Source organism: Pyrgilauda ruficollis, unplaced genomic scaffold, assembly GCF_017590135.1.
Source record: "Pyrgilauda ruficollis isolate IOZ18807 unplaced genomic scaffold, ASM1759013v1 scaffold22, whole genome shotgun sequence".
NCBI classification, from domain to species: Eukaryota; Metazoa; Chordata; class Aves; order Passeriformes; family Passeridae; genus Pyrgilauda; species Pyrgilauda ruficollis.
In genome coordinates this window covers 2,915,731-3,059,909 of record NW_024521428.1, presented here as the reverse complement: position 1 = coordinate 3,059,909, position 144,179 = coordinate 2,915,731, and the positions used below count along the sequence as shown (strand labels likewise).

Genomic DNA, 144,179 nt, shown 5'->3' with positions numbered 1-144,179 from the left:
TTTTGAAAGGGTTTAGTATCATTCTTAGCTGGTGTGTGTGTGAATCTGTGAACAGGACTGTATAGACTTTAATTAGGTCATGGAAATTAACTCTTTACTTTGTAACACAATTTTATAGGCTCACAGGTTACTGTGGATTGCAACACCACAGGTGCTGATGGGTATGAGGTGTACTGGACAGGCAACGGTGTATATATTGATGTGTTTTATATGAGCAGAATTTTTGCAAGTCCCTATGAGTAAGTATATTTTCAGATTAGAAAATATATGTGTTGGCAACCAAAGTAATACTTTCTCCCTTTGACATTAAAATATTTAGCAACATTTTTCCCTTGCTTTAAACAGCATTCTTCTTAAAAACTCTAATGCTTGCCTTTTCCTACTGACTTTCTGCTTTGAAATAGAAAGCTTAAACATAGTAGGCACATGAGCTTCACATGTGATTGTATGTTTCTTGCTCATTGTAAAAAATCAGTCTGTATTTGCACTGCTGGGAAAAGGTGTTTTATTACAGTCCCATAATTGTAATACAGTTTCTTTTGAGCAAGCTCTGACCTGGCAGAGACCTCTTTTGGTAGAATCAGGCATGTTCAGGTGCATGATCTTCGGACTGTCTTTCTTCTGTATTCCACATCTGCCTCCCTGAAAGGTTGCAAGAGGACAAATTTGTGCTATACAGGAAAAATCAATGTTTGTAGGTTTTAAGGGCATTAAGTTAGAGAAATTTAACTGAGATCAACTGAAGAGCTAATGGAAGCCTTTATTGAGGGCATTTGTACTGAAGCTTAGGGGTTAGAGGAGAAAAGGGAGACCGATTTCCAGTGATGAACTGGGTTTTGGCAGGACTTGGACTGAGTTATGCATGTGAAGGGCAAGTGGGAGATAAGGTGATGATAAAAAGCAGGTTAAATGGAATTAGAAGAAGAGAAATTATACCTGACTGGAAAGACCAACTCAAACTGGAGCAAGAGGCAATCTGAAATGTTCTTAGACATTACAGGTTTTAACTAAAAATCTCAGGGTTTTTTTCAGCCCTTATGGTGCTGCTGTGAATAAAAAAAATGTGATAATTTTTGTACATTCTGGAGCACTCTCTAGGACCAAAAAACCAGTGAAGAAAAGAATGATGTCTGCAAAGTAAGAATATAGTTGCAAGAAATTAGTTTTCATAATAAAACAAAGGGAAAAACAAAATGCTGACTTATTTGGTTGCTCACCAAGAGAAAACACTATGCAAAAGTAATATATTATACTGTCATAAAGAATTATAGAGTCATAAACAATTGTGCCATAAAGCAGAGGCACATGGTCGCTGAACTGATATTGCAAAAGCAATGTTATTTTTTGTACTTCCTAACACTTACATCTTTGGTCACTTGCATTAGTGATGTTGGTTCATTCATTCCCTGAATGTCATATCCTATTGTGAAATATCTATGTCCGTCTACTCTGACAGGGATTGGGAAGCCCATAACAAGAGTTTATTTAGGTTTGTAAGGCATATTTTTGAACTTCCAACTATAGAAACCTTATGTTCCTTTGGGGAAACACAGCTGCAGATAAGATAACCTCTTGATGTCTTGATGCTTTCTGATGCATATGCTAAATGTCAGTACGAGGAGAGGTGTGACTGTTTGGGTTTTGTTCATATGAGGTAATTGTTCATCTGTTGGGAAGTGTGGTTGACTTTTGCAGAAGGAAATAACCACTGTTGTGCTGCAGATGTTAGAGATGAAGCCATTCCTGAATGGGCTGTGGTTTTATGGTTCTATTTGTCACCTTTTGGACAGAGGAGAAACTTCTTACGATGGGCGCCCTATGCATTCTGTGAAGCTAATAATTTCAGAAGTAAGGAGTGAAGACTATGAACAGCCTTTTGTCTGTCAAGCTTCAAATGCCTTTGGGCAAGTTGCATCCTATATTATATTAAAACACAGAGGTAAAAAATACTATTATTTTGAGGCCTGTGATTATCTATACTTCCCCAGAAGGTGTTTTGATACCAAATTCTCGTGTATCATGTTGAGAGGAAACAGATGTATTACAGTTTGCAGTATGCATGTGCCTGTGCATAGGGAAGAAATCACAATAGTATTGTATTTGTCATTATTTAAAAACCAAGGTAAATAGGAATGAAAAATGTAATGTTCAAATTTGTACTGAATTTATGTGAAAGATCGGTTTTGGAATAATTCAACATTTAAAACAAATTTCTTATATTTTTGTGCAGTTCCTGACATACGAAGGTGGCTGACTGGAGGGCTTGTCTCTTTGTTAATTTTAACATTTATTACTTTAATAATCTTCAAGATTTTCAGGATTGATTTGGTACTTTGGTACCGTAATTCTGTCTGTGCCCTTACAAGTAAGGAAGGTATGTGAGTGTCACCAGGTACGTAAGTGTAATTAACCTATTGATTTTTCTCTCTTGCCTTTACTTCTGAGAAATAATGGGATTATTTAGTACAATGTATGTAGAACTTCCATAAGGAATTTTTTTGATATGCACAGAGACATTTTGTGCAGGATTTTTTCAGTCATATGGGTAAAATATATAATTATGCTTGAAGTAATAAAAACTGTGTAATATTGAAGGCAATCGTAGTGAGATAGGTCAAAAGAAGAATGGTAGGCTATTCCAAAAGGAGCACATTGTTTACTGATTTTCTGTAGTTTCTTTACATGTAGATTTATGGTCACTCTGATGATGAACAATAGGTGTCAGCAGAGCTACATCCTGTAAACTGGATGTTTAAAGACGTGCCTTAAATATTTATTTTGAAAATCAGACTCATTTGTCAGAGATTAATGTTATTGGTTTTATTTTTTTATTTTTGCAATTTCTTTCTATTACCCTCACTTTCCTTCTAAATCCTGTCAGTTATGGTGTTGACTTATCAAAGAGAAAATTTGCTGCTAGTTCTGTGTTCTTTGATTCTTCTAATGTGTTTTAGTTTAATGCTCTGCAGGCAAATATATTGGACAGGTGTGAAAAATTTGAAATAAGCACAACATCATAGATATATTTCATGTCAGTTCTCAGAATTAGACTGTCTGAAGTTCCCCATGGCTTGAAAGTGAATGGATTACACACATTAAGATAGTTAATGTTTACTTGTGGCTATGCTAAATGTTTTAATGGAAAAGTAATTTCAACTCCCGGTCAAAAATTCAGTTTTACTATAACACTGTAATTGAGTTCTAATTAAAAGGGGAAAATAAAAGTTTTTAACTGTTTGAGTTAGATCTGATTTTGGCTTGGTTCTTTCAGTCCAGCTTGCTATTCAGCCTTAACTCTCAAAACCTCAGAAGCCCTCTCAGGATCATTACAAGAAAGAATTGCCATTTTTCCAACTTCTCTTGTGGTTAGTCAGAAGTGGAGATAACTGCTGTTGAGTTTCTTTCAGGAGAAGTGGTGAAGAAAGTCCTGTGAGAGGGTACTTAATGCCCTGGCACCTCTAGGATTGGGAGCTCCTTCCTGCAGATCCCAGGTTCTGCACCCAGTCCATTTGGTGACTCCTTCATCCCCAGATGGGAAAGGATGAAGTCAGATGCTCTGGCTGGTCATCTTTATTTTGATTCATAGATCACTTTACTTCTGTGAGGTGATTCTGTCAGATGGGTGAAATCAGCCCCACATTACTATTTCTAAGCAGTCTGAAAATGAAACTGTGCAATAAAGGCATTTTTCTGAGTTTTAGTTTTTTAATAGAAATGTTTGTGTTTGTTTTAGATGGGAAAATCTATGATGCATATGTCCTGTACACAAAAAGCAGTGAAGACATAAGCATATGTTGCCTGGAAACCTTTGTTCGTAGGATACTCCCAGATGTTTTAGAAAAACAATGTGGATATAACCTTTTCATATTAGGAAGGGATGATTTACCAGGAGAAGGTATGCTTTAATTAGCAGAGTTAACAGGTTGCCTCTTGAAACATTGTTCTCAGGTTGTAAATTTATCTATGCAATTAAAACCCACATTTTTAGAAAAGAAAGCTGTATTTATTTAGTTTTATTGGATAACTTGCCCAATTAATTTTTTTTCCTTTTTCCTTCTTTTTTTTTCCCTAACTGAAAATTCTGTTCTGATGTTGTGAGAGTCTGTGCTTTCTTAGTGATGAACAGATGAGGACTTAATAGCATTAATAATACTGTTGAGGTTTTTGAATAATAAATTCTCCTGAGGGCTGAAGAAAACAATTTTTTTAGAAGTCATGTTCATGCAATGGATCATTAATCATGATTGGAAGTGTGAAGATCTTAAAGCAACCACTGCTCTGAGCTAGCCACAGCTTCAAATGTTTGCAATTGTAAAATAAAGAACTATTTTACACCAGTTGTAAAGTATCTATGCAGACTTTGAATGTTCCTTCATCACTTACAGCTGTGGTCAGTGTTGCTGATGAAACCCTTAAGCAAAGCAGAAGACTGATGATTATTTTGGGATCAGAAACATCTAAGGGCTGCCTGTTGGAAGACACCTCTGAGCAACAGCTAGCTATGTATAATGCTCTCATCCGTGATGGGATTCAAGTGATTCTGATAGAAATGGGTGAAATACAGGACTACATGAGCATGCCAGAATCAATCCAATTCATTAAGCAAAAACATGGAGCTATTCAATGGAAAGGAGACTTCTCAGAGAAATCTTGTTCAGCAAACACAAGCTTCTGGAAAAATGTGCGCTATCAAATGCCATCCAGGAAAAAGGCGTCTTATTCTGAAGTGTATTCATTGCCCCTAATGTCAAACAGTTCTGCAGCAAAGGAAAGTTAAGAAGAAATTATTTAAATAATACTAAGAAGGTAATTCTGAATTGGGATGTTTCTTGCATATACTTTATACTACAAAGTAGATGTTTTCTTTGAGGAGTAGAAACTGCTCATCTTTTCCATGAATTACACCCTAAAAGAAAAAACTCTGTGCAACTTTATTTCTGTGACAGGTTTTGGATAGTGACAAAATTTGTTGTGTTAGTCTCCATCAAATATTGTAAGTAAACATGGTGATGATGATAGGCTATTAAGCAGTCGTGGTCCACATAAATGTTGTATGAAGAAACAGCTGTGAAATCCATTTTTAAAAAATAAAAACTGCAGTTGATAAATTAAGTCTATTTCTATCATCAGCGCTTTCCTAGTCATTCTGTTCCAATTCTTGTTGCTTCTCCATGATTGTCTGTTTTCCTTATTGCTGCAAGAATCTGCTCTGTGCAAGCTTTGTCTCCTGAGCAACAGACCTTACCCTTGCTTCTTGAAAGGGTTGGGGAAATACATGACATAGCAGGTATATTTAAAACTCATCACAACACTGAATGTGTTTCTGCTGAACAGTTGGTATCAAATGTGTTCAGCAAATGGAAAGGATTGAAATCTGTGGATTTTTAGAGTGTTGAACAATTCTGTGATATCTGGTGTATGTTTACTTTTGAAACTTAATCACTTGTAGTGCTTGGGAAACTGAAAATAGTTCATACTTCTTGAGAAGGGGAAGCTTTCTAGACTGTGCTGCTACTCTGGAAAGCAGACGTTCTCATGCTGTGTGTCAGCTGTGCTAACTGCATGCGCAGAAATTCACTGAGAATCTATCAGAGCTGTGCTTGGGCTGGGTATCCTGGAGAGTGGAAAGTGGCCAGTTCTGAAACATTACCAAATTCTAATGGCAAGAAATGGTATCTGATCTACTTGTGAATGAAAAAGTTAGAGGCATGTGGCTACATCAAACTGCTTGAGACTAGCTTGGTATTTCTGGATCCCGATCCACTTTTGGTGTGCATCACTGTGAGAAAATGACATGCTGTTTCCTTTTCAAGGTGGTCTGAAGCAGCAGGAGTTTTCACGCTCCTGGCTTGAAGAACATAATCTAAATCCAAATACGAATTTTGCTTGCTTTTAAAAAATCATTTTCTGTAGTTATGCAGGTTATAACATCGCGTTTATTGCCAGGATAGCATCTGTTATGGAATTCCTTTCAGTTGGAATACATTTCAGAGGTATGTGTATCTAGAATATATTGTCATTGGGCTGTATTGATGGGAGAGAAAGCAAAGTCTAGGAGTGGAAATATATAATCAAAGGGAAAGATTTCCAATAGCATTTCATGGTACTTTTTTTCTTTGTAAGTGTGTAGTAAATACACGTTAGGAGCAGTGTCTCATTCTCCTGGCTGTGGGGTTCACAACTGTGTAATTTTCCACAGCCTTCACTGACCAGAGACTTGTTCTGAGGTGTCACCAGGAAAACTAGGAACAGGGTAGATCCATCAGATTAGGCACTGTTGTCCTAGTCGATGTTGAATCCATGTTCTTTGGAAATGCATAATATTTAGGCTGGAACCTTTAAAAAATAAATTTAGGGTCTTAGAGAATTCAGATAACCATAATTATCAAATTTTTATATTGTGTTTAGACTTAGCTTGCTCAAAAAAAGTATTCAAAATTAGTTTCCTTCCTTCATTTTTAAAATTTGTGTTTAAAAACAGAACCTTCTTATTATCCATGTAGAGGAGAAAAATAATAAGGTAAAGGTGTTGAAACTGTGGTAGATTTTTTTCTGCTTCCTTATTTAATTTGCTTTGAAATAAAAAAAAAAAACAAAAACAAAAAAACCCCAAACAAATTAATGACTAGGACTTGCAGTACAATCAAAAAGTAAATTGATTTGCAATTTGTGCTGATATTTTGGTTTTTTTCTGTGAATGTGGTGTTATGATTTTGGGCTGCTTTTTTTCATAGTTCTTTTCAGAGGTTTGTCACATTACTCAAGATAGTAATTCTCTCATTTCTCACTAATTGAGACTCCTAATGACTCTTAAGTGAAGACAGATGATTGTGAGTCAGCATTGATTTACCTGATACTTTCTTTCAAACAACCACATTTAGTATGATTATTTTGTGTCCTTGTACAAAAGTGACTGTGGGAGTTAGGCTTTGGTTATCATGGTTGATTGTTAGCTAGCTACTTCAATGTAGCATGACATGAGATGGCTTCTCCTTTATCAGGGGGCTTAATTTTGAAACTGAATTTTGTCTCTGTTTTCTCTCCTTGGAAACTGTTTTTTCAAGTCACATTGGAAAACACAATATATTTTTTTTGTGGTACTGTAAAAGAAGTCCCATAGAGACAGATGTGCTGGTTGCTTTTTATTAAAAAAAAAAATCAAATCCCAAAAACTCCACAAATGATTAGCTGGCAAGAGGTTTACCCCTGAAAACTTGGCAGATTCAGAAGTAAAAGGCAAATGCAGTGTAATCAATGGAAGAATATTTGTTCATCACTTTATAGTAGATATATTTATTGTTTATGCAGACAGCAAAATCTAAGTGGTATGTGGTGTACAATACATTGAAAGCATTCTCTACACCATTTTTTGCTTTTCAACCAAAACGACATACTTATTCTCTTGGCTTGCTCCTGTCTAATTATTTGGTACTCCAGATTGCACTGTCCTTTCCTTGCCTTGTGATTAACTTGTCTGAATTTGCTAATTCCATTACATCTTTCCGTCCATACTGTGACACTGGTGCTTTCTGTGAGAATTCTTTAATGATTTTTTCATGATCATATCCTGCTTTCTTATATCTGTGGTAAATAGCACTGAGATGTGGCCTGATTCACGTTCTAATGTACACATCCCAGCCAGCAGCCAAGCCCCACACGGCCACTCACTTCCCCACCAGTGGGATCAGGAAGAGACTCAGAAGGGTAAAAGCCAGAAAACTTGTGGGTCGAAATGAAGACAGTTTAATAGGGAAAGCAAAAGCCACACGCACGAGCAAAGAAAAACAAGGAATTAATTAATTGCTTCCCACAGGCAGGCAGGTGTTCAACCATTACCAGGACAGCAGGACCCCATCAAGTGCAATGGTTACTTGGGAAGACAAACACCATCACTCCAAACGTCCCCTTATTCTTCCTTCTTCCCCCCACTTGATATACTGAACACGTCATCTGATCTGGAATATCCTTTTGGTTGGTTTAGGTCACCTCTCCCAGCTGTGTCTCCTTCCAGCCTCCCACACAAAACCAGCACAGCATCTGTGACTGTATTAATTCATGGATAGAGGTTTATGTGACTGACAGGAATGTGCTCTGAGCTCAGAATGAGTTTTTAGGACCTGGTAGATTTAATGCAGTAGCCACAGACAGGACAGCCCTGACCAACTTTGGGGTTTTTTTTTCCCTTTTCCTTTAAATTTACCTCTGTATTGCATCCTAGAATGTAGAACATTCTAGTGCAAGAGCAATTTTACATTTTCCCTTTATCTTGGCGCCTTGACCTTCTGCTTGAGAGGTAAGCCCATCCTGCCTTTTGTTCAGACACTATGGTAGCTCAGTGACTCTGTTTCCTTTCATAGCTGTAGTTAGCTTGACAATGAAGCAGGCAAGATACAGTTAATATTTAGGACATCTGTGCTAAGGAGAGACCTTTTCCCTAGAAGTACCAAGGAAGTATTATGTTGTAGAACTTCGGAATACACGTAAATAAATTTCCAGGTCTCATGTTTAGTCGGAGATGCTACAACTCATGAAAACAGGAGCAATAACATTTCCTCCTCTCATCTTTACACTCATTATTCTCAAGAGTAAAGGCAAAGCACAACACTTGATGTGCATGTTTATTCTCTTTCAATTTAGGATAATATTAACCAGCACTCGATGTGTTTGTTGAGACAAACCAAACATTAGTCACTAAAAGGGAGCTAGAAAATAGTAGTAGTAGAAACATTTGCTTCCTCAGCCCACTCCAAGATTGCCTCCCACGTTAAAACTGATTGAAAAAAAGTAGTCTGGTATCTGCTGGGCACCAGTTATAATGTACAGCTTGTGTGACTCCTTTGAGAGAGCACCTGAGACACTGTGGCATTGCAGCTGGAGTTAGAGCCCTGCTTGGCAGTGTTTATTAGGGGTTACTATCTCATCCTGAAGAAAGGTAGAAAGGTCACCAAGACATTAGGGTGAAATTTTTGCTCCAAAAACTTGATTTTGAATTGCTGCTCCAGATCAAGTGACTTAGATGTGTAAATATTTTGGGTTCATTTCTGCTCAGCCTCTCATTTGGTCTTTGCCCTAGTTTGATTTTTTTTCTTGAGCATAGCAGTGGCTGTAGTCAGAGGGAAATTTTAAATGCTGTCTCATTGTTTTTTTCTTTCTTTTTGATTAAATATTTTACCTGATGGGCTTTATTTCTCTTGGCAATAATTAAAATCCATGTTCTCTCTTTCCCTTATCTCACTGGCTATAAGCATCAGTGGAGTTCTTAGTTTTCCTGCACTGTCTATGGTAACACACCCCGGTGCTGCTTTGTCTCTCCTCGTCAGTTGATCTTTTGCACTTTCTTTCTCTGTTTATCTAATGTCCCCTGAAAATGTGAAGGGAACAAGTCCTTAAGAAGGCATTTTTTTCTCTGTTTGAACACATTGTTTCTAATATCCACACTGTTTATTTGTTTTCTGTTTTTTTTTTCTTTCCAAATATATATAACATTACTATTTCTTCTGTGCCATGGAACTGGGGGACTTGGACAAACATTGGATTTGGAAAGAAATTCAAGCTATCTACTCTTTTCTGACCTCTCACTCCTAGGGAAGCACACTCAGACTGTATCAAATAGATCTGTACTTTTTAGGTAAGGTGTGAAACAACTACATAATTTCAAGTGGAACATAGCAGAAATGGCAGGACAAATGCATCTTTAGGACCCTGAGATCAGCTCAGTTGGTCAGAGCATGGTGCTAATAAAGCCAAGGTTGCATGTTTTATCCCCATATGGGCCATTCACTTTAGAGTTGGACTTGATGATGCTTGTGGGTCTCTTCCAACTCAGAATATTCCATGATTCCAGTTTAAAGACCCTACTGCAAGGTAAAGTTTATAAATTCTGAAATGGTGAATAAGCAGAGTATTTGGGACTTACAAAAAATAACATTCATCTGTCCCTTTAAAACAGAAAAAAAGCTTGGCAGTTAACTCCCCTACATATTGCCTCCAGGAACAAACAGGGAAAAAGCTAAAGAGCTGTCTGGACAGGGACACTCACAGTGGGAAAAAACTTGTGTGCCATATGTCCCCCTTCCATCTGTGTATGCTCTCTTCTGGGTCGTGACATCTGGTTCTGCTTGATATCTGGCTCTGATTCCTGTATTTTTAAAGTAAATGGGACTTAATTCTCCTCAGAGACTGAAGAGAATAGACCACATGCTGACTTTTAAAAGAAAAGCCAAGTTTTTCATAAAAATATGTTTCCTCATCCTAGATCTGAACGGCTTGATACACATATGCATTTAAATGAGCCAAAGATGTGCCAGCACCGTCTGCTGTCACTTTTAAAAAGCTGCTAACTTTGGCATGTTTGACATTTTTGGAGGGTTGGACCATAAAGTTTGTTGGGTACCGAAATTAGAAGATGAATTGGCTTATTATTAAGGAAAGGATCACATCCAAGAGAGCAGGCAGCTGAGGATGGGAAAAGATTGTGTGGGTGTTTCAGGGTGGGGGTTAGCGAGCCATAGGAGCTGGCTGTGGGGATCCTGAAAGCCCTGGAGCCGTGAGCCACACCAGCCTTGTGCTGTGCAGTGCCTCCACCTAGTGATGCCTGAGACTGTTGCTCTCCCCTTCCAATAAAAGCTACACTGTTTACATGAGATCATAATGAAGTTCTGCTAATAATGCCAAGCCACAGCATTAAAGAAAAAAAACACACCCAGAGGGAGCAAAAAAAGGAAGATACTTTTGACAACTGCTGTTCTGAATGATACTGTAATTATTATTTTTAGTGCTTTTTCTGTCGTTTGTAAGAACTAGCAGGGAATTTAGTAGAAAATGAGAGTTTTGGCCCGTGAGTCTGTGCAACTGTTAATCCAAAGCCTCAGAGCTGGTTGGGATATGGGGAGTAGTAGAGCTCTGCAGAGCTGTGTTTCTTAATTGGCCTCTAGCATATGTCAATTAGATCTAATCGAGCAACTCCTGCCTTGGTTATTCCAAGAAGAAGACTATGATTGGAGACCACTTCATCTGGCATCAGCATTCAGCAGATCTGCTGTGCATAATGGCTGGAGGATCATTACTGGCCATGTGCTACCCAGGCAACTGAGAGTCCTAGTCCTATTTACTTGACATAGTGATAGATGAGGAATTTGTGCCTAATTTAATTATCTAGTCCCCTGAGCTGGGAATAAACTGATCCAGTAGTTACATGGTGAGAGAATCTTAGAGTCTTGGATGCTGAAATGTTTATAGAAAACCAGATAGCAAATGGACAGTAGGCCCCTGGAGTCCATGAAGAATTGCCTCAAGGCCGCCATCAGAGAGGAGCAGTCAGTACATCATGAAGATCATCTGAAATGGAACATCACAGCATTCTCAGGAGCAGAAAGCACTGGCTGCCTGAAATGACCAATCCTCAGTTCCCAATCCTTACCTTGGATAGTGTGCTCAGATCCCAAGGGGCTTGCAAACTCTTTTTCCTAATGATATGTAGTGCTTTTTGTTTTTTACCCCCTAGTTAATAATCTATAGCCACAGGGTTTGTAAACTGAAGAGAATTTGCAAAACGAAAGTGGTCAGGAGGTTTCAAAGTCTATCTAGGACCTTTGTCCGTTAAAATATTATTATTTTGTTGTTAATATTGATATTAATATAAGTGCAGCCAAATCAAAAATTCTGCCATGGTTATGGCTCAGGGAAAATGATTCTGAGTTCCAGAACTAATGGTGAGGATGAGACTGCAGAAAGTGATATCTCAAAAATGTGCCCATGCACCCTCAAAAATGCAGGGCTGCCATGACTGAATTTTTCTGTCCCAGCTGTGGGAGGCTGTGAGTAGTTGCTGGTATCTTTGGATAGGCTAAGAGTTATGGAAGAGAAGGGCTTAGTGGGTTTGGTGAGGTTTCAGAAGTCTGCGAGTCAGGCAGTCTGCGAGTCAGGCATTTTTTTCCGTTCTTTATTTTATCTCTTTTCCTTGAAACCCACCAAAAAAGATGGCCTCTAGCTGGCCTCATACTCAGCATCACACAGCTGTGTCTCTCAAAAAAACAACCACTTTACTCATATGTTTGCACTTGTAAATTACAACAGCTCCTAGCTGGGATTGGCCTAGAGCACTTGAGACATTTCTCTCAAGGATGTGAATAATACAGGATGGTGGCCATTTCCATTTCTAGAGTAGGTGGATACTATGAGATGGTCTTCCATAGGAAATGAAATGAGAATTCTTGGCCACATCATAATGGGAGTTAAGTACACAATTTGCAAAAGAAAACATGTCATTTTAAAAAATAGCCACATGACTTCTTTGGTAGCTAAATACCATCTCAACTGAGTAAGATGTTAATTGGAAAAAAACCAGAATTCTTGTACTGCTTTGCAAAAATTTGACCTGGACTTGGCAGCATTATGAAGTCTTTGTGGCCTGGCCTGGTGAGGAAGGGGGGAGGTGAGGAAGAATCAAGACAGCAGCACTGTATATAATTACTGATTATGATCGTATGTTGCAATTTGAGCTACTTGTGGGACACGTGAAGCAGGAAAGTGCCATTTTATCTTTGTACCTACCCCTCTCTAACCACAAATGTACTGAATATGGACATATTCATTGCTCTTGGCTTTTTTCTTTGAAGATAACTCAAATCAGCCTGATGATCTTTAGATTTCCTGAGTGGGGCCACCAACTGGATTACCATGTTCCTTTACAGGCCCCAGTGTAGCGGAAATTCTCTTGCCTTAGATGCGGAATGGATTTTTTTCTTCCATTAAAAGCTCCTGGTTTGGTGTCAGCAAAGTATTTTCCAGCTGTGAGTACAGAGGTGGGCCTTTTGAGGTGAGCTGTAGTAGGAGTGATTTTTGACCTACAGTGAAGAGATGCACCTGTATTTCATAAAGGAGTGGGGGATATACCCACCTGCAGGTGATCATAAAACCCTAAATGAGGAAACCAAGGCTTTTGTCGAGTAATGAATTTAGTTACAGATGCTGTGAGTCCCCACATTCCTCCAGCTAGGGGTATGTAAGGGCTGGAGGGAGATGTGGCAGCTGCAATAGCTCCAGCTGACCTATTCCTCCAGCCAAGAGCTGTCTGTCAGCCAAAGGACACAGTTTACTTCCGAGGGCTGATGGGAAAAACAGGAACAACAAACACTGGAGGAAAGCATGAGAAATGCTGTGCAGAGTCAGGCCCAGCTAACCCAGCCAGGCATTCTGCCTCCAGCCATGGTGAAAGGAGTTCCTGAAAATCAGACTGGCATCTCAGCAGCTTCCCCAAGCTGCTGGGCTGGCTCTCACATTGGAAGCTCCACTGACAGAGGACCCTGCACACATCCACAAGGGCTCCTGCAGAGACCAGGTTTTGAATGGGAATAAATAGACAAAACATTAACAGGCTCAGGACATTGCTGGTGGTAAGAGCCTTTGAAGGCTAGGGCAGTACTGAGGTAGGGTTACGGTGTGTGTTAGATTTTATTTTACTCTTTGTTTTTCTTAATAGTCCTTACCTCAGAAGTACTGAGTTAGATGTTCTGAAGCAGCACTGCTGCTCTCATATTTCTATGACTTGAACTATGAAAGCAATACAAGGATGGAGCTGTTCCATCAAAGTTTGCTGCCACTGTTGGCAAGTGTTTTTTTTGTCTATTTTTTTTTTTGTGTCGTTTATTGATAGCTTAATTTATAAATGGCAAGTATTGGAAAGAATAATCTTGTCTGAATTTTAGACTCATCAGAATTCAGCATTGTCTACTTTTGTCTATCACTGCCTGTTTCTTTGTGTCAACAACATTTGTTGTCATTGTCCATTATGTTGCCAAAAGAAACTCCACAGATGCTTTTTATCCTTCCATAAATTTGACATTTTGCCATGATTTCAGTAATTCCAACTAGATGTTTGTTGTTTCAAGATCTGGTATTTCAGTTGTTTATTGCAGTAAATTTATTTGCCTTTTCAAGATTTAATGGACCATCTGAAGGGACTTAGTGAAAATCACCTTGAAATATTTTGCAAGCACAGGTTCTATTTTTGTCATTACTATTCTATTGTCTTAGTCTTTGGAACATAAATATTTATTTTGTCTTGATGCAAATGGTACTGCTTCCTGTTGTACTTTACATTTTGACCTAAACTTCTGGGTTCTTCATCCTTCTCATTAATTTACCCAGAATTTCAGTCACTAGAAGTTAACTCCTTCTTTCCAGATTTTGTTTGACTCAAATGATCCAACCAGAAGAAATCGGTAGAATATTTTTAATAAGAAGACTAACTCAAAGACTTCAGTATCTCCCACCTATTTTTAAAGGTTCTATAATGTAGCAAGTGCTTTACAGATATGTTTTCTTCATTGGTTTGTGAGTCAGGGGGTTGTTGTTCTACTTATGACTACTTTTAAATTGTGCCTTTCCAGCCTTTAGCATATGAATTCATAGAAAAAGGGTGCTAGTGATATAGAGAGATAAAATCAATTTTCTGGTTATATTTTTATGAGAGACTGCCTTTTCTGCTGAGCTCTTAAAATTCAAACTGTGGCTATCCAAAGGTCAGATCTGACACCTGAGGTTTTTCTGGGGCAGAGAACCAGCTTGACAGAAACATTTTGCTGATTTGCCAGTATTGATAAGCTTTGTGATAACAGCAGGAGGAGGATCTGTGGAAAGATTCTCCACACAAGCACTCTCATTCAGAAAATTTCTGGTTGTCTGAAAAAACTAGTATAAATTAATTTGTATGAACACAGTATTGCTTCTGTGATATCCTATGGAGGTAGAAATGTGCCTATGGACAATTTATTTGCATGAATGTAGGTACACTCACAGCTCTCAAAGGGAGAGGGTTGGTCCAGTCTGATTAGTGGCAGAAGTTTAGGGCCTCTAAGAAACTCAGAAAGAGTTATATTTTCTTATTTGGCTACTCTTGATTAATCCTTACTGTTGAATCTAGAGGTAATTAATGGGAAATACTTACTTCCACCCCCAGTCATGATGTAAGCTGGCCATCTGTCTTCTGAGAATATATGTTAACAGAGCAGAAACAGCTCTGATGATACAAAAAATCTGAATGCATGCTGCACCCCCGCTCAGTTCTTCATTCTCATACTGGCCTTGTGGTTAGAGCAGTCATTAGGAAACTGGTGACCTCCCTTGCTCTGAACAAGAATGTGCTCCCCCAGCTTCTCCTAGGACACTTTCTGCTTCTTCTGAGGTACCTGGCAGAACTTGTGCTTGGTAGTACAGATTTGCTTCTTGGAAGCAAACATGTGAGAGCCCAACCCACTTAAAAGGAGTCAGAGCCTCAGAATATAAATTTATTATTAATGTCCATCCCCTAAATGGCTGGAGCCAAATTCACTCTTGGCTGTTCTCTGTTTTCCTCATGAGTTATAAGTTCCAAACAAGTAGCATCCCAGTTTCAGGATACAGGATGGAGTGTTCTTCCTCCGATGCAGAAGCCCTTACAGACCTTAGAAGTTGGGTCTTCTGGTTTCTGGTTAATTTTCTGACTGAAAGCATTGTGGATTGTTCTCAGTCTGAGTTGTAAATCACTTTTCTTTTATGAGTCTTGGTACTGTCTGGGAGTGCAGTGTCTGACCCAACCGGCTCCATGTCACCCACCTGTCCTGTGACATCTGCAGCAGTGTGGGAATGTCTGTGCTGAGGCTGCTGAGGCAGTACAGAGCACCCTTGGCTTGGCCTAGCCGATGGTCCATGTGTTACCTAGTGTGCAACTCTGTCATGTCCCCTGAGGATGTCAGGCAATTTTTTTAAGATACAAGAGCCTCAAGATCCTCACTGAGCTAATCAGTGCTCTGGACAGAGGGTGTGACCCTCATTTGTGCAATTATCTGACCCAGCATTCAGGGTTGTCTGTGCTTGCTTGGGAGTCCAGTACATGGTGCACACTTACTCTGGAATCAAGAGTATGTGAGGGCTTACCTGCTGTGATTTGTCAGTCTTTCCAGGTTGAATATTCACTGAACTCATATGCATTTTTTCCATTTCCTTCATAGTTTCTATTACTTACTTCTACTTCTACATTAGGGATGTTTATGTACCCTGAGAAATACCGACAGGTCCACATTAGGTGATAAAACAAAGTGTACTTGAATTTTCCTTCTTTTACACTTGCTTCAGCTACTCTTTTGTAAATAGAAAGAAGGTGAAATATAGTTTCTCCTTCACACTGAGGTATAGTTTCCACAGCAGTGAAAGGACCTAGAAGTGCCCAAATCTGCTGCTTTTGCATGCACATTTTTCCCCCAAATCCTCTGCTTTAATGCAAACGGAGCCTGCAGTTGAGGCAGTGGCCCTGCCAAGCTGTGCAATGTGTCTGCAGTCTAGACTTTGCCTCTGAGGAACAGTTCCTTCATATCTCACTGGCAATTTGAGCACAAGGCAGGTTTCATTTCCTTTTGCACTGGCAAGGTGCAGAGTGACCAGTTAGCAAATGCCAAGAGGCGCAGAGACGAGCACTGAGGTGACGCCTGTGACAGAAGAGCATGGATCCAGAGAAGTGCTGCTCGAGCAGCATGACCATGAGCCCTAAGGTGCAGCCTAGTGAGTAAGCTGAGGTTTCAACAGAGCTGTGTGGTGCTGTGGGACTTAAATGGCTAGTAAGAAACACTAAGGAAAAGACTGCCAGAAATCCTGTTTCCCAAAAGGGCTTTGACACAGCACTTAAAGTGGGATTTGGAATGGGAAACTGTCTGTTGGTATAAAAGATTAAATTTCTTTCCTTAGAAATGCAAAATCTTGCTACTTTACGTTTGTTTTCAGTGCTCAAAATTCATCTGTTTAATTGTCCCCTCTCTGGAGAAGCATTTTTTGCATATATCTGCATTACTCTATATTTCTGTGCACACAGAATGCCACAAAGAATGGAAATTTGTTGTTGTGAGCCTTTTTTTTTTTTTTTTTCTTCCCTAGAAGATTTTTCTGCTCCAAAGTGAGAACGTAGGGGAGGAAATGAGCAAACCTTTCCCAAAATCACAACTTGAGACCTTACAGGAAGAAATCTCCAGACTGCAGGAATTCCAGGTTTCATGGGAAAAAAATGTCTCTTTTGGCTCTTAGCAGAATTATTAATCACCATTCTTGTGAAATGAAATTGAATAACTGTCAAAACCAAAAAAGGAATATAAATACAAGTGACAGTTGGCTATACTTTTGCATTTCTTCTGTTTCCCTGTTTATGGAAGAAAATAAGAGCTGTCATACCAGCTTGCACAACTTCCCCCACCCACCACAACCAGGTCTTTATCCTATTGCTAACCAAGAGCACAAGCCATCAATAATGGGTGAAGAAGAGGATGACAAACCCTGCCAGTGTCAACCACAGGGGATGGACAGCCTCAGTTTAAAGCAGCTTTTCCAACAGCATCTTAAATGGTGATCAGTGTGCTTCTCCTTGAGTCACACCTCTTGAAACCAGCTGTGCATTTACTTTACTAAAAACTTCACACAGCAATTAGTTTTGGGTTTTACTTATGTGAAAGAGTAGTGTTTTCTGCTTTAACTGTATGTCTGATCATTTCCCTGTTTCCTTTCTCATGAGAGGTATTGAAAAACAGTTTCCAGTGTAATTTTTCCTGGTGCTGAAAGTCCTCTCCTTTCTCAGCCACAGAGTGACAGACAATTTCGTTTATTCTTGTAGCAAAAGCCCTCTTTGCCTCTGATATCCTTACTGCTCTTTTTAATAACTTATTTTCATGCTACAATATCTTTTTCGTCAGTGGAGACCAGAATCACACCCAGTGCTCAAGATAAGGATGTGTTGCATCAGTATAATAACATTTCCTGTTTTGTTCTCTGTTCTTTTGCTAGTAACTCTTCACAATCTCTTTGCCGTCTTGGTAACTTCTGAACATCAGGCTTTTTTGCAGAGAAAATCCAAAATGACCTCAAGATGTCCTTTTCATGTCCTTTTCCACGTCCTTTTCCAGTGAAAGGTGATCACTTTGTATGTATTTGTAGGATTATTTCCCTGGGAATAGGGCTCTGTTTAGTTCAACAGCTGAAAGAAACCAAATAAAGCTGGAGGACACCTGATCTCATGGCATTTCCCATGAAAATTTATCTACTGTTCCAAAGCAATCATTCTGCTACAGAATTGACTGGCATTTCAGTTATTTCACAGGATCTAGGAAAATTCCAGTGTTTGGGCCTCATCCTGGAGCCTCAGTCCTGGACTGGTGTGTTTGGAAGGGACAGGTAGAGAGTATGGCCATCGGGTTCTGGCATGTGAGGCTGAGATGTGGTGCAGGAGGACAGAGAGGTGCACCTGCTCATGTCACACAGTGCAGAACACATTCTTCACTGCTGATGTGGGAGGTCTCAGACAAGCTTGTTTCTGCAGGCTGTTAGCTGCAGAGGATAACTTCAGGAAGTTTGGCCTATGGTCATGGACCCTGAGAGCAGTTGGGAAGGAGTGCTTGCAACCTTCAGCTCTTCGAAAGCACCGCGGTCCTCAGAAGCTGCTAGCAGCCCACAAACTCTGCTGCTGGTTATGGAGATGAGGTGGAACACAGATGCTTATAATTGACATTTTTGGATATGAAACAGGCAAGAACTAATCTCCACATCTGGCTGAACACACACTGAGGACTCATATTTCTAGTGTAGGCATTGATCAGCTGTGGGTTAACCTCCTCATGGAAGAGGCAGGAACTTGGGATCCACTGCCTCAGAGAACTGCCTCACAGAAGTCATGAACCCAAAATCTGAAGAATAAATTACTTTAAACAATGTTTGTCTTGTGTTGACTCCATCATTCAGCATTGTTTTCTTGTAGAACTGTGGATTGCCTATATTATAATGCCTACATCCTATGGGGAAAGCACATGGGGTAGAGTTTCTACTGTCTTGCCTGAAATGCGTGCTTCTTACTGGCACCTTGCAAGAAAAATTTTTGAACAAAGACTCACAGATCTGTGAAGAAGTCCTGGTGAAGACCTGGCTGTGTTTGCAACAGGCCATAGTTACACATAGGTTCTTTTCCTTGTAGAATCCTACAGAAATTAGGATTTTGGTGTGGTTGACAATGGGAAAGTGAGTAATTGATACACCAAGACCATGTTATGTGGTGGTAGTAAGCATGGTGACTATGGATAAGAATAAATAGCTCACTTTATATTGATGGGAAAAGAAGATTGGCTCCTGAAACAGCTCATCTGCCAGGAAGACTTGCAGGAAATCACGTGGAAAACTGTAAGAAGGTTTTTGATAAAGAAAGGATTCTTGGTTAGTGAGGGAAGGCAAAACAGATTATGTTGAGTTTCTATTTTCATGGTAGAGAAACAAGCCTGAAATCTGGGGCAAGAGGTGCTAAAAGGCACTCTTTGGTATCTCTATAGTTTACAGAGGAGGCAACAGTCTATATTCTCCGAATTTCTTAAAGCTGGCCAAACTGGCAGCATAGAGTACAATTAACAGCCCATTTTCTGACATAGTCTATTCTAATTTCCATGTGAATAGCCGCCAAAAGCCAGACCCAGAGAAAGTTTTCAGGTTTGTAACCCTCCCTGTTTTGGCAGGTGCTCTGAGTTCTAAGAATTAAGTGCTCTAAGAATTTCTGAACTCTAGCAGAGGAGTCCTTGGTGTTTGGATGCCTGGTCGTTCAACTATACAAAAACTAACAAATATGTTGATTTTTTTATTATAGAAAAAAATGACTTGGGTGATATTTCATTTTTATGAGAAGACTTGTTTTTCTTTCCAAAATACTTTAAACTTTCAGGGAATGCAAACTCTAGGTTGCAGCCAGATCTGATAAATGCAGTTAGATAATATTAAAGAGAAAAACAGTTCTTTCAAAAATCCAGTACATAACCTAGAGAAAAAAAAAAAAAAGATATTTTCCTAAGTAGTGGTATTGTAAATTTTTTTTTTAATAACTGAAGCTCTGCTTTTGAATGCTGTCAGTATATCATGACCCTCTTTTTCAGTAAGACATTAACTCCCAGTAATTATATACATTAAGGAACGAATAAGACTATTTAATAAGATGTCTTTATAAACAATATAATTTGTCAAGAAATTATCTTCAGTTACTTTCCAGAGAATTGAAATTCATTTTAGTTGTGTAAATCCATAACAATTGTGTCTTATGCATCCGAGTTATGATTTCCAGAATGTCACATATTTGTAGATATGTCTTCCTAAGAAATTGTGTAGAAAAATTCTTCTTTCTTCTCTTGGATGAGGTCAGAGAAGAACAACAATGACGTGTTAAATAATTGTTTCCTCAGCAAAGAAAAATGAAGTGGGTGCTGCATGGAAGGAAGTTAGCTTCCCATGCACTCTGAGGGGAGTGCTGGCTGTAAGGACCTGGGACATCTGGAATGAGACTGTGATGCTGCACCAAGAACTGGCCTCTTTAACTTAAAATTTGGAAGATTTCACTTATGGACATCTTGTTTCTGCCCTGAAGTTATTTGGACACAAGAGTGATGGTTACTTCAGAGTTGTGTATAAACTTTGGATAGGCTTTTGTGTATAAACTTAGGATAGGCTTTTTGCCCAAAGATAATTGCCTGTTCAGACTCATCATCACCTCTGTACTGTAAGGCATCCTGGCATCTAAGGACAGGACTACCTGTGGGAATGGAAGACTCTGGAGCCTCAGCAAAGTGTTTTAATTTCCGTAAGAGCAACAGATGTGCTGCACAGATCCTTTCTGTGGTAGGGTTTGTGGTCTTCCCATGGGGATCCTGCTGGTGGCCTGGTGACATTCAGACATTCAGAACAGCTGCTGTTATTTTCATTCTGGCTGGCTGTATCCAGACCCTGTGGGATGGCAGTGCAGCTGCTTTTGTTTTGGGGCAAGGCATGAAGCAGAGAAATTTAGAATTTCTTTAGAAAAGGAAACTGGTTTTAAGATACAAAGGCTTTGTTAGTGATGTTATGATTTTTGTTTGAATATTGTCCTCAGCCTGACAAGCATAACTCTCATTGTTAGATCTTTTATAAACTGCTGGTGATCAAATAGAATACCAAGTAATGTATCAATGTGCAAGCCAAAGGAAATACTTACTTGCCGTCTACGTAAAAAAGCACAGATATGATTCTGGTTACTTTAGCCAATTACTTCCATCAAGATAGTCACCTTTATTTTACATCCTCCTAACTGCAATCCACTATCTGGCAACTACAGTGAATTTGAAAACCTTATAAGATGCTTAATATTTCTGGCTTGGTGGGATGAAGGAGCGAGATGAATAGGGTAAAAATACTGATGGCTTTTTAAAACTTAAATTCTTGTTAATCCTTTGCTGTCTACATGCATGCCCTGACTTACTGCTGTGTAGGAGCCTGCAATGCCAGTTGACCTTGCCTGGCCACCACGGCCCCACCAAGCTGCTCTATTACCCTCTCAATAGACAGGGGAAGGAAATACTACAAACAGTCCATGGGTTGAGAAAAGGACAGGTGGATGCCCTTTTACCATCAAAGGTAAATCCTTTTTGTCCAATTACCATCAAAGTAAAGTCAGACTCATCTTGGGGAAATTATTTTAATATGCCAATTATTAACAGAGTAGGATAGTGAGAAAAACCCCAAACTAATCCCATCCTCTCCCAATCCCTCTCTTCTTCCCAGGCTCAATTTCACTCCCAAATCTCTTAATGCCTCCTTCCAAGTGACACAGGGGAATGGAGAGTAGGGGTTGTGATCAGTTTGTAATATTTTGTTTCTGTTCCCTCTTCCTTCTCACACTATTCCCCTGCTGCAAAGGGGGTGTCCCTCTCTTAGGAGACACTTGAAAAACTTCTCCAGTGTGGGGCTTCCCATGGGCTAGAGTTCTCCACAAACAGCTCTAGTGTGGGTCTTTACATGGGCTGCAGCCCTCAGGAACAGACTGCTCCAGTGAACCAGAAAACCTGCTTTTACATGGGCTGCCCTGTGGCTTCAGTTCCTGCCAGGAACCTGCTCCAGCATGGACTTTCCATGAACTACAGCTTCCTTCAGGTCACATCCACCTGTTCCAGTGTGGCATCCTCCATGGGCTGCAGGAGGACAAACTGTGTCATCATGACTTTCCCCATGGTCTGAAAGGGAATCTTGGCTCCAGCACGTGGAGCACCTCCTCTCCCTCCTTGTTCACTGCAGGGCTGTCTCAGTCCTTGCTCACAGTTGCTGTGGAGCAGTTTTTACCTTTTCTTAAATATGTTCCCGCAGAATACTTACCAATGTTGCAGATGGTCTTGGTTGTGGCCAGCGTGGGTCTCTTTGGGAGCTGTCTGGAACTGCCTCTGGTCAACATGGGTGCAGCTCTGGGTGTTTCTCACAGAAGTCACCTCTGTACCCTCCCATGTTTTGCCAAACCCAATACACTCTGTTAGGAATGTATCCACCAACAGTGTCTTCTTGGGGTAAATGCCTCAAACTTCTCAATGACAGGAGCCATCAGAGCTATCTGGGGACCAGTCCCTCCATCACCCACAATGTGGGTGGTGCTAGGGCTGCATGATAATGATAAAGGCTGGGGGAAATATTTTCCTTGGAAACAGTCCATATCTATTAGAATACTATAAACCTTGAAAAATCTTTCTAATTTCCCTTTTATGCAAAGCATGAGATGCCTTTGCTACCCACAAGAAGGGCACCATGACCCAGATGAACAGGAAGAACCCTGAAACCTCAGGAGGGTGGATCCCCACCAGCCAAAAAAACATTAGACCTGACACAGGTGTGGGCACAATCCAACACCCTGCCATCCCATCATTTGCCAATTCCATCAGAGTCCCCTGGGGTGGCCTCAATAAATGGAGCTAGTGAAACCTTTCCTGCTAGGGTCACTTGTGTCTGAATATTTCCCTACTGTGTCCCATGACAGTCTGCAAGCAGGGTGCAAAAACTGTACCCAGCAAAAGTTTCCTGGCTAACAGTCAGGTATGAGGCGAGCAAGGCTAATGTGCTGCTAGGCTAAGCAATGCTTCTTGGAGCAAAGTGAACTCCGATGGTGCTGAATTTCTGTTTCCCTATCTCTGCTTTTTATCTTGGGACTTTATCTTTTTCAATCTCATTGTTTTTCCTCTTGCATGCTTGAACTCCTAACTCTTAAGATGTCAGTAACATCATTCAGTCTGGGTTTTCAGTTTTTTGTGTCTTGTGTGGCTTTAACTTGCATATTTTTCACAGGAGTAATTTTGCCAACACATTTGAGTTAAGTTCATACACTCATGCTGTGGCAAAACAGTCATTGAATCACTGATGCTTGCATCTCTGGATCATTGACTCCTAGTCCTGGTAAGGACCTGTGGGACCAGCTACATTCATCTTGATACCAGTACTAAATTGCTCTTTAACACTGAGTGGTAGCTCCACTAGGTTCCCAGCAAATTTCCAGTGCTTCATATGTTATCTTTTAAAAGATTTTCCTGCAGTCGTGCTTAACTATCACCTGCTTCTGTTCAAAGCCATTATTTATTTCTTTGCTTTGAGAACAGATTATTTCCTTGCTTGCTGTAGTGCTATGCATACAGGCTGCCAAGAGAGCAATTAACCCTTCAAAGAAATCTCAAGGTATTTCTGTAAGCTCTTTTTTCCGTAAACTTATCAGTAGGATTTTGTTTTAGAAGATGGGCCCTAAGTTACAAGACATTCAGCATTGATTTTAGTTTCTTATGAAAGATACAGAATGGCTTTTGCTCAGCTGGCAACCATAATCTTTAGCCAGGAGCTCAGTTTCCCATCTGCACCATGATCTGGGAACAACTGGGCATGGGGAACAGACTAGGGGATTAAAAGCTCTTCCGAGGTACAAGCAACACTATAAGCACCTCTGATCCAAGTTTCAGTGGACTTTGTGATAGAATAACCTTTTATGTGCCCAGAAAATTGAAGTTAGCTTTACCTGAATATATTTAACCTTTCCCTGGATGAAAATGACATGTTGTGGTTGGAGAATATGGAACCCATCACTGAATGCGGATGGTTACTCCAGAATTTTCACCGAAGTCTCTTACATCAGGAAATGAGAAAGACCTTGATTCTGATGAAACCTCACAAACTTGAGCAGGGAATAATTTGTGAGCTTTCAAAAGTGGGAGTCTGAACTGTTTGATCAAAACACTGGAGATTTCATTGTTGCAGGTTGGCTGGCTTCTTTTTTTAGCTCTTTTGTTTTTATTTTTGTTTTTTTTTTGTCATATAGGAAGTGCAACCCCCAGACTGCACTTGGTATAGCATTTCCTCTTCAAAGGAAATGCTATACCAAGAACTGGGGAGTCCATGGGTGTGACACAGGTAAGGTTTTTGCATACTGGCACATAATTGCTCCATCTTTGTGTATTGATGTGGAGTTGTTGCATGCTGACAGTAGAGTCCCAGGAACACTGAAAGGAACAAATGGAATTCACAACTCTGCCAGGGAAGGGAAACAAAAGATTGAATGACCATAGGATAAAATCTTCTTTCCCTCACAGACTTGATTTAGCTGCTGGTGCAGATAATTGGTTTTTCAGCACCTTCTTTGATCAGCTTAGCTTCAGTGAAGCAGTTTCCTTCACTTAGTTAAAAACTGTTCCTGATTCTCCAGAGACTTTTCGAGCTGTTTTCAGGGAGCTGCTGCTTGACTAGACCATGCAAAGCTGTTACTTGTTTTCAAGCAAAATCTGTTTCAAAGTGCCTCCTGCCATCTGAGTGTCCCCTCTCTGTGCTCCCCAGCCAGCAGATTTATTGCACTATAATTGTGCTAAAAAAGAAATAACTTGCAATAAAGAAAAACCTATGCTAGTGGTAAAACATACCTGATTAATTGGAACTATGAGATGTTGTCTCTTATAGGTACTTGAAGTAAATTGCTACATGTTCTTAAAGTTACTTAAAGTAAATTTACATGTTCTGCTCTATTGAGTGGGAGGTGTCTCAGAATGAAGACAGTATCTTGCTGCTACACATAGGAGTTGCACAAGCCAGATAAAAAGAGCTCACAGTAATATCTGGTACCAGATAAGCAGAGATATCTCTGCAAAAGACCCATCCACAGAGAACAAGGCACTTCTCTGCTTTCTGAATTTTCCGAATGGTAGGTCAAATTTTATATTGTCATTTAACCAGAAATAATAAAAGTAATTGATAAGAAAGTTTATTTCTGTTCACTTATGTGCTTATTTATCTCGATAAATAATATTTGATTAAAATAGTGGGTATACTTCCGTGATAGACAAATAGTGTTGGGACTAACAAAAATTTACCTTGTAGTGAAGTGTATTTAGAAATGGATTTTGCCATCAGTTTCCTGGCATATATTTTTACTAATTAGTCAAAGAAAGACACAGAAAATCTTTACTCCCCAAATGATTTTTCAGAGTTTAGCATATTTATGTATTTTGTGTTTAAAAATAATTTTTAATAATAATGTGTATATCAATTCTAGAAATTCTATGCTTTAATACTGAAATTCCTAAATTTTACACCTACACCTGTAACTAGTGTAATTGTCAACTCTTGTGAATGCTAGTTTTGAAATAAGTCCAGTTTTAACGTTGCAATTTTAATAGGATATTTTCAGTCAGAATGGATTTTCTGGTTTGATATAAGAATGAAAATCACTTCCAAAAAGTGTATGGATGTATATATCAGTAAAAAAATCCCACAAAAGTGCTCTTTCAAGGTATTTTTACTTTGTAAAGTTTGTTGAGTTTGTTGGGTAGAAATTGAGATACTATTTCCAGGTTTTGTTAGTATGCTAGTATGCTAATTTTGTCACTTATTTAAACAGTATTATAAACATTTTGTTTTTAAAATAGAATTTTGGAAAGAAAAACAGAAATATGTTACTAACACAGTTGCCTTCAGAGAGATAAAGAGTTAAGCCCCACAGACCACTGCTTCTGCAATATACACAGTGGGCTCCCCCTTGTCTCACCTTCCTTTGGTAGTGGATCATTAGGCTTTGCCCTACTAAGATAGTTGTCCCAAATTTTGGATCTGGTGCTTTTCCAGCACCACACTGAAGTTTTTGTTTACAGAGGTTAGTCTTACACTCCAACCACGCAGTCATTTGAAGCTGTAGGAAGAAGCTGTAAGGCACTGCAGAACCAGTCCTTCTCTTGCTGTTTTCTATCCAGACCTGCAGCCTCTGTTTCAGTTCATGTTGAGGTAATTTGGTGTTTACTGCTTACTTTGGAAAATACAAACAGAATCATGTTGCTTTTTCAGTTGCATGAGCTCTTTGGATTTTCAGGAAACATTCCTCTTTTATTAGAGCCCTCTATATTGTACATATTCACACACACAACCCCCATACCCTTCTTGAACTGCTGCTGGTACACAACAACTTAAAAATGGAGGGAAATTCAATAAAGCAATCATCAAATTTGGTGGGAGAATCTCAGCTCAAATAATTTGCATTCTTTTGGTGCAGGCTGGTAGCCCAGTATGTGTAAGGTCTCTCAAAGACATATTTTTTTCAGTAAACAGAAGGCTAACTGCAACAACTGGCAAGTATGGAGATAGGAAATTATGAATTTCTTACTTCTGAATCATTCTGGCACTTGTTAGAAAAGTTGGTGAGAGCAAGTAATTGGCTGTCTCCCTTCCTAGACAAAGCTGTATCTCAAAAATGGTGAAAGCACATCCCCTTGCAACTTTCTGGTAATCACCAGCCTTCCATTTCTAGGGCTGCAATAACACTGGCAATAAGGGACTTGCCAGTGTCTCCAACACTGGTATTACTTGTGGCTAAATTCCTAATAAACACTTACAAATAAAATATCAAATGAGACAAAACCCCTCATTTCAGGAAGACTCCAAACTTAGTCTATGAAATTATTTTTCTTTAAAAATCAACCAGTTTAGTTTTTGCCATCTTGCTGAGGTATAGATAAGTTAATATAACTCCTGGCAGACCTTGTTGAGGGCACTCACTTAAGATAGATCTAAAAAATAGAAGGGCAGTTAATATAACTCCTGGCAGACCTTGTTGAGGGCAAGTAAGTTGCTGGAACGAAACCAAACACTTGGTGGAAAAAGGCTACCAGTAGAGGTGGAATATTCTGGATATTTTTGCTCCCTGCTAGTGTCAGAAATGACTTCTAGGAACAAGCCTCATGCTCTGAATGATGAACAAAGCTGAATGCTTGGCTGTGCTGACGCTGTGAACTTCTTTGTGCCATTTTGTGATGTATCTTTTCCTCCCAAGGGTCTGCCCAGTCCCAGGTCACTCACAAACCGTGTTCTGGGCCACCTTGTTCATTCCTTCCAGGACAAAACTCTTGATGTTGGTGTTGGAAAGTACCCTCTAAATATCTGTTCACCTGGCCTAAAGTTTCCTTAAAATTAAAGAAGTCAATCGATTTGCACTTGTATGTGATGCTTTTCTCCAGCAATAATGAAAGCAAGTAGATCCTCACACATACTATTTCTCCTGACTGGTCACTCACTTCCTGTAAAAGGCATGGCATCAGCTTTGCTGTGACATTAATGCTGAGATGCTGCATTTTTTGGTCTAAACCTCATCTTTCCTGTGATTTGTGAATATCCCTTCACAATACCTGCAATAAAATTCTCACACTTTTCGAACACTAAGTTTTGCTGTTGTTTTTTCAAAGGTTAAGAATAGCCCTCTGCATATTATTAAACCTTCTAAAAGAAGAAACTTTCCATCTCAATACAAAGTTGACGATAATTCTGAAAGCTCAAAAATGAATTTGCTCTGAATTTCAGACTTGGCAAAACAAAGGACTTGATAAGTCTTGTCAGTGTTTATTTAGTCTGGAAGTTTTTGGCACTGAAATAAAAATTCCTTGCAGTAAGTGTGACGACAGTACTTAATATTTCTTGCCTGTTTTTTACTATTTCCCTTATGCTCACTATCTGCAAGATAAATTATATTTTCTTTCTGACTTGATTTCTCTTGAAAATAACTTGTCTACTGTCTGTAGGAGCCAGTGGCTGCTGCTCACTCATACATGACAACAGAACCCACTGCTCTGTCATCTGCAGTGAAGAACTGCATTCAAGGCGTTTTCATGGTAAGTAGAATGCTTATAGCTACCTAGTATAGCTGGGTTGCATGCCTCCTGTCTCCTGAGATATTCCTGGATTAGGTCAAGAATTGGGATTAGTTTTATACCCATGATCAAACAGTTAATTTTTTAAAATAAAGGAGGTTGCTGGAGAGTTCTTGAGCCACACCAGGAATTACAGCTGGTGCGTATCAGTTAGACAAATGAGAACGTAAGTGAGATACAGGATCTGCCCTGCTGCTGTCAGCTAAGTACAATATTATGCTCCTTTACCTACCTTTCCAGACTATTTCTTCAGTTCCTCTTCAGCTTAACGTTGTTTTTGGCATTCACCTGGTTTTGATCTTACTGCTCAACACTTACCTAGAGAAGCTGTCACTGAAGATAGCTTCCCTTTCGTAAAAAGACAAAAAAGTATTTTGCACCTTAGCAATTGATTGGATATAACCTTAATTCAAAACCAGGGTATACATTTTCAAATCCAGAATCTGTCCTTTTCTAAGTTGGGGTATACTTTCTCTGCACTTGACTATGAAGAGAATGCCAATGTACATTTATCTTCATCTTAAAAAAAGCAAGCAAGTTAAAAGAAGCTTCTGCCTGAGGAGCACCATGACAAAGTAATTCCCTGACTCCCACTAAACTAAGTCATAACTGTAGTTTCAATGGTGATAGAACAAATAACATAATCTCAAAGCTTCTGCTATGTACACACACTGTACAGAGCAGCTCATATGATGCAGTTTATCACTGCACAATATCATTTCCTGTTCAATTTTCTGATGTACATGGATACAGCATTACTGATACAGTCAAAGTATATTCTAAGATATCAATGTTTTTCTTCTTAGTTTAGAAATATGATGGGGCTTATAGATTTGATCCTCCTATCTACCTTCCTCTCGGTTTCCATGGCATCTGAAACATGTAAGTCACATTTTAAAAATACTTTCTGATAAGATTTGTTCTGTACAAATGTGTAGGCTGTTTCCAAATTGGTGGTTTTATTTTTAAGCCTGAAGTTAGTGTGTTCACCTCAAACCAGAAATCACAACTTAAAATCTAGATTTTAATGTACATTAGAATGTACCAAACACTGTCCATTTCTATGACAGCAAGCCTGGGTTCAACTTCTGCCACTTGGCACCTCTGCAAGCAGAAAGGAAAGGGTCTTCTTCAAATTCTGAAAGAATTTGAGAGTATCTGGTGCTCCAGGTCCCAGCTGGCCACAAACTCCAAAGAGTGCTTTAATTGCACTGAGCAGCACATATATGCATATGCACCCTGCTGAATCAGGGGTGTAAATGGGTGCTGTCCTCCACAGAAATGCTCTTTAATGTCCTGAATTTGGGGGTGTTAATTGAAAAATGCAGTGTAGCAATAAAGTTTCCCAGAAGAGGTGGAATGTCCAGAGCAGTAAACTATTTCTGATGGGCCAGCTCTACTGACTCAGCTACATAATGCTGACCAGGGACACAGTGTTGCTCAGCACTCATTTACTTCTATTCTCAAGCTAGATGCTAATTTGTCTGAAAAATTCTGTAAGATATGATCTCTAAATATTTCTCCATATTGTCAATTTTACAATAGGAATGCTAAGATTCAAGCAAATGAGATTTATTAAGATGCCAAATTCTGCTGCAGAATTTGCCGAAATGATTTTCACGGATGTCACTGAGTTTAGATGAGGCCTTTCTTTTTCAATGTCTTCTCTCCCTACACTATTTTTCCTCAAAGAAATCTCTATTTCCAATATGTTCCACCTTTGGTGAGGCAATGTTGCTTTTCTGACCTTGCTGATATGTCCCAGTGTATTTGCAAGGCTTGTGGGTGGGAAAACTGTTAAAATTATGGGGTTGGGGTTACTCATGCTCATAGCTGGCTAATTTAGGAGCCCCAAATTAGTAAGTGAGATGACAATATCAGTGAGATGGGCCACTTCTTTAGAAAGAACCAGAGCAGAAATGTTCATCATGTAGAGATTCTCACCTCCTGATTTGGGCACCTACATGTCTAAAGCCACCACTGCAGTGTCATTTTTGATAGACACTGTCTGCTTTGGTTAGCTGTTTGGTTATCTACTCTCATTTTCATGCTCCCTTATCTACTGCAGTTCCTCTGCCAATCTCAGTCTTTGTTCTGTCACCATCCTTGTTCATACTCCCATTTTTGCTTTTTAGAATGCAATTTAACTTTCAGATTAATGTGGCCAGTACACTGTTCAGGTACTTGAGCACTTAAGTATTTGCCAAAATTGCTTGATTCTAGTTTCTCTGGGCCAATTTCAGTACTCAAAAGTAGAAGTATACCCAGCTTAAAAAAAAAAAATTAGTGTCTTACTCCCAGATTTTCTTATGTGTGAGCACATGCAGTTTATTTTTCTAAGCTTCTTATTTGTCTCAGTTATTTCTGTATCTTTTCACCTTCCCACCTTCTCATCACATTCTTCCTTTCAGGCTATCATATTGCTTTAATTTCCTTCCCCACCCCATTTTCATGAACTTCAGAGAGAAGCTGTTTTTTTGTGTTTTAATTTTATTTTATTTTATTTTTTCTAAGGATCTAATCTACAGACTTCCTTCTATGATTTTTATTTCCAGGAAAAAAAATCAACTTCATTTCTCTGTATTAAAAAAGCAGGAAAAAAGCACTCATCTATTGCACAAATAAATATTCATTATACAGAAGTAAGGAAAGATAACTACATTAAAGCCAGTATTTTTCTTTGTTTTAATTCATTTTTTGAATAAAAACATTATTTTAGGCAAATATTTACATAATAAGCTCATTGTAAGAAATCACTATTTTTTCAATTAAGTACTCTTGTTTTTTTACTGCGTATCCACTTAGAACCTAGGGATCTGTTTGTTTGCTTATCTGTTTGTGCCCCCCACGTTGGTTACTGTTTTTGGAAACAAATGGCTGCATAATTTAAAGTAAAAAAATTTTTTATTGAAAAACATCTAGTGAAAATAAGCTTGCTGTGTTTCATCTCTGAAAGCTCCAGCAGGGTAGAGGGACATGACTGGCCTACTGATCCAGAAATGCCAAGTTCTCTTGGCATCTCAGTGGACAAAAGCTTAATTTATCTGAGATTTTGATCTTTTGTTCATTTGCAGTTGATTCTATGGAAGGTGAGGCCTTAGTTGTAAAATGTCCCAAGTCGAGTTCATCTGTGAAAATCACCTGGTACCGCACGGATACTCACAAAGTAATTCCTGCGGAAGAGGAGGGATCACGAGTATTTTCCATAGAACGATTTCTTTGGTTTCTGCCAACTTCTAGAGATGATTCTGGAAACTACACTTGTGTAACACATTTGTAAGTGCCACATGGAAAGTGGAAAATGTAAGACTGGCAAGAATATATATTTTGATAATATATTATAATTATAATTTGTGGAAATGATGACTTTTTTTCATAAGTTTTCACCCTGCAACTGCTATTTTTATGGCAGATCATTAAAACCAAGCTGTGACTGAAATAAAATAATCATCCATAGGTTTATAGAATTTATTATAAGCATTAATATATTCCATGTAAAAATGCAATCACTGACTGACATACCTTATTCCATTTTTAAAGTTCAAGTAATCGCACAAAGTCGTACAACGTGAGTGTGCAAGTGCATTCATACAAACCAGGAGAATGTTTCCCAAGTCAGATTCGTTACCCAAATGACACTGGAAAAGGAAAAGTTGTTTGTCCCACCATTGATAACTATAAGAATGCTACTATTGTCCAGTGGTATAAGGTAAATAAAACCCTGATAGTGCCAGTGTACGTCAGAATACTGAAAAGCTCTTTGCAACCAAACACTTTTTTTTTTTTTCCAGGACTGCAAACCTCTTCAGGGACAGAGATACTTCAAGGAAGAGAAATATATTTATATTGATAATCCAAGAAGGGAGGATGATGGTTATTATACTTGTCAATTTATTTATACCCACAAAGGAAATGTGTTTAACGTATCAGCAACAAGAATTTTCATAAGTGGGGGTAAGACAGTAATTCTGCTAAGATAAAAAGACTAACGCAAACTTAGAGCAAAGGAAATTCCTTTTGTACATTAAAAAGAGAAAGTGTTTTGGTTGGTTTGTTTTATCATCTTATTTAAGATTTTCACCAGCTTTATTAGATTAACTTTGTGGATGGTCATCCTTATAGAGCCAGATGGGGCAAAGTCAGATCTGGTCTTATTCAGTTTTTTGTTTAAAAGATTCTGATGACTCTGGTTAGGTGCTGTGGTTGATAGAGTTCTCTGGTAGCACATTTCTGAAACGAAGGATCTCCTCAGTGGAATGCCACAATGCTCTGCTTTCTGTTTTTTGAGGGCAGCAGAATCTGTGGCTAGTGAGGATTGTCTGGTGGTCTCTAGATCAGTCACGTGTTGGTGGCCTACAACTTAATGCCTCTTGGTCCATCTCAGCCATCTAACATTTATTGGATAGTAAGACTGAAAAAAAATTTAAATTTGTCTTGATTGAGACAAAATTAACAAGATATATATGAAAACGGAAAATGGATGGATTTCAGTGATTACTATGTCTCTGTGATTTTGAACATAGACAATGTAACTGAGATGTGTGGACCTTGGGTTTCCTCTAGGATGCTTTCTCCTCAGGGAGTCTTTGTATTTGGATGGTGTTCAGGAAATGGCACACAGAAATTTATAGTTTCAGATTGCATCAACTTGCAAAACTTCAAAATGCATCTTCAGTTCTGCAATCAGATCAGTAGAAATATAGTCAGAAAGACCTTTTCTTGGGGGGGGTGGTGGAAGGCTTGAGTTTGGCTCATGTGGTTGTTTTGTTGCTGTTTAGTTTGTTTTTAGAAGTAATGCCCATTGGCAGACTGAGCATCAGGACTTTTTGCTCTGGGAAGGCACACAGCCTGTGGGCAGAATGCAGACTTGGAGCATGGGAGGGAGCCTTGGATGCAGCTTTTGCTGCTGTGTCCAGATCTCAGTAGCAGTGTTCGTTCTGATTATTCTGAGCTGGACAGAAGACAGATTGAGCAGAGACTTAGTTCAGTAGCTGGGAAATGTTGTGCTTTTCCTCCTTTTCTACCTCTTGCTCTACATGACCACGATCATGCTTTCCATGACACTTCTCTGCCTAACAATTTTTGTTTGAATGTACTTCCATCAAAACTTCTTTAACTGTTCTGGAATACTGTTCTTCCTTGGTTACAACAAAAATTTCTGGGTTTTATTTCACCCAAAGACATTCAAATTTACAAAAGCCTTTGTTACATCCAGACAGATCTTGAAGTTCATCTAACTTTCTTTTGAAATCATTGCAGAAAGAAGAGATCACGGATCTCTTCATAACATGTAAATGTGGGCTGGGTCTGGCATGTCTGCTCCAGGTTTTGCTAAATTCAAAGTACTTAATGATAACTTTGAGTTTTTATTAGACCTTAAAATTAGTATGCTGATGAGTGGAGCTGTTCTCTTTTGTTAATATTAGAGAGCTATGATATACATTCCTGTTGCCTTGCAGATCCATGCTGATCCAGAGGAGTTTCTGCCTCTGCCTGACGGCAGCTAAGAACTTAGCACAGTCAGATAGCTGGGAAGTTACTGGCTTTCTCCTGACTTCTATTTTATCATATCCAGTCAGTCTGGGAAGCAGGGACCGAAGTGTGTTCCTACAGAATTTTTTGGGAAATACGTGTTTCACAGAGGCGCCTTGAGATGGAAAAGCTTAATGAGGAAAGGGTTAGAAAGCAATATGTTTGGAGTTCAGATACTGCATAAAAGTATGTATTGCCTATTTAATATAATTTATATGAGTCATTTCTCAAATGTCTTTTAATAAAACCCCAAAGCAGCTGAGAAAAAACACAAGCCTGTAACAGCATTTGCTTTTTTCCCCCACTCAGCAGCTAAAACAGTACTTCAAAACCTAAATTTTTTCCTTACTTTTTATGTACAAAGGTAAATAAATAGATGGGGAGAAAATACTGAAAATAATAACATGTACATTCTCCCCAGAGATATTTGGTTGTAGGAATAAAACCAGATGATCCCAACAGGTATGTGAAACACTGTTAGTTTGCAATTCTGTTTAGTGATCATAAAATAGTAATTGTACAGATTACAACCCTTATCTTACAAAATGCATTTTCACATCTTGCTAATTCATGCTTTTCCTCTTTAATTTCTAAAGTGAAATACTCACCTCTACCACCTCAAATCATATTTCCAAAGAATAATGATGTAGTAGAAGCAGAGCTTGGTGAGTACAAATTTTAATTTGTTTTTAAATTAATGTTTTGTAATGGTCCGGCAAACATGGGTATCTTCAAGATGGTGTAATGATGGAAGATTTCATCACAGTTTTGCACCGTAATATTTACAATACTTAATTCCCTCCAGGTGCAGGGGTGTGAAGTTAGATATAACTGATGTGTTATTTAGGCATTAAGTGAAGTTTAAGAAGATTTAAATAACTTGTTCTACTCTCACTGGGATAGACTAGGATTATTCACAGAGTGAATCATTACATCTCAGCTGGAAGGTGACAGCTTCCATCCACTTCAAAGAGGGCTGTGGCTAAATCCCTCAAAACTGCTTGATGGTATCCCTAAGAGGGGAGGGTGGACTATTCTTGTGGCTAGAGCTACTCCTTGCTATTTTCAGTCCCCGTGTGGAGACGGTGCCTGTGTCTCTGTTGAGGAATGAAGGAGAGCAAGGAACTGATTGCTGGCTCTGAGGCTGAGGAGAACTGCCTGTCTCACATCCGTGTTGGCTACCAGAGATCAGAGCAGTCTGCTGGGAAGATACTGGGAGGGCTGGAGGACAGGACCCAGCAGTGGATTTAGACAGAGCAGTTGGACAGCCCATGATGCAGATCTTGCTCCTGGCTCCCTGCTGTTCAGGGCTATTGATGTTCTCAGGGATTCACATTCATCCTGGCTAGCTTGCACCATCAGGACAAGGTGTTCCTGGTAGGAGTCAGAGTTGTCTGGGGTTTGTCTGCAGTCAGTGAGAAAGGTGGAGCTCTCCAGCAAGAGAGTAAACCCATCAGAAATCTCAATAGGTAGTCAGGAAGCCTGTCTGCCAGGGCAAGTGGAGAGAAGCTGGGCCAGTGGGAGAAGGGATTGTACCTACCACTCCTCTGCTTCTGTCCTACAGCGAGACTGCTCTGGCAGCAGGTACTGCAGGGGTGCACAGCCCTCTCCGTGCCATGTGCTGGGGCTCACAGGCTTGGCAGTTGACTCACATTCCCATTATTTTATTCCTCTTTCCCCCAGTTGTTTTGTTGGTCAGAAATTAGGTGGTCTCTGCTTGAGAACAGGCTTTCTCTAGTAAGATGAGTGCACTGTGGGCTCTGCCTATCACTCTGATAGTGCTTACACAGAGAAAATCCACTTTGCATTTGAAACCCAATTGCTGTACTGGTTCTATTCTCTCCTGTTTGTAAAAATGAAGGGATTTCCCCATGCTCTCTAGTACCAATTAATGATCTAACCATGAGATTTAATATTCTTATCTAAGACCAGCTTAGATGCAGACTTAAAAATGGAAACAATTTAACATGTTTAAATTATATTTTCTTTCGGTACAATGGTGACCCTTTCTTTGGAATAAATATTTCCTAATGGGAAATATTTAATAAGTAATTTCCTGTTTTAGTTTTGCTTGGACTGGCTTACTTTACTTTTGTCCAGCTTGAATGAAATCCAAGACAAGGCTGCAGACAAGTCTTACGCAAAATAATATATTCTGAAATTTAATTAGATTATTTCTGTCTACATTTGTGTGTCAAATGCCATATCCATTCTGTGTTCCTCACTAGCTGATTATATGTGTCAAGCATTATAAATAAAGGGCACATTGCCTTCATCATAATAAATATAAATAATTCCTTTTGTAATTCTTGATGTGTTATTAGACAATTTGCTGAAAAATTCCTGTTATTTCTTTTTGTCTCTTCTATGTATCATTTTGTCAGCAGTAGCTCAGAAAAATATGTCAAAATTACTATGACACAAGTTGTATGAAGATTTGTAGAAAAAGATTTTATGAGGAAAACATAATTTTCCCTGTTTTTCATCACGGAGTGTTTACATCTCTGTATCTTGCTTAGGTGCTGCTTTGTCTCTGAAATGTCAGGCCCGCCTGGGGATTAAGAAACAGCCACTGGCTGCTGTCAGATGGGATGTGGATAACACCCCAGTGAAAAACCTTGTTTTTTCAAGATTTCATGAAGAAACTCATTTGTAAGTGCACATAACACAGAATAATCTTTCTCCTACACAGACTGTGCCTAGCCATTGAAACCAATGCTACCGTCTCTTTCTCTTTCTATTAGTTTTGATGGACATGGACAAGTATATTATGAAGAGAGCACTTTGAATATCACTGAAGTAAAAAAGGAGGATCTGCAGTCAAATTTCACATGTATAGCATTGAACATAATGTACAACACAGGAGTCACAGTGACATTACAACTCAAAGTGCAATCTAAGGGTAGGATTTTTTCATTTCGATTCTTTGCAATTTGCACTTAGTTTGAAATATGTTGGTGAGGTTATTTTATTATTTGTTTCAGATAGTAAAAGAGTTTCAGTTAATAAGAAGCAAAACCAGCCTACCTCTTCGCTACTTGTTCCAGCCAGTTGCAAAATTCTCGTGGCTGAGTCCTTGCCCTTGGCCTGGGGAAGGAGTGGGGCATTATTCAAACAGTGTCAGCAAGAGATGAAATACACAGAGGGTAGCTGTATCAGCTCTGTGATAAGAATATCCTTTTTCTAGGATATTTCTCTGCTGTGATAAATCAAACTATTGTCTCTAGTGTAAAAGTGTGGCAGAAAATATGCAAACTTTAAATATGAGGGTTTCAGCTGCTGGTTTGCCAGTTTGTTTGCCTTCCTTGCTCTACTGAATACACTGTAGTTCCCTTTTTGGACTGTATGTTGTGCAAATCACCTCTTCAAAATCACTCTTTATCTTCTCTGAGTGCCACTGTGTTCCCTCTGTGCCTCACAGAGGTGTGAGTAGCACTGCAAAGGCTATCCCTTGGTTTTGTTCTTAAATTCCTGGTTCTAGTAGTACCTGAAAGAGTACTGCTAGAGGAAAATCCAGGGCAGTAAATTATGGGGACAGGGATAACCCTTAGCTCATATGGGAATTCTTTATTTTTATAGGGATAGCCAGATCCCTAAGCACTGTTGCCAACACCTCTGAATCAGATTCCTATGGCAGAAAATGCTGTTTTGTCTGTGAAGGCTCAAGAAGCAGCTGTGATCAATTGTTTCCTCTTTCACCCCTTCAGATATGCTAAACCACCAAAAATCATGGAATCATAGAATGGTTTGGGTTGGAAGGAACCTTAAAGATCATTTAGCTCCAAACCTCCTGTCAAGGGCAGGGACACTTTTCACTAGACTAAATTGCTCAGAGCTCCATCCAGCCTGGCCTCGAACACTTCCAGGGATGGGGCATCCACAGCTTCTCTGGGCAACCTGTTCCAGTGCCTGACCACCCTCACAGGAAAGAATTTCTTCCTAATATGTAATCTAAAACTACTCTCTTTTCTCGAGGACTTTGAAAGTAAATGTCAAGAGTAAAATCAAGTGTACTGTGATCACAGGGTGTGCAGAGACCCATGTCCTGCTGTATTCTCAACTGCTCATGAGTTCCTACAGGATCACGGCTTCAAAGCCTAGACAAATTTCCTTGCTGTAGCCTAGCCTACAGGGATGTAGGTGCATTGTAACAGCAGAATAGCGCCCAGCAGGAAGAAGGCAGGAGATGTTTTGGTTGGATAGGCGAGTTTGAGTGCAGCTTCACTCAGGAAGCTGGAAGTACACCAGCTCTGCACTGAAGTACCTGAGTGTGGGAATGTATTGCAGTGAGAGGGAAGGAAACTGAGTGACAATTTCTGCTCACCAGTTCATCAATACAAGTCCCTTGTTGGCCCCATATTACAGACTAGATGAAGGAGAGCATCTAGCATATCCTGTATTCATCCCATGAATCACTGAACCTAATTTCTGTTATAGACAAATCTTATTTTGTTTTTTATTCATAGGTTTTCAGTAAATGTTCATGAAAGCTCTTGGCTGTGACCCTGCTTTCACTGCTACCTTCTTTATATGGATATCTGTTCCCTTGTCCTTGTTGCTGCTGTTGACAACGTCTCTGCCTCTGCTCTTCAGCACTGCTGGTGTCAGCAATGCTATGTCCAGAAGTGGCTGTGCTCTGCTTTAGTTTTCTTCACTCAATCCTCACACAGCTCAGCAATATTCATGTTAAAACAATGCCTCTTGGTTTTCAGAATAATAATAGGATTTGCTTGTGCCTCTCATCTTGTAAATGTGTAATGAAGATGTGCACACTCCTTTTTTTTGTTTGTTTTGTTTATATGTTTGTATTTAATAGGGAAAAAAATTCCAAATATATGATTGCTCCTCAGTGTTTCTCACAGCACAGCTTGTGTCTGCTAGCTACTATCCTGTTAATGTTTTTTTTTTACACAGTCATTCAAAGCAGAGATAAAGTTCAGCCAAAGCATCATCTCTGTTCTTCCTCCAAGATGTTTAATGCTGAAGCTAACCTTTTGGCTCATATTTTGTAGACTGATGTGGACAGGAACTTTAGACCCAGATCTCTGCCTTCACTGTTTGGAAGGCATCCACCTTAGATGCCAGAGAAAATAGAAAAAACTGCTGCTCTTCTGGAGTTTGTCTGGAACTCCTTCAAAAGTTGCTTTCTGACATGTTTTCTCTGGCCTTTCCAATATTAGTCCTTGTGAGCTGATAGTTCTGTATTCCCATTGAATATAAACAGAAGATGGCTTACTCATGAACTCAGCTGCTAAATGATGCAGTAAAGTCAAATGGAACAGCAGGACCTACTCAGCCTTGTTCAGGGGCTTGTGGCACTTGGCCCCACTGTGCTGACTGTTCACTAGTGAATTAAATTAGTGAGTGTTCATTAGTTAATTCCCGAGAAAGAAGAGGCTAAACCAGCATTATTGGGAATTGAACCTGCTCTTCCAGGAAGGCACCTCTGTGGGATCATCTGACACATTACAACCTGCATGGGCACATCACTTCTTTTCCAGCCTTGGTCTAATCAATGCAAATATAAACAGCATTTTTTAGGTTCGTAATTGCAAAAGTTGATAGTGGAACCTGTTTCTTCTCTAGATGTTTATAGAGACTTAATGCAACACACCAGTAATTGTAATCTTATGATGAGCACGCTGTCAGCAAATGTATCAGTAAGAAACAACATCACACTGTGGTGCTTGGGTCAGCCCCTCTGGGTAGTGAAAGGGGTTTCCTTACTTTTTGTGTGTGTGTTGACCAGGAAAGTGGATCAAATACTAAAATTTGATGGGGTCAATAAGGCTGAAGTTACTTCATAGGCATCATGTGACACAGTTAAAAATATGGCCAAACTTCACTTTAGAAAAGTGTTTAGAAAACAACCAGTTCTTTCACTTTAGAAAGAACTGGTTGTTTTCTTGCCCAGTCTCATTGGAAGGTGTTTCCTCCTGATCTAGTTCTGGTAAGGTAAGCTTCCTCACAAGCCTACCATTTCTTTTTCCCTTCAAATGCCAAAGAAGAAATGTAAAGATTGTGAAAATCTTGTTAAATTTACTACGTCCTACCAGAGGAAAGGGAAAATGTGTTTGTAAACTCTTCATTTACATACTTTTTCTGCAGAATTTCTCAGGCACACCCTTCACTAGACCAAATCTCTCAGTACCCTATCCAAACTATTCTGGACCACTTCCAGGGATAGGACATCCACAGTTTTTCTGGGCAATCTGTTGCAGTGTTTTACCACCCTCAATGTAAATAATGTTTTCCATATACCTAGACTTAATCTATCCTTGATAAGTCTTCATCTCTGAGGTAAAGATGGATGGATTCTAGAGCTCTTCCATGACGAAAATTGGAACTAAAGTGGGTGGCTCCTTTCTATACCAATTTCTCTTACTCATCACTGCTATTGCATGCTCCTTGACCCTCTTGAGAGGAAAAGGCAGGAGGGAGCATCATCTGACTTCAGCATTGTTTATTTTATTTTTGTGACCCGGACATGTTCAGTTTTCCTGCTTGTCTAGTGCTATCTTAGTTCTTATCTTGCAGATTTCATTACTTGCACATGGTCTTTGTATCCTATTTGTGCAATCAGGCCAGAAGGCTCCATTTGTCCTTTTGTGGATTTTCTTGCGTAGGCTTTGATGTCTCACAAAATGGTTGTATTATTACCAGTTTTTAAAAGTTACAAGGTAACTAAACATCATTGTCAGCTGTGTTTTTTTTAGCATAAGTAGGTCTGGATTCAACAAAGCAAATATTAATTGTATACTGCATGATATGCTTCTAGTTCAGGGGTCTGTGTGTTGGCTATGCCAGCTGGGGAAGGAAGAGCTGTTTTGAGCTCCTGAAAGCTGTCATGAGTAAGGACATGAAGCTAAAACTTCAGTACACGGGCTAACTTCTCTGTGGCTAACAAATATTCCTCTACTTTGCAGACTTTCTTCCTAATGTCCTACTAATCACAGGATCTCTAGTTCTGCTAGGTGCAATAGCACTCTCAGTTATCCTTTACCAGTCCTTCCGAGCTGATATCGTCCTGTTGTATCGGGAGATATTCCAGCCCTACTCAGTCAAGGATGGTAAGTAAGATTTGAGAAAGAAAGTTTAAAAAAAGAAAAATGGCAAATCAAAGTCATTTATTTGATAGTTGCTAACCCATGACACCTGAGCCTGATTCTTCTCTTTCTTACACCTTTAGTAAAGGGAAGTCATACATAGCTCTGCAAGTGCTTTACATTCCCTTGTTTCCTGGGTTTTGTAGCACTGAATTACATAAAAGAGAGATTAAGTCCTGGTTTTGTAGGTTATTAAATGAAAATATTTGCCATAAAATACTGAATAACGTTGAGAGTCTGATTTGCAGTGCTATTAACTGTACTTGTTATGTGCTCTCTAATGCAAAGGAACAAACCTGATAACTAACGTGCCAAAAGCGTATGTTAGAGCAGCACAGTTTTTGTAGGCCAAAAAGAAAGATACAAACAGTGTGGTAGGAAGACATTTCTGGAGGAATATATCCCATCTAACTCTACTGGTTGCCTTCAGCTCAAGAGTCAGACATCTACATTTAGTTGTATGAAATGAAAGTGCTCACAGGCAAGTTTCCATCTTAGACATGAAACCTGGATATCTGTGGCTGGGACCAGCTGTCTGACCATAACCAATTGTTGCTGTGGGGGCTGCCTTAGGGCTTAAGTGAGACTGAACCCCTCTGCAGAGGCATCTGAGGGCAGGCAGTGCCTAATGACATGATGAAGTCATGAGCCCAAATCCAGCTAAATGGAAAATTTTTAAATCTGAAGCTGACTCTTACCACAGATGTCTGCATGGTAGATACCTACAGCTGATCTGGTTACTTATCTTCTCATTAAAGAGGAAAGAAGTATGCTTTTTAGGACAGTTTCCATGTAAGTATATGTTGTGATGAAATGAATCAGACTCTGGAAATGGCCATTTCATTATTATTACAGAATCACAAAATCACAGAGTCACAGAATCAGTGAGGACCTCTGTGGTCATCGAGTCCAATCTATGACCGAACACCACCGTGTCATCTAGACCATGGCATTTAATGCCATTTCCAGCCTTTTCTTAAACACCTACAGGGATGGCTCCAGGGTGACTCCAACACCAGCCTGGACAGCCCATTGCAATGCCTAATCATCCTTTCTATGAAGAAATTCTTCCTAATGTCCAACCTAATCCTCCCCTGCTCCAGTTTAGCACTGTGTTCTCTTGTCCTGTCGCTGCTTGCCTGAGAGAAGAGGCTGACCTCCACCTGGCTATAATCTCCTTTTGGGTCATTATGGAGAAAATAGGCTCAAACCTGAGCCTTCTCTTCTCCAGACTAAATAACCCCAGCTCCCTCATCTGCTTCTCATAGAATTTATTGTTAGAATGGTTTGAGCAAGAACCTCAGCAACAAAAGAAAGAATATAACCATTTCCACCAGAAAGAAAGAAACAACTGGGATTAGAACAAAAATGCTGTAATGGAAAACTTAATTTAAAGAAATTAAGTAAGGAATGAAATAAATACTTGACTTTATATTTGGTTCTGATTGTAAGACTGTATCCTAAGAACTGTGATTTTCACTCAGGAGTATGATATGTTGTGGGAATGATGAATAAAGTTTTCAAGATGGAAGAATTTAAATGGAATGTCTTGTGCTGAGAGACAAAGCCCTTTAGTAGTGAATTGTATCACTGAAATAACAAATGGTGAGCTTCATGGCTACATCATGCTAATGGTGATCTTCATGGCTATATCATGCTAATATGCATCGATCAGCTGAAATCTTACTGCATTGTTGTTACCACAGCTGGAATGCAGTTTTCACAATACAAAGGCCAGGTTCTCCAAAGCTACAAACACACAGGACAAAACAATTGAGCATGGAAAACACCAAATATGCACAGTCTTTAGTTTCCAAACATGCACCAGATTATATACATTATTTCAATTGGCTGGAACTGCTTCTTAGATCTATTTCAGTGACTGATATTTTTATTTCTCATCTACTTTTTGCAAGAGACATCTCTAACTAATGTTAACACAATACTCCTTCCTCTTGTTTTGCCTTATAGATGGGAAGATATATGATGCGTATGTTATCTACCCCAAAAACCACACCAGTGAAGCCAATTTTGTGGAATATTTTGTTTACCAAATCATGCCAGATATTCTGGAAAATAAATGTGGATATACATTGTGTATTTATGGGAGAGATATATATCCTGGAGAAGGTAAGTTTCAGATCTGGTTTCAGCACTGAATTACTTGTCAAGCTTGAACAAATTGTGCTTCTAGTCCCTTTTAGGTGTATAGGAGGTCACTCTACATTCCAGACCTTGAAGCTCATCTCCCCAGCAGCCATCTCTCTGCTATTTCAGGCCAGGTGTCACAAGGACACTCTGTGCTTTCCAGTGTGCTGGGAAAAGCAAGCTGCAAGGAAGGGGCACAGACTTCTTATCGTTTTGGAATACACAGAAAACACAACCCTGAGGGTGACTTTTTTAACAATACACTTGCTCTTTGGAAAGTCTAACTCTGTGCAGCCATTATCTGGGCAAAGCCACAACCAAACAGCATGATCTGGCTTGGCTGACTACGAGAAAAGGAAAAGGAGAAACCCATAAGCTCATCCAAACCCACAAAATCAGCTGAGGAAACATCTTTGCTGTTATCACTCAGGAGTTTTCAACCTTTTATGAGGGGTTAGAATCACAAGAAGTTCAACATCTTTTCACTGATGACACCCTCCACACTATTGCATAAGATTGCTGCCACCTAGGTGCTATCTGCTCTCCTCCTGAGCTGACTTCTCTGTTTATCTTGTGCCCTGGTTCTTCTGTAGACCTGGTCTTCTCTCTCTATCAGTGAGCAGGCATGAAGCCTAAGCTGGTGCATTTTCTGTTTCACGTTTCTGAAATCGTCTGCATTGGGCCAGGTGTCATCCATCTGCTCTGAGCTGAGGCTGAAATCTTTGATGTCCTTCTCTTCTGGAAAGTTGTGAAAAGGCAGCCTGGCCTTGGGAAAAATGAAGGTGAAGAAAAGCTGCAAAAGTTGAGCCAGACCATTCCCAGATCCAGCACAAGGAGCTACAGTAGCTCAGAAAACTGTCAATGGCAAAAACTTACACCACTTGCAGTGAGTGGTCTGGCAGCCCCTAGCAAAGGAAAAGAGGGTGCATTTGGAGCTGGCTGATGCATCTGCAAATCAGCTGGTTTGTTAAATAATTGGTGTGTTGAATTTCCTCAGCCGGTCTCCCACTTCCTCTCCTTTGGCTCAGCATCACTGTGACAGTAGCACTGATCAGCTCTCCCTAACATGGCAGTGGGAAACTCAAACACCTTCAGTTGTGCTGACACACAGATGCCCTGAAAGTCTGGATTTACTCCTGCAGGGTGAAGGCCAACACAATGCACAGATTAGTGTATAAATTAGCACACAATAACTCAGGACAATTCACTGTAATTAACTCTAATCTCACCTGGAAATAAGCTTCTTAGAGGCAAGTCACCCAAAAGCCTCCTAATGACTAGTTTTCAAGATTGTCTCTAAGGCATTAAACATGGTACAACACAATTCCTTACATGGAGAGGCAAGTCACCCAAAACCCTCCTAATGACTAGTTTTCAAGGGTAAGTATTGCAAGATTTTCTCTAAGGCATTAAATATGGTACAACACAATTCCTTACATGGAGATTGTTGATCAAACACAATTTTGTTACAGTCAGATCTATTCAACTTGACCCTAGGTCACTGGAGAAGAAATTCTTAACTATACTTAAAAGCAGTGAATATATTAATGTTTCAACCAAAAACCCATTTGAAATGAAAGCTTTTTGTTTTGGGCTTCTTGTTTTTCTCTCCACCCTGCCCCACTGCCTTTGCTTGGTTGTTGTTTTTGTCTTTTTGAAGGGTTTAGGGAATAAAGTCTTTCTCTAATAAATAAACAAACTGTATCAGACTGAAGTGAGGTAGAAATTATTTCTGGTTACAAAGCAATGAAAATGGAGTTTCCAATCGCAACAGAATTTTAAAAGTAATATCAGTGTGTCATCATTTTTTTGTGCATTGCTAGATGCAGCCAATGCAATTGAGAAGAGGATGCAGAAGAGCAGAAGGTTGATCATCCTGCTGACATACCAGCTGATTAATTCTAAAGAAGATGCTTATGATCAACACATTGCTTTATACAATGCCCTCATTCAAAATGACACAAAGGTGATCCTTCTGGAAATGGAGACAATTGGGAATTATGAGAAGCTTCAGGAGTCTCTCAGGTTTATTATTAAGCAGCAAGGCACCATCAAATGGAAAGAGGAGCACACGGTGCACCCACAGTCACCCAGTTCTAAGTTCTGGAAGCAGGTGAGGTACCGTATGCCACTGAGACGCGCACCCTCACACCAGGCTGACACCAGGTGAGCAGCGCTGCTCTGTCAGGATGGACCACAAGCCCACAGCTGGTTTTCCTTTCAGAAGGTACACGACTGTGCAGTCTGCAAGTCTGGCTGAGTTTTTTGAACTTTTTTCAGTCCTTCAATTGAGTAACAATGGATAAATTGATGGAAGAGGTCTAGGAAACTGAGGGGACATTTTATAGGTATGAGAGTTCTGTAAAGAAATAATTCTTGATTGTGTGGAGAATTTTGCATGTCACAGAAAACCAAATGTGCCTATACTCTTTCTGTATATAGTTGCATATATAACAGAAAGTTATGATTGTGAATAACTGAATGCCCTGCAGGTTTACTTCATCTTTCTAATGCAGTCGATAAAATATAAATGCCTTCTGTATTATTTGACTAGAAAATATAATGTGTACTTTGCAACTAGAAAGTATAATGTTATGTTTTTGTTAACTTTTATTTTCTGACACTTATTCCTTTTTGATTCAATAGTGATACTCACAAGATGAAATTTTATTTTTCCTTAGTATGGATGCCTTACTAAAGCATCTTTTGAGACTGATGTGAATGCAGTGTTGAGGGAAATAAATGCACTGATATATCTATATATGTATATATCTATAAATATAATATGCGTTGTTACAGGAAATAAATGCCCTGATACATATAAAGGTACTTTACATACACTTTATTTTTTAGATCTATTAAAATGAATCTCACACAAAGGAGAAATTTGAAATATTTAAAGGACAATAATCATGCCGTTACTGTAATTATTTTCTTGAGATAGAAATAACATTAAAAATTAGGATGTTCTTTTGATACACTGGCAGCTTTCCTTTAAGCTGCTGAAAAAATAGACTGCTTTTTTATAACAAGAATTATCCATCATTTTTCCATGCTTTGGCCTCATGTGTAGTTGTACTTTCTGATAGGAAATAACCTTAAATGCAGAGGTAAGAGCCAAATCTCCTTCTAGTTCAGGGGAACAGGAACAAGATGTATTCTAGTACAGGTATCCCTATTTTTCGATTTTCAAACCCAGGAAATTCTTACTGTCAGAGAAGGCTTCGTTTTCAACTTTAGACTTAAATAGTGAAGATTAGATGCAGAACACTCATTGTTACCAAGCCCAGGATTATAAAGAGGCAAATTCTTTCCTTTTACTACCTTGTAAGTTTTTATTGAATATGGATCTTCAGACTTATAGATAGCTATTTAGAGCAGAAAAAATGTGCATAAACTATCTGTATAGATATTTTTCAGCATTCAGTTAAAAGATCTATGGCAAACTAGACAGTTTTTCACTAATGAGTTGTATTTTCAAGCTTTCATTCACTCATTGCTCACTTCACCACAACTATAAAGCATCAAATGCTGCATTTTGTAATTACCTCTTTAGATTGTGTATGGAGCTGGGTCCTGTTCCTAAAGATACCTCTGGATAAACCTTTCTGTCTCTGTGGAGGCCCCACAAGATGGATTCATGCCAGTGTGAGACTTGGTTTATTCCTACAGTACCATTTCTTCCCACAGAGAGCATACCAACACTAAGGTATATGTAAAAGCAGGAAAGCCTGTTGCTAAAAACTGTGAAGATTTTTACACATAAGCTACTGAGCAAGACAGAATATTCACTTTCAAGATTACTACAGGATAAGTTTTTAATACAGTTTGAGTCCTGAGCTTGTAATGAGCAAGAAAGGATTGTAAGCAGGTATCTTGGAAAGGAAAAGTCTAGGATGACTTTTGAAGCTGGAAAGAGATGAGGAGAAGGTACAATGAGGAAGTGCACAGGATCAGTAATGAACCAAATTACTCTGAAATATACTGATGTGTCATGACTTCTGTTAGCCAGGCATGTGGTCATGGTGGTGAAAAACAAGCTCACTACATGGCTTTTGTGGTGATGCTACTTTTTTTTCAAGTTTCATGGCCAGTCCAGGAAAAAAAAAAACCAAAACAAAAAAACAGGAAAAGAATTCTTATTGTAATTTTCCAGCAGTGAACAAAATGGCCTTGACAGAAAGAAAAGGAGCAAATTCAGAGAGTGGCAAAGAACATTTACAGTATCGGGGGTGAGTATGAGACCGTAATAGTGACTAAAAAATGCTGCAGTTTTCACAGTTTTTTTTTTGTTATTCATTAGTGTTTAGTAAAGAAATTCCTTAGTGTTTAGTAAATAAATATGAGATATGCATTAAAATGGATATATTCTACAGATATTTATCATATTTGTAATGTTAGAGAGAAAGCACAAAAAGAACTGCAGAATAATTTTACAGCATCATTAAAATATCAGCACCACTGAGGGCACATCAGGAGTCCTGCGCTTTGTTCTGGGCTCTGGAGAGACAGGGACATTGTGGAGTGAGTACAGCAAAGGACCATGAGGTTGGTGAAAGGATTGGAGCATCTCTCCTATGAAGAGAAGCAAAGGGAGCTGGGACTCTCTAGCCTGGTGAAGCCCCTGACCTGAAGGGAGGGTACAAAGAAGAGGGGGTCAGGCTCATCTCAGTGATGCCCAGTGACAGGACCACAGGCAATGGGAGAAAACCTAAAAACAGGAGGTTCCCTCTGAACATCAGAAAGTTTGTTTTTTTTATGGTGAGTGTGACCCAGCACTGGCACAGTCTGCCCAGGGAAGTTGTGAGTCTCCAGCCTTGGAGATACTAGAAAACCTCCAGGGCTTGATTCTGACCAGTCTTAAGCAGGAGGGTTGACCAGATAACTTCCAGAGATGTCTTCCATTCTCAGTCATTCTATGATATGCAACTTACAAACAACCTGGATTTTCAAAAACTTTTTTTAAAATTAAAATTGGCTTTTTGTACACTAAGAAGTCTGCCTTCATGGAATAGCAGAATGACAGTCTGCCCTGTCCCTCCCCACCACCTCCCCCCCCCCCCCAAAAAAAAAAAAAGTATTCTTTTAACACAGAAATAAATAAACATAGAAATAATAACATAGGAATAAACATAGAAAGCTTATAGAAGATTCAGTTTGGATGCTTTAAACTTAAACTAAACAGCATCAAGGCAATTTAGTTGCTGAATTATATTGCCCACAAAGAGTTTTAATGTTCTTCAGTTTCTACCCTGTGCTTCTTTGGTTTTGGCCCCTCAAGGGACTCTGCAGAGCAGATTTACTTTCACTTCTTAATAGAGCAGAGTCATCCCGCCCTCTTGTGGGTGAACAGGCACTCAGAGATTCTGACCAGCTAGAAATCCTCTATGGTGGAGATTTGATGTTCCTACAGCTCACATGGTTGTGAAGCATGAGACTTACCCCTTAAAAGAAGGTTTTAGGAGTTTTCTAGAGTTTTCATAGCAAGCCATTATTTGTTATGCAACATTAATATCTTAGAGCATTGGACAAAGCCTGTTTGGAAGATGATGTGTAAAATTATATTAAATTGAATGTACAACTGTATGTTCCTTGCTCTTTAAAGGGTTGAAAAACTACAGCTGTTGTTTTAGACACAAATCATGCATATCCAGCTCTTTTTCAGACAGTGGGAAGACACTGGATACTGTACATCTCTTAGTGAGCAAGGTCCTTGACACAGTCTCTGCTAGACAGACAGATCCATGAAAGTGATCAGAAAAACAGTGGGACCTGAGGGACTAATAGGTTGTGACCAGCATACAAACCTCAGCTCAGAGCTAATCACTAGAGGCATCCCTCAGGGAGTGATATCAGCGCTGGGAATGTTTAGGATCCTTACTGATGGCCTTGACAATGGGACAGAATGCACAACCAATGAATTTTCAGACAGAAAATCAAACTGGGGAGGGATGGTTGACCCACTGGAGCACAGGGCTGCTGTTTTAGACAGCAACAGGCTGAGGAAACGGAAACCCACAAAGTTCAAAGTGCTGTATCTGAGATGGAACAAACCCATTCAGCAACTCAGCCTGGAGGTCAACCTAGTGCAAAACAGCTTTGCAGAAATAGGCTGGGTGTCCTGGTCGACACTAAAGCGAGCACAATTCAGCAGTGTGTCCTTGTGGCTAAGGTGACTAACAGCACTCTGCACCTTACTAATGAGAATGTAGTTGTGGAAAGTGGTTATTCCCCTGAATGCAGCATTTGTGAGATCATCTCTGGACACTTTGTCAAGTTTTGGGCTCCTCAGCACAAGTGAGGTACTGACATATTGAAGTCCAGGGGAAGATCACCAAGAGCACAGATCTCACAGGGAGATGACAAGAGACCCTGTTTCTACCTACAATAATCTAATGAAAAGACAGAGAGAATGGATGGAACCAGACCCTTCTCAAATGAGCCCAGAGGTGGGACAAAAATGTAACTGAGACTAATTAGAACATAGGAAATTTATATTACATATTAGGAAAAAAATTCACCATATGCATGTCCCAAAGCTGGAACATGTGCCCAGAGAAGCTGTGGAATCCCCATCCAGGTCTTGTTCGTGTGCACCCTGAAGAGGGGCTGGACCTGAGGACTCCCAGAGGTCCCTTCAAACCTGAATTATCCTGTGATGCTGTGATGTGGAGGAATGTTTGAAAGTGTCCAACTTCTGTATTTTAAAATTTCTGAGAAACATACGAGGCTCTAACAGACACATTATCAGTTTGTAACTTGCTTTTTTTGACATCAGGGGAAGATAATGCTGAAAAACTATTGGACATAACTTATGCTAAGAATTAATATAGCTTGTATATAGAGATAATAGATGAAGTTTAAGAAGGACTATTGCCACCTAAGAGCAAACAGGTTTAAAGTGTGGTTACAGGAGTTGGATGTGTTGCAATTTATGATGGAAATAGTTTCAGTTTTTTTAGTTAGCACCTCTATATAATTTATGTTGGAAGGAAAGGAAAATGTGAAAAACTCTGTGAAATAACTGGTCTTCTCTAACTGATTCTCAACTGGTCAGGTCATCAGAGCTTCGTTCAAAAATCTGTTTTCCAATCTTAGTGCAAACTTTCGTATTTATTATGACATTTTCAAAATTAAAATCTAAGAACTAGCTCTTTTAAATCAAGTTACATATTTATTACCATACTATGCCTTCTCCATTAAAATTGTATTAATCAGAGAACTAAAAAGTGTAAAGTTTATTCTCCTTTCACATATCACAGAGCTAGCTATGACATTAGTTGAACAATGAACACAGCACTTTCTGCAATGCAGATTAAAGTTTGAAACTTGAGAGTTATTTCAAAAGAATATGAAAGCAAATAAATGTGAAAAAAGCTCATGGAAAATATTGCTGTAGAAGACTGAGTCAAAAAAAGAAGTTTCCAAACAGTAACTATGAAGACAGTCTGTGAAAGTAAAAAGCTGATGACATTTTACTTTACCATTTTATTTGCTGGCTGCTAAATAGTTTCCAGACTGTCATATAAAATCATTATCATCTTTATGATATCTGCTTTCTTTTAGGTTTAAAAATCAGGTACTAAGTCATAAAACCAAAAGTGCTGCAAAGGAACTTCTACACATTTTAAAAGCAGTTATATTTAGTTAGATCCTTAGTTTACTTTCCTGGAATTGTGATGATTTACATTATGAAAGGTCTAATTGTTATAGACATGTTAGTCATAGTTACTTTATTCTGTGATGAGGAAAACAAATGAGGTGAGACAGCAAAACACTCTAGGGTTTCTTCACTTCACCTCTGCAATGAAAATATGCAAGAAAGCCAGCTCTGTGTAATACCTCCCTCCTTTTAAGGGTAACCTGCTTGTTTTGCCTCCAAACTGTCCCCTCCTGTTGAATTGGGAACTTTTGCATTAGCAGTTGTCCTGGGTAAAAAACCTGAAATGTAGCTGTCACCAAGAAAACTTCTGAAGATGAAAAGGGTGATATGCAAATAAAAGGATTCCTGAGGGAATGATTTTTTTCCTGCTGTTATCAAAGTAACTTTATTTAGAAGTATAGTGAATTACTGCGCAGTCCTTATCAGATAGAGCATTAATGGAATTAACAATGGCAAGCATTCATTTACTTAGGAACAGGACTCAAACAAGAAATATGCCTGTCAGAAACCCCTGATGGAACCACAGTTCCAATATACAACATTTGGCTAACCTAACCAGCAAACTGAACTAATGGCATGATGACTTATTTAGAAGTGAATACATACACTCACTTTGCAGCAATGGAGATACAAAATATTTCATGTCTTGAAAGTTTCCACTATTCTCCCCTTGAAGGGGATGGTAGCACAGAAAAAATAGCACTGAAATGGGGGCATTTCTCATAAAAACTTATGAAGAAGAACTACATAAGGACTTGTGTAGAATCTTATCTTTTTGCCCTATCTCTTTTCCTGCACACCATAGTTTGTAATTCTTTTTGGCGGGATTTTAAATTTTTTTTTTGGTTTTTTGTTTGTTTGTTTGTTTTGGTGTGTGTGTCTTTTGAGGTCTTTGCAGAATACCAGCCTTTCAGTGTTAGCCCTTTGCACGTCCTCATTCCCAAACCAGGCAGCGAGGTGGGGAGGAAGCAGTAGCAGAGGTAAAACTCGCTATACTCAGCCCAATATACTCGTTCCTAGCACTCCGTCCTACCTCCAGCACACTCCTTGGAAAGGACTCCTACAGTGTGCGTTCAGCGGAAAAGCGGAGGAGGAGGCGTTTCGGCCCAAGACAACGGAAGGCATCACCTCCTTACGCCTTTTCTTCCCCTGAAAGGTTGTGAGGGGGGAGAGGCGCACACACCCCACCCCTCTCCGCCTCCTAAAATAGTCGAGCATCACTCGCTGCGCTGGCGGGGCGCACCTCTGGTGTCCGGGGCAGCGCAGCCCCCTGGCCCAGCCGGGCATCCCGCGGCTGCTCCGGGCAGCGCCGCCGCCAGGTAGGGCAGGGACGGGGAGGCCGGGGCTGGGCGCGGACACCTCCTTCCCCCTCGCTCGGAGGAGCCGAGCGCCTGCCCCGCTCACGGCATCCTGCGGGTGTGCGGGGAGCCGCTCTCGCCGGCCGGAGACCTCTCCGGGGCACCCTGCCCGTCCCTTCCCTGCCCGTCCCCAGCCCTGCCCGTCCCATCCCTGCCCGTCCCCATCCCTGCCCGTCCCCATCCCTGCCCGTCCCCTTCCCTGCCCGTCCCCTTCCCTGCCCGTCCCCATCCCTGCCCGGTCCCATCCCTGCCGGTCCTTTCCCTGCCCGTCCCCATCCCCGCCCGTCCCCAAGCGCTCTCCCTCTCCCTCTCCCACCCAGCCGCGCTTCCCTATCCGTGGCACTGCCCGGCGCTCCCCAGAGTCACCAGTCTCGGATACCTCTGTCCAGGGCTCACGCTGTACTTTTTCCTTATTACCCAGCTGTCATAAGCAGTTTAGCCCTGAAAACGGCTTATTTCAACATACAGCCCCTGTCACCATCTCTGTGCTGTCCTCAGCCCTTTTCCTCGTACCTGGGTGGATTTGGAAGAGGATGGGCTCCTTCAGTGCTGTTGTAAGTGGTAGGAGCAAAAGATTATGCCTAAAACATTGATGTATCAGCTCTCAAATGCCTCATTTAGAAAAAAATTTATATTAAGGGCTTGCTATTAACTTTCCATTAATGCTAGCAGAAATGAATTTCTCACATATTTTTCCGTTTTCTTTCCTGCAATCAACAGTTCTCTTTTCCCTCCTCAGAAGGTTTTTCAAACTGAAATATCTATGTATTGACTCACTTGCTGAGAGAGACAACTCTCTGTTTCAATTATGAATGAGATTCAGAAGAGTTGTAAGTTCAAATTGAAACTCTCTGGGCTTTGGAAGACTCCATCCACTTTCCACCTGTCAAGATTTGCATAGTAAGTAAACAGCTTTGTTTATGTTCTTTGAAATTAAGACAGATTTTCATTTTTACCAAGAAACTGCAATCCTGGCGGAATGCTGCTTGGATCTAGTATGGTTAAGACAACTGTTTGTTAAACATTTTTGTTTTCTTCACCAATGCTGCGCAAATTATGGCACTGTGTGGTAATACTTAAAAATACTTGAATTCCATAAGAAGCTGTTCTTAAAGAGAAAAGATGAGTGCTTTCCTTCCTTGACCCCAAGATGATGTTTAGAACTGTCTCATGTTCAGAAGAATCTGTTGTGGTTTTTTTTTTTTAAAAAGGAAGCCACAACCCTTCAGGACCAAATTGAGTTTTCCAAAATTGTTGATCAAAATTAGTTACTTGTCCAAAATTGAAGATCAATCACTTCTGTGTATCAGCCCAATTTCATTCAAAAATCTTCTGGTCATTCTTGAAAAGTGGGAATTAATTTTAATGGTACATGTTTTTCTAATTCATGAGACATTGGTAATCCACTTTACAGAATTTAAACTTTTGATTTGTTTGAAGTTTTTGTTGGTTTCACAGTGGCACAAGCTTTTTTAAGAACCACATTTTATTATTAAAACTCCATCAATTAAACATGTATAAAACATAAAAAAATGCTTAAAGCTGTTGTCAGTTTAAGCCTTATAGACAACTTGTAATTTAATCAATTTTCATTGAAACTGCCATTTCCCTCTATTGCCTTAGAATTTTGCCCATTAGTATTTCTATACTCCTTTGTTAGGTAGAGAATCTTTGCTTTTACTTTAAAATGTCTCAATTTTTTCTGAAAATTAAAAATCTTATTATGTTTCTCAAAGATTCTCTCTGGATTAGCTGACTTTCACTAAAAGCACTTTTCTTTTTTTCACCTTTTTTCCTCCCTCCTAACTTTTCATTGAAGAGTACTCAAACTGTATGGCTCAAATTTTTTAGCCTACAGTAGAACAATTTCAGTCAAATAGATCAGGTTCAGCAGCAGTGAGAGAGTAACATTAAGGTCTTGTGTCTTGATTTTTAGAAGCCATGAATCTCAGACCTGGTCATTACTAAGTTGCTTCCATTATATTTTGTGCATTCAACCAACCTTCCACTGTGTGCTGATTTGATGTACCAAAAAAGAAGTGGATTTAGAATTTTAAATTTGGTGTTAAATGATTCTATCTTTATGTAGTGGGCCTTAGTCTTGTAGTCTCTAACAGCTGTATTTCTTCTGAATGTGATAGGAAAGAAAAGGAAAGCAAAAATCAAGAAATGAAAAAGAGAGACCCTTCTTTCCTTATGAAGTGTAGGAGTTTGAATCACCATGTATAATAAGGAACTGAAATTGTGTGTTGCAATATTCACCATCCAGATTCTTTTAGCTTTCTAAATCTGGATCTGCCTACAAGACCATCTTAAAAAGGGATGTGAAATACTTCCTTCATCTCCTTGCAGTGCTTTAAGGGATGATGGCACACTTGTAAAGAGCAGAGGAGAAAGGTAAGAGAGGGAAGGCAGCTACCCAGTTTGGTGTCCTGCAATACTGCTGAAAATGCAGTAGCCTCCTGCCTCCAGACTCTTCAGATCACAGGAACTTTCTGACTGACTCTAAATCTTACAGCAGTCTCTTAAAGTTTGTGTTCTCTCAAATTGCATCAGGTTTACCCAATAAAAAATAAATGGATTGCTATTGAGACTTTTTCTGGCAGATCTCTCAGATCTCTGAAATACATCTTGTGTGTGTTTGTCTCATCTGTCCATCCATGTCTGGGTCACACTAAGCAAGGTTATCTGTTTTGGATTCAGGCTTTGAAATGAACTGACTGTGTATCTCACCTGTCTGTTTTGTAAGCAAAACAGAGGCTGAGTCTCAGGAGTAGCTCTGTCTTTAGTTGTCAGTTAACCTGTTGTTCTGAGGAACCTCAGAAGAGGTTCCAAGCCAGTCTTACTTAGTGGTGTTTTCCACTTGCCTTTGAAATCAGTTGACTGCACATGAAGCAACTGAATATAGGCTGCTTCTTGTCCTCCCCCACAGTGGAAATGTTAGCACTCTCAGCTGGAGCTCATTGCCCCTAAAGATCAAATTGTGAAAGAAATTACATGTCCCATTGCTTTCCAACAGGCTCAAAGTTAGCCATCAACATATCCAATCTACAACATTGTTCTGTTCTCATTGAAGGCAAGGGAAGTTTCCACTGGCTGTTTCTACAAGGTCCAGTCTTGCAAAGTTTATTCTCGTTGTGGAAAAAAAAAAGCACTGTCCTGTCCTGTGGTAGGTATCTGCTGGCTCAGGATTTGAGTGCTCTTGTAATACTGCAAAATGCATCCATTAAATAAGAAAATAGAACAAGGAAATCCTGTAGTGTTTTCTGAATTTAAATGAAATTGCGAAGAAAAATCTAGATACACTACCTGATGTATGAAAATAGCTGTTATGATAAAAATATGTAGCTTCCCATTTGGAAAGCTTCCCATTTCAGCAGCAGGCAGTAGTTACACTGCTCACATGCTCAAAGAAATCTCTTTCACTGGACTTGTGGTGAACTGTGAATTTTTGTTTTTTTTGTAAGCTTTCAGAACAAGCAGGAGCAATTCAATTGCATTTTTTTGGAGAAGAAGAGAGAAGTAACTCAAGAAAATGACTCTGATGATTTTTTTGGTAATATTGATCATGGAATCTGCCACTGGTAAGTAAAAGTCTTCAATTCAATAATAGAACATTCAAAATATGTGCCAGCTTCTTGACAGTTGGACAAGTTTTGGAGTAGGACAAGTTTTGTTTTTTGCAGACAAGAACAAAAACTTAAAGGTTTGGCAATTACAGCCCAGCTCCAGACTTGGGAAATTTGGTCCTAAACACCAAAATTATGAAATGAAAAAGCAAGGATGCTACCTGGAGAAACCTGATGATGTTGTATATGGCCATGACTGTATGAAGAGATATGGCAAACGAAAGAAAGAGTCTGCTTCTTTTTATGCCATTCAGAAGTGTGGTCACCATAGTTGCTAAACAACAATAATCTCTGAGAACCTCAGGAGAAAGAGAGAATGAAGGCTGATTTTATTTTTGACTCTTAATCTTGATCATGGTTCCTTTTCCGTACTTTTACTAACTTCCGTATTCAAAAGTAAATTTGGGAAACTTTTTGGAAAGGCAGACTTGAAGACTAAATTTTACACACATAATCCCATTCCAAGGCAGTTTTCCAAAGATATCTGAAGTTTTTCAGAAATGTATCTACATAATGATTCAGTTTTAATTAAGAAGATAAGGAAACGCATGTGTTAATTTATAGGATCTGTGCTTTTATCTCAAACATATTTGTTAAGTCAAACCATATGTGAAGAATTTCTCCTTTCCTATTCCATTTCTGACAGCTGCTTTACTGTAGAGGGAGGCCAGATTCTGCCCTTTGAGCCAATGAGATTCTGACACTGTGGAACTCGTGAAAGAATCACAGAGATAGGGAAATGTCCTTCTATTTTCAGTCCCCTTTTTCTTCTGGTGTTGCTTTGGTAAGATAGAATAAAGGCTTGGAAAAGGCTGATTTTTTTAGTAAATATTGCGGGAATAAATACACGAATGCTGCCAAACAATTTTGCTGAAAGAAGTTTTTTTTATAACATGCCATCAGCATAGCAAATCACTTTAAAGTCAGGCTAATGCAATTTTCTGAAATAATAAAATAATGGCTTCTTAATATATCTTTTTTCCCCATTGTCTTAAGGGAAGCTGTGTCCCATTCGTGCCTCCATTGATGTTCTAGAAGGGGAATATTTTTTCCTTTGTTACCTTGAGTCAAGGCAAGAACATTTTCAGGCAGAAGCGTATACAATAAACTGGTACAAAGAAAGTGCTGGAAAGCAGCAAGTGATAAAGGAAACACGCAGAATTGTTTCACAAATGAACCTTCTGGAATTTTGGCCAGCTGAACTCAGTGACTCTGGGAATTACTCTGTCATTCACAGGTGGGTACACAACACAGTGGGTAAATGTCTTGCCTGCTCATATGTCTATGATGAAGATAATTTCTTTGTCTTGTTTTCTATAGCTAGTGGCATCCACATAAAAGTGGTTTAGGGAACTGCATTAACTGCAGAGTTATTTCCCACTTCATTTCACAACTATCAAGGTAGACCTGTGATATTTACAAATATCTATAAGGAGTTTCAGCCTTTTAAATGTTCTGTAAACCTTTTGATAAGGCAGGCAGCATTTTTGCTGGCTTGTGATTAATTACCTAAGAAAAATGAGTGTCAGGCAACCCTTCTGTCCACTGACAAGAAAAAGGAAGCATTTGCTTGTCTTCTTCCCCAGACTTGTTCTTGCTTGCTGTGCTGAGTGGATCTCATGCTATAAAGCTTGCCAAGTCACCTAAGTGTATAGTAAAGATTAAACATAACATAGCTGAACTCTGCTTTCTGCGCAAACCTTTGCCTGCATGAAGCCATTCAAAGAACGAATGAAATAATTGGATTTGATTTCTTACTGCTGTAGAACACCATGGGTAAAAAGGAGAAATAAGGATGGCCCTCCATTATTTGGTGGCGTTCTTCATTGGAATACCTTGATAGGGACTAAATCCAAGGTTTGCTGCACGGAGTTCTTATGACTAACTTGCACTAAACCCATAATTCAGCATTTACAATTGAAGCAATAATTAATTTGAAGCAGATCACCTTGCATGTAATGATTTGTGCTGTTCTCTAAGTAATATTTTTAGGGTTCTAGCCAGCTTTATAAGGGTGTGGGTCTGTGGATACTGAAAAATGCTCTCCATGTTTTCCCAGAAATATTGCGGACTCAAGTTTGATATTTTACAGTTCTAAGGTAGAGTACAATTGTTAACTTCCAAGTCAACTTGGAAGCTGAAAACATTTTTTTTTTAATTCTTCCATGTATCATTAGTGTTATCTCATTACTGATATTATTTTAAAAATATTGACTCATTGTATATGAAATTCAATGTATTTTTAATTGTGGGATAAATATTGAGAAAAAATTTATTCATCTATGTTAAATTCAAGAGGGTTTTCCTTGGGGATGATGAATGTGGTAGTTTGTCTAGTTTGTTGTGCGGATCTGTTTTCTGTATGGTCACTTCACAAAAAAGCTATTAAATGTAAAAACTCACTCCAATGCCACCTAATTAGTATCACAAAGTGCAGACTGACTAATTTTGGCATGGGGAAAGGTAGGTGGAGGTCATACCTGAATTGCCAGGCTTCTGAAGGAGACTGCCATAATGAGCCCTAAATACTCATTAAAGGGCCAAAGAGAAGAGAGCTGTGATAACCCCAGCCTCAATTCACGGTTATTGTGGTTCTCTGATCACTTTAAGGACTTGGGTAATGACAGTAAATCACAAGAATTCTACAAAATTACTATAAAAAAGTGTAAACACCAAAACTGAAGGAAACAGCCTCACGTACAGAAGACGGAGATGACAAATAAAGAATGAAATAAAACTGTTAGAATGAAGTTTGCTAAAATGAGTAATTGTTGGAAAACACAAAAGTGTCAGAATCCTTTATGAAATTTTTTGATTTTATCATTTGCTTTAGAGAGAAACTCAGAAAAAAAAGTTGAAACAAGCACTTTTTTTTTTTTTCCAATTTTTAAATTTCTTTCTGTTAGGATGAGAATGATGCCAGAATCTGGCAATCCTCCTGTGGGAGTTCTTCACAGGTCTCACTGCTGGAACAATTGGCATAAGGGGATTTTTTAATGGGATTTTGATGGGATCTTGGGCTTTGTTTATATGATGGTTCTCACTATTGGCAGGCATATTAAATGAGTTATATTTCAGTAAATACAGAAGATTATTGCAAAAACTGTTTTCTGCAGAAACAGAGGACTTTTAGAAGTTTCTGTAGCAAAAAATTGTGGGCTGTTGTGGGCTACTGAACTTATTTAAGATTTAATAAGAATGACTTAGTGGAATTACTTTAATTTCAGAGTATTTGTAGTATGTTAAAAGTTTTACTTGTGAAAGAAGAGATGCTAATTATATTTTTATTTCTATTTTTAATTTTCAACTATTTAATTTAGAGTTAGGTGTTTGTAAGGTACATGGGAAATAATTTTCAGAATACTTATAACTGTTTAGGCAGTTTCAGGGAACAATGTGACAATTACATATACTGCAGATTTTCAAGAAAAGCAGACAACACATTGACAGATTTTGCAGACTAATTAAATGTAGGAATTTTTTTTCTGATATGTTACAACTGACAATATGCAAGAATAAAGAGGCGAAAGTAATGTAACTATGTTTTTATGATGTTTTAACCACTTCTTTTTGCTTAAAGAGGAATCAGAAGTTTTATGTGTCCTGCTGAGACATACCTAGATAGCTGAAGCGTGCATATCTGTGTGTTGACATGCTCACGTGTCTTTGTTAGTATACTAGACTTAGGATACAAACTCAGGAATCAATGGACATCACCTATAGGCCTGAATGTGTCCATCTTCAGGATCATTCTTGAAAATAAAAATTGTACTTAGAGTAAGTGTGGTAAGCAGCAAAAACTGTGTCACAGGTCTTTGGAAAGATTTGTAATTTCTATGGGGTTTTTTTACAGCCTGTATCCTGTGGTTGTCAAAGAGAAAAACAGAATATAAAAAAGCAGGTCATCAGATTGCTCTATTTTGGTAACTTTGAAACTGAGAGAACTTAGAGGTTACTGAAAAAACCAAAAAGCTACAGAGAACCATGATAAACACATTATAAATTTTAAAATCCAAATATTGCTCAATTTTTCAGTATGTTTAGAACAACTGAAAGCGGTGGGAACATACATGTAGAGTTAATACTGCAATTTGGAAAGCAGAGTGACAGTGTCTGCAGAAGACTGCAATATTGAAATAACACTGGCTTGTTGTAGTAAAATAACTTAGAGATTGTATCCAGTAAGCTTGGTTTATGTTCTCTAAGGGCTTTCACTTCCCTTTATCATCTTCTGAATCAAGCTAGATTTTGTTGTTCCGTCTTGGTGGGTTTGTGGGGGGGGAGATTGAAAAGCTGTTAAACCAGAAACAGTTTTGTTCCTGACAAAATAACCCTGAGGACTCACAACAAGTGAAAACCAGGATAAAAAGGTATAACAATTCCGACACTAGGAGTTTAAAAATGCAACTAAATGGTTTTGTGTGTGTGTGTGTGTTGAAAACCATGATATATGGCAGAAAACTAGAAATTATGTATGAAAAAATTCATCCTTGTTTGCACTGGTATGGTTTTAATACCTTCCAGGGACATTCTCTTGCCAGATTTTGGCTCATCGGGTAGAATATCTTGATCCACTTTGGGTGGTTTCCCCAGATGATAGGGTCACAGAAGAAAGCCTCTGTGGAGTAACAGTAACATGTGGCTTTATAGACCCTTTTCTTTCATCTGCTGAATCTAGAGAGTAAAATCATTTGCATTTCATGGCTAGATCTGTAATTAATTCTCTGACAGTATTCAGATTAGTAGAGTGTTGTCTAAAGAAACACATGGACTCAGTGGAATTAATTGGAATTAATGTTTATGGCTACACCTAGGTAGGTGTAGACATAAACATTATCTTGGGTACCTTTACTGTCAGGGAGGGAGAGGCCTTTCTGGGTCACAGGTGATCTTGTCCCAAACAAAAATATGTAAAATAGGTCGTATAAACTGCACTGTAACAGGGAGATTTCTGAGTGCGGTGCCACTGCTGAGTGTGATTATAAGCTCTGATTTAAATGTGTAAATAAGATGTTGAAGAATAGGTGAGAAGCACTGTGAATAGCCGTATGAGCTTTTCTCTACTGGAAAAGTTTTGGCAAAGCTTTTCCTGTTTGTGACAGCATAGTTAGCTGATTTACCAAAACCACTATGCTTTAGTTTAAAAAGTCAATTACAATTAGGCGTAATGAACATCTCAAGTGTGTAGAGAACCTGTGTAGCTTGAAAAAGGGCTGTGATGCAAAGAGGGTGAGGAGAATACATAAATATATTTGTTTGGGGAATTTAAAAAGCAGAAAAGAAACAACCCGATACTTGGTTAAATTCAACATAAAAATGATGTCCTAATAGCTCTTCTGAATCTTGTAAACTCAAAAGACATGTCAAGAATGGTGTTTAAGCTGATATACTCACCAGGGATGCTTCTCCATTCCAAGTCCTTTGTCCTCTTGGACTTTCTCATTGAAACAATTCTTGACTAGTTGCAGTTCTGGAAGAAATTTATTTTTCTTTTCTTGGAGGCAGAAAGATTCAAACATATTTATGAAAACATGACTGACATTGGAGGGAAGTTCTCTATGATTGCTGCTTTTCCTTTGTCAGGCCCTGCTTGTTCAGAAAACAAATGAGAGCTCTATGCACTAATTGCAAAATCTCACCCATTAACTGACAGAATCTCACCCACTAACTGACAGCGGCATATGGCTTTCTCTTAAGCTCTAACTTTGCCAAATAAAAGTTCTTCAGGTTCCTTTCCCTTGGTAGTCATGTATTTGGATATATCAAACAGTGAAATTCCAGCTATGATCTGATTCTTTCAAGGAGTATATGGATAGACCCTAGTAGTTATCTAAATAACAATGACCTATCTTATTTATAATTTTAGAAATATATTTTTCTGTCATGGCTTTTAATCTTAGCAACACGTAGGAAATTAAACCTGCAAAATCTTAGCTGATTCAAGGTCCAAAATTCTTTGATGGTCTCATGTAACTATGGATGATGTCACAGATGGTTGCATCCTTGTTCAGGTCGATGTAGGATATATTGTCACGTTCCATAGACATAATTGTATTGTCAAATGTTTTGTGATAGTGCATTTAGTTTAGGTAACCTGTTTGGTTAAAGGAAATAACACTTATTTGGGAGTGGGAAAGTGATAAAGGGAAATAAAAGTAATTGGGTCACTGTAGATGTACTTTTTACCTAACAGATGTATTTGAGAATTTATTTTTGTTTTGTAACTCACCAAGCTGCATTATTTAAGAAAGCTCCTAAAACTGATTTTGTTATATTTTTTTTTCTTAGCAATGGAAAACAAAATGCCACAATTCAAAAGTGGACACTGAATGTACTTGAAAGAAATAAAAGCAGCTGTTTCAATGAAAATCATTTAACTACAGAAATTAAAAGTGCTGGAACTGGTCATTCACTGAAATGCAGCGATTTGTCTGTCTATGAAAATGACAGCATAACATGGTATAAGGTAATTACTGAAACAGTGTCCCTCAAATCATTGGTTGTAGAAACAAAACATCTGATTGCAGGAAATATTAATTGCAAACAAATTTTTAGAAGCATCTAGAAACATTGTAAAGCTTTAATTTTTCATGGGATTAGGGGGAAAATCTTTAGACAGATACACAAAACAAAGCTTTTGTCTGCTTTCCAATTTGTTAAAAAATACCTGTTTCAGAAGTTATTAAACTAGTAGTTTGGGAAGATAAAAGATCTGATGTGCATGTCTGTTTGCTGATTTTGGCAGCAGCTGGTTTAGCCAGCTGCTACTTTGCTGATACAGATATTGTAGCAATGCTAAATGAGATGCCAAGATTTTTATTTTACAGTTGGCATGTACTTGCAAAGTAATTGCAAACTTCTCAATTTTGCTGTCTCTGAACGGTTTTTAAGTGTGTAACAGATCCAGTTCTGTTCATTTTTGGCAAATCATCTCTTTGGGGTGTACTCCTTATTCCTCTCAGGTCTCCTGGTTGGAGTAACAGACCCTGACCACTCCAAGGTCAATCAGATTCAGGAAGGGATTTTGACTGATTTAGTACAGGCATCTGGAGTAGCCTGGAAGAATGAGCTACAGCCCTGTTCTCTTGTCTTTCGGGGCCTGGGAGGATGGGACCGTTGATGGATAGGGCCACAGGTTGTTATGTTTTCCTCAGTTGCAGTGTTCTCAGCTTCTAATGGGTTAAATGTTCAAATGTTGCATTTAAGTGACCATGAATGAAAATTGGGCCTGCACCTCTTTTGGGTCAGACACATGTCATTGAGATAGTGAAAAGGTGATGGTGACACTGTTTTAAAAACAAAATCTTAATTTCTTTAATATTTTGAATGCATGTTTGCCACAGACTAGTATTTTCTGGTTTTATTGATGCAGGACTGTAAGAATTATGAACATGAAACAGAGAGGGAACTAAATTTTAGAGCCTTAACAGTACAGAACTCTGGGATATATACCTGTAAAATCTTAATCAGTCATGAAGGAACAATATACCACAGCACAAATACAATTAAACTTGTAGTAGAAGAAGGTAAGAAAGCTTTCTAAAATTTTGAAACATACTTTTTGGTTCACTTTACTAAGGAGATTTTAAATTGCAGTTCTCATTTAATAAATATATATTGGGGGAAAATTCTGGTAATCTGAACTACTTCAGAATAATTTGAGAAGTAAAAAAGTAAAAGTTAGGATGAAATATTACCAGTTTTGGAAAATGTATTTAGTATGTTTTCCCTGCAGTTTTTTTTTTCCAACTAGCTGCTCTAAATAAGTCATACAAACTTACGAAGAATTTTGCACAAGAGCTTTTCCAACTACTGCAAATTGTACTCTGTATCTATATGTATGTGAGCCAGAACCCAGATATTGCTCTGTGAATTAAATGGAATGTTTGTGATTGATTTTATATGTAGAGCAATTATGTAACTTTTTCTGTGGAAAACATAAGTGAAGTATCACTTCAATAATAATTCTTCTGTTTTAGATGCACCGGAGGCTTTCACTTTGGAGATACTTGGAACTCATGAAAAATTTGAAACAGAAATAGGTATGAAATTAATACAAAAATCTTTGATGTAGCTACTCTACCTACATACTTTTGTTCTGATTTCTTTGTGGTTGATGGTCTGGATAAGTGTAATCAAAATAATTGTCAGTGCATCATCCTGTATGTGATCTAACCTCACATCTGGTAATGTTCTGCCTGGTGTATTCCATGATTGATACACAAGTACACTAAATGTACCCTTTCACAGACGCAGATGCTGAGGTTGCTGCTACAGCTTGCAAGAGAAGGTGGTGGTGATAAAACATCTCTCCATGGCTTTCTTTTGTAGATAGCAAACCCCATGAAGCAATGTGCGAAAGACGTATGGTTTACTCAGTGCACAGCAGTAATGAGCAATCCCACTGATACCTGATGTGGCTGACAATGATATTCTTCAGGGAAATGAGGAGTGTGAGGTGTGGCAGTCCTGGCAATATGTGCATGTACATCTGTATTGTCAAGAAATCTTACCTGTGTCTCTAGCTAGAAGTACGTTAGATGAAATGATCTGCAGGCTTCACAGCCTTGGACAGGATCTAGGATTTTGTGATTGAGGCTGTAATTAATTTTTGAGAACAGAAATATAACAGTCTTTTTCCTCTCCTCTCCTCTCCTCTCCTCTCCTCTCCTCTCCTCGTTACCTGATCCTTCCTTTCAAAGTCTTACTTCCTCTGTGGCCCATACCTATATCTCATTTACTCATCTAGGACCTTAGATGCTAATTTTCCTTCCTTCCTACCAGTACTGCTTGGTAAATCCTTTTCCCACTGGTAGTACCCCAGTGCTATGATGCCCTTCCTACACATTTCCTCCTCGTTGCTGTGCTTGTCCCAGCCCTTAGAAGTTAGCAGGGTTTGGCATCAAATGCTTATGATCTGTCTTCCACCCCTTGATAAGGTCATTTGATAAGGTCATTGAACTACCTGCTGAGTGATGAGACAGATGGCATGGTGGAGAGTGAAGAGAATTTAGGATGAGCCAGGTCTATGGTCTTTAAAACCTATCATTGTTTAGGATGGTGCACTATTATATTTGCCTCCAAATAGCTGTTGTATGAGGTGGAAATGCTAGAGTTGCAAGCCAATGATACTAGGTTAGGTCTGTGCAACTGTAATTTGGATTTCTAAGGTCTGAATCTATGATGGCTAGTTTTTCAGCTGGCTCTTGCTTTGAAGGCTCTAGAAGTACCTGAAAAGTCTTGAGAAGCTTTGTGTACTCTTGGAGAATTGCTGGGTAGGCCTTGCTTACTGGAAAGTATTTGTGCATGATGGTCTGAAGAAGAAATAACATGCATTTTTCCTGACTTAATAAAGAGCATTCTGGATGTGTTCCGAAATGATGTTGCAATGGCCTAGAAACTGTGGTTGCAGCTAGCTTCAGATCAAGCTTCCCTTGACAGTATTAAAAAATCTCACATTCCAGAGCTGCAGTCTTCTGCCCTTATTTTTTCCACTCAGTTTTGCAATTTCTTAAAACTGTTGGAACTTTATGAGGTGGTTCCTGTCAGTTACACTTAGTGCTTTGAAATGAGACAAGTAGCTGACTGAGTTAATGACTTGTTCATGTATTCAGGAATTTCCAGTTGTGATACTGAGATAAGAATTGCTTCTGTGCACGTTCAACAGGGGCTTTGGTTTTGTTGAGTAATCATATATAGTTTCCCTATTACAATTAGTTGGCTGTAATTCCCCTTACCAGTTACTTACTTTTACCTGGCCCTGAAGCACTGGTGATAGGTTTTCCTCTTCTCTTCTCAGCCTGCAGCACACAGTCTGGTTTATGAAATCATGGAATATCTCAGGTAGAAGGGACTCATAAAGATCATCAAGTCCAATTCCCTTTAGGTCTCTAAAGAGTGAAATTCTCAAGTCTATTTAAACCCACCTGGCTTTGATGATTTATCTCAAAGAAAGCAATGGATGACTGTCACTCTGCAGCAGTGCATGATTGCTGAGGCTACTACCAGTGCAGGTGTAACAACTATAAAACATTGAGCAGGGGCTATTAGAATTTAGAAAGGAGCACAGCTTATAGGATATGTTTCCTGGAAAGCTGACACATAACTGCACTGAAGTAAAGAAGTACATGAATACTACTTCTCACTAAATCTTCCCATGTTATGTTTTTTTTTTCTTTTCTTTTCTTTTTTTTTTTTCTTTTTTTTTTCTTTGCAGGTAAAGAAGAGATACTCAATTGCACAGGTTCCTTGGGTTATTATATGCGAGAAGATGCCAGCCTCTACTGGTTAATTAACCAAACCTTTCCAGAACAATGCACAGGTATCCCTGAGAATGAACCTTCAATATGTGAAGAAGAACTCAAAACACTACAGTAGGTTTCCTGAAAATGTTGTATTTTATATGCGACAATGTCCTACACTTTGTGGGACTGCAAATTCAGTACAAACCACAGTCTGAGGGTTTTCTCTAGAAACTTTTCCTCAAAATCTGCCTCTCAGGTGGTTGTAGGTTTCTGTACAGATAGTGTTGCTAACACCATTCCTTGTTGCAGGCTGGGAAATAAGTTCTATATCACAAGGCTACTACGGATTAAAAAAGTAAGAGATGAGGACATGCATCATAATTTCACCTGCATGTTGCAAGCTGATGAAAGCACACAGATAAAAATAGTAAAACTGAAGAAAGGTATGGCATAATCTAGAAATAATTTGTTAATCAGCCTTCTCAATCCTGAGGGCCTTTTGAAACACTGCTCCAAATACTGTCTGCTTATGAAGGCCCTCACACACCTAGTGCTGGACCTAACAACCCTGGGTGATTCCTCCTGCTCTCAGACAGGGACAGGAGCAGTGCAAAGCAAAAGAAATACAGACTACAATGAGCATGTCTTGAGAATGCCTTTGTAAAAACTTCAGAAAGATTTAAGTGCTAAAAGTTTGTATTTGGAACTAAAACTCTCAAATATTAATAATGATAATAATGATAATAATAGTAATGAAGAAAGGTCTGAAAGAGACTAGAGAAAAAAAGCAAAAGTGTCTTGGCCAAATATATTAAATAGGACATTAAGGACTTATGCATGGGACTGAGAGAGGGGTGAAAGGTAGATAATAGGAAATAACAAAAAACCTGAAGGAAACTTCACCAAAGTGAGTGACCATCATTTTGGGATGCTGTACATCTGTGAGGATCTGTAATGTCAGTCTTGATCTCACAGACCCTGCACACACACACAAATGAACTGTATGTGATTGTGTCCAATATTGTTTCTCCTGTTTTTGCAGTAAAACATGTTTTATAGTTTATCTTAGTGTGGCATGCATACGTGCTTGAAGAATTAGCAGGAAAGGATTCCCATCAACATTGTGATTTTCTGAGGTGATTTTTAGGTGTCATGAGTATTTGATACAGTAATCTTGTTATATAATACTTTTTGTTAATACTGTGTTTCTCTTTTACAGGGAAGATTCAAGACTTGCCAGTGCACATATTTACCACTGGAATGGTCCTTGCTCTGCTATTTCCATTTGTTGCTGTAGCTGTGGTGTTTGTGGTTGTGATGTTTAGGGTGGACTTTGTTCTATTTTACAGAAATATTTGCAGGAGAGATGATACTGCTGGAGGTATGACTTTGCTAATGCTAACATTGAAATAAGCATATTGATGAAAAATATTTTCTGACAGGTTCTATGAAAAAAATCAGCTTTGAGGAAGATAAAATAAAAATCTTAAATCCAGTAGTGTGAGAAGCAAGAAAGAATATATGAAAGAGAACTTGATGGTCAGGTGCTAACGTGTGTTTGTGGTATATGTGTGGCAATGAGAGCAGATAAACACAGTGAAAAAGCTGCCTCGGGAGCAGGCAGTGAAAGGGATGTGTTTGGATGCTGTTCAGATGAGCTCTCTTCTGCCATATTCTTCCTCACAAAAGTTGATGGGGTGGAGAGGTTTTCGTCTATCCATTAAGAGGATGAACACTGTGGAGTTTTCAGATGGGCAGACTGACACAAATTCATTTTCACCTCACTGATGCCCTTCAGTGAGGTGAAGCTTAAAATATTTCTTTGACTTTAGAGGCCATTGCATGCTTATAGGTTTGTCACTACATGCACGTAAGGAGAGCAGCAGTGCACATTGCCAGTATCTTACCAGGCAGCAGCTCTCTGACCTTCACAGCAAGCAAACCTGACAATTACTCAATTTTAGGAACAATTTTTCTGAAAATAGTGGTGACAAAACTTGCTGTATATATGGGTCTGATCTTCTTGACCTTTCTTGGCCTCTAAATCAGCTTGAATATAACTTGAATAAACTGCAATAGTTGGAGATTTTTGGATAATGGTTGGATGTCATTTATGCCTGCCAGTGTTCTTATTTACTTGTTGATGTCAGCTACCAGAGTGGCTTACACTCACTCAGGGATCTCTGAGAACCTGGATTATGCTGCCCAGGAGGAGCTGCCTGTTGGATACTAGGCAACGGATTTCCTGTTCCTAGAGCTCTTGAAGGTGTGGGGTTTCATGGTGTTTATTTGTGATCTCTCTTATGAACTACATGCAGTAAAGTATTCAGAAAGGGAAGCAAAGAAGTGCAGTTTAAGAAGCAAAGCCACGTGTGCTGGTGCATCAATCCTGATAGTTGCTCTGTGGCAGTGTGGGTAACCTGGCCTCTGGATTGGTCTTTGATTTTCTGTCTGTAAATTAGTGCCCCAACCAAGACCAGACATGGCATACGTTCATAACAAAAATAATTAACTGGTTTGTTCTCTCTTTTGCCAGTACCCATTCCACTTGATACTCTGTGACACAGAGTACAATAAATGTTAAAATCTGCAACATCACTTAAATAGCAATTTTTTCAGTTCACAGACACCTTTATTGCTTCCCTTCATATCTTGATTTTCACAGTGACATTAATTGGTTAAATTTATCTGATTTTATTTAAAAAGCACCTTAATGTAGAAAGGAAATATTTTCAAGTATTCTCCAAATGCAATCAGAATCTTTTGTATCAACCTTAAATTTCTTCAGGACATTTTTTTCAATCTGATGAAGAGTGTTTGAAGACTCTTCAGAACCTTCAGGAGAAAGATCAGGGGTTTCTAGATGTTGTACCATTGAGACACTAAGTTTGAAAACCAGAATGGTGAATCAGATACTGGATTTCTAATGGTAGATAACAATAAATTGTTGGTTTATTTTCAGATGGAAAAGAATATGATGCATTTGTGTCTTACCTGAAAGACTGTGTTTCTCCTACTGAAGAAGAGAGAGAATTTGCTTTGAAGGTGTTGCCCATGATATTAGAAGAAAACTTTGGGTACAAGTTATGTATATTTGAAAGGGATGTATTCCCTGGAGGAGGTAAGTGTATTGAATATTCTTGTCGTTAAATAGGCTCATCATTTTCACACACAGGTAGAAGTCTCTAATTAGAAGGAATTCTGTCATGTGTTGTGCATTGAAAGGTTGTATTCTTCATTCAATGTGGACTGTGTGCATGCAAAGTTTGGTTGCAAACATTTTACATGTTTTATAGTTATGTTTATGAATTCATATACACTTACACATGCACACATAAATCACTAATTGCAAAAAATCAAGATGAAAGATCAAAGAGCAAGCATGAAGAAGGTTAAGGTGAGGACACAGAAGATATCACATATTTCCCAGTAATAGTGCTTTTGCTCTGTTTTTGCTGAGGGCCAATGAATGCACTCACATTTATTGCACAAAGCAGCTGATGACTCTAGTTATTCTTAGGTAATTGTATGTTTGCTGTATCTTCAGCGTGATGGTTGAAACCATTTTCTGAATGAAGCGAGTGCCATAACAAAACATTTTCTGAATGAAATGAGTGCTTGGATAAAAGGTACTATGAATTTCCTTTTAGTCCAAAGATCCAGGTGAGAAATAGAATTTCATTGTTCAAACCACAGAACAATAGGATCAGTAAGCCTCCTTCATTAAGCAGGATCTTGTCTCTTTATATCCGTTCCTGACAAATGTTTCTATCCTGAGAGGAGCCACAGCTCTTCTGAGCCCTTTCTTCTTACCTATTCTTATTCTTTAAGTATTAAAAAAATTGTTTACTGAAGTGTGCAGTCTGATTCTTTCAATAGTTTTAGCTTATTTCATTTTCTCTGGTCTGATCCATTGTGAACATGTAAAATAGAATATTTCCTTCTTTGTATGGGAGCCTTTGGTGTTGTAATACACTTGTCAGCCTCCTTTTACCTGCAGTTTTCTCTTCATTAGGTTAGTTCTGCAGTTTGCTTTGCCTTTCTCTACAAGTCATGTTTTCTAGATCTCTGGTTTATGTAGACTTTGTCCCATGGTGTTAAAACAAGCACTGGAAGCTGTTAATGAAAACTCAATTTGATATTTAAAAGGTATCTCCATTCACTTTCATTCATCACTTTTCATACCAAAAGTCATCAATCTGAAACATAGTTGGAACTCCTTTTGTCATCGCATGCTGGTCTTCTCAGCCTGGATTACTGGAAATAGATTTGGGTGTTTGGTGTCATAAAGGAAGGTGTAACCCCAGGGTTACAAAATACTTGGAGAGAAGTTGCTGTTTGTGCCTTTCTGTGGAATCACTCCAATGGTATCTATTAGGAAAGAGCAAAGAGATGTCTTGCTGGGGGAAAGTTAATTTTGCTGTTGCCTTCTGTCCATGTGACTACTGCCAGACAGCAGTCTAGGGTAGATGGAGATCTCTTCATAAGGACAGGATGCTTACACTCTGTCACTTTTTAACATAAAAATGTCCACATTTTTGGTACATATGTGAATTTAAAAGATAATTTGATTTGGTCCCTATCCTTTCAATTTAATATAACAATAAATTTATCTCTAATTTGCAGCACTTGTTGATGATATCCATTCATTCATTGATAAAAGCAGAAGATTAATCATTATACTGAGCCAGAACTACGTTTCTGACAGAGCCATATATGAACTTGAGAGTGGACTGCATAAAGCCCTAGTTGAAAGAAAAACTAAGATCATATTAATTGAATATATGCCTATAAGTGACTACAATTTCTTGCCAGAATCACTGTCACTTTTACCATCAAAAAGGGTGGTGAAATGGAAAAAAGATAAATCTCTTCCCGTGAATTCCAGATTTTGGAAGAACCTTCGGTACCTGATGCCAGCAAAGCCTATCAAGACAAAGACCAAAGGGCACTATAGTAACTTTGAATTAGGCTCAGAAACTGCTCAACCCTGAACTGAGGGCTGTGACTTTAATGCAGTCATATAACAATTCTGGAGACAGAAGATGCAGCAGAAAACTGTGTATTTTGCTAACTAATAGAACTAAATAAACTAATATTTTGGGAAATAGCTGATTAAGAGGCCAGCTCTGAGATCTGATGAGAATGCAGTGGCCAGGATGATGTTAACCCCAACTGATAAATCCTATCCCAGAGAATGTTTCCTCAGCAATCTGCACAAGAAGCAGAAGTTTCATTCTGCTTAGGACTTACCATATGGCATGAAGCACAATGAAAAACATTTTTATTTCATGATTTTCAATGATGTAGAATGATACTATTTTTACTTGCCTATACTTTTTAGGCCCTACAACAAATAAATCAGTACTTGCAATCTCTTACTATTAAGATGATCTTTGCTTTGTATTTTGGTATTTTCTAAGGATTGTAAGTAGACCTAAACAGATCCTGCCTTTAAGAGCTTGGCATGCAGGCTTTGGGCAACATCAATCATAAAAAAAACCAAACCAATAGAGAAAAGGGAGGTTAGAAATATGGCAGTTTTGGATAGTTTAACAGTATTTACTACTGAATTGCACATGGTCTGCAACTGGGAATTATTTGAAGGAATGGTAAAGACTGTTTACATACTATTTCACTGAGAAGATTGCAAATGCTCATTTGGACAGGGAGAAGAGAAGGTTGGGATAGAAATAACAGTATTTTGCTAATGTATGCTGATGCCACACTGGAACCGATTGCCCAGAGAAGTTGTGGAGCCTCCCTCAATGGAGATATTCAAGAACTGACTGGACATTATTCTGTGCAATGTGCTCTGGGATGACCCTGCTTGGGCAGGAGGTCAGACCAGATGTCCCACTGTGGTCCCTTCCACACAGACCCATTCCATGATTCTGTTATACCCTGAGCAGCCTTCAGCTGTTGCATGTAGGGAATTTAGGTGAAAATGAGGTCTTTGGTGTGTATATACACTCCTAATCCTTTGGAACTCTTGTCTTAATAATATTTTTTAAAACAATGTTAGAAGAGCTATTCAAAACTATGCTAATCCTCCCTTATTATTAGCTGCCTGACAGAAGATACCAATCTGACATAAAAATATCCTGGATAAAACGGAACCATATTTCCTCCAAGCATTAGTGGGGAGAAGTCAAGGGAGAATAACTTTCGAAAATCTTTTGTCAGGTTTTTAGGATACCATCAAGGCTCTGCCCACTCTTCTCATTGCCTTGCATGCCATTACTGCTGGGTTTGAGAAGGCATCTCTTTTATAGTGGTACTTAATTCACAGAGGTGGAGGAGCTCCATTACCTTCTCAGTGCACTTGAAAACACAATTGGAGTGTTGGGTGTCATGACAATGTCTCAAGTTTCATGGGAATGAAACATTGATTGTCAAATATCCTTTAATCATGCATAGTTTCTGGAAGATGTTTAGGTAAAAGAAAAGGCTAAGTATAGATTTCCAAAATGGAGACAACACTGTTGCTAGGTTAACAAGTAGATGGAAAAGGAACAAAGAAATTAAGCAAACATCTGTAGTGACCTTCAGATCAGCTGTAGGAGGTCTCCTTTCTGTCAGACAACTAAAGAGCTGTGTAAATGTGGTTCATAGGCAAAAGCTATTCTCTGGTGTTAGCTTTTACTGGAGAGGATTTCTCCTCTGGAGATGTGTGCCTTGATATTTCCAAATCTCAAATATTTCACAATGTTCAGTCCTTCTCTACCAGTATTTCCCACGTTTTCTAGCACAGATAAATTTGGACATTCTCTGTCAGCACAGAATTGCCATCAGACATACTAGGCACATCCATATTCTGGCCAAACATCTTACAGAAATGTTAGTAACTTTCCTAATACTTAACTGAAATATGAAACTTTCTCCTTTTTTAATATACTGTCGTCAATGTCTTGCCTAACAAATTAATGGTCAAACATATATTTACTACACATGTGACTGTGGATGGTGCCCATGGTTTGTTAATAGCTCTGGACCAAGCCTACCTTCTATGAGAATCAGCTACTATAAATTGAAACTGAATTTGCCGTGGCTGCCCCCTCACCTCAGCTTGGAGAGACAACAGGTCACCCTGAACCTGTGACACCATACAGAATTTGACCGCCCTGAGATTTTACAGCATAACAGAGGATTACACGTAAGGAAGGTTGAAAGCTAAATGGCATTAACTCCCAAGCTGTTTGAATGCCAGCAAAGCAGACGCACGTTGAATGACTCAACCTCTGTAAAAGTGGAAGTGTTTTTGCACTGTGGTGTATCATGACACAGTCCCTTTATAGAGGATCCTCACTGCCCATGATGCAGTTGTAAAGGAGGACAAGGGAAATTAAGGATCATTGGTAAAGGGGGACAAGGGAAATTAAGGATATACATACTCATACTAATGCCAGATGTTGTTCTTATTGCTCTTATATCCTGAATTACTGACATTAATCAGACCTTGGAAATGCCTGATTTTTGTTTGCCAGTCCATAGAGAAAAGGAACTGCTAATATTACTTTTGTAGACTGTAGTTGTAATGATTTGCCTCATCATGTAAAAGTGAATTCACATGATAGTTGGTTTGAGGTAATGGGTCATTTGGTTGGAGGTAATGGGTCATTTCAGTGATTTATGCTGTGGGTTTTGTTCCCTTTTGCCCTTAATAAAACTATATTTCTCCTTCTCCACATCTGTGGCTTCCATTTTTGCTGCAGCTAGACATGTAATATCATGAATGAGTGTTTTAAGGTTGCTTATAGAATCACTGACATATGTATTGGCAAAAGCAGATTTAATATAAAACTGAAAGGGAGAAAAAAATTCATTGGTAAGGTTCACTCTACCACTTACTGGATGGCTAAAGCAAACAGAAAAAAAAATCAGATTGAAACATAATATCAATCAATCAAACCCCAAAATCAACCCATAAATTATCTATGAGGAGGCTGGAGGGGGAGTGGGGGGAAGAAAAGAGCTAGGGTGGGAAAAGGTAAGGATAAAAAGGAATTAGGAAGACACTCCCATTTAGGTGCAAGGCTCAGACCACAGCTAAACTGAGCCACTGTTGACCAACAGTTTAGGCCTAAAGGTTTAATAGCACTTAACAGCACTAAATCGATAGCTTAAGTTAAACAATTTAACAAAAGATTAATATAGAATTTACTACAGCACAACAGTATCTCGCTTACAAATGTGACTCTTTTAGGAGAGCAACATTCATAGTACATTTGCTATAAAATATTCACGCTGTCATGTACGCAGACCTGGAGAAGTATATATCAGTATCCCTTGAATTCAGTAAAGTGCTCCCATCAGACAATTTTGGGTCTTGTCAATGGACAAAGGGCTGAGCCTCGAGCAGTGGGGGTGTCAGCCCAGGTGATTCTCCAAGCAGATGAAAGCTGAGAGCTCACCGGCTCTGAGAGGGACGTTGCTGGCTGCAGCCCACTGTGGTCCTGGAGAGCTCAAAGGGTCCTGCTTAGGACTGCTGTTTATAGGGTTGCAAGAGAGTGAGCTTTAGTCATCGTAGTTGTCCATCCTAGCCACAATTTAGGTTGGAAACTTTCCTCAAGGAAGCTCAATCCAGGTGCTGTTCAAGGCTGAGGCCTACTGAACATTTCTCAGCTCACAGTGTGACCTGAGGGGCTGAGAGAAGAGATGCATCATCACAAGCATGTGTCAAAAATCAAATTTAGGGTATGAAGAAAAAAATGCAAGAAAAGGAAATGTGGTTAGACCACAAGCAACGAATGTATCATTTGTAATTTAGGAAGTTTAAAACAAAGCCAAGTCCAAAAAAGTTATTGAAATATGTAATTTCCCTGAGGAGGACACAGATGGGATCAGTAAGGAGACAGCTGTTGCAAGCCACCAATCTTGAAATTTCTGGTCTCTCTTTCTATGCACTATAACATAGTAACTGGCTATGAGAATATAGCCTGTGTCTGCATTTTTTTAGTGTTGCTGGTTGACCGCTTTCTACCAGACACAATACAGGCTGGAAACAAAATATTATCGAAGAACCCTTCTTGTCTATTGATAATTGTAACACAAATGTAGGAAGAATTAGGACTATTTTGTGTCATTGCTGTAGGGTAGTACTATATAAGGGTGATTACTGCAAAAGGTTTGTCTGTTCAAGGGTTCTTTTCCTACTACAAGTGCTTCTGTTCCTTCATGACCATCTGCATTCTTTAGAGATATTGGACAGGTAGAACTTGTGAAGCAGGAATAAATTCCATCCCCAAGCAGCTGTGTCACTGCGAATCCAAGCATACGGACAAATCCTATCAATTCCACCACTCTCCAGATTGTAACGAAAGCAGGAGATTTGCAGAAGGGCTGGACAGAAGGAACCTTAAGATTTGCTGGTTCTCTTGCAGAGCAACTGATGATGCCTGCAGAAGAAAGTTGTTACCAGTGTGTTTGCTGAACTTGAAGGTAAACACAGTGGTTGCAGTCAGCAGTCACAAAAAAGAGAGCACCAATAAGGATGCTCCAACACATTCTGGGAACACAACTCCTATGCGTGCAGGGCAAGGTTAGTGTTCACTGGACATCTCAGACCTTAAGGGTACATAGTGTCCTATGTAAGGGTACATAATTGATTTATGCAAAATGGTCCAGTTTTTTCACATCTGGAATTCAGTAGATTGATTCCTCAGGTAATTAAAAATGGTTAAAAAACAGAGATTAACAGTTATGAAGATAGATGTGTGTTTCTGGCCTGGAAGGTTACTCTAGAACTGTGGTTATATATTGAAGTTTTCCTTTTCTATCTTGATTTTTCAGAGAAAGTAAAAAGAATGTTGCTTTCTTTTGAGAGACAACTATGGTCTGTGTTGCAGACTTTAAGAATGTTTGAAACGTTGCCTTTCATAATGAGATGCTTGTGATGAACTTAAAAAGCATTCAATATTTTGAAAAAGAAAATGTGATTGCATTTTTTGGGAAATAATTTTCTGAACTAAAATTAGATTGGGTGTCTGGGTGAAGCAGCAGTTACCAAGCTTTCTGCAGTATCCACAACTTACAGCTTCCTGTAGTTCAGCAATCCAAATTTTCTGAATTTCAGCTAAAGCAGCTGCAATTAGGCCACAATAGTAATTTTTTGTTTGTTTGTTTTGTCAGCTAAATATATAAAAAAGTCATCACAGGGTTTTGTCTCTTACTGTTTGATCTCCCATCTGGCCTCTGTGGGTGAGAAATAATGTGTAAGTCAGCAAGACAATCCAGTGTAATATATTTTTTGCTTGTAACCTATCAAATACAAAAATAATAGAGGTCAGTACATTGATGCCTTAAGGCATTTCTTAAAGATTTATGGATTATTGCTGCATTTCTTGCAACCACTACCATAACTAAGCCAATTTCAGTGGTGTGTTGGAGACCTCATTCTACTATAAGGTTACAAAACAGTTTTCTATTTATTGCAGGAAAATTGTAGCTGTTTTAAGGGTTTTGACTATGGTGAAGGAATGCTGTTCCATAGAGGTTCCAAAACTACATGTAATGCTGTATAAATCTGACTTTTTAGAAAGAGTAGAGCAAATTTAGAAGTAACTGTGTCTACTCTTGAAGAGCAGGCAGTACATACTAGGAATTATCTGAATATCACTAGCAAAAAGGTCTCTTGAGGACTTCATCATGAGACCTCATTACAAGACCTCCTCTTTCAGGAGACTTGAAAGTAAATATTTAGTTCTCAGCTGTGACAGCAACATCTCTATTTGTGCATATTGGGTTGATAAGTTGTACGTTAAGCATATTTATTTATGTAATACATAAGGAAGATACTGCCTTTATGGACTAGCAACAAAAATTCATCTACAAGGAAGGAACTCATACACTGGAAATGAAAACTTGTGACAATCTCAGGAGTGTCTCCAGCTTCCAGCATGATGAAGGCTAGACAAATACTAATCAATTGTTTCCTGTGAAACAAGACCTTGAGATCTGTGAGGCAGAGCCATTGAGGATCAGCAGGGGAAGTGTGAAAAGGGATCCTAGAAGAGTTTAAGTGCCTAGGTTGGTAAAATGACCAGGGAAAGGAATAGGAGCATTGTTACCAAATGCATACAGGAAAAGAAAAGCACTAGAAAGAAGAGCTGTTCAAGCTAAGGAATAATATGCATACAAGGATGTGTCCTTGAGTAAATAAAATAGGCATTAAAACCACTATAAGAGTAAGGTCTCCTAAGAAAGTAAAGGAAAAACTACTCTGACACACTTTTAAGCTGGAGTACAGTAAATTTCTGAAAGAAAACCAAAAATTTGGCAGTGAACATCTCTGTCAAGTTTATGTTTCTTGGCTTGCAGTAAGCAGGTTGGACTATCACGGAAGGCAAGAAGAAATTGTCATGGAATTTGAGCTGCTAGACAATTGTTTCTAATTAACTGCTAAGAATTGTGTGAGTTAAAAGTTTTGAAAGGCTTGCATGGTGAGAATATGCTTTGCTCTTCCTCTGGTGGCATGTGGCTATTCAGTTATTAGTATACTCATAGTACCTCTGTGGTTCTAGACATGTTAGTCCATGATGCCTAAGGCAGAATTCACTGTAGTGCAGCAAATTGAAGGTAAGTAACACCACCTTCCTCTATTTCATAACAACCCACAAGCTCCAGAAACCACCTGTGACTGTATTTTATTTCACATGGTGCATAAACTAGTACAAAATGGACAGAGGTTCATGTTTGGACATTGTTCAAATACCTCCTGCAACAGCAGAACCAGCACCACTGACTAATTGCAGAAGATAATCGGAGTGGAAAATTTCTTACGCACTAGGAGTTAACCATAGCTGGGCAGAGGAGGAGGTGATGTGTAAATGTGTCAAGCCAGAATAGTGCCAGAATAGTACCAGAATAGTAAAAACCCTTAATCCTCTCCGCACTACAAGACTACACTGCATACACACTGAGATTATACGTTTTCCCCACTTGAGCAGAAGTGAGATGTTCAAGGTAAGATAAAGCCCCCAAACTGGACTTTCCACAGGGGTGGGATGTAAAATTTTCCAGAGATATAGCATAAAATATGCTAAATTTTAGCAGAGTGGGAGGCTAAGTGAGTAAAAGGGAGGAGAGGGTGGGGAGAGAGGAGAAGCAGGGAGGGTATTCTGGAGTGGTCCTTTACCCTCTTCTTTATGCTCTTTGCCTTGCAGTCGATGATAAATATGAACTTTGGAAGTGCAAGTGTGTGAGGCTGCTTTTTTAGTGTCTATAATATTTTTGCAGAAGACAAAAGGGTGAATTGGAGAAGTGTCTTAGCCAAATATTTGGTACTATATACAAGATTTTCATCCAGTGTGGTAACCAGTATGACATACAACTCAGACTTCTGGTAGCATGGCTTTCAAAACTGTTGGTGCTTCTATTGTATTTCTAAAATGCATTTCTGATATAATAGTTGGACTGTTATGCTTAATTTTTTGACTGTGGTAAGCCTTATTACTTGGACACTATGACAATTTATACTTAAAATGAACAAAGTATATTTTATGTCTTTAAGATTCATCTCTGTGAAAGAACCATTTTTTTTCTGATAATCTCAGTTTGAAAGAAGGGCTTTGACTTCAGCTGTGTTGCACTCTGTAATTCCTTTAAGTGAAGATGGAACAAAAGTGCTTCTCTTCTAGTCAGACAGGACACCTTCAAAAGGTTAATTCTTCCTACTGAAATTTCCGGAGATAAATTGGAGCCTTTTTTAATTTAAAAATCAAACATATATTTTGAAATGGGGCAAAACATTGACTATAATTTAGAAGACCATCACCAAGGTTGATCATCAGTGGGCTCAGATCTGGAATAAACAGAGAGCTAAATGTGTGGTGGAAGCTGAGAAAACAAATCCTGTATCTCCAAATGCTCAGAACCCGACAGAATCAAGCATTAATACTGGTCATTGCATAAAGGAGTGTGTGCATAAACAGAGGCAACATTGAAATCCCGTTATGAGACTAACAGCCTTTCTAACCTTGTGGCAATAGAGTGATTGACCCAATATGCAGTAAAGACAGAGAACTTCACACAAGAGAAGAAAAACAAGTCCTACTGTTCTTGAAATAAGTCTGTTGCAAACTGATGGACAAATATTTACATATCTTCTATTGGAATAGGAGTCATTGGGATATGAATTGATGGCAAAGTGCTCTCACATGCTTTTATGTAGTTTGGGTCACTATGCAGTTGGTCTTTTCTGGGTTTTACATCCAAGCAGGAAGCCTGAAAGAGGGGCTGGACTGTGTGGGACTGTGTGTGCTGAAGTGGGGGGCAAGTCACAGATGGCTCAGATTCATCAGGGCTTCTCTTCCCTCTCTGCCAAGGCTGTGTTTGGCTACTGGTGAGGCTGAACTAGGAGGACACAGATGGGAGGTAACAGTGCCCCCTTATAGCTCCCACTTGCAGTGGGTGTCGAAGGTAGCTGGGGACTTTAATGGTAAGGAGAACTTGATTCTTGCTGTGAATATTACTGCATATTGGAATAATCCTGTAGATCTCAGGTATTAGAGATTTTTGTGAGCTGTCTAAAAGCAGCATATGGAAAAAGAAAAAAAAAGGAAACATTACGCTTCTTGAATGAAGCAAACGAAAAAAATCCAACACAATTTTGTATACAATGCAAGATTTTAGAACCTAAGAGGTTTTGATCTCTTACTAGGAGGTGTTTCCCCTGTTCTTTTTTACAAGAAAATGACCCAGAAATTTTCAACATAATGCAACTAAACTAAGAAAGGAAGGGATGATGACTGTGAGGTAGAGGAAATTCCTGTAAAGGAAACAGACTTAACAGAGTGCACAGCTAGAGCTAACCACAATTCTTATCATGTTGGGTAGGATGTGCAAGTAAGATCTTGAGATAATTTTTTTTAAATTATATGTCTTAGCTTCAGATTTTAGCCCTCCTTACCCTGTCTGCTTGAAGGTGAGTTCATTTTATTGTCTTTGAATGTGCATTTTAAAGTAAATTGGCTTTAACTACTTGGTCAAGCAAACAGTAGTGTCTTAGTAAGTAGCTTCAATAAATATCCTTTTCCATTTTGTAGACAAGGTGAAGCATTCTTCATCTCCTATGTGGCTATTACTAATCTTAGTCCTAGAATCAGATTATGCTTGCCCTTCCATTGATATAAGTTGAATACAAGACACAGAAATGGATAGCTTTGATGGTGAAGTGATTTTCATCACAATCGGAATTGTATGATGGTAGGATTGTGGTATGCCACTCTTTACTAGACTTCAGAGATATCGTGAAACTTGGCACAGCTCTCAAGAAACTGATTTTGATTTTTTGCTTATATTTTATATAAAAAGCTGAAGAAGAAGAGACTGAAAGGAGACTTCATCACAGTGTACAACTGGTCTCTTCACTGTGGTGACCAGTGACAGGACCCAGGGGAATGGCCTGAAGTTGTATCAGGGGAAGTTTGGGCTGGATCTTAAAAAAAGGTTCTTCACCCAGAGGGTGGCTGGGCTCCCCAGGGAATGGGGAATGGGCTCCCCAGGGAAGTAGTCACAGCACCAAGCCTGACAGAGCTCAAAAAGTGCTGGGAGTTGGACTTGATCCTTATAGGTCCCTTCCAACACAGCTTATTCTGTAATACTGTGAAGAATCTACGAAATAGAAATTTACTCTTTTTTTCCTAGCAGTCCTTTAGGAGTTGAAACATAGGCAATATAATACAATTCTTATTTTTCACTTGAATTTTTTTAGCACAAGAAATTATGCAAAGATCACATTAATTTCCTTTGTACATACAGTACTTTCCAATTAAGTGGCACCCTAAATCCCTAGACAAAGGATATGATAACATGGATGTGTACATGGCAGGAGAAGGTGGAGACACTTTTGATAGTAAGTTGCCTGGAACAGAGTCTTTCTTTCTCTGGTAGATACTGATAAAGAGAAACGAGTCCTTAAGTAAACCGTGTCACTGAATCACCTGAGTCTGCCTGAAGTGCAAATGCATCTGAATGGTGTTGGCTGTCTGCTTCTGCTGGGAATTTCCCTCTTCCTGTCAAGCACACTTGCAAGATGACAATTATTAATTTCACATCCTACCATACTTCTAAAACACTATAAAAACGCAAAGATTACAAGATTCTCTAATAAAAATATTATCAGTTACCAAAAAAAACTCCAAACCAAAACCAAAACCGAAAAATCCCCAAAACAGCAGTGGTGTATTTTCCCATGCCTAGCTAAAGACAACAGAAAATTTGAAAAGATTGCTAACCAAAGCTGTAACATTCGTTAGTCAACCTTCCCTTTGGCACTTCTCTCCCATTTGTGGTGAGCTTGCACAACAAAGAGATTACACATCACTGGCATTATTAAATGATTTGTCACTTCATGTAGTTTCACTACATGTGGCCTGTATGTCCCCAGTTACACACAAATGGGAAGCTGGGAAGAAAACACTTCCACTGTTTATCCTGTGCCAGGTCAGGCACTCTTCAAATAGCTTCTGGTGGCTTAACAGAGTCACAGGTGGCTTAGTGAGTCACCAGGAAGGACCAGAACTGTCACAGGAGAGAGACTGGACCATTTGCCTGCGGTCAAAGGAGAGTAGAGTGCAGAGGACAGAGAAATAGATAATAAAATCACAGAATAAGCTGAGCTGGAAGGGACCCATCAGGAATCATCAAGTCCAACTCCTGGCCCTACACAAGACACCCCAAGAATCACACCATGTGCCTGAGAGTTTTGTCTGAACACTTCTTGAACTCTGTTCCAGTGCCCAGCCATCCTCTGAGTAAAGAACAATTTTCTGATATCCAACCTGAACTTCCCCTGACACAGCTTCATGCTGTCTCCTTGAGTCATGTCACTGGTCCTGAGAATGGAGAGATCAGCGCTTGTTCCTCTGCTTTTGACAACAGCAACACCTGCTCACCTGCTCAAGGGACAACACTGAACCACACAAAAGGCCCTTGGGTCTTGATTGCTACTGGCGCCAGCATGCCTTTGCCATGTGGGCTGTTGGATGACATAACTCAAAACACCATTCTTGGCTTTTTACAGAATTAACATGGCTAGAGATGCAGCCTCAGAATGCCTTGAGCAAGGTCTTCACAAGCGTCATAAACCCAGATTCAAGAGTCAGGATCCACTGATCCTTTTACAGCAGATAAAGAAGTTGGATAAACTTATGGAGGGCTTTTTCCCAGTGCTGGTAGCAAACTTACTTTATTGAGAAACACATAGAGACTTGGAGTTTCAGGATGATTAAAAAAAATATCTGGGGTGATGACAGTTAGCAGCCAGCCTGTAACAAAGCACCAGGATGGGGTCAGAACAAATGAGTTAACTTACTTCCTGTGGCCTCTGAGCATAAAAATTAGATCATTCCATTCACTTGCAGGGAATAGAGACACTCTGAGGAGAATGGTGACTAAAAGTTCTCCCCTCTACACAAAACAGCTACCCGGAAAAGTGCAGCGTGGGAGCTCTCATCAGCTCTCTCTCTAGCTCAGCGTGCACTGGAGGTTCTGTTGATGCTAACCAGTATGAGTAGTGTCTGATTTGCATGGGGTGCCAACAGACAAGGGACTAGCCTTTGCCCAACCTCTCTGCTTTGCCCTTGGGCTGACTCAGTGCCTCTCTGACAGCATTGCAAATGCAGAGTCACTCTGTGGCCAAAGGAAAGGAAAAAACCCCTTGAGGACTCTGTTGCACAATGCACAGCTGTGCAAATTGAACAGCAGCAAGTACTTTGCTCCTGAACCAGGCACTGCCCCTTTACTCCTGGAGCAGACACTGCAGACATGTCAGTCATAGGTGTTGGGTACATCCTTACTAAATACCCAGCTTGAGCCATGGCTGTTGCATATGCACACTGGGTGTATTCAGTGTGGCTGAGAAGGCTATGGGATGAAGATCAGACTTAGTAGAAAACAATATGGTTTGCGGTTTCTGTACTGTCATTATGGGTGTCTGGATGCATCTGAGTGCTTTGTGGACTTTCTCCAAGTCCCCTGGGTGTTCCTAGTCTCAGTTTACAGAGGGCAGCCCACAGAGCTGGTCCTTCATGCTGGTGTGGGTGCTACCCTTCTCAGCAGGGCTCTGCCACAGCTGTTCAAGCAGTGCAGCACAGCACTGTAGTGCAAAAGTGAGGCCCGATGCTGCACACCCAGGTACACCACAGTGGAGGAGAAGGGGTTTTAGGTTGCTCTGCTGGCCTAGTAGACATCCTAAGTATGCCAATTTTGGCTGATACCAAAGCCCACTAGGAGCACGTCTCTTGGGTGGAAGAGAGAACCAAAGACGTGTGCCCATACGGGACATGCTTTGAGGGCTTTACTTCTGCAGGGTCCTCCAGTCACATGGGCTCAATGCTGTTTGCAGCTGCAGCACATCTTCAGATTTGGTTTAATCCCAAAGGAATCCAGTCTGGGCCTGTTGACTTTCAAGCTACAACAATGCTCCATGGATTTTTGGTGCCATTTATGCCTGTCTCAGTCTGTCGCTGATAGGCATCATTAGCTGAAGGCTGATGATATTTGGTATCCTACCTCTCATCTTAGAGAACATCTCCTATCAAAGGATGAAGTATTTCCACTCCAGAGGTGGAGTTCTGCATTTTTGGAGGTATGACTTGGAAATCCATCTGTAAGCAATTCTATGCAAGGTGTATTTAGAGAGGCTGTTGAATATTCCTGAGTATTATCCATCCTGTATTTCTGTGAAATAGCGTGAGCAGGAAAAGTGCTGCAAACCCCATTTTTAAAAAACACAATATGCAGGAAATAGTGTTTGCAAAGCTTTACAGAGGTACACAATGAAATATGTTGTTACCTATTTTATTTGACTCTGATTTACAAAAAACCTCCCTGTTTTCCTCTTTTACAGAAAGCAAGATGATTATTAAAGAAAATGTCTCTGAATATCAGCCAAAATTGATAAAGAAAATAATGCTCACTTTGTGCTGGATACTAACACTATTTGTCAGTGGGGTAGAAGTTACAGAGATTAACTTGCCAGGTAAGAATCTGCTCCAGTGATGTTTGGTGTTTGTGGTGCTTTCTGAAAACTTAGAAAAGGAGATTTTCATTTTTCCTTGCCTTTATGAGTTTTTCCTGCACATGTCCATGCTTGTGTCAGACAAATAGTCTTTCTGCAAGCTTCTGAAGTATTGGTAATAGAAGCTACTCTAAATTTGACTCAAAAATCAGTTCCCCAATTAAAAGGATAAATGTAAAGGAGAGTCTCTGAGGCCTAAATGAAGCAAATGAATTGCTTCTGTGACTTAGGTCTCCAGCATCTGGTCTAGTGAGGCAGGGACTGGGGAGAAGGAAGGCAAATGCAGAAAGAGATTGATTTATCAGAGCCTTCCACACACAAAATATATCTGGAGGAGCTTGATCCAGTTTAGTGCGCAGAGAGAAAATGGAACTGTAAAGAGTTTCCCAGGTGGGCAGGTGAGGAACAGATTTCATTACCTCCCTTCTGTGGGGTGAAATCCTGCCATACTTTCAAAGGTCACAACAGCCTGACTGGCAGGATGAGCATTAGGATGGCTAACCACATCTTTCAGAATTAAAACAATTGTGTAATTTTAGAGATAGTTACTGAAACACAGGAGGATAAATATTGATAAATATCAGTGAGACAATAATGTTTGTCAGTCTTACCTTAAATAGGGCATGTGGTGGGCAGGTTCTGCTTTCTTGGGCTTATGTCAGTCCCTTTATTCATTAATACAGCGAGATTGAGAAGAGCTGCATCTGCTTTCCTACACATTTGAGGTTTAACAGGTTAGCACGCATGCAAAAGTCTACACATCACAAAAACTCTTCACATTAAGCTTCTGAAAAAAGTCCTAAGGAACCTTTGGAAACCTTTGAATAAATTTTCAAGAACATTGGCAAATTACATATTTAAGGAAACCTATTTTTATTAGTCCATGTTCTGATCACATAAAGAAATATTCAACACAAGAAAGGTAAGGTTCTATTTTTGTTCCTAATTTTTATTTTTAATTTTTTCACCACAACTCTGCATTTTTTCAGATGGTGCTGATATCTTACTGTCCTGCTTTTCAGGATGTTCCCATGTTGAACCTCACATATGGTATCGTGCAATTAATGGTGAGGAGTTTGTTCTACAATGTGCTTTACCAGATAGAGATGCCACCAACATTTATAACAACTCACCTCTAAATCAACATAGGGTGAAATGGTTCTGGCATCAGAAAGATAAAGAGACACTGAAGTCTATCGAGGAAAGCTCAAATCTGACTTTCCAAGGGGATGCACTTTGGTTTAAACCGATAAGGGACAGCGCTTCTGGAGTGTACATCTGCAGGATATGGTAAGTAATGGAGCAAAAAAGTAATGGAGTAAAGGGGTAAAAGGTTTCAATTTCTGTAGGAGAATTATTGTTTTGGTTTGGTTTATGTATTAAATGTTTAACATCTTTTTTTTTTTTTTTTTTTTTTTTTACATCACTCAGGGGAAAAATCCCATGCCTCAAAATTGTTTTGGATGTTCAAACAAAGAAGGCAGCAAAATGTTCAGGTTATGACACAAATATTCTATATCTGCTTGCTGGCCGTGGGAATTCAATAACCTGTCCTGGGACAAAATGTTACAGCCACATAAAAAAGCCAGATGTGAAATGGTACAAGGTAAGAGTCAGTCTCGCTGAGTGGAGGTGGAGCTTCAGGTCTAGTTAATGTCCATGTGCCATAGTTCTTGAACTCTTCTTTGGCAGGCAATGCCAAAGAAATTCAACACAAAAGTAGAATCTTGGACTGATATATATCAAGTATTTAAGGAAGAGTGTTGAAGAAATTTGCCACACCCAAAACATGATATGAAAGAGAAGCCAAGAAATGCTTCCTCTTCAGCTATGAAATTGAAGAAATTGAGAATGAAAATAGTTTTTTTATAAAACTGACATGATTGAAATGCAACATTTCAAGTTTGGTTTTGATGTTTCAAATTTTGAAAATATCCAATATATGAAAGAAAACTGGCTTTGTTAGCCGCAAAATTATTTTAAGAATAATATTTAAAATTCTTCTTTCCAAGAGTCCTGTTTTAAATGAAGTACTATTCCACTGAACCACTACTGACTTAGTGTTTGTAAGGATGGTGATATAGCATCCAAACCTGTATAAATGAGCAAAGGAAAATTGCTAAAATTTGCAATTGTGCATTTTCCTGCCTGGTATTATTTACATTATTCTATTCTATCAAGTAGAATTATGATCTAGTTATTCTGTGTTTGCTTTGAAATTTTAAATGAGGTTTATCTTTACCTACATCTTGATCTGAAACCCACTGAAGTTAAGGAGTGTCTTCACACTTTGTGTTATTGTGTTATTGGATTTTTTCAGGAACTTGATTTAGGGAAAATTCTTGCTGGTTTTGGTAGAATATGAATATATTAAGCTGAAAAACAGGAGTGCTTTTCAAAAATAGACCATTTTCATGTTTCTGAAAGTAGTCACAGTGTCCTCAACCTCAGACCATCCAAATTCATGGTTTACTTCTCATAAAATAACATGAAAATGCTTTCAAAATGATTTCTTTACAAAACAAAAATTACCTAGTCCATCAAAAAAGTGATTATTTTTGTTGCTCTTTAGTAATAGGTGTTTAATTTAGATCAGCTTCATGATTTCATATTTTTGTATCAACAATAAATTTTAAATAATTTTTTAAAAATCAAGGTTATTCACATATTTTTTAGTATAACTGAAAAATGTCCTCAGACTCCTAATACCTCCCTTTTTGGGCTTCAGTGGAAACACTTTGGTTTAGCCCTTCTGCCATGAAAATCCTGTCCAAATATATAAAAATATAATTCAGTAGCAGCAACAACAGCAAGAAAAAAACCCAAACTTTAATTCTTACATATTATTTTCATTAGGATGGCCACCAGATAAAATACAGGAAAAGTAGACCAAGCCTAAAGCTTAAGCAGAATGAAATCTACTTGAATCCAACCTATGACAAAGATGCTGGAATTTATGTGTGTGATTATACTCTATCTGACAACATTACCGAGTGGACAGTGAGAACAGCAGTAACAGTAGAAGTCATTGGTGAGTAATTTAATAACCCAGAATAAAATACCTGAAGTAAAAGTATGTTTTCTTTATTATGTTTGTTTCTGTTTTTTTGTTCAAGCTTTTGTTCTGAAAAACCAATAAATTGAATTAGCTACAGGATCATTCAAATCCTCTTCCAAGTATTCTAAGGACATCGTGGGTCACCAGCTAGAACATCCAATAATAATAGCAGTAGGTCCTGTAGGATAGTATAAATCTATTCTATATCCTGAACTGTATGGATGCAGTACAGCTGTTTCTGTAAGAAAACAGCACAGGACTATTCCTCAGCATCCTGGTGGAAGGTAGGCCACTCTGTGAAAGGGAGAACAAGATTTAGAGAGCAAAAGAAATGTGTCAAGTGAGGTAACATGGTTCTATGGTATAGTGAAAAAACATTCCTTTGAAACTTCATGGTCTCATGAGGATATTTTCTGAAATAGGTGATCCTTCTTTCCCCAGGTATTTTAAGAATTTGGTTCTAAGAGTTCAAGGGAAAAATGTATCCATCCCATCAGAACAGGAAACCATGTCTTACTGACCTGTGAGAGCTCTGTGTGGTTGCTTAAAATACCTCTTGCTCTTTCACTCCTCCTTTTGGCTTTATTCCCACAACATTCTCCAGGCAGGCTTGGACTAGCTCTGCTTTTATTCTGATCTAACAGTATTTAAGCTAACACATTGTTCTTAGTTATTTTCCCTCACTTTTCTAGAGCAGTCAGAAAACCACTTAAAAGGCACCATATGCATCCTACCCTAGAACCTTGCAGACTGAGGGGAGACCCTCTTGCAGTGGAGGTCTTACATGTGATGGGAAGAGAAGGGACAAGCACTGATCCCTTCTCTGTGGTGACCAGTGACAGAACCCGAGGGAATGGCCTGACGTTGTGTCAGGGGAGGTTTGGGTCAGATATTAGAAAAATGTTTTTCACCCAGAGGGTGGTTAGGCACTGGAATAGGGTGTCCAGGGCAGTGGTCACAGCACCAAGCCTGACAGAGTTCAAGGAGCGTCTGAGCAACACTGTCAGGCACAGGGTGTCACTCTTGGGGATGGTTCTGTGCGGGCTGGATGCTGAACTCGATCCTGTGGGTCCCTTCCGACTCAGCTTGTTCTGTGATTCTGTGATATAGTTCTCTGCTGTGACCCGGTAAAAAAACCAGCAAACAACAGAACAAAAAGGTGCTATGTGGCACCATTTCCTGCAGTATGGGACTTTCCTAGAATATCAGAGCTGTGGGTTTTATTGTACAACCCGTGGGTGTCATTATCTGTGCCCTTTGGCAGCCTGAGTTTAGAAAACAACATGGCTATTTTGGTACAAGTATCTGCGCTTGTGAATGGGGTGTGCATGTGCTGTTTGTGCATACTGGGCATGAATAAAGGTTTGACAGGGAACTGGTATGAGGATTGCACCTTTAGAGGGTTTTGCAAGGGGGGCTCCTAATTTTTTTAAACCTAAATAATTTAAAGGGGAGACTAGTTGCTGAGCTCCTTAGCTCATGTAAGAGAACAATGCCTCAGAGTAAATGAGATAGCAGGTCTTTGAGTAGCTACAAAAGTTTTGTTGTCCTCCTCTTGGACTTAGGTGTCCAAATTCCACCTAAAACTTGAAAAATTAAATTTTAAACCATTTTCTTTTGTCTTCTGCACTGACAATAACATTATACTTAATGATATTCTTGTTAATTGCAGCAAAAAACACTATTCATCCACCAAGCCTTTTGTATCCTAATGGTGTTGTGATCCTTGAAGCAGAAGTTGGTAAGTTTCAATTCCTCCCCTAGAAGCAAATGAAAATATTTAGAGGAGGTATTGATAAATAATGACAGATCTTGATAAAGCAAACCAGCTTTGCTTTCTAGGCTATTTAAGAGAATAATATTCTGCAGGCATGGTTTTTCTGTGTTCTTTTGTTCCAGGCAAGCCACTTGAATTGGAATGTCGTGTACAGTTTGGGTTTGAAACAGTTTCTCCAATGAGGGTAACATGGAAACGAAACAACGAAGAGATTGTAAATGAGAAATTGAATCAGGAAACAACGTGAGAACTTCCTCCCCTGCCCCCCCAGCAGTCTGGTTACTACCACCACAAACAGTTGTAAAAGCCCTTCTATAACAGCTTTACTGAATACGTTTTATCGAACAAAACTTTAGTAGGCTCCTTTCCTTCACCTAGTAATGCCACAAGCAAGGGACAGGCATGTGACCTTCACACACAGAAGCACATATTGATGGCCATAAAATCAAGAACTCAAGCTCTGCATTATCTTAGCTGTTCTAAAAACTTTAGTTCACAGACAGTTTCAACATGAAGGGCTCCTGGTTGCCTGTCCCCGCATCCGTTGTTTTCAAGTGTTCTTGTTTTCAAGTGTTCTTGAAAGCACAGTCTCTGTTGTGCCTTGCTAGCAATTCACACAATCTGCCTTTGGAAGTGGTGTCTGAGTGGGGAATGAATCAGATCAGCAAAACAGTTCTGCGGACATTGAAAGGAGTTTGTGTGTCTCAGACATTGCGGTGTTACAGACTAGGTCTGAGGGCTTGCAGCCCCAAATTTCAGGACACTGAATTTTGGGACTCCTCCCTGGTGAGAATTAACCAGGTCCTGCAGAGAAGACTCATGTGGGGGAAAGGTTTCCTGTGACCTGGGGACAGCCCCTGTAGTGACTATGCTTCCCTTTCCTTCCTGTTTTCATTCACTTACGCAGTGTTCAACTTGGGCAAGCAACAGAGCAGAGGCAATGCAGGCAAGCCTGTCTTTCACCACTCAGCCCTGTGTCAACTTTTTGGGTAAACTTTCTGTACACTGGGGAAGCAAAATCCCTGCTGTCACTGCTAAAACTGAATTAATAATAGGAGTCATATGGGCAAAAAAAGAATTATGATATCTCACACACACTCATGAGATAGACTGGAAATTTTCCTAACTTTAGAATGTTTAGATTTGGAATATTCTTGTTAACAAGTTTTTAGCTGTTTTCATGGGTAGAGTTTCTGCTTATTTTTTAAAATACAAACATCCCCAACAGACTTTGGTTGAATCCTTGCCTATGCTCACTCCTACATATCTTGATGTAGCAGGGGTGGAGCCACGGGACACTGTCATCTTGCAGTGGTATGATGTGAGATGACTTTTGGGATGACCCAGAGATGCTTATACTTGTGGCTTTCAAAGGAGAATGCTGAAACTCAGAAACCCTGGGTATTCTGGAATGATTGCAGATACAGATCTGCTTCCCATATCCTTCACTCAACCCTGAAGGGATTCCTCAGTTACCTTTTCATTTCCTATACTTCTGTCCCTTATTTCTGTCTTATTCTGTTTGCCTATCATGTCCTTGAGCTTTTTGCTCCTGTGCAAGAGACTGAGCTGCTCAATCTTTTGCCCAGCTAGTTCTCTCTTGGGGTTCCTTTTTGAAGCTTCATTTCTCTGCATTTCTGACAGGTGAATATTTTACATCTTAAAAAACCACAAGTAATCTTGTACAAGTAAAGGGGACTGTATGTTGAAAACTAGGGAAGTGATAAGTATTTTGCTGAGTAGATGAATTAAGGATAAACCTTTCAGTCTTCAGGCTTATCAAGGTATTTTCTTACAATGTTAGTATTTTCTTACCATGTATAGACCAAGTGAAGGTTCCAAACCAGAATATTGCATTACTATGAAAAGTTCAAGATGAATGTTAAGAAGTTGCAAGCTCCTCTGTTTTTGAGTGTAAGACATTGGGAAATTGTGTGAATGAACAGCAAAGGTGATCATGCAAGTACACATTTTTTTTCTCTCTAGTGTCTATCCAAAGGGTTTGAAGGGGCACACACTTCTTCACGTTGCAACTTTGAAGGAAGTTACTGAAAAGGACCTCAGAAGCAGCTTCACATGCTTTGCTGAGAATTCAGTGGGGAATGCCACTGCTGTGATCCAGCTGAAAAGAAAGAAGAGAGGTAAAGCTATCAACTGGTGACTATTTACCCCTGAAGACACATTTTGATTTACTCCATTGCTACTAATTAATTCCCCATTGACACTGGCTTTCAGCCAGCAGCAGAAGTTTCTTGAACCTGAGTGGGAAAAGTCTGATTTGTCAGATGTCTTGAAAGCCAAGTATTTTGAGGATTACTCAGAAGAACAGGGCTATCTGGGGATTTACTGCAGGCAGGTGAGCCAAGTGGAAGTTAGAGAGTAACTGGAAGGAAGAAGAGGAGAGTGTAACCTCTGAGCATTAATAGGCAATCTACTAAATTGAAGCAGAGAGGCTGTTGAAAGCAACAGTATTCCCAGATTTTCATAGGATATTTCTGTTTATTTTCCAGTAATTAGCAGGCATGTTATTGAGAAGTTACCATAACGGATATGATTGTGGCAGCTTTTCAAGTACCAAACCTGAATCAGTGTGGAAATTAAAGTGTTAAACCATAGTTCACAGTGGAGGTTCATCACTGGAGTGCAACAGGAAGCTGCCAGAAGGGCACTGTGTGCAGCTGTGTCTGTTCTGATGTAGCTTTTCCATCTCAGGTGATGGCTATTTTCAGCATTGCTGAGTGTACCAGAGACTATTTTCTCTGTGCACTCTGTCATAGATTGGCTTTTCATATCACCAGAGAGATGTCATGCAAAAAAAGTCACTGATGGTAGACTGAAATTCTATGTTAAGGTTTGTGGCTACATGAAATCTTAGCTTCTCTAAATTTTGCCAGGGGGATAAGGAAAAAGATTTTGTAAGATGGCTTGTCCCCATTCCTGGACTGATTTTTAATCTAAGTGTCAATACTATTTTGGAAACTCAAGTTATGATAGACTCTTTTCTTTCTGCAGTGTTGTTCTTATATGTACTATGCAGTGCCATTTCTACTATATTTGCATTTGTTTTGTGCACTGCCTTTATTTACCAGCACTGGATTGAAATAGTGCTGACGTATCGAAGTTGTCTGGTCCACAACAAAAGCACAGAAGGTAAGAAACCTTGTCTTATATGAATTTGCTCCAGTTTTTCTTCTGCCTTTTGCCATGTGGGATAATCTGATATGAATTACTCCTTTAATTAAGTTCTTTTAATGACCCTGTTCTCTTTGAGCCAATACAATTCTACAAAACCTTGCAAGATGCTCAGTGAATGCAGATGGCAAAAAAGTCATATAGCATGAAAGAAATATCTAACACCAACAGAAATGTCAGTTAGACTTTTACCCTAATTTACCCATAGAAGATTAGAGCAGGAAAGTGAATTTTGGCAGTCCATTTGCAGGGAATAACTTAGCATCTCCAACATTTCAAAGTCATTCTCTGAAAATGTTCAACAAAACCTTTGGACAAGAATGAAATGACCTCCAGGGTCTATTGTATCTTTCACTTGAAGCCAAAAGGTTTCTCAGAAGAATAAACAAAAGAGAGAAATAAGATGATCAAGGGCACCAGTTGGCAAATGAATGTTTGGGAAATATTCATATTTCCTTTCTAAAATCTTTGGAAATTACTTGACATTTGGACCTGAGTGATGAGCTTTTGATTTTTCAAGTCTCTGTAGTAGCATTGCCCCACCACCTCAGCTAAAACAGGCCCCTGAAATAGTAGACAGAGTAAAAATGTATCAGGAATCACTCTAACTACTTCAAAGAACTTAAGGTATGATTTTCTTAAATGTGTTGAAAGAATTCTGATAGTTTGTGCCTGAGAAAATTTTTCTAAAAATTCTTGCATCTTGATGCAGTTTGAGATAGGGGTGTCTGAGTTGTTTTTGTGTTTGTAAATGTATCTTATGTGTGAGTGTGAAACAACTGTATCTAGATACCTCTAAGTACATGCACAATTGGAAAATTAACTGCCCTTCTGGAAAACTTTTTACAAGCACTAAAGCATTTGGCAAAAGCAGTTTGGGAAATCACTCAAAATTTCCCTTCTATCTGGTAACAAAGTGATTTAAGGAGCTGTGGAAAGTCCCTTTAGAGCACACCCTGCAAGTCAGCAGGACACACACAGACCTGCCAAGGCTGTGCACTGAAGTTGAAGACACCATCGGGGTTCCACTCCTGTCCCCTGCCTGTCCCCTGCTTCTCAGGTACCTCATGCACACAGCTCCACTTGCAGCATGGGGGTACAGGGGGTGTGCAGACCAACCGTGCATACTCAGAGAGTTTTCTGCCCAAGGGAAACGTGTTCTCACCTGCAGGACTATGTCCTCACTTCATGGATGCATACCAAGTCACCTGAGGTCTGAAAGGACTTGCTCATGAAGCAGCAAAGCAGCAGTTATGACTCGATTCTGCTGTTTCCTCCTTTCTATACTTTCTTCTCTCGTGTCCTTCTCAGCACAGAATCAGACAATTGAAGAATCCTACAAGATTGGAAGGTACCCTGGGCACCTGCTCAAAGCAGAGCCAACCTAGGTTGTGCAGGACCTTGTGGAGAGAGAAACCACAATCCCTCTGGGGTTAATTTGCCTCCTAATCAATTCAGATATATCTCTTAAAACTCCTGCCTTCTTCCATATGTAGAAAGAAATAATGCAGGAGATTTGATACTAACATTTATAGAACATGTATGTCATCACTTTGCTTAAGTCAGGTATTCTTAATTTCTTACACTTTCAGCATCTAAATGCAGTACCAAAAGTTCCTCAGCTTGTAATTTTCCTGTACAATTATGTGAAAAAAATGGCCTAATGGTGCTTATTTTGTATTTATTTTTAACTTGCTATTGTAATAGTAATATTATAAAGGCATGTGTTTGTTAGTGGTTGTGGTCTAATAAGATTGTAGTGACCTCTGTGGGTGAAATGAGGAATACCTGGCTTGTATTGGGTTTAAAATCTGTTTTCAAGGGAGCTTCAATTTAGGGTATAAATGAATTGAAGTTCAGCTAAACCAATCTAGTGAACCTCTGGCCCACCTTTAATTCCCACATTAGTCCTGTGTGCTGACTGCTGGTGATGCACTCTTGTGGGCCCAAATTGGCTCAGCTTGGCAGAAAGATAACTCAGTAAAAGACAGTGTGTAGCCAGCAACGTGAATCATCTTCCCCTATTATCACAAGAGCTTATCACAAGAATTATCACCAGGAGAAGGATGTGATTGAAAGTGTGTCCAGGAGCAGAGAGGAGGAGCAGAGGTGCAACATTTGTTGTCTGATCTTGGCCTCTAGATCTAATCTGCACACCTCTGTTTTCTTTTGATAACACACGTTCTGCTATGTGCTGGTTCTGAATTTAAGTGTTCAGCCCCAGCTCATCTATGTTAGTTTTCTGAATTTGCTTTACATACAGACTCTTCTAGACCCTATAGGAACTTGGTGACTCTAGCCTGTGTCTGTGGTCCTATATGTGGTCCTGTGGTCCTATATGTGGTCTCACATCTAGGGGTAGAAATCAGGAGGTTAACACCACGGCGTGGGGGTCATGACACTCAGCACTTAGGTCTCTGTGCTGGATGTGGGTGTCTCAGTTCCCAAGCAGTGAAGGTGAAGGTGCAGTCAGTATGATGGAATCCAGAGAGCCTCTCAGCTCACCCTGCAGCAGCACCCTGCTCTACACAGAGGAATTTATTCCTGATTCCTATTAATTATATTGTCACATGACACAATTCAGATAATTGCACATAGGTGTCTGATGGTATTTGGGCTGCCTGACCATGTCCTGCCATTCCAAAATGCTTGAGTCTCCAATACTTCTGTCAAATCTGGCAGTCTTAGGATAACTTAAATGACCTCAAGTAACTGGGAAGCTGGACCGGGTCCGCTGTGCCTTTTGCTTTCACCAGAAATTATTTCATTTTACGTTTCTTCTCCCCCAAGTGTAGTTCAAAGTTTATTCAGCAGAAATAATTTGCTTTTGCCTCGTAGTTAAGAATGCACCTAACTCAGGTGATTGGTATCAGGGTGATCAAAGCTAAGAAAAATTCTTTACCTATGTTTCATCTGTACTGTACAAAAGTTCTTTTAAGAAAACTTAAAGTTCAATAACTGGTCAGTACTTTGTGTCTGAGCTGATATTTTGATCAGGCTTAGCCTTTGCTCTTTAACAGAGAGACACAAGTCTCTATGTTGACAGACATAACAGTGTATGAAAACAGCATATCTTTTGCAAGCAACTAATATTCAAGAACATTATTCCTTTAAGCTTTATTATATTTTAAAATAAGATTGGCCATTGACAAGTTTTCTTTAATCAGCGTTTGGGCAAATGAGAGAAAAGACTGGGAATCATTCCCTACCACATGACTTTTGCCTGGAAAGGACCAAATCTTTAAACTACCTTGCACTAAACATCTCTAGCTCGCTTGTTTGCTTTGGTAGCATATGCCTACAAAATTTGCAAGACAGTGAGACAGCAAGATTGTGTTTGGTGACTGGATAGCTGTAATCCATGAACACATCATAATTTTATGTTTGTGTTGTGACTATTTAAACAGACATAAATGGAAACAGGGCATTAAGAAAGAAGCTGCATGCTTCAGCCAGACTTCTTAAAGTATATAGTAATTAATTTATTATTTATTTATTCCTTTATTTTAGATGGCAAGGAATTTGACGCGTTCGTATCCTATGCAAAACTAAACCCTTCTGAAAGTGACTCTGCTTTAATTAGCGAGGAAAAATTTGCCCTGGAGCTTCTTCCAGATATGCTAGAAAATAAATATGGATACAAGTTATGTATTCTTGAAAGAGATATTCTTCCGGGAGGAGGTAAGTTCCCTGGGCATGGTAGAAAATCTTCAGGTTTTATAAAATTTTGATTCACTTAAAAAAAAACAAAACAAAACAAAAAACCCTTTATGCACCAGAGCAACAAATTGTATAATTAGGTAATGGAATTTTTGTTCAAATCTCACAATGTTTTGATCTTTGTGTTTGGTCCCTGCTCCTGACACACACATGCTATGGAGTGAGGTCACTGTGAGCTACTAGGCTGAGACAAAGCTTCTTGTGCAAGAATTTCTTTGCAAGCAGACTCCTTTCCCTGGAAAGAAGACTTCAAATATTTCAGTAGTTACTTTCTGAGTGACTTTAGCCAGTGCTACCTCAGTAACTAGAAAGCCCTGTGGGAGAGATGAAGACAGGTCCAAGTGTCCCTTGAGACCCCAGCTGTGCCCTTCATGTCCTGAGCAGAAAGTTGTGTTCTTCAGCTGTATAAGAACAGCCACGGTACCCTCTGATAGCAAACTCATTTCTAAGTGTTATATGATTACTCTGCATTCCTGTTCTTGACTTTCCTTATTTCTGGATTTCAGCTGTTGATAAAGGAACTGATAAGATAGAAACTCCTTTGCAGAATGCAGTAACTCTCACCATTTCCTCTCCAGCATACACAGATGAAGTTGTAACAGCTATTAAACACAGCAGACGGGTAATAATCATTTTGAGCCCAGCCTATGTCAGTGGACCAAGCATCTTTGAACTGCAGGCAGCGGTGAACTGTGCATTGGAAGATAAAGGGATCAAACTGGTATTAATAAAGTTCCAGGATTTCCAGGAGCCAGAGACTTTGCCTCCAGTAGTGAAGAAAGCACTTCGGATTTTACCAATTGTTACCTGGAAGTCTTCCATTTCTGCTGCTCCACACAAGAAGTTCTGGAAATACATGCGTTACCACATGCCAATGAAAACTACTAAGAGGCTGGAAAATTTCAGCCTCAAGGGCTTCTCCCAGAGGTTATTCAGACTGGTATAGATAGGAGAAATTTCACAAGGGGATGACATCAGGCTCAGGAATGGTAACATGATTGTCAAATACCTCTTTGGTATTGTCTGACAGCTGTCAGCTGTCACTACAGCCAGCAACAGCTCGCTCTGAAACAGTCAGAAGGACTGAAGTGTGACAGTGCACAACAAAACTGTGCCCCTGCACACAACTGTAAATGTAAACTGTCTTTCATAAATTAATATTTTATTACCATTTTAATTATACTATTTTTTACTATTTATTATATCATTTTGCTCTGATTTTGAGACATAGAATGTTCTTTGCATTGCATTCCTTTCTGGAATACTTTAACGCTTATTTTGTAGAAAAAGATTTTAAAAAGGGAACTCCAGAGGGGGCTTGCAGTTTAATTTCCTGATGCAGTCCAGTGGAACATACCCATATTCCTCAAGTGAGTTACCTCCTTCAGTGGGAACACCAAGAAAATACCATGAGAGACTGTTACAGCTGGGTATGCCAAAGGGATTCAGAAAAGAAGGACCACTGTGTAGGTTTACCCCAGGTATCTCCATCCTTCCTTCAATGAGAGGAAGAATTCAACCAGTTGTAAAACAGTTCACACTCAGGGACACCTGTACCTGATCATTGTTGATCCTGTCTGATGCTGGTCATTCAACACCCACTGAACATGTAGGCACTATGGGCGAGTTGCAGGAGTAAATCAAAGCCCTGATTGTCACAACTAGTAGACTTCCAGGGTCTCTAAATCTTTCCCTTGCAGTCCTCTGGCTGCCAACTCTCCAGAGCTCATACCACTTATTCTCAAACCATCTTGCAGTCTGTGTGTATGTCTGTAGCTGAGTGAAATTCAATGGTCAGTGTTAAACAATCTCAGTGGTATGGCCTCTTCTCTGTTGTTCTGCTCACTTCATTTGGCCTTCAAGTTAACAAATCCTTGTTTCATAATGCTAATTGAACATCTCATCTGCCAGATTCCTTGTTGGAAAGGGATTCCAAGAAATACTACTGTTAACAGGATCAGTATACTGGAAAAAAGATCTCTTTTGCAAGGAGGCTGAGCATTATCTACCTAACGCTATGTTGGGTTCAAAGTTTTTGTGGGAGGACTGATGGTGCTGTGAGGCTGACAGAAGATAGTACTTCATGGAGAAGTAGAACATCAAAGGACATCTCTGACTGTACTGTGGAGTTTTAACTTCTTTCTTGTTAAGGCTGGGATTAAATGTGTGAGATGATACTTTTTGTCTGGATTCAGATGTTTATTAGCTTTTATTTATATTACAGTCTCATAAACTATGAGTTTTATAGTGCTGTAACAAACTAAAAAATAGAGCCGTATCTCTCACTTGACAAGGTTTCTTAAGAATAAACTGTCTAATTAAGAAATTATACTTAAATTATTTTTACTTTTAACTTAATAATTAACTACTTGTGGCTCATAATGTGGACTTTTTAATTTAATTGCACAATACCACCCAAACTCATGAAGAAGAAGGTGAAGAAGGATTAGTTTCTGCTCTAAAACTTTTATTTTGTCTTATATATATTATTATATTATAAAGCTTTAAACTCCAAGTTTTCTATTAGGTGATATTCAAATTACACACTTCTATTCAAATTACACACTTATAATTTTAGTTCTGTCATTTAATTTTGGAATTAAAGCTTTCTCTACAGCTTCAGGTTAAATGTAGTGTTCTTTTGGGAGTCAGTGCCTGTCAGTACAGAATGTCTAAAATTCTCAGTAACTAGGATTCTAACACTGTACCACAGAGAATTTTGACATTGCAGTTGCACCTGTATTGGAGATTTGTTTCAGAAAATTATCATTTTGATGCAAATTTCCCACTTGTCACCACATGTCACCTTTTGCTTTGCATTACAGACCATCACAGCTGCACACACTGGATCCCTTCCACAGAAAGTCAAGTAGAAGGTATTCTCCACCCGTGAAGGGACATTCAGTCTGTGAGGCCAGTTGCTTTGAAGGAATCCCCTCCCAAGAACATGCAGTGTGGTTTCAGAGCCCTCAGAATTAGCTTTGTTTTGGGGTATCACATCTGTTCTCACCATCTGCCCTATCTGCACTGTCTTCTAACACAATCAAATAATTGATGAATTTGAATAATTTGTTAGTAAATTAAATGCACTCAGTTCTAAGATAAGTAATACAGGTTTTAGAAGCTTCTAACTAACAGCACTATTTCTGCACACCCTCTTATCTTTATAGTAAACATGGTTGGTTTTGTGGAAGAGAAAATATGCCAGCATTTAAAAAAAATTAACCATAAGAGCAGTTGGAGGAGGATAACGTATTTGCCCAGTAAGTGCCTTACTGGTGTCAGTAAAACAAATGCCAAACACAAGACAACCCAAGACCCAATTTCAGGCAGGTGGTGTGACTCAGCCCTTCCTCTTTAGGTTGCTATTACCTGCTAATTACATGCACGTGTTTAAGGGAGGGAGCCCCTTTCCAAGCCAGGCTGTAATTTGCGCTGTCTCCCACCAGATGTCCTTCCCGGGAGCCCTGCACAGCCCCTTTATTTACACACTGGGTAGTTTTGTTACCAGGTGTGACAGGACCAGGGAGTCGTGCCAAGTGTGGTGCCCGGGGTGCCACTTGCGCTGGGGAGGCAGATGGGGAGCGAGGGTGAGAGAGGAAGGCACGAAGCTGGCTGTCCTGCCTGCCCAGGCTGCCACCACCTCTCCCAACCAACGCAATTCCCTCGTGCCGTGCCTGCTGCCTGAATGGTGAGCATTGGTCATTTTTTTGTTTGATTTTTTTTTTTTTTTTTTTGACTGGAAAAATCAGAGAGGCTGCATAACTTATGAAGATGGAAAAGCCCTTTTGTTCCTCAACAGGGTAATGCTGTGGCCGAGGTTTTTCTGGGTCAGTGGAACCTGCACAACCGGTATCTTCATCCAAACTCCAGGTTTGTCTGCAGCACAAGGAACAGGACAGGCACACAAGGACTATAAAATGACCTCTAACAGGCAAGTGAAAGAGCCCTGAGGAAGAAGTGGCTGTGGGCAGTGCGAATCAGCAGAAGTGATTGTGCGCACCTTCATGCACCCACTATATGCTAAGTCTGTAATAAAATTGTCACAGCCCCAGACATGGGCTCTGCCAAGCTTGCACATGCAAAGTTTTCCAACATGCTGCTGCTGTTGAGCGTGGTTTCCTGTTCTGCTGCTGCTTATGGGGGTGAGCCCAGCCTGGGCAAGAGGTCCTTGCTTCACTATGAACACGATTCCAGTGATGCTGTTGACTCCTCTCAAGACACGAGGCTACATGTTTTCACACTGGACTATGACTATGTGCAAATTCCCTATGAAGTTACCCTTTGGATCCTCCTTGCCTCTTTTGCAAAAATAGGTAAGTAGAAAATGGGATCTTAGGTACTCCTAACTTGGAAAGAAGTTAAAAAAATACAGTATAACCAAGTAACTTTCATTCATTTTGTAGCTGGGATTGATTTTACAGTGTCTGTCCTCAAAAGAACAGGTGTGTTCATTACCACGGCTGTGCCAAAATTCCACCTTAGAATGATTCCATCTTACTTAAGTTGACATATGACCTCTAATCTTCAGGTCTCCTGGGCTGTGAGTAGCAAATAGCAACAGAGCTCCCTGACACAGTGCTGTCCATTCATTTTTCTAGTCCTTACAGATCCCAAGATACTGGAATTTGCAACCTGACACAGCTGTAGAAATCAGTTACACAAGACTGAGACTTCAAGTGTATTGAATTTTGGGAGAAAGTCTAAAGCATTCTTCCTTTGTATGAATAAAAGGAAACATTTCCCACTGAGTCTTTGTTTTATGTATTTGCTCCTTAAAGTTGATGTGAAAAGTAATACTGGGGAGAGAGAATGGGAGTCTGAGGGTGTGGATCATCTGAGATGTAGGCTAAGAATCTTTTGAATACACAGCAATGTATCTGGCTTCTATTAGAGCTCCATGTGGGTATCTGAAAAGGGAAAGGCAACTCAGGGAGCAGCAAGTGCAGTAGGAACTGTGATTGATACTGCAAAAAAAGGCTCATCATATCATATGCATTTTCATGGCTGGGCTGAAATTATTTTGACCATTTAGAATTAATGCAGCAATATCAAATAAATGAAGATGGTAATAATGTGAAGAGTTGCACATATAAAATATCCCTTTTCTTTTGGCCTTTTTTGTGGGATTTTCAAACTTTTCCTTAGAACAAGCTGGTAGGTGAGACTGATGTTTTTCTGGAGGTGGCCTGAAGATAAACATTTTTCCTGTCAGAGTTACCCAGCTGACAAAAGTCATTACCACTATCCATGATTTGCCAGTTTCATTATAGCTGATGCCCTCAATCTGATTCCTACAAATGACTTCACTGGTAACATAACAATCAAAATTTTCACAAATAAAACTTGTTATGGCATCAGCAGAGTATGTTAATACTAAACATCTTGACCAAATTCTTTATCATCCATAACAGCAGAGGACTTGACATATGGCACATCTACACAATATTCTTGTTTTGAACATGAAATAGATAATTTGGAAGAACAGTGTGATGCCTGTCAGGTGGACCTGTTACTTTTGTGAGTTTTCAAATAACATTATTTTTGATGAGCTGTGAATTTTAAATATATTTGGAAGAGAGAGTTAGTCTGAATAATTTGGTTACCCAGGGAAGAAATTTCCAAACTGTTAAAGCTTTCAGTGTTTTGTTCAGGTATTATCTTCTTTCTGGATTTCAAGATGTAAGGGTGGGAAACAGTTCCAAGATTTTGAAAGGCAAAACAATCTCCTTATCTGTAAGACTGGAAGAAGTCTTGAAAATGAGTTTTTAAATTAAAAAGCAGATTATTAGAGTTATGATATAAGCATACCTCTTGGTAAAAAAAAAAAGTAGTGTCCTAAAAAATTATTGAAATTTTCACAAAAATATTATGTCCCTTTGCTTTTGAAGACTGATAATTCAAGGGTCACAGAAATGCTGTCATGGTAGAACCTTCTAGAGCTGCAAGATGAAGGCTGACCTAGGTTCACGCATGGAGTCACAGACCTTGGATTTAAAGGTTTTTTAGTGTTCCTCAGTCTCATTCTTGTAAATATTTTAAAAAATCCAGACTTTTTAGGCACATCTCATTCACACTATGATCATACAGCTCCTTGTATAGTGACTAGACAAGCCAGTAGCAGGTGGGCAGTAAGGATTCTTGAAGAATATTTTCTTTCCAAATTGTGGAGCATCATTTCAAAGAAGTTTCTGTTTTCCCAGAACTGGAGCTTAAACTCAGACATACTTGCTCAGCAATCAGGAGCTGGGCAGCAGGAAGAGAAGAAATTCATGGTCAAACTCTTGCCCTGCTTTAGTGATACGAGTGTGGGAGGGTTTAGTTTTGAAGGGAACAGTACAGCCTCTTTTTACCTTCATAATCCTTAGAGCAAAAGTTGGCTGTCTGAAGACAAAGTGTCCAAACACAGGCAAGACAATTGTCTGACATCAGGTTAATTTAAACTTGAATAATCCCCTAATGTTCTATTCAAGGTTTCCATATCTTTCACCGTTTACCAAGACTCATGCCTGAAAGCTGCATCCTGATTGCCATTGGAGCACTTGTAGGAGCAATCATCTTTGCTTCCCATCACAAATCTCCACCGGTGATGGACAGTAGTATTTACTTCTTGTATCTCCTCCCACCCATTATCCTGGAGGAGGGTTATTTCATGCCAACTCGACCATTTTTTGAAAACTTTGGATCCATTCTGTGGTGGTCTGTTCTGGGATCTCTGCTAAACTCATTTGGGATTGGCCTCTCCCTCTATGGAGTCTGCCAGATTGAAGCCTTTGGCCTGAGTGACCTGAACCTGCTGCAGAACTTGCTCTTTGGCAGCATGATTTCAGCAGTGGACCCCGTGGCAGCTCTGGTAGTTTTTGAAGAAGCCTCTGTTAATGAGCAGCTTTACATGATGATCTTTGGAGAGTCACTGCTAAATGATGGCATAACTGTGGTGAGTTTCTTTCTGCTCCTTGTCTTCTCCTCTTTGGACTTTTGTGGCTTGTAGGGTTACTGGGCACAGAACAAGAACAGCTCAAAGGAGATCCTAATACATTATTTTATGAATACTCCACTCAATTACACACAAGGGATGTTGATGTATGCAAAAATTGCATCTTCTGTTACCTCTTTCCAAAGCATGTATTTTAGAGCTGCTGGAAGAGGGAAATGTCCACATACATGTGAGACGTGCTCTTGCATTCACTGAAGTGAACGGATAAGCTACAGCTGATTTTTCTGGTTGGATCAGTGTAGGACCTTGGAATGTTCTTGACATTGTGCAAGCAAATAAATAGAAAATTGTACTGCTTAAAGACTGAAGGCAGCAAGGGTAGAAATACAGGAGACCTTGCTTTGTCATACACCTGAGAGGGTCCTCGGGGGGGGGGGGGGGGGGGGGAAAGCAAACCAGGTGTGGATAGTCTCTGGAGACCACACTCTGTCCTCCAGCCCCTTCCAGAAATTTCACCACAGACCTTAGACAGGAATTTCAAATGCCACTAAGAACTTAACATAACTGTTTTGATCAGTAAAAATATTGACATCTGACAAATGTTTGCCTTTTTTGGCTGTCTTGTTATAAATATGCTGAAACAATGTTTCCTGAATAAGAGAGATTTATTTGGTTGGTTGTGTGTTTGCTGTTGTTGAATTTTTTTTTTTAATAGGAGAAGAGTGTTTTTACAATGCTCCTTTTGCTAGTATTTTTCCCCTTATCTCATTAGTTCTGCTAAAATTGGAGCAACCTGAAATTCTAGCTGTAAGCAGAAGTGACAAGAACATTTAAAACACATGCTTTTCAAGGAAGAAATATCAAGCAGGAAGTTTATTGCTCAGAAACCAACAGGACTGCTCATGTGGTACAAGTTAACAGCAGGTTAAGGAGTTTCACTAGATAAGATCTTTGCAGAATTTAAATCACAGGAATCTAAAACACATAAAAACTATTCAGATACTGCTATACATGAGGTACAGCCCAACTCAGACTTGTAAAATCTGTACAGAGTTCACTGCTTCTGAAAGGCTTCATGGGAGAAGTGCAGTTTATGAGTACTGAGAAATGAAAAAGGAACAGAGTAACTTCTTGCAGGCACAACCCAAGGATCATAAATCCTTTCTCTTTGGGGATCAGAGATACAGGGCTGATGTAGAATTAAGGGACAAGTTATTTAATTTACTTTCAAACTACTTGGGTTCTACAGTCATGACAGAAAAATCCCCAATGCATCTATCTCTTACGCTTGTCTTTTTGCTTCCTTCAAATACTGATCTCAAAAATGTAATACCTCTTTTACACACTGGAAGAGCTTGTTTCATGCTTTTTTTTTTTTTGATGGGTTCACTACCTTGCCTTTGTATTTCTCCCAGCTATTTATCATGTGGGTCCAACTCCTGATGGTACTTACCTGAGTTTTCAGTAAGGATCCTGATAAAATACAAATGTGCAGTGACAGAAGGCCTTTTAAAACAGAGGATTTAGGCACTCCTCAGCCCTGGGTGTGTTAGTAAAGGAGATGAAAGGGCTGTACATGGGATATGTTGGGTGCACCACTGAGAGTTCCCATTGCCCCACACTCTCATCTTTGGGGCTCATCTCAGAGCAGCTGTGTTGCCATCACTTCATCAGCTCCTGCTACTACACCTCTGCATCAACTACCATTCACCCCCTTTCTGGGTATTTGAGCTTCCAGAATCTCTGCCTGGCTTCATGCTCAAGAAGACTGAAGTATTTGTCACCTGAATGGAGTCCAGTAGGTGACTATGTCCTCTCTGATATCCCACTCACTTTTTTCCAGGACTTTAAAACTACTTATCTCAGGTGTCTTCTCTTACCTTTTCCTTCTCTTTTTCTCTTAACAGTTTCACTTGAGTTAACTCTAAGTGTTTAAAAAAGATAATATCACCCAGATATATTAAGCATACATATTTTTTTTATTGTTTAAATACAAATATCCCCTGGTTCTCTCCAGCCTGCTTATCAGCTTGAACATTTTTTTCACCAGCAGGAAAAACTGGTATGAGTTTTGTTGAAGCCATGTAATACATTTGGGGCAACAAGAGCTCTGTCTCCTATATTGAGTTCAATATGCTGATATATAAAAAAAAATGCAAAATAACAGACTTAGACAGTAGAATTATAATCTAGAAGTTCTGACTTTGCCTTAAGGGGATGGGAGAAAGGTGGATGATTTACTCTTTTTACCCATTGGTACCTTTTCTTTTTTTCCTCTGTATGGCCATGTCTGTAGATGGAAAAAAAAGAAGGTTCCAAGTCCTGTTAATTACTTCTTTCCCCAGTTATTTCTGAGTGGACTGTTATCATCAGAATAGTTCAGACAGCATCAGGGCTGGACCTAGGACACATCATACATTAGTGGAATTTCAAAGCCCTGTTCAAAAAAAGTATTGTAAATCCAGTGCAGATCTTATTCAAGACTGAACTCAGGTGGAATACCCTGATTTTGCTGTGAAGTGTTTCAGCCATCTGAAGCTCTGCTCCCACATATGCACAGACAATTTTGTTTCTAAACAGGAGCTGAGCTGCTGGTATGAGTCTGGAAATGGAATATTCCCTGACTGCTTCATCTCTGAGGCTTGATTTTAGAAATACTGAGAACACCTATATGTCATGCTGTACTCAAAATGAGTGGCACTGGCTGTATTCTCTAATGGAGCCCTCTCTTCTTTGCAAGCAGCAGAGCAGTTAAATCTAATACATGTTGAGGACTGAAGTAAAATTACTTTTTTGAGGAGATTTGAAATTGCGTTTTTGATGTCACTGACAAAGACTGACCACTAGTTTAGATGCTAGATAGAATGATAGAGATATTCTCTGCTCCTGCTGTAAAAGTTGTTCCACTCTCTTTAGAGGAAAACCAACTACAGTAGTCGAAAAAAATAGCAGGGTGATAAGAAAGAATTATCAAGACAGCCTGTGTTGGTGATGAAAGCAGTCCTTCCACTGCTTCTGCTGTGGATTGTGTGTGCAGTAGTTGTACACAGACACCTGGAGCATGGAGCAGTCCCTGGGGAGTCCCCTGTGGCAACAGTGTCACACTCTCTGTTCCTCTCTGTGGTTCTGAGAGCTGCCCAGAGGTACAGAATCCTCTCCAAGCAACCCAAATCATGATGTTCTCAGAGTTGCTACGTGAGACTGCTATCAATCCATCTCTTCTTTTTGTGTGAACAAAAGCCTCCTAATCTGATTCAGGCTCTCCTAATATATGAAGAATTCTAGTAATCCATTTACTGGCATAAACACTGCAATGTAACTTAGCTGAGCCTTACTTATATGACACAGTGCAGGTTGTGGTACAGAGCAGTTTACTCCCACAAAGCATTTTACCGAAAAAAAAAGAAAGAAAGAAATTATGTCATTTATATTTACATAACTTTCATTTTTTAATGCCAAATCAGTTAAACCATATGGATACTTTAGGAACTAGAAAAGTGAAAACAATTCTTAAGTAATTTGCTGAGAATCTTTCTTCATAAGTCAGCATAGAATCATGCTGTGGTATCATTTATAAGGAATCAGAAGTCTTAGGAAGAGGTCAAAGTCTACAAGAAAGGGAAACAGAGAAAAAGGCTCTGAAATTAAAAGCTATAGGGTAGGTAGGGTGAGGTTTGCTTACTGTGAAAACATGAACCCTCTTTTCCTTATCTGCCGCTGAAGAGACAAATTTCATACACTGGCATTAGGAAAAAGAAGTTCTGGGTATTTTCTTAAAATAAATATTTTGTTTGGCTTTGTCTGTCTCCCAGAGCTATTAGCAGTGAGCCTACTGGAGAACAGACGGTGTGACAGCTCAAGGTTATATGTCCCCAGCAGCAACTTAAGATTGGATAATAGCTGAGCAGTAATTATTATCCTAATGAGCTTGACTCTTCTACCTGCAAATACCTGCTTCAGTCTTCTTAATAACCTTCTGGAATTAACTAGATGAAGAAGAAAGACCAAAGGAAACCATAAAATGCAAATCACTTTGGTCTATTTGTTGTTTTTGAACTAACGCTTTAGTGCAACAGCTTTGGAGAGTTGGTGTCTATTTGTTTCCCAAACTCTCTTCGAAACTGAAAGGTGACTTTCATGTGTTACACACTCACTGTAAACAGATCTGACAGGACTTAGTATTACTGATTGTCAGCAACTTTGAAGGCCTTTTTATTACTACAGCACTCTGGAAATTTTCTATTACTTTCTAAAAGATGAATGCAAGTGAAATATGCTGAAAATTTTTCATTAACAGTTTCTGCAGAATAGAAATTATTGATAATAGAAGTTTGGTAAAGTTTTCTGCTCTAAGATATTACCTTTACAGACCAAATTATATCATATATGATATAAAATTATAATTTTCATTAAATTGAATCTTTCCTCTAATCTGATATTTTCTTTTAATTTTTGCAATTTCAAGCTTCCTAGTCAAAATGTGTATATGTGCAGGGTCTTTAGAACATTTAGAGTGTCACAGCATTTGCTTCATACTTTGAGGTTGTTATCTGGGAAGGTGGTTAACTGGCATCAAACTCCAAATATATTATGATAGAGAGGCTTTTTTAACCTAGCTAGAGACGGTATGAAACTGAGGCTACCAGCTGCCTTTCCCAGTCCCATTCCTAGGGATGTTTTATGATTTTTATGTGTCAAAGGCTATTGAAAAACATGCAACATTCCCATGTTGATCTGATGAAATTTGTCAAGTCTACTGACTGATCCTACATATAAACTAAATGGGATTTAAATCAAATATGTGACTCTTAGTCCCTGCCCTGCCCCAACCTGAGTCAGACAGAGAACACGGAAGGTAGAGCCTGGGGTTTTTAGAGTACACAGGTGAGCTTTTAACCTCTTCTACAAAGACCAAAAATTAAATTAACTGTCAAATAAACTAAAGAAAGAGAATATTTTTTTATTATTCAATGGCATGTAGTCCCCCAGTAATTTACTACTATTTCACAGCCATTTACCCTTCTTTTTTTTTTTTTATTTTTTTCTCTTTTTCAGGACACTTAATGGACTCTTATTTCTGAGACTTGTTAAGAACCAGCTGAGATTTCAATTGTTACTTTGCTGATCTAAAGCAATTTCTGGCACACACAGACACTAAACACACACACTTTGTTTCACCTATGAAATAGGTGCCGGGTTCAGAAAGATTCCTAACTGCTGTTTCCTTATTTTCACGTGTAGGTTTTATACAACATCTTCATTGCCTTCACCCAGATGCACAGGTATGAAGAGATTGAATCCATCGATGTCTTTGCTGGCTTTGCTCGCTTTTTCGTGGTGGGGCTGGGTGGAGTCTTGTTTGGCATCGTATTTGGATTTATCTCAGCATTCATGACTCGTTTCACCCACAACATCTCTTCAATCGAACCCCTGCTGGTCTTCATGTTCAGCTACCTCTCCTACTTGTCTGCTGAAACCCTTTACATCTCTGGCATTTTGGCGTGAGTATTCCTTACGGCTTTTTGGATGATCTCATTGAGGAACTGGCATTGTTTTGTGGTGGTTTGCTCAAGATTGGTACAACACAGGCATTCAGTCTCCGGCTCAGAGAGGCAGTGCACAGCTCCTTAGAGATCTGTAAAATGCAGTGGTAACTAGGAAAAGCAAACCCACAGTCATTGTAGGCACAGATATGCTACTGAGGAGCGTTGGCAAAAGTACTGCAGGTTGTGGGTAAAGTGGCCAGTGCTGCTATCTTTTGTCTGCTATCTCTGATAAAATCAGCAGCAGGAGAGAATGATTTGATACTGCAACAGTTTATCTGTATTTATTTCTAAGCAGCTTCACCATCAGATTCTAAAAGAGACCTAAAGCGATGGGTATGGAAAATATGAGAAAGCACATCTGAGTTCTTTGTGAACATCAGCCCTAACACAATTCACTGGAATTATATTACATTTGAACAGCATCACTGGGATTGAAACTGAGGAAAAACCAGACAAAAGAGAACATCACCTACACATGCATACTTATAGTCACGTATGTGAATATTGACAATCTCTTTTTTGTGATCAGGATAGCTGACACTGCTGTAATGCTGGAGACATGGTCCTCAAAGTATCTCATGGTGTGCATGCCTGCTGCAGAGAGAAAGCTGTTAGGTTTTTGACTGGAGTAAATGCAGGAATGGTGAGAATTGTGGGAAGGAAAGAGGATGGCAGCAGGAAAGGAGCTGGAAGAGAAAGGAAGGAACAGGGATGGAAGTGAGGCACTTAAGGAGAAAGCTGCTGGCAAGTGACTTGCAAGGATACCACCCAAAAGAGGCCACCTGCAGGGTGCAGCATAAAGAGATGGAGACCTGATATTGCTAAAGGCTCCAGCTGCTGCTGGCTGCCGCAGGCTCAGTGCACAGCTGGTGTGCAGCAGCAGCTTTGCATGGCCTCTACTGGCTCTGAGCTTTCATGATGGGCCTTGGATGACCTCGTGTTGCAGAAAGTGCTTCCCTTTATAGAGGACGAACCAGTTTAAACTTAACAAATACAAGTATATAGCTGCTGATGTCCAGACAGGTGCATTTACTCACCTCAACTTGTGAATCTCTGATTTCACAGAATCACAGAATGGTTTGGGTTGGAAGGGACATTTAAAGGCCATCTAGTCCAATGCCCTGGCAATGAGCAGGGACATCTTCAGCTACATCAGGTTGCTCAGAGCCCCATCCAAACTGCCCTTGAATGTTTTTACATGTGGCATGTCTACCACCACTCTGAGCAACCTCTTCCAGTGCTTCACCACCCTCATTGTAAAACAGTTTTTCCTTATATCTAGTCTAAATCTACCTAAATCTTTTAGTCTAAAACTATTATCCCCTGTCATATTGCAATAGGTGCTACTAAAAAGTTTGTCCTCGTCTTTCTTATAGGCCTCTTATAATGTCAAAAGATTGAAATGAGGTGTTCCTGAAGCCTTCTCTTCTGCAGGCTGAAGAACCCTGGGTTAGTCAGCTTCAGAGCAGAATTGCCTTTATAAAAATAACCTTTGCAGGATGGTCCTGGAAAGCAGTATTTGAATATTTAAACATATTAAACAAGTAGTTAGACTGGATATAGATTATCTTGAGCAATTAGACAAAGCAGATGAGTCTTGTTATTATGATTTCTATACCCAACACATGTGCTCAGATTGAGGTGACTGGCAACTTCAGTTGAGCAGGATTAGATGTAATTTACAGTGAACGGTAAAACCATATGGACCCTTTCCAACCTGCACTGCCTAAAATATTGCTTCCCTACCTATTCCTTGCAAAAGACTACACAGCTCTTTATTTCTTTCACTTCTTATTTTCACTAGAGTTCTGAAATTATTAGTAAATTGAGAATGGTAATATAATTTGGAATTATTATTCTTACTGCTTCATTAAGGAAATTATTGCTTGTTTTAGAGATGGGAACTTATTGTCACCTTTCTGAATTATTGAGGATTCATTCATTTTTCACTTGGATCATGAAAGTCTATTATGTATGTATATCTGAAAGCCAACAGTATTAATCATTAATGCCTAATGGCCTTGTCTTGGAGTGTCCTTGCACATGCTAAATGACTCAGCTCCACCAGGATACCCTTGAGATTTCTTCAGTGGAAATTAAATGAACTGAAACTGGAGGAAGGTTATTTAATGAACAGTCATCATTCTCTGAATTCACGAATTTGGAAAAATATCATTACAAGAGGCCCCCTGAGACTACAATCATATCAGTAGAAACTAGATAGGCAATGGAATATGTTACTAGCATATCACTCAATCTATGTGCTACCTATGGAAAATGCAGAGGGGAAAAGGAAATCCCCTTCAGTAGGGCTGATCAAAGATTGCTGCTCCATGTGATTGTCACCAGTGTCTGTGCTGGGTGGCTGCTGATGCCTCTGACTAATGAAGGCTCTAGTCTTCATTAACAGTGAGGAAGTGGAAAACACCCCTTTGCTTCCTTAGGCACATTCCACACACCTTAGGCAACTACAGGGAGAAAGACACCTCGGTAGGCTCACTGAATTTTCTCCTGCTGTGCCACAATGGGCTGCTGTGGTTGGAGAGTCCTGAAGCTTGCCCTGGCACTGCTGATCTGCCAGCCAGCTGCCAGGAAGCCATGGCAGCTTTGGCCCTGGCACGGGGCTACCATGCACTGCCACCTTAACGGAGAATATCACCAAGAGGCAGGTCATGTCTCTCTAACTGATCCACCTGTAGGCTGGTACAAAACCAACCTGCCTGTTGTTTGAGACAAATATTTGGTGCTTGGTGGCTCCATGTTAGGCATTCAGGATAAAATGGACTTTGAGCTGGAATGTGATACCCTCCCTTCCTTGTCAGAAAGGCCGACTAGTTTGCTTCCTTTATCCTATATGTAAAACAGATTTGTAAACCTGAATGAAGAGGTTTTTCTATCTAATGAAATAGCTAATATTACTGAAGAAATAAAATGTTTCTTGTTATGATGAAGGTCAGAATCTGGTGGTGGAGAGTACAGATAATAATGGCTGATGTTGTCTTTAACTGAAAAGAAGAACAGGTTGTGGCTGATCTCTGACGTTTTGCTTGATACAGGATGACAGCATGTGCAGTGACAATGAAAAAATATGTGGAGGAGAATGTTTCCCAGAATTCTTATACCACAATAAAATATTTCATGAAGATGCTAAGCAGCATCAGTGAGACCCTGATTTTTGTGTTCATGGGAGTGTCTACAGTGGGGAAAAACCATGAATGGAATTGGGCCTTCATTTGCTTCACTCTGTTCTTCTGCCTCATTTGGCGGACACTGAGTAAGTCAACTTTTGCAGACAACCTTCTCTGCACATATGAGAAAAACTCTTTGGCACAAAATTTTGTTAGAAAAGTCTGTGGGGACTGGCACAGCTGGTTTAACAACAAATTTACTAGTATATATTAGAACAAGCAAATTTCACAAATTTGCACAGAAGAAAAGGGGAAAAAAGCCCCACACAAATCTGAATGCCAGTCTCCAAGCACAGACTTTACATTTAGGTAAAAATGGATTATTTTAAAGGAAAATTAAAATATTGTCATGCTTATAGAGATGTTTATATCTTAATTTACTATATGCCTTGGGTAAGTGGGCCTCATAATGATTTTACCACACACTGTCATTAATTTATTAATTAGATAATGTATATCATCACACTTCCAGTGCTATAACACTACAGGTCCTGGGCTGGGAGCGCTGGAGGCACAGGAAAAGAGGGAAGGTGAAAATTAGCATGGATAGATAACTGAACAGGGACTTATACCACATGTGGGCCGACAGCACTATGCTACTACCCCTCACAAGTCAAGTCTAACGTTTTAAACTGTTAAAAACTAGTGCCCATTTGAAATTACTCCATTTTTGCACATGGTATATCCCATTCCTGCAAAGGTGTCCTACTCCCTACCTGTGGGACAGATTCATCTAGCATGGGCAGGCAGTTTATAGATAATGTCAGACAAGTTGTGAGACACAGTTTCTCATCTTCTCCTAATGTCCAGGGTGGGTTGAAACTAATGCTGAAAAGGGAGAAGGAATAAGAAGGCTGGTGGTTGGTGTTCTGGAGGTGGTAGCAAAAAGAAAGTAATTACATATGTTCTTGCTGTATCTGGACCAAATGTGGCCTCTAAATTTTTAAAGGCTTGCTTTTCATTTTGAAATATCCTTCTAATTAAGACAGAAACAATGCTCTCCTGATATAAAAGCTGTTTTCCAGCCACATGTCCATCCTTCTCTCAGACACCAAGGGGAGTGCTAGAGCTTTCCAGAGGAAGGACAAAACATTTTCTGCTAAATTTGTGGATTAAAATGATTTCATAATTTTCTCTGAAGCTTGAATAAAGTAAAGAGAAGTGGCCTGAGGTTGATACCTTACATAGGCTGTTTCACTCTGAGTACCTGATGCCTAGCATAGTTATAAGTAGCCAAAACAGGTCTTGCATAAAATGATATCCAGCAACCTATATAAGAGGATGCTGTTACTGGCTTTACCTCTAATAATCTGAGTGTATCAGTGACAGCTGTGTAAAATAACACCAGTTATCAGCATTTGTCAGCTTTTGTGTCAGTAATTTAATGGTTTCCACATAAAACATAGGATATATATTTATTGTGGAGGATGAAGAAGTGAATCAAACAAATTGCTAAAATTACGCTATAAAGGAAAGTTGCGGTCCTTACACAGCCACAGATTATTTTATTAATTTTAAATTTTATTAAAAGTAAAATGAAGTTTGAGAAATAAACAAAGAATTAGAGACACAATAAGCCCGAGGATTAAAATTTAAAATGCTATTATTCTTTGTCTTTCAGTGAGCTTGTCCACGGGACTTGTTGGTAAAGCACTGTTCAAACACTTTGGGCAGATACTGTGCAGAAAGCAGGAAACATTGCAAGGGAAAGCACAGGGAAAACTCTCATCCAGTTGTTTTTCTTTTCTCCAGAACACTTTGGAAGAAACTATGCAATGTAAGAATAGGAAGTAAATATTTTTCCCTAATCTCTTCTAAACTGCATTAATGAATTTAAATCCTGAAGCTGATAGGAAGCGTAGTATTTTATAGGAGATATTTCACACAAGCCAAATTTAGCGGGTGGTCAAAGAGAAGCTACAAGAAACCCAACCAGAAAAAAATGTGGGCTGTCAACAGTTTCCCAAGCCAAGACATTGTTTTGCTTTTAATATTTAATATTTTCTTTTTCTCCTTGATTAATAATAGCTATGGGTTTTTTTCCCTTCCTAGGTGTGTTTGCTCTCTTCTACATCAGTAACAAGTTCCGAACATATCCCTTCACCTTCAAAGACCAACTCATTATTTCTTACAGTGGCCTCCGAGGAGCCAGCAGCTTTTCTCTTGCATTCTTGCTTCCAGTGAATCTTTTCCCCAGAAAAAACCTATTCATCACTGCGACCATTGTGGTTATATATTTCACTGTGTTCATCCAAGTATGTATATTTCTTAATGGATAACTTTCCTGTAATAGAGGTGACTGAAAGCTTCATAGTGAAAATTGCATTAAGTTCACTCTTAGTCTAGGACAAGTTATTGCATTTCAGGGCCATATTTAGCACTGTACTGTGTAATTAGCCTTTTTTAGAGCTTTTAGGTAATACAAAAATTCTGTATTGAAAACATGCATCTTTTAAAATATTCAGGGGAGAGGGCACTTGGTGTCCAAAATTATTTATGTTCATTCCACATGCATTTCCTGATGCTTCTAATTTAAGAAGTATTTTAGCTTTACCTTTCAGTACTGATTCATTCTTTATTTGTGGTGTATCTCAAACTGACGAGAAAACAGTATGCCTGTTCTGTGACAGATTTTGAATTTTATACTTTTATCTTTGTCTGTCTTGGAGACAAAATACAAATATTTTGAAATCCTTTGTAAAAGAATATTAAAAAAAATAAAGTGAATAAGTTGCATTTGTAAGTATAAGTGTTTACTTTAGATATTTGAGTTATTCCACCTGGCTTACTGCTGTACCTGGAAGAACTGAAACTTCTAGAGAACTCACATCCCATATTTTGCATTTTCCAATACCAAGGCCTCAGATCCTCTAGGGTGCCCATGGGGCACTATGCACTTTGATAAGTAAGACACTTAAGTTCCACCAGAACGTTTCAGAAAAAAACAATTTGTTTCTATTTTCTCTTTTAAAAGGTTTTTCTGTAGCAGTGCAGTAAAGAAATAGGAAAAACTGAAAACCGTTTTTAAGTGAAAAACCCCTGGAACGTTTAATTCTGAAAATATTGAAGTAAACGGTTTTAAGACTTCAAGACCTCACAAAGATAATTTTTCTTTCAAATGAGTCCTCTTTTGAAGACAACTGCCAATGAGTCAGTTACTTTACATTATTAGAATATGCTAATAAATAGAATTTCACTTAAACTGTCTTTAAAAAGTTTTTTTATTTTTAATTCTCTTCTGTAGCTCTCCATGTAAATAATGGTTCATTTCTGTGCTAAGACACAGCTTTCTTAACTGATAAAATTATCCCCTTTTGCTTTCTTTCTATTTTTGCCTAAAAGGTAATTAACAATTTAACTCATTATTCCAAATGCAGGGAATCACAATTGGACCATTGGTCAAATACCTGGATGTTAAAAAGACGAACAAAAAGGAATCGATCAATGAAGAAATTCATGTGCGAGTAAGTTTTTTATATCAGTGACCAGTATCCCAAAAAGAAAAGAACAGGTATTCCAAAAGAGCTGCAAAGAGGGAGTGACTTGGAAACTTGGCATTCAGTGCATTTGGATGCTCAATGCTTTTAAGAATGTGTGGAGGTAACCTAGGCATAATTTTCTAAGATCTTGTATTTCATTTATATTCATATTTGCTATCATATTATACTGTCATCCACAAGTGTCGTGGTGTAGTAGGTCCCTTATTTATTGGTACTTTGACCATGGGAGGACAGAAAGAGAAAGGTAATGTTTACCAAAGCACTCATTGTCCTTCCTAGCTGGATTAGACAGAAACATTTGTTGCCATCTTTTGACCAGTTCTAGACACTGAAGCCTTAAAAGTCTTCAATCCAGATTTATTGAACTGAATCAAACCATTGAACTGCAAACTTAGTTCCAAGTTATTCTGAGTAGTGATCTTTTATCCTCTCAAACATTTACTTCAGTTCCCAAATTACTATTATATAAAATAACAGGAAGTTGTTCAATCTGATTTAACACTACAGAAAAGCTATGTACATTTTTTCATTTCACAATAGGGAAAACGTTTGAAATTAGCAGAAACACTGTGTCTTAAAATGAAACACAGCAGAGACGTAAGCTGCAGAGACATTCACAAAATTAGAACATCTGAACTGATTTTGAATTTAAAGTGAATTTAATTCTTACTATCCGAACCTTTACAATGAACCTTGAAGAGAACTTGCATTTTAAAGCACCCCTTATGACAATATGTCTGTAAGAATTGGCCTTTTTCTGTCTCTATAGTGCTGGACAAGCACAAAAAAAGGACTGAAAGTAACAGAAGGTAGCAGTGACCAGTGTCATGTCATTCTGCAAATCCTCAGATTCACCTTACCTGTCAAGGTGAAGGTGTTGGTATGTGGCCCTGTGCCTCTCTCAGGAAGGCCACACATGAGGAGGGGAAACTTGGAGGGGAAACAGAACCAAGAATTTATATTTTGGGTTCAGTAGACAAAAATGACCCGACAATTTTTTGCATCCATCAAAACACTGCTACTGCAGAAAAACTGCCACAGTGGCATCTTTGCCTTGATTTTTAGAGAAATGTAGGTGCTTTCAGAATTAACTTACATGTTCCAATAAAAAAAATAAATCTCAAAATCATGTCAATAAGTGCATATTAGTGGTAACATTCTTTTTTCATAATGGCCACTTAAAATGTTTCCATGTTCTTTTTCTGTAGTTGATGGATCACTTGAAGGCTGGTATTGAAGACATTTGTGGACATTGGAGTCATTATCAGCTGAGAGATAAGTAAGTATCTCTTATTGCAGTCTAATATAATAAACTAACTGATCTATCACGTAAAATATAGTAGGTAAATAGAAGAGGAAATCATGTGGGGTCATGTGCTGTATCTCTTTTTAGAAACTGGATTCCTGAGTAACCATTAACTCTTGAGAGTGCAATGCTCATCCATTGCCTGCTAAATTGGATCTGCATAAGCAGAAAATAACCTTCAGAAAGAAAAACATAGCATGGGAACTCATGTTGCAGACATCAGACTGTGCAGAGCCTTGTATAAATCTGAGATCCCAGGAAACGCTTCTTTAACTCTGGATTTGGAACAAAAGCTACACATGGTGTCAGTGCTTCACTGACTTTTGCTGCAAGCCTCCACAGCAAAAAGGATCCCTTGCTGGTAGTAGAGAATCATTAAGTAGTCACCTGTCCTTACAGGTATTTGCATTCATTAACATCTAAAATAAGAGTGCAGAAGGGAGGGTTTGAATTGAAACAGCCACTAGCACAAGCAGATACTCTCAAGCTAGTCTCTACTCAGGAATGCAGGGCCTGCATTGTCCCTTCCACAAGCACAATGAAGTGGTTTTGTGAAGCTTTGCAGCTCTTCCAAGCTCTGCCCAGAAGAGACAGACCTACTGTTCCCTTTACCTTTTCCCTAAGGGAGTCCTGTGGACATGCTGGCCACCACCACAGCATGTGAACGGAAGTAGGGAAAAGGCTGATTTTTCTTTTCCCCAAACATCGTATTATGATGCTAAAAGTTATCCCTAGTTCTGCCTACGCTTCTGTCCTGCCTACGCTTCTGACCTTTCAGCATCAGATTCCAGCAATCCAGCCAAGGGTGTCTGCGGGGACATGTGGCAAGTCCTTCCAAGTTTCTCCCTATGGAAACCAGAAACTCAGAGGGGGAAGAGGATGACTAGACATCCAATTCTTGTTCCAGTAGGGAGTGATGATATAATGTACTAGTGCATACCCAGAATCTAAAATGTCTTCCTGGCTCTGAGCACAGAGATAGCTTTCGGACATCCATCTGCTGGGACCACACCACTTTGCAGCCAACAAACCAAACAAATCTCTGCTGGAGCAGTAAATCCATTGAAATAGCTGCATTTACACACATCTGTGAGTAAATGCTATCCATTTGTCCCATATCTACCTGATAGTTCTGAAAAGAGAATTTTCTCTGAACTAGCCATAAATGTAGTGTTTTGGTTCATGGACAGATTAAAAAAACAGTGTCTGAGGACATTTAATATAAGAAGATTGTATTAAAAAGTATTTCCTGTACTTTTGTATGCAACTTTAAAGTTGTGTACAGAATTAATTACCTAAGCAATGACAATCCAGGAGGCTTTTTGTTACACAGAGAAACATAAAGAGCTGCAATCCCCGTGCAAATATTTGTGTACCTTCCTCTGCTATTAATGAATAAAAAATGGCCTTTGCTAAGGAAAAAAAAGATACAAACCCTGTAGTGCTTTTCCCAGCATCGTGGAGCACCTTACCTTGCTGTGGTAAACTGTTCCTTTGAAAGAAACAGAACTGTTGCTCTGCTGAAGATCTGCTGTTGTTCTGCTAAATGTCTGCCTGAAAGCATGTACCTGTTCCAAGGCACCCACATACATTCACATTCAAATTATGCCACACATTAGCAATATTTTACAATCTGCAGCACGCAAGCAATAGTATTTTGGGGTCCTTTCAATTTCTCTGTTATTCAGCATACAAAGAAATGTATTTTCTCTGCTCTAATTGTCAGGATTCAAAATTATGAGCAATGTAATGGGCCCTAACTACTGTAACTGCTGGGCCACTTAGAGCCTCATTGGTGGCTGGCTGAATAGGCCAGGATTACAGTAAGAGCAGCTGCTGCTGTTATGTCCTTCTATAATACAACATTTGTACAAAAGCATGGAGACTGGCCGTATTCTTTTCTGACAAATGTGGCAGTGTAATATGCAAACATACACGCAGCCCTCTTTTTTGCTCTGATTGCAGCTTGTTTCTTTCTTTTGTCTAGCGGGCTCTGCAATCTCTGTGGACCAGCAGACTATGCCAAATATCCCCCTAAAGGTCTCTGCTCACCAGGCCTTCAGGAGTCCACAGGTGCCTTTAATTTGTATTCAGTTTCCACCACTGAATTGTAGATATATGCATTTGAATGAAGATCAGCTTGTACTGCAGAAATGAAAACATATTTCCTTTTCATCGCTTTGATTTTGGTATCTCTTTTGCAGATTTAAGAAGTTTGACAATAAGTATTTGAAGAAAATTTTAATTCGGGAGCACCAGCCCAAATCCAGCCTTGTGTCATTGTACAAAAAGATGGAGATAAAATTGGCCATTGAGATGGCTGAGAGTGGCATGAAAATTTCAAAACCATCCACTACTTCTTTACAGTGAGTACCAACCTCCTGACCCTTTGCAGAGTAGGGACAGGAGAACAGGGACAAAAATGAGGAAGTACCCAATGTATTCCATGACTTAATTGAAATGTAAGAAAAAAGAAGACAGTTATGAAAAGAGAAGGTGCAATTTGGTGTTCATCATATTAGTTCATCATATTTCCACTCAGAGAGTGAAAATTAAAATAATGGACATTTCCTGTTTCTTTTCCATGATGGGCAGTCCTGAAGAGGAATCTTGAGTCAGGAACAGAAGCCACTCCGGTTGCTTTAAGTCACAATAGTGGCTCAAGACAGATGTATTTGATAACTTACCTCACCAGTGGGTTTTGTTAATCCCTGCCAGGTGCTGAGAGACCTGCAGGATGGCTTAGCATAGAGGTCCTGACTCCATTGCCCCAGTCACAAATTTTTGCTGAGAGCAGATTTCTTTGTAGCATTTTCAGCTTTTGCTCCTCCTGTTAAACACTGAGAGCAGCCTGCCAAGAATGACTTGAGGATACTTGTGGTGGAAAATGCTGGACATGAACTGTCAATGTGCACTCACAGGCCAGAAAGACAACCATATCCTGCATCAAAAGTAGGATCAGCAGTTTGTGGGAGTGGATTCTCCCCTGCTACTCTGCCCTTGTGAGACCCTACAGTGCTGTGTCCAGCTCTGGGGTCCTCAGTACAGGAAAGACATGGACCTGTTAGAGCTGGTCCAGAGGAGTGCCACAAAGATGATCAGAAGGCTGAAGCACCTCTCCAAGGAGACAGAGAAGGCTCTGGGAACACTTGTTTGCAGCTTTCCAGTACTTAAAGAGGGCTTACAAGGAAGATAGGGACAGGTTTTAGTAGAATTGTAGCAGTAGGACTAGGAGAAGGTAGGTTCAGACTAGATACAAGAACTTTTTTATTATGAGGGTGATGAAACTCTGGAACAGGTTGCTTTGGGAGGTGGCAGATGCTTCATCCCAGGAAACATTCAAGTCTGGGTGTGATGGGGCTCTGAGCAACCTGACAGAGTTGAGGATGTCCCTTGCTCATTGTGGGGGGTTTGGAACCAGATGCAAGGCATTCTATGATTCTATCAAACAATAATGCCACTCGGCATCAGACAGACCAGGGGACAAAACTGGTGGGATCTCCAGAGGGAACAGAGGGAAAAACCCTCTAGGAGAAAAGTTGCACAAATCTTCCATCCTGCATACTATTACTGATGTGCATGTATTTACGTGCCTTGCAACACACTGTCCAGAGCACAGCTACTGCTGCAGGCATTTGCTTCCATAATTTCTTTCCTGGGTTCTTGTTGACCACTGTTGCTGCAGTTGCCGGTTCTTTTCTGTTGCATCCTGAAACCACTCTCCATTTTGCAGCAGCTTCTGGTAGGGTCTAGCATATTACCTTTTTTGAATGATGATCTCTCCCAATAATAGAAAATCCAAATATCAACTGGATATTACATTAAAATCTTGCTTAAAACTCTGGCTTAATCATGTCATGATCAATCTGCTTTCTTGTACTGATGTCGACGTGCAGTGTAAGACCTGCATGCTCTCTAAATTTAGAGACCCTTTTCTCTCTAAATTATTCTTTGCTGAATGGATGATATTAAAAAAACACTGCATGTATGTCAGGCTCCTTTCTGTCTGCTGTAATTCCTTAACCATTCTGAGCCAAGAGAAAATGTGCAAGACTGATAGACAATCCATGGCAATCAAACCACATCCCTCTTCTTTTCTCGAGGGAATGAGAAAATAAGGCAAATTGCTCCAGCATAGTTCAGAAATTTTCTCCTGAGCTGAGAATTTAGATTGAAAAATATTCTTTAATAAACAGCTGATATGATGGACTGATTTTTGCCATCTCTACCCTGGCTATAATTGAATTTTGCTGTGCATCAGCCTCTGATGAGAAAGCCTTTTCAAAAATGAAGTGTCAACTTCAGAAAAACAGCCTGTGGCTCCAAACCATTATGATCTTGCAGGCTGTGAGAGTGTTCTAGGAAAATACACCTTTCCCCACCTCTGTTCATCGATGAGTGTCTGCTGTTGAGCACTGCAGGAGACAGGATATTGAGCTAGTTGGTGGATCTTTGGTCTGAGCCAATACAGCAGTTCTTGTTGTCTTTCCCCACAGGAATTAAATGGACCTGTGTAAAAGGTCTCTAAATATATTTATAAATTGTCTGATTCTTGTCTTTGATTCAGCGTGTACCTAAAGTCCCTGTCTTCAGTGAAGATACAAAACTCTGACCATAAACAACAGAAGATTTGAAATAAAATTCCAATGTACGGCATGTAAATCATTATTAGCAGTGCCAGAGTAGTGAGAAAGCTCTCACTCACACTTCTGATCAGTTTTTTGCAGCCTTTATGCACACAAGGAGATTTACTTTATAAGAATCAAAGCAGATCTTCAATGCTGTGAATTAGAGAATTGCATTCATGCTGGTGTGATTCCTGCAGGTGGAGTGGGTGTCCAATTTACAGTATTTCCAGTGTGCAGTGAGCAAATTTGCCCATGGATTGTGCAACAAAGAATCCACACTGGAATGAAATCAGAGCATTAGGTTACGATATTTTGGAGAATATAAGCCTTATAAATAAGGATGGAAATGGCAAACATGGAGTCTAGGAGATATTATCAAAACTGAGGGTTTATGGCTGGTTTTTGTAGGAAATATGACCATTAGAGAGAAGGAAGTTTGGTACTGAGTTTACTTAATGCTGGCTTCATATTGCTGCAATATTGACTTTGGTAAATCTTAGAATATATCAATACAGTACAGATCAGAACCAACTGCTGTGTTGTCATTTGTGGTGGTACAGTTATGAGAAAGTGGTGCCCCAATAATGTTATTCACAGGACAAGTGAAGATTAATGGAGAGTTTACAAAGTTCAAAATTTTAGATATAATATGAAAAAATAATATTACACAGATTGAGCAAGTATCAGTGTATTGAATATCAACGTATCAAATATCAAGTATCTCCATACTGAAGGAAGAAAGAAATAATCATGGCAGTCATTACAGAGAGATAGTTTTCATGGCATATTATAATTTTTTCTTCACAAATATTGTTCTTTGTTGTAACATATTGGAAGATTCAATAAGAACAAAGAAATTTTTTCAATAAGGATTACTTTATGGGTTTGGTAACATACTGAACATGTTTGGGGTTTTTTGAAAGCCTTTTCTTAATGTATTGCAAAATGTAAAAGCAATCTGTTCCTTACTACCATATACGTGCACTGTTATCAGTTGGGTAGGTTAATTTCCAATCCCATGAAAAGGATGACGGTTTTTTATTTGTGCTCCAGAACAATACAGATAATCTTCATGCTATTTTTTATCTTGCTACCCCAGCTCAACTGAGACTCAAGCAATTTTATTTATTCTATTTAATTCACTTTAAGAGCAAAATAATAAGATATGAAATTACTTAGAACTGGATACTTCTGTGCTGGCATGTGGGGAAAGTCAGGTATGCAACTGGAAAAGTAGAGATAATCTGATAATCTCCCCAGTGGAGTCAAGTTTTTCCCTGTTTAGATGCTTTCCCCTGTTTATTCCCAACTGTAAGGTATAAAGACCCTGTGGACACACTCAGTGAAGCACAAAGCAGGGAAGCAGTTGCTCCCTGGGATGTCAAAGCCACCTGCAGCAACTATTCCAGTTCCATTTGCATTACACAAATGAGCCAAGCCTGTGTTTTAGAGACCAATACTAGATGATAGTCCCCAGGGCTTGTGCTTGTGTATATTTCCCCAGCTCTACCTAGGGTCTCCCTGTTGTCCAAAGGGACATCAGAGAGGGGCTGCTGACAGCAAGGAGTCTGGTTTCCCTGTGTGGAGGGCAGCCTACACGGGCTGTGTCCCAGCCTGAGACACACCACACCCAGTAGGGAGTAAAGGCGCAGTGCACTCAAGCCTGAAAAACTGGTAGCATCCCCAGATCCTCTCAGTGCATCTCTGAGAGCTGAAAGCAAGTGAAAAAGAAACCAACCAAACAATGCACCCACCCACTCAGCCTGGAATTGGGTGATGGTGAAGGTCTTGTTTTCCCTAATGGTAAATAACTAATTTTGTTGTTATTACAGTTGTTGAGAATTGATGAATGTCAATTAAACATTTGATGGGAAGGATTTATTCCTTCAGTCCCCTGTCCCTGATTTATTCAGGGGCAAGATAAGATTGCTGGTCAAATCCAGAAAGGCTGTCCTTTTCTGTCACACTGGTTTGCCTGCATCTCAGTGACAGACTCATGGGTCACTCATGCTTCAGTGAGGTCCTTAACCTGTTGCTTATCCCAGTCCCAGATCTAATACTACACCTTAACCTGTTGTTAATTTCCCTCTTCGTTTTTATTTAACAGAAAAAAAAGTCAGGTCTCTGTTTTAGTCTGATGGCAGAATGAAAACACATTTCAAAACCTTGAAATATATCAGGAATTAATTCTTATATTCCACGGGCTTTGGACAGGGGCCAGGGCACCAAGGATCACTGTCTACTTTATGCTAGGCAGTAAAATATAGAATCCAGGTAGTTCATGTTGGTCCTACAAGTTTTCAAGATGTTCATGGTAGATTATAGAACAAAACAATAGTAATATTGCTAAACCAGAAGTAATTGCAAATTCCAACCTTCTTCCTATGTTTACATCACAATCACAGTTTAGCTTGAATCCACTGTCCTTTGCCATTAAAATTGTTAAATTTATTTTAGACGAAGTGTGAGGTAGATGCACACAAAACTCTGGTAATACTGTTCATAGATCATTCATAGATCATTGATTTTTAATTGCACATTTTACAGACAACACTTTAAGGACATCACTTAGCTGAAAAACACCACTTGCAATTTTTTTTTTTTTTTTAAGAGGCAAGAAACAAAATGGAGAAAGGAAAAATTCAGAAACAACAAGACAAACTGATTCATCCTGGATGATCACTGTCTATTTCCCTTTCTTTTCCTGGGAATTCATCTGAACACTAACTCTCACAGTGATTGACTGATGTAGTGAAACCCGATAACATTTCACAGCAGCCCTCCTCCTCTGTTTTGCTAGTGAAAAAGCCAGGCAGCTACAAGTGACTGTGGGCTTGTTCAAGTTTTTTTAGAGACACAAAGATGACTATCTTTTAGGTGGTTCTTTAATTTCAAATGCAGAAACAGGTTCAGTAGCAAGGAAACTCTTGCTCTATGTTCTTCTCACCACAGGGCACGTCTCTCAGACTTCATAATTAATATACTCTTTTGCTCTTAAGGATTTTCTTCACTTTCTCAAAAGAGTAAAAACCAGTAAGACGGCAAGGCCCAGACTACTGGACCATGCTGAGGTTTTTGTTCAGACAGAGGAGGAAACTTGCAGCGCTTTCCTGGCCTAATCCTGAAATAGGAACTTCCTTCTGGAGGTTTAAGAAAGAGGAGTTTCTGCTGCCAGCTGTATGAGGGCTTAATTTGACTACACACTATATGGATAAAACCAATGAAAGAGCAAAATTTGACCTTTTTTTTTTGTTCATCTTTGGATGATTCGCAGGTGTTGCTGCTCACTGAAAGGCTCCATGTAGCCTTCTTTTCTAGCATTAAAAATAGTCCATGCATTATTTAATGGGATTAGTATTTAATCAGCTCATTAATATCCTATTTAATTTCCCCTTTTATTTACAGGAGCGGCAGGAAGCAGCGTGCACACAGGCTGTCCCCGGCAGAGGTGGAGGCCATGAGGGATGTCCTGGCACACAACCTGTACCAAGTGCGACAGAGGGTGCGTGAGCCGCGCTCTTTGCAGGCCGCAGCCCTTGTTTGCCCTCCCCGTACCGCGGCCCCGGGCACCGGCTGCGACCTGCGAGCCCGCGGCCGACCGGGGAGGGCAAGGAGGGAAGAATCCTGGGCTTGCTTGCTTTTTTTTTTTTTTTTTTTTTTTTTTTTTTTTTTTTTTTTTCTCTCCCCATCAGCTTTTCACCCTGACGGCAGCGCGAAAAGCCAGGGAAAAATCCATGTCTGAGCTGTAGAGGTCAGGCTTCCCTCGCCGCACGGCTGTCCGGCGGCTGGCCGGGCTCCGGGAGCGCAGCCTTGGCCCTGGCAGCGCTCCCGCAGCAGCAGCGAAACTCCGCTGCGGGGGCGGGCGGGGCAAACAGCGCGCAGCCCTGCGTGGGAGCGGCATTTACCCGCGCCGCAGGAGGAAAAAAAACGAAGGGAAAAAATTTTTCCACGTCCTCCGAGCTTCATTTTATACGTTTAGATGTTTCCCCCCCTCCCCAAAAGTGGTGTGATAATACCTCAGCGGGGATTTGTTTTGCAGAAATTCGTAGTGACCCTGATGCAGCCCAGGGTATGGTATCTGCTTAATCCAGTCTCGGGCACTGAATAGACAATTGAGAGCACGCCCACAGCAATGAGTGGGAGAGAATACATTACAGTAACCTTGAAATCATGCCGATAAACAAGGCTAACTCATGTAACACACGTGTACTAGAAAATGCTAGGGCCTGCTCATTTAAATGTGGCATTATTAATATGTTATTCATTCCTAACGTTGTTTGATTTGCTGTGGCTAATTATCCTTATGATATTAATTTCTTATCTTACCAGCAACAATTTGCATATATAGTTATCTCTTAGCTTACTGAAATGAACTCTCTCTCTTCAAAATCAATTACAGTAATGACTATTTGTGCTAGTAATTTCCTATGTAGTATTGAGAATAGTGTGCTTTTGGAAATGAAAGATTGGATGGAAAGCAATGCCACTTCTAATACTCCTTTTCAGCTCTGAAAAGCTCTTGCTCCCCAGACCAGCTTTACAAGGACCCTAGCAAATGAAACTGAGATCAGATTCTACTTTTTAAGGGGGATTATAAACTTCAGTGAATTTTTCTCTTTAAGGCAGATAATTATTTCTGTCATTTCACTAGATGCATACGATAAACTAAAAAGCTTGTCTTAAATGATGCTCAGTTTAAGGGTAATAGTAATTTGTAGTTTGTCCAAGCATGAAAAGGAAACTCAGTGTGCATCTTATTCTGGAGATTCATTGTTTGTTCCTGAGTGCATCTGAAGCTTGCTCCAGGCTCAGTAATATTAGTACCAAAGCTCAGAGCTGAGTTAACCAGTTCTCTCTTTCTTGGGACCTGCCTTATATCTGCAGCTCCCAACTACACTTGATGAGGTAAGAGATGACAAAGACAGGACAAGTGCAGAGATGATAACAGCCTTCATAGGTAGGTATATTTTATATACCTGCACTTTGAGCAGGTAAGAGTCTATTAAAAATGGCATCAAAATGCAGCCCTTGAGGTCTGAGACTTACAGCTCTGTTCATGCTTCCTCCCGTCTTGCTCTGCAGCAGTGAGATTTGTGCATGGCTGCATTTTGCAATGTGATACCAAAGAGATCTGTGTTGGGTCAGTGGCCGAGCTGAGGCAGATGTTCCCTTGGCCCTGTGATTGATCAGACTGATTAACATTGCAAATGCACCGAAAATGACCTGGCTGCATTTTCTGTTTCAGGCACCAGCATACAACCGGCACAATCTTCCTACTGACACAAGTGAGAAACAAGCGCAAGAAATCCTCATCCGTCGGGAACACAGCCTGAGGCAGAGTTGCAGGAAGGGAAACAGCTTGCCTTGGTGTAGACCGGTACCTGTTATCCATCTACTATATATGTAAAAGTGTCTTTGCTTCTCTGTAAATATGGAAAGACACTGGTTTTAATTTGCTCTTCGCTGTAATTGAAATGGATATTTTCCTGGTGTGCTCATGCAGCACTTATGAAGAAAGAGCTTCACTTGGCATGTGAGCAGCAAAGTTTTCATGTCCCATCTCTATGCATTGGTCAGAAATCGGCTACTCTGGCTGTATGTAGTAAAATAATGTAACTTGCATTGATTTTGCATGTGCAAAGTATAGTGTAATCAAAAAAGGCCTGATGCAAAGCCTCTGGCACGTTGATGATTTGGGTTCTCAATCAGTAAGAAATTTGTCTGACCAAAGGTGGGCATTGAACAGCACAGACATTTATAGCTGAGATAATCATGGTTAAGGAAGAGAAATAAGTTCTTGTTGGATAGGTTAGTTGTATTCAAATTTTTCTCCTGAAATACGAATGATGAATCTTAGAAGAACATGTTTTTCTCTGGTGATGGTGAAAAACCCTTTGGCTGTTATATCAGACAGACATTCTCACTGGAGCTGACATTGAGTTCTACCATCCAAACCAAGCATTGGTCTTATTCATACCTATCAAAATTCGGCTGTAAAGGTGCAGAATATTGCCATAAGTCTTTACTGTTTCACCAAGTTAAGTGCCAAGTGGAGGCAATCACAGGCACTGGACACACTTCTGTCTCCCACACAGATTAACACCACAGAAGTACGCTACTTCTCCTTGCCTCAGGGTCCACACCAGCCCACTAGAAGAAAAGCCAGGCACGTTACTTTTACAGGTAATGGAAGTGTTTTACTCTGTGTCTACTCCAGCAGCAAAAGAAACTTGGCCAGTTGTTTGGTGGATTTAACAGTACCACATGCACATTCCCATGGAAGTGGAAAATGGCCTCTTTAAATGAGCTACACCCTTCTCTCATTTTTTGTTAATCTATGTTGTTTATATGATCATTACTGCAGCAATTTCTGTTTTGTTCCAGCACCTCCTGCTTTTCTCTTTTTTCCTCTTGAACAAATATTCCTGGGATCCCTGCAGTTCCATCTGGCCGAGCTCAAGAACACAAATTAGCCATTCCCCGCAGCCCCACAGACAGAGCTGTATGCAAAATTATTATGTAGCCCAGTCCAGGTGAGACTGATGGAGCTCCATGCCCCCAGGTCCTGCAGGTACCAAGACTCGGTATTCCCAACAGGCAGCCCCACACCAAAATTCAGTGCATGAGTACACACAGCCAGACACAGAGAGCAGCACAGACATGGCACAGAGCTCACACAAATGCAAACAGCACTGATGACCTCATCCTTTTCCCCTCTCTGGCTGGTGAGACTGATAGACTGTTAATGAAAAATTATAAATACATACATGCTATCTGAATCTTCAGTAGCTGGCCTGAGATACATGCTCTGCTCAGTAGCTGGCACTGGACCTTCCATCTGCACATTTGGTGGCACTTGGGCAAGCAAGTCCCTGGGGACACAGCCCCCTAGCAGCTGCTGGTACACAGACCTACACATGCACACAGAGACATGGTCTTACACTCTACCTCATGTATTGCAGGACCCTCCAGTAGCTGGCCTTGGGCAGCCAGTCTTCCCTGGAGCAACTTCCTGGATCCCCTGGTCTCCTCTTGCCTCACACACAGGGACACACACATGCAAACCTGTCTCTTTGGTATCCAGACTGGTTTGCATGTGTGCATTTCCATCCATTATGGCCTTACTAGTAGACAACCACAGATCCCATGGTCTCTTCAGTCACTGCTCTGGACCTCCTGCTCCCTCCAGTAGTCAACCTACAGGCCTTCTGTTCTCTTCAGTCTTTGTTCCAGACTCGTGGTTGCTCCAATAGGCAGTTCCCAAGCCTCTCATCCTACTTAATGGCTGCTCATGCTTGATGATTTCCAGCAATTTTGCACTGACAGATGCACCCCAGTCCCTCCAGCTGCTGGCACTCAGGCTCCACACACACAAGCACACAGTATGGGGAGCTGCTGACAGAGGAACACAGTCAGAAGTGTAGTCAAATGAAAAAACAAGACAGATTGTGTTGATCAAGTGCAGGGCTTTACTGGACATATGTACTGACTGGCCCTTTTTATCCTCTTTTTTCCTGTATTTCCTGCACTTTTTTCTCCCTGGATTTCCCAGGTCTCTTCCTTTCACTGTCTTTCACTGTTCCTGCCTTAAATGCTCTATTCAAAGTCTTGTATGGGCACCCACATATGATGACAGCAAAACGGAAACCCATAGGATCTACTCAGAGATAAATGCTACTCAAGCGGATTTTTTTGGTCTTGTTTATCAGGACATCTTCACAGGAGATATGTGTCTTTCTAAAAGAGTTAAAGTATTCCACACAGCAGTCTCAGACCTAAAAGCACTGCAGACACTTTCAAGGAACCAAATGCTGCTATAGGAGGTAGGCATATCATTTTAGTGATAAAAGAGCTAAATCCTGAAGCAGTGAATGCAAGTACTTTTTTTTCTATTAGATAGGCCTGAATTTAAGCTCTGTCTTGTAATCTATCCAAATAAGTAACTTGTTGGTCCAGGCTCTGGCCCCACCTTCGGGCCATTGTGTAGCATTAGCACCACTTTAAGTGTCTTCAGCAGGAAAAAGCCACCCTAAAGTCCTCTTATAAACTGTTGGGATGAGATAAATTGCACTTGGAAACTAAGAAGAGAAGTACTCAGTGTGTAGGGAATTAGTGACAACCTCATTCATGCACACCTGCATTTTCAGAGATAAATGTCATCTCTTTTGTCTATGCCTGGAAGAACTTCTGGAAAAAAATCTTCCAGCAAGCTTGTTTTACGTTTGATATATAGCACGTGCAGAAATTTTAGTAAAGGGTCTGAAATGACCACAAATAGATCCTTAAGTCACCTATCAGCTCTTTCTGCCACACATATAAATGAATTGTCCAGAGAGGTTGTTGTTGCCCAGACAAATGATGGATTCCCCATTCCTGAAGGTGTTCATGAGCAAGTAGATGTGGCTGAGAAACCTGATTTAGTGGAAGGTTCCCTGTTCATGGAAGGGGGGCAGAAGTAAGGGATCTTAAAGGTCCATTCCAACACTAACCAGTCTATGATTTTATTAATTATTTCTTTGGCAGTATATATAATTCATACTTTGTAGCAGTGATGTGCCCAAAGAGCTAAGTAGAAGCCCTGGAAATCTGAGAAATCCTATCGTGCTTGGGGTGTAGTATGTCCATGTGGTCTATGAGCAGCAGTGCTTTACTGTGCCAACTGTGAAATAAACGTTAGCTTAAAATAATTTAATAGTTATGGATCTGTAATAATTTCTTCAATTTTGAAACTGTGACTATAGTCAACACATGTGTACTTTAATTGTAGCAGGATTTGGAATAATTTTACTGTTCATAGACCTTTGTATTTATATCCCAGATCCTCCTAGCTTAGATTCTTAGGAGTTGTTTCTTACATTAGCTACTTTCCTACTGTGTAGTTAGACTACAAGCAGCTTTAGGAAAGTGAAAAAGTATATTCTATAAACTTATCAGGATGAGAATGCCAGTTACTGGCCTCTTGCAGGCACATTTTTACAATCTACCTGTGGCAAAGCAAGCTGGTAGGAGCAAAGCTGACACACCCAAAGTAATCAAAGCACCCCTGGTTTTAGATGAAACTGTTCTCTTCCCACTTATTAGTCACAGGTCACTGGCAAACTTGATTTTTGATTGACCAGAATTTTCTCCTTTATCTCATTTTTGTTTTGTGTTGTGGGTTTAAAAATGCTTTTTAACCATGTTACTAGGTACACTTGTGAAATTTTAGGAGAATTTAAATTGCATAAAGGAACGCTCTTACGTTTCACTTTTGCAGTGAAGGCATTGGGCAGGTCTGTGAGACACCAAAAGGTAGGTGAATGTGCTCATATTCTGGGGTTTCAGAGCTGAGATGAGGCAAATAAAATCTTTTAAACATCAGCTTAGAGATGAAAATTAAAAATCAGGGCTCTTTTTAGTTCTTGACTGCCTTCATATTCTATAGTAATTACTTAAAATGCTTCAGTTCCAGGGTATTGTATTGAATACCCTTTATCTCTCCTTTCTAATACCATGGCATTTCTCTCTTCTCTTCTTTAAAAAATGAATTATTTGTCTATTTAGATCAGCATAGAAGTGGCTCTGATGATGCATTGCCGTTAACATCGAGGTCCCAGCCCCGCCTACGGCCACTGGAAGCAAAGCAGCACGAGGAGCTGATTCCAATGGCACACTTGGACAGACGAGCTGGTCCATGCAATCTGTCAGGTCGAAGAGGAAATTCAATCAGGCGTCATCGTTTCACCAGAGCAGACAATCCAGCTCCAATGCCAAAGGCTCGGTTCACTGTCAGAGAAGTGGAGGAGGATGAGTCAGAAGAAGAGACAGAAACAATGGCACCAGCCAGGCCATTAGTTATATGAGGAGCAGACATCATCAGTGTTTGCATCTCTAGGGCCCCTGCTGCACTGCTTCAAAACTAACAAAGCTTTTATATGAACCAAACTATGATTTTCCTCTGGGGACCAGTGTACTTGCTCTCGTATCACTTTCAAGGGTTGTATTAAGGTACTTAGTGGCTCAGAGAAGACTCAAATTCTTATTTGCTAATATCAAGCTTTCTTTCCAACAAAACACTGTAGGAAAGAGGAGAACATGATATTTGTAGGAGTTTAGACGTGGATTTAAACAGCGGTAGTTGGGTGCATGAAGTGCTACGGATGAAAGCTGAAAATGCCTTTGTTTTATACTGTGGCCTGCACCCAGAAGTATATAAAGGTGTCCCTGACATGTGAATGCACAGATTGCTTACCTCAACTAGCACAGAGCTTTCGATTTCAGATCAGAATCAGCTGCATTCTAGGGAAGAGTTAAAAACAGAAAGGCTTTTTAGGGCATATAAATGTCACTGAAGATGCCTAAGCAAGACCTTAAGTCAAAAGGAACAGTGAATGTTTTAAGCACTTGGGAACCTCTCAGTAACTCAGGTTTTAGCTCTGCAAAAATGTGTAAAGTCATCTACTGTGATGATCCATGACTCCAGCTACTAAAGTAAATTTCAGTATGTAGACTCCTATTGCTCACCTACAGTTGTTTTGGATGAATAAAGGAGGTATCCTTGTATGTACAAATCCAGAGGAGTTTTCAGGCAGGAGTGCCATCAGGATTTTATTTGTAAGCATGGAATGGCAAGAACATACACAATATTTTTGTGATTCAGCAAGTGGGAAGCTTCCTTGTAAAGTATCTAATTTCTCCATTCCCCACTCCCACCTTGTGTGCCCAAATGCATGCACCATTCTTCACACTACAACTGGACCAGCAATGCAGATAGAAAACAAGAAATTGGGATTAAAGGTGGAGGGAGTGTAATCCTGTAACCTGCTGTCTAGTAGGAAAGAGAGGCCCTGTGTTTGCCTCCCAGCTTTTTGTAGTGTCTTCCTATATGTTATACAGAGAAGATTTTCTCTAAAAGAAAGCAGAAATAACCAGAGGGATGCGCACTACATCGCTTGAACTCCCAACCTTTCTATGGAGCTCCCTTCCAAGTGACCCTGTGTGCCCATGCTCCACTCTCAATGGTGGGTCTCCCTAGCAGCAGGAGAAGCAAGAAGTATGGTCTTTAGTAAGTTTAGCTAAGTCCCAGACACCTAATTTCTCTGAAGAAGTTCCTTTCTGTAGAATGGAAGCAGCATTGCCACTGTCTTCTGTGTATTGGCACTGTAATTGAGCTGATTTTATCCAAACGGATGAATCCAAAAGTCCATAAACCCAGTCTTACAGCTGCATTGAAGTCAAATCTGTGGTTAAGAAATGCACCAAGTTGAGTCACATTTTTGTCAAGTTTCCTCCTGTTTTCTCCATTCAGACCTTGCTCAGGGTCTGTAAATGCTACTCTAAGAGTCAAAGATAGCAGTGCTCCTTGCATGTTTCTCTTTTTTATATTGCTGGTATTGCTTGTATGTCCTGGTCCATAAAATAACTTATTTCTGTAAGTTATGATTTCACATTTCTTACAAAGGCTTTCTGATTCAGGACAGAATCTAAACCAACAAACATGAAAAGCACCGCCAGAGGAAGAAAGCCCTGCAAGCCCTTTTCCCCATTTTCTCATGTTTGCAGCTTTTATGCTTAGCAGGTTATAATGAATCATCTGTACTGAAACTGTACAAAGCTTTATGAAACTTGAGTTCTGTTTGTATTTCCTTATTGTGCCAGAGAAATTATATGACTTCCTTTTATGAAAACAGTGGTACATTATTAAAACAGGGTAGGATTTTTCTTCTGTACTGATACCGAATTAGCAATGAAATACAGTTCTGTACCTGAAAATCAACAAATAAACCCAGCTCCACCAAAGGAGGAAGTGCTCTATAGAGTTTTTAAACAAAAGCCTTGCACCAGATCTCAGTCCTACAGCAAGTTATATTGACATATCATAAATCTAAATTAAAACATGCTATTAAGGGAAAGAGTTATTATACAAACTCAGGTCTTAAATTGCACTGTGAGCCACATGGTTGCCACATGATATCTAATTGAGGGCAAAATTAGTACCCATATGATGTGGTCTTAGGCTGCAGAGGTGCATGGAGTGGGGTGACAGAGGTGTGAACAGAGGCTTCTGCATCACAGAGTTGTGGGGGATTAAGATCTCCAGAACTGGCTGCTGGGTGATAGGAACTGCTGGCAATCCCTGGGGACAGAGAGAATGTGGAAATCTGAAAGAAAGATGAAGAAGGGATAGTGTCTCATTTTCCAAGGGAGGCTCATGAGAAGCAGCTTTTATGGAGGAATTACTGTGAGCTGCAAATTCAGCATTTCATCTTTAAGAAGATTTAATCAACTAATTGTTTGGGGGAACTGGACAGAGACAGACTCTGTGAGACAAGGATTAATGGGATGTCAGGAATGGCGTGGGAAGGGACCAGACACACATCATGAAAAAGAGGAGTGTGTGCATTTTGGCCAGGGTATGTTTGACAGATATGCTCAAAATTGACTCCTAAATTCCTTAAATATTGTAGAAGTTGTAGAGCATTGTATAATTACCCATTAGAAGTAGGGAGCAAAACATTCAGTTTCTAATTATGGGTTTATATTGGGACTAGAGAAAAATAATAAAATACTAAGAGAATTAGTGCATAGACAGAGTCAAATCTCTCTCCTTTGCTTCATTCGTAATCTTCTTGTTGATGAAATCAGTGACCCAGAACTTCAGAGAGTGTAAAGCTGTAGAGAAGTTAGAAGTTAATAGAGTGCTTTCAGATTTTGCAGACTAGTTCCTAAACTTGTAAAGTCTATTTTTAGTTTTCATTCCTAGCAATTAGTATATAGTACTGGAAGAAAATTTCCTTCTGTGCCATTAGTTGCTGGTAATGGCTTTTCTGGCCATCAGCCAAGAAGCAATGCTGCAGATGCCTATATAAAATATGTTCTAAAATATAATGTTGCCCATTTTTATTTTTTTTCGTAGTTATTTTTTGTGGACAAAACAGTTCTCCTGAAAGAAGCACATTACTTATATTTTAAATAGCAATAACTACAGCAATATCTTATTACAAGTAACTTAATCCATGTCTATAGGCTTTCAGGCCTCACCATAAATAAAGCTGAAATGGTTTAGGGCATGAATTTAAATCCAGTGTGTGGGCATTCTTAAGCTCTTGAACCTGGGTCACATCCAGGAACCTTGTGCTGATAATTTACAAAGGTAAGTTAATTCAAGACCTCTTTATTTTATTTTTTTTAGGCTGGTAGAGTGCTATTTACTCAGGAATTGAAATTTCACACTGATTTAAGGTAAACTGGCACAGGAAATGCATGCCCAGAAGGTGAAGAATATTATTTAAAATCCAGAGAGGAAATAAGGGCTCAGAAAATGAAGACTATTTCATTGGCAGGACAGGTGAGTTTCAGGAAAGAATAATAATTAATAGCCTTTACTCTTTACACTTTAGAGAAAACAGGAGATATACCATGTGGTGGCTTAAGCCCAGCTTGCAACTCAACCCCATGCAGTCACTCATTCCCTCCCCTTTGGTGGGATGGCCGGGAGAAGTGGAGGAAAACCTTGTGGGTTGAGATAAAGGCTTTACTTTAGTAAGTAAAGCAAAAGTCACACACACAAGCAAAACAAAACAAGAAATTCATTCACCACTTGCAATGGACAGGGGTTCAGACATCTCCAGGAAAACCAGGCTCCCATAAGCATAACAGTGACTTGTGAAGGCAAAACTGTCCTCCCCTTCCTTCCTATTTCCCCAACTTTATTGCTGAGCATGACACCACATGGTGTGGGATATCCCTTTGGTCACCTGGTGAGCTGTCTTGGCACCCCCAGCCTGTTCATTGCTGGGTGGGGTGAGGGGCAGAACAGGTCTGTGTTCTGTGTACACAGAAGTCTGTGCAAGCACAGCTCAGCAATAACAAAAACCTCCTGTTATCAACACTGTTTCCTGCACAAAACCAAAATACAGGCCCATATGAGCTACTATGAAGAAAATTAACTGTATCCCAGCCTACCTACCTCACTCCTGAACAGAACTTGTTAATCAATGAGAAAAATAAGACAAGAAAGACAATCATAATGAGAACATATTTTAGGAGCAAAAGCAACAATGTTCAAACAGAATATTGCAGAAAAAGGGAGAGATTTATTGAGGTCAGTGATATGTTGTGAGGAGCTGGCAGTACTTTCATATTTATTGCACAGTGATTAAGTGTTAGACCTTGTTGCTCTTCCTGCAGCTATTGCTTTTCAGTTACTATCCCTGGTGAGTAAGAATGTGTAGTAAAAGAAGAATCTCTCCCTTTGAGAACTTAGCAAGAAGGATGCAGCAGCAAGCGGAGTGCCAGCAATCAGGACAAGATAGCAGCTTGTGCAGGGGGCATCCAGTTGTGATGGATGTTACATCCAAGTAAGGGTGCACTGGAAGAAGGCATTGTTGTGGTCTCTCTTCAAGGGACAGTGGTACCCACACCTGAGCAGTCAGGGCTGCTGCCATCTGTACAGCACGCACGGGGAAAACTGCTGCTCACAGGATAATGCCAGCAAACAGGATAGGGAAGGATGCTGTGAAATACCCAAAAGAGTTTCTGAGTCACACCAGGGGAGGACACTGGCAAAAAGATGCAGAACCAGGGGCTGGGGAAGGCAACTCCCCGTGGGGCAGGGCTCAAAACCCCAGTGAATGGAGCAGGCATGTGTCTATTGCAGCCAGAGAGAAGAAGCTGCAGCGGATGGAAAAGAACAAATGTCCCAGCGGGAGTTCTAGGTGGACTGATTTAGTGCTGTGTGTGTGCCAAGGAGGTACACTGGCTTCAATGACAAGAGTTCAGATGTGCTCAGAGCAGCAAAGGGAAGCTATATGAGATTCGGGAAAGTAGGTCAGAGTTTAAGGTTGGAGAGGCTTATAGTGATCATGTTTAGTGTGAGAAGGATAAAATTCATATTTATGAGAGAGGTAGTCAGAGAAAGAGGACCAGTGATATATGTAGGAGAAACCATCAAATTGTTGTGGATGCAAAACACAACCTATAAGTAGATGAAAAAAATGAAGAAGAAAAAAACAGAAGATGAAAAAAAATGGTGAAATGTTCCGTATTTTCTTGCTGGTGTGTCGGTTTTGAGAACTAACACTTTCAAGGTTTTTTTCTGCGGCCCAAAAACTTAGATCCCAAAACCTCACATTTTATTGTCATATATGAGTGGAAACTACTATTTAAAAGCCTGACAGTGACTGGAAAATAGCAACAAATATTTTCAAACTTCCTTTTTTCCTATGCACTCTTTAAAAATTTTTCTATTTACATATGTACATAAAACACAAACACTGAGAGTGGAAAATCAGATTACCTTATCTTTATATTTTGTTTACTTTTTAGGTAGGACAATTATATTGATTGTTTTGCCAAACTCACTATACTTAAGAACCTTAAAATTAGAGATGTTAGGTTTATGAGTAATGTTCAGAACCAGTTAAAATGACTGGAAGTCTATTGAGCTAAGTTGCCTAGTAATTTCATTTTGAGAATCTGTCTCAGTGTTAATCACAAGTGAAACTCCTTTTTCTTTCCTTTGGTTTCACAGGTGTTAAATTTCAAAAGCTAATATTGATTCTTGTTTATTTCTGGTCCACCCATCCTTATGGAAAAATTTGACTACCTTTCAATCTTAAGAAAAGTGACATGGACTGAAGAAAACAATGAAAACTTATTTTCAGAGTTTTCTTTGGCAGGGCAGATTGCAGCCACGCCAACAGTGAACAGCTGGTCAGGAGCAGACAGCCAAACTGAACATCACACCTTACTTACTTTTCTGCCATCCTTGTGAGAGAAACATAAGAAAAAAGAAGGATCTGTGAAGAATAGCCACAGTGAGCTATGGGCACAGGTATTAGTCATCTGCAACATCTCTTTCACATGTGCAAACACAGGTCAGGTTATTAGACATCTGCTCAATGCTTTCTCATCAATAACCTATTCTGCTAAGTATAAAATTATCATAAAAGATGCTTGAAGTTAAACTGCTGGCAGCTGTGCCAGGTATTAATTTAGAGTCATTATTTGGTACTAAGCCTAGGACCGTTTGCTCCTTGTTCTAATGAATCATCAGCAGTGATAAGGGGTGAAAATAAAAAAAATTTAAAAAGAGACTTTGGTTCTTTGACCCCAAATCTACCTTTACTTCTCTTTGGTTTTCAGATGACTGAAACCTACGGAAAGGAACAAGGAACAGACTGAAGCTTTTCATTCATCTCACACCACAATAAAGGAAAAAATTCACACAGAATTTGTTTGTGCACTGCTTCAAGCCAGACATGAGAAATTGCTGCTTACAAACACCCAGTGTCCTAAAACATGTCATAAAATTTTGCCATACTTAAGATACATGTAAAAAATATATATAATGTAAAAAATAATTTTCCACTTATTTTTCCCTTGTACATTCACTGCTGTTCCTTTCAAAAAAATATATATGCTCTGCATGTTTTTCTTAGTTCCAAGAGCTGGTGACATGGTAGGAAGTGAATATACTATGGCAAACACACCTTTTTCTTGGAAAATGGAACAGAAACTCTTGGAAGCTGCACCTCTTCCATTTTGGTCTGATGGGGATGGGAAGCTGGAGATGTTTAGCGCAGGTATTAGAACTGGGACAAATCTCTTAGGGCTGAAGGCACTCAGGGCTAAGGCATATACAGATGCCACAAGCCATCTTTGGCCACATTTGGTAGAGGAGCCACTGAAGCTCTTTGCTCCCTGGATCAGCAGCCAGAGCTTAGAGAGGCCCCTTGGGGCACCTTTAGGGCAGCTGGACAGAACCCCTGGGGCTGAAATTGGTGGGGATCTGCTCAAGGCAGCAAATGGCATTTGGGGCATAAATTGATTGAACATCTGGATGGCTACCTTGGTCACTACCTGATAAACAGCTCTGCCTCCACTGACTCCAGTGATTGCTGAGACACCTACCCATGTGCAGACACCTTAGTGGTGAACATATGAATGCAGCTTACTGTGCCTGAATTAGTATTCCACTGACCTGATCCTTTTGGCACTTATGAAAGGAAAGTGTCCTTTCAAAGAAAGGCATTGTGACTGCTTTATCTTTGAGATAAATCTCTTTTTTGTCCTCAATAAATTAAGCTATTTCTACATGTACACATAGAGCACATATACACAGATATAAATATACATATATATGTATATATCTCTAACAATGTCTTACTGTGTGCAACTCCTATATTCTCTTCATTTCTAAAAGACTCTCTGTCTGCAAGTCTATTTGGCTCTGTCAGCTGTAATGCCTTTAGTGATGGAAAATTGCAAGGCTCACATTACTGCAGCTTCAGATGGACTCTTTGGCTTGAACTCCACCTAATAATAAATATTCCAAAATCATTCCTCATCATTTTCATAAGTATGCAGACAGATTCAAATGAAAGTGATGACTGCTGACAAAAGTCTTAGCAATTTGAAGGAGTTTTTTCTTGTTTTTCCTTAGTATAGAAATGCCTGATACTGATTTACCAAGAGCTGCAGAGCAAATAGAACAGCTGGTACCAAGATTGGATTCACATGTCTTGTTCCTAGGTAATGTAAAGAAGGATAGATGTAGTGACCAAGCACAAAACTTCATACAAACAAGTTTGCATGAATTAGGTTAAGTTTCAAAGCTCAAATGAGCTCATTTTATTATTATTATTGTTGTTATTGGTGGGGTTTTGTTTTAGTTGGTTTTGATTTGTTGGGCTTTAGCCTTCCACTATGTGCAAATTTTCCTGTAGTAATTTTTCTGTCTCAAAAAAAATGGATAAACTAAACTTCTGCTAGATAACAGCGTTAATTATGCTTTATCTGCTGGAAGAGGAACACTTTCACCAAAGAGGAAAGGAGCTGCAGTGACCTCTGTTGATGGAATTAAGCAATGTGTTTAAAGAGCCAAAAAGGAAAGGCGACACATTCAAATCCTCTGCTGTAAATCAATAGAACAAAAAGCAAGCTGTGCTAAGAAGAAACAACTTTCAGGCTGAATATGAAAAAGATTGACATGCACACAACACCCACTGAAGTCAGAAACACTATCAAAATAATCACCTTTTTAAAATTATTTAAAAAAAAATTGTTCAGTGTTTTTTTGGTTTTGTGTGGGATTAAAAACCATTGGCATAGAGACGGAGGGCATAGCACAAAAGGGAGATGTGGGGTTTTTGAAGTGCTGTAGTGCATTCCAGCAGTTTATATCACCAAAAGAAAACATTTTGCCTCTATATATTACGTGATCAGTTCTTAATTTAGTGATCAGTTCCCCATGCCAGACTAACACAGGGTATTCTTGAAGTTTTGAGGCAAAGAAGCTCTCCAGTTGGCAGGCTGCCTGTGGCAGAAAGAAATATCTAGGAACTGTCATGCCTTTATGACCAAGAATTTGGAACGTGTCTTTATGGGCTAGTTCTGATACAGGAAAATAATTAAACACGTAAATACCCACAAGGATCTGGACTTTAATGCTTAACTTCAAGGTTGGAGGAGTCTCATTACAGCCAAACATTTAAGGATTCATTCCATATGAATAAAGTTATTGAAATCAATAAGAAAGCTTCCATTAAGAGCTAAGTAGTTTGTGGAAATAGGAGCAGTATGTCCTTAATTTTTTCAGACTGGGGCCTTAGCTAAGGACTACTCAGTATTAAACAGAGGCATAATTGTGGGGTAGGGCTTTGTGCTCTTAAAGTTATTTTATGTTTCCAAACGGCCCAGTAAACAATTGGTACCCACACTCTTTGCTTTTCCAGGAACCACAGGGATAGAAACTGGTATTGGTTTCCTTCAGTGTTAGGTGTTATGGTAGGTCTGACCATCATCACCAAGATGGAATTCTTCCCAGTTCAGGTATTTCAGTTTGATAATGCCTCCACCAGAGCCTGAGAAGTTTTTTCTTTTTAGTATACTTTACAGAACCACTGCTGTGCCTAAAACATCCTTCTCACGAGAGACAAATGGATATTGCTAATGACTTTTTAATAGTATCTACTATGGTATTCTCATTCAGGATTTGTAGAGAATGATTTCTGCAAGTGAAAGGAGGTTAAAATACCAAGTTCATTCTGTTTTTTTATAAAATATACGAGAAAATCTACATAATGAAATATCTTATTTTAATATAGATAAATATAACCCCCAAAACAATAGACCAGTGCACTATGATAGGATATCATTAACTAGATATTAATTGTGTACTTGGTCTGTCAGTCTAAGAATATCAAGATAGACAAAGTGTAAAAAATTAAAATCTATCCCAGTTTGCATATGTTATAGAGGCCATAAATATTATGATATCTTTATGCAAATTTCAGAGCAAAGCCAAATACTTATGGCTGCCTCTTTGAGAACTACATGCTGCTGGGCATGAAGGAAGTATTGATGTGTCTTCTATATATAATTAATTATTCTGGTGAAGATCTTAATTGACTGCTGAGAAATTATGTCTAGATATTGTCTCTGCACGAGTCTGACAAATTTTTGTTCACAGTGGCCAGGATATGAGGTATAGCTGGGTGGTAGGTCAGACCAAAGATTTATTTTCCTCAATATATTATCATCCTACACAGACCTCTACATTTTAAAGGACACCAAATTCCCACTCAACATGCTAAATATAAACCAAGAAATGACTATTCCTGGAAGAGTTTACATATTAAGTAAATAAATTCTATGTTAGACTAGCACATAGAACCATTCTATATAAAGAATGATTTTTTTCTGCTAATTGTTATCTCATGGTATGGATTTTTTTTATGTTGCTTGTTCCTTTGACAAAAGGAACTTTTGTAATATTGTACATAGCTGCAACTTTTGCACTGAGGCTGAAATCACCTATGTTCTGACATCTAAGCTAAAACTGAGCTCCATTTCCACATGAATTAGCATTGTGACCTCAGATATCATTTTAGGAAGCAGGTTGTGACTTGAAAGGAATCAAAATATCTTATTGCTGCTTTCTACTGTGCATTCTTATTACCCAGCATTCAGGATTTATAATTTAGTTCTTTTCCAGTTTAATTTTATAGTGCATTTATGAACAAGTTCCTGAGCTGTTATTTATGTACCAGTCTTTAGAGGTCATCTCTCTTGGCTTATCTTATAGAAGAGAAAGGAAAAAGTCAGCAGTCATCTTTTTTTATATCTGCAAAAGTATCTTTTTTCATACAATTATAACTGTTTGACAGGAATTTGCTCAAAGTTAATGAATATCTTTGGATAGAGATTAAAAATGGAAAATTACATCTTCAGAGATGTACTTTTCTTTAAATTACTAGTATGTGAAAACTGTTTTGGAACTTTAATTGCTGCTACAGGCTTACTACAAAATAAACTTTGCAATAAACCCTGGCTGATCCTTATCTATAACCAACAAATCTCCACACTGGCAGTAGCACAATGTAGGGTGAAATCATATTTGGATTTGGATTTTTTTCTTGCAACTGAGTTCAAAAAAGCAGGATTTGCTCTTCAAAAAGCCCCAAACTTCTCCTCTCTGTATGTAGAGATTATCTGGATCCTGCAGTAATTGCTGGCTTGGTCAATTGCTTGATTTTTTGCAGTGAGGAGACTTACATACTTTCTGGTTTTGGCCTCACACAGAAGAATTCGGGTATGATTTCTCAGGGTAAACTGGACAGTTCAAACCCAGAATTTGAGTGACCTTTTGAGTTAGAAGCCAACTTCTCTGCTCAGTGCCAGCTCTGAATCATAACAATTATGTCCATTTCCAAAAACTGCATCTGAACCTGCCATTCTTTTGACCCTTGTGATTTTGGCAATTTGTATCTCCCTATTCATCCTATTTTAGTGTGAGACAGGTGAGAGAATCCTGAGTCTCAAACCCAGGAGAGAAGGCTTCATCTAATCCTCCCAGAGAGGCAACCACTACAGAGGTGATAGGTAAAATCCCTTATCATCACAGAATCACAGAGTGGTTGAGATGGGACCTCTGGAGGTCATCTACTCTAAACCCTCATCCACGACTCCCCTCTAGTGAGTAGTAAACTGGAAAACACCTGGAGAATACACACACCTACAAGTTTCTTAGCAATTGTCAAAACTCGTATTCCATTGCACTGCAAGAAAAACTTCAGGAAAAGAGGTCCAAGCCATGAGCCATGAAGGAGGAGGCACCCTGCCTAGGCCAGCCTGTGAGATTTTGATAGGAGTTGTGGGCAAATGTGGGATTTGAATCCACCACATTCGGCTTCAGATGTGTACCCAGCTTATCAAGGTGGGGTGTCTTTTGTGCTCAGCTCTACAAGGGAGCATCTGCAGGCAGTGATTGATGGGCCTGGGTAGCAACAAGCAGGCCTTTTTGAAGTGCCTGCTGCTTTCCAGGAGCCCTAAATAAATCCCAAGGTGCCATTGCTACAGGACAGATGAAGGCACCCTAAAAATAAAATTATGATTACATTTTTCTGACGGGTTGAACAGGGTTTAAGAGATTTTGGTCTTTTTTACACCAGCATCTGAACATATTTTATGTGATGCTAGGGCTGAACTTGGGAGCAGTTGTTAAAAAACATGCTGATACTTTTTAGTCTAGTCCTGTACCATGATACTTGAATGAGCTCTAGAAAAGCAGCATCTAAAATCAGAGCAGCTGTATCATCATCTGTATCATGAGCTCCGTGCCCATGTTCATGTAAGAAGCCCATCTATTTTGCCTTAAGAATGCATCTGCTCACAAGTGTGTAGTACTGAGCCAGTCTGGGAATCCTGGGAATCCCTGCTGCTGGGACTGGACTGCATGCAGGATCAAAAATTTGTTAGATCTTCCCTACTGGACTTCATAGGGCTTCAAGTTTCAAGATGTTTGACTTCTGCAGGAGAAAACACATATTCAGTCAGGCAGATTCCTCTTTCCCCTCTCTAAGGTTTCTCTGTTAAACAGCTCTTCTGGTGTGTGTCAAACACTGCAGGATGGTGTTTGCTGCCCATACAGGACTGGCACCAACAAGCTGGTCTAGCTGAGATGAGAACCAAAGTTGCTTATGTGACAACTTTACTTCACCACAGGACAAGCAGAGGTTTATTGCACAGGACAGATAAACAGCCTCTGCTCCTCTCCTCAGAACTGGCATTTCCCAAGGCACCTGCAAATGGAAAGGGGGTTTACTTATTTCTATGTACAAAGAGGTGATAAACCTTGTTGCAAATTATGTTAGAAATGTTGCTATTCTGTATTTTGGTAAGGTGTTCCTTCCTTGGAAGGTATAGATGGAATGTCACGCAGGAGGAGTTTAAAAAAAAAATACTGGTAGTTAATGGCTATGAATATAACTGCTCCACCTTTTTTTTCCATGACGCAATGTTCCAAGAGAGACTGTTGCATAAGAAAGTAATCAGAGGCAGGTTAAATTACAAGGAAATGGATACAATCTTCTCAATAAAGTAATGCTACCCTAATATGGCTTCTGTGAGCAGATTTGTTTGTTGTTGGCATTGGACACACTTTACCATTCCTCTGCACTTTTCTGCTAGGGTACTTAGGACGGTTTTCTTCAGGGGGTAGTTTTGTTGTTGTTGTTGTTGGGTTTTTTTGTTCGTTTTTTTCTTCCTAGGGTTTTTTTTTTGTTTGTTTTTTTTGCTTGTTTGTTTGCTGATGTTTGTCCCTGTGCCACCTTTTCTCTGATCAAAAAGTTTGTTTACATTTTGGTGCCCGTGTGTAATTAATTATGGGATCAAATCCTACTGCTTTTTTATGACTTTTAAATGCTTGCAATTAAGTTAAGAACTCTTATATTTAAGTATCTATGCTTAGCTGAAATGATTTATAAATAGAGCAGCAGATTCTATTTGCAAGATTTGCATTCATGGAAAAGGGGAAAAATAATTTCAAACATAAGACTGCTTATTAGAGCTAATTACATGAAAGATATATAAAATATACATAAAATCATATTCATATATATGTGCATGTATATGTGCATGTGTGTTTGTGTATAAATGTATTGATATAGATACTAAATATATATAAAAGGAAAAGAGGCTGTCTGTTAGTCATTGAAGAAGCAGTAAATCTGTTCTCTACTAAACCATTAGCATTTGAGTATAATCAAAACCAGGGTATAGATAGATGAAGAGGGTATGGGAGCCAGTGATAATGTGATTACCAAAGGATTGTCAATACTGAAAATGTTCATCAGATCATTTTGGTGGTGTGTTATGTATATCTTGCATTTTAAAAGTTTGTCAAATGCTGAGAAAGTTAACTGAAATAATTTCACTGAGACAAAGAAAATCTGACATCTTCTTCATTATTCCAATGTATCCAGTTTGTTTCTATACCAGTGAACAGCCATTAGTTTGCTAACAAAAATTTCTGCTCTTCTCAAAGCTTTCCAAAGAAGTGTCCACATTTCCATTCCTGAAAGCTTTTGTATGCATCTTCCCAGTTTGAAATGCCATATAAATTCTTTGAGAAGTTTTATAATATCAGCAATTTTTGTTATTACTTTTCTTTTTTTTTCATTTGGAAAACTCTGAAAATGAAAATGTTGTACCTATTTCTTGATACACTTTTGGAATGTTAAAAGTGTCATAGGGCTCAATAATACCATCTTTGAAATAATGAGAAGGCTCTTTCTAGGAAAAAAAGTTTTTGATGCCTGGCTGCTGCATGCTCTAAGCACTGCAGCTTTGCTCTCTTATCCCCCCAT

At 39.3% G+C, this 144,179-nt stretch overlaps 5 protein-coding genes across 7 annotated transcripts in view; all 5 read left to right on the top strand.

Moving 5' to 3' along the window:
• The window catches only part of LOC121354090 (interleukin-1 receptor-like 2), a 13,615-nt gene extending 8,535 nt beyond the window's left edge, over nucleotides 1–5,080 (top strand). For both annotated transcript variants that reach the window (XM_041468453.1, XM_041468454.1), the window contains 5 exons: nucleotides 119–239; nucleotides 1,791–1,939; nucleotides 2,231–2,374; nucleotides 3,734–3,895; nucleotides 4,386–5,080. In XM_041468453.1, the coding sequence (XP_041324387.1) occupies nucleotides 119–239; nucleotides 1,791–1,939; nucleotides 2,231–2,374; nucleotides 3,734–3,895; nucleotides 4,386–4,777 (968 nt within the window). In that variant the 3' untranslated portion in view covers nucleotides 4,778–5,080. The remainder of the gene's footprint in view (nucleotides 1–118; nucleotides 240–1,790; nucleotides 1,940–2,230; nucleotides 2,375–3,733; nucleotides 3,896–4,385) is intronic.
• A 19,870-nt stretch (nucleotides 5,081–24,950) lies between these two features.
• IL1RL1 (interleukin 1 receptor like 1) lies at nucleotides 24,951–45,565 on the top strand. Of its 2 annotated transcripts, XM_041468515.1 has the most exons (12): nucleotides 24,951–25,006; nucleotides 27,867–27,956; nucleotides 28,802–28,877; nucleotides 31,070–31,271; nucleotides 31,536–31,704; nucleotides 31,787–31,949; nucleotides 34,124–34,192; nucleotides 36,047–36,179; nucleotides 36,272–36,429; nucleotides 40,454–40,597; nucleotides 42,605–42,763; nucleotides 44,605–45,565. In XM_041468515.1, the coding sequence occupies exons 1-12, from the start codon at nucleotides 25,004–25,006 to the stop codon at nucleotides 44,949–44,951; spliced, it is 1,713 nt and encodes a 570-aa protein (XP_041324449.1). In that variant the 5' UTR covers nucleotides 24,951–25,003; the 3' UTR covers nucleotides 44,952–45,565. The 2 variants fall into 2 exon arrangements, with proteins under 2 accessions (XP_041324449.1, XP_041324450.1); XM_041468516.1 differs by lacking the exon at nucleotides 40,454–40,597.
• A 9,321-nt stretch (nucleotides 45,566–54,886) lies between these two features.
• On the top strand, nucleotides 54,887–70,822 carry IL18R1 (interleukin 18 receptor 1). Its single transcript, XM_041468546.1, has 11 exons — nucleotides 54,887–54,971; nucleotides 55,270–55,386; nucleotides 56,428–56,668; nucleotides 61,720–61,897; nucleotides 62,804–62,957; nucleotides 63,411–63,473; nucleotides 65,648–65,804; nucleotides 65,985–66,118; nucleotides 66,895–67,056; nucleotides 68,638–68,796; nucleotides 70,302–70,822. The coding sequence occupies exons 2-11, from the start codon at nucleotides 55,338–55,340 to the stop codon at nucleotides 70,667–70,669; spliced, it is 1,665 nt and encodes a 554-aa protein (XP_041324480.1). The 5' UTR covers nucleotides 54,887–54,971; nucleotides 55,270–55,337; the 3' UTR covers nucleotides 70,670–70,822.
• A 12,700-nt stretch (nucleotides 70,823–83,522) lies between these two features.
• Nucleotides 83,523–96,398, top strand: LOC121354171 (interleukin 18 receptor accessory protein). The gene is made up of 10 exons (XM_041468590.1): nucleotides 83,523–83,658; nucleotides 84,720–84,987; nucleotides 85,129–85,303; nucleotides 86,554–86,728; nucleotides 88,428–88,496; nucleotides 88,655–88,775; nucleotides 90,519–90,673; nucleotides 91,545–91,682; nucleotides 95,235–95,405; nucleotides 96,023–96,398. Exons 1-10 carry the CDS (start codon nucleotides 83,535–83,537, stop codon nucleotides 96,388–96,390), a joined length of 1,764 nt encoding a protein of 587 aa, XP_041324524.1. The 5' UTR covers nucleotides 83,523–83,534; the 3' UTR covers nucleotides 96,391–96,398.
• A 3,079-nt stretch (nucleotides 96,399–99,477) lies between these two features.
• SLC9A4 (solute carrier family 9 member A4) lies at nucleotides 99,478–130,391 on the top strand. The gene is made up of 12 exons (XM_041468537.1): nucleotides 99,478–99,760; nucleotides 101,918–102,381; nucleotides 107,623–107,882; nucleotides 110,984–111,201; nucleotides 113,168–113,370; nucleotides 114,493–114,579; nucleotides 115,824–115,894; nucleotides 118,126–118,287; nucleotides 123,955–124,051; nucleotides 125,795–125,926; nucleotides 126,645–126,732; nucleotides 130,093–130,391. Exons 1-12 carry the CDS (start codon nucleotides 99,502–99,504, stop codon nucleotides 130,389–130,391), a joined length of 2,340 nt encoding a protein of 779 aa, XP_041324471.1. The 5' UTR covers nucleotides 99,478–99,501.
• The last annotated feature ends 13,788 nt before the right edge of the window (nucleotides 130,392–144,179 follow it).

Coding starts and splice junctions, on each gene's coding strand:
- IL1RL1 (XM_041468515.1), top strand. Junction 31,950..34,123: donor AAGAATTTTCATAAGTGGGG/GTAAGACAGTAA, acceptor TAATTTCTAAAG/TGAAATACTCACCTCTACCA. Junction 36,430..40,453: donor ACTCAAAGTGCAATCTAAGG/GTAGGATTTTTT, acceptor TCTACTTTGCAG/ACTTTCTTCCTAATGTCCTA.
- IL18R1 (XM_041468546.1), top strand. CDS start 55,338: ATGACTCTGATGATTTTTTTGGTAATATTGATCATGGAATCTGCCACT. Junction 61,898..62,803: donor ACAGCATAACATGGTATAAG/GTAATTACTGAA, acceptor TTATTGATGCAG/GACTGTAAGAATTATGAACA. Junction 62,958..63,410: donor TAAACTTGTAGTAGAAGAAG/GTAAGAAAGCTT, acceptor CTTCTGTTTTAG/ATGCACCGGAGGCTTTCACT.
- LOC121354171 (XM_041468590.1), top strand. CDS start 83,535: ATGATTATTAAAGAAAATGTCTCTGAATATCAGCCAAAATTGATAAAG. Junction 84,988..85,128: donor GTGTACATCTGCAGGATATG/GTAAGTAATGGA, acceptor TACATCACTCAG/GGGAAAAATCCCATGCCTCA. Junction 88,497..88,654: donor GATCCTTGAAGCAGAAGTTG/GTAAGTTTCAAT, acceptor CTTTTGTTCCAG/GCAAGCCACTTGAATTGGAA.
- SLC9A4 (XM_041468537.1), top strand. CDS start 99,502: ATGGGCTCTGCCAAGCTTGCACATGCAAAGTTTTCCAACATGCTGCTG. Junction 107,883..110,983: donor TACATCTCTGGCATTTTGGC/GTGAGTATTCCT, acceptor TGCTTGATACAG/GATGACAGCATGTGCAGTGA. Junction 114,580..115,823: donor ATGAAGAAATTCATGTGCGA/GTAAGTTTTTTA, acceptor CTTTTTCTGTAG/TTGATGGATCACTTGAAGGC.